This window comes from Ceratotherium simum, chromosome X (assembly GCF_057802395.1).
Source record: "Ceratotherium simum simum isolate JZ-2026a chromosome X, ASM5780239v1, whole genome shotgun sequence".
Lineage (NCBI taxonomy): Eukaryota > Metazoa > Chordata > Mammalia > Perissodactyla > Rhinocerotidae > Ceratotherium > Ceratotherium simum.
This window is the reverse complement of record NC_141940.1, coordinates 129,523,708-129,665,008: the sequence shown is the minus strand read 5'-3', so window position 1 is coordinate 129,665,008 and position 141,301 is coordinate 129,523,708. Positions and strand designations below refer to the sequence as shown.

The window sequence follows — 141,301 nt, the reverse complement described above, 5'->3', positions numbered from 1 at the left end:
GGACCAGCGGCTGGAGGGGCAGCAGGAGGTGCTGGGGGGCTGGGGTCACGGGGGAAGTGCGCGGTCCGCTCACAGGCTCCGCGCCCCGGCCGGAGGGGTGGGAGCCTCCGGGTTCAGAACGGCTGAGCTGCCGGATCCCGGGGTTCGGCCCACGAGGTGGGGACAGCCCGCTGGTCCCTGTGCCGCTGACCACGTCGCCGGGCAGGACGTGTTGACCAGGCAGGGGAGGACTTGCTGACCAAGGTCTCCCGTCCCGTCCTCACTCTGCCACAGCTGGGCCTCCGGCTGGCCGGTGCTGGTGAGCGTCTGGGGAGCCGGGTGAGGAGGAGGGAAGGTCGGGGTTCGGGTGGAGTGGCCGGTCCATCCATCTACTCACCCGAGAGCGATTTCCTGAGTGTCTGGACATGGTGTCACCACATGCGGATGCCGTGGGGACAGAGAGCCGCCCTGTGTGGTCACGGGTGGATGCTCCTGTCTCACCGCCAGGCGGGTCTGGGACAGACCTCAGCCAGCCTGCAGCCACCGCGTCCTGTGGAATCCCCCTGGAGTCCTCATCCAGTCCTCAGCAGGGTCCCCTCAGTGGTCAGGTGACCTTGTGTCATGAGGAAATGTCTGGGGACATGGGGACAGGAGAAGGGAGTGTGACAGGACAATTGTGCAATACAGTTATACAATTGTAGATTGTATTGTTAACTCACAAACAGTAAATTGTTACGGTAGAAGGGGACTGTGACAATAGAGGGGGACTATTACTGTAGAGGGGGACTAATACTGTGTAGGGAGACTATTACTGTGTAGGAGGACTATTACTGTAAAGGGGGACTGTGACAATAGAGGGGGACTATTACTGTGTAGGAGGACTATTACTGTAAAGGGGGACTGTGACAATAGAGGGGGACTATTACTGTGTAGGGGGACTATTACTGTGTAGGGAGACTATTACTGTGTAGGAGGACTATTACTGTAAAGGGGGACTGTGACAATAGAGGGGGACTATTACTGTAGAGGGGGACTAATACTGTGTAGGGAGACTATTACTGTGTAGGAGGACTATTACGGTAAAGGAGGACTGTGACAATAGTGGGGGACTATTACTGTGTAGGGGGACTATTACTGTAGAGGGGGACTGTGACAATAGAGGGGGACTATTGCTGTAGGGGGGGACTATTACTGTGTAGGGGGACTATTACTGTAGAGGGGACTGTGACAATAGACGGGGACCATTACTGTGTAGGGGGACTAATACTGTGTAGGGATACTATTACTGTGTAGGAGGACTATTACTGTAAAGGGAGACTGTGAAAACAGAGGGGGACTATTACTGTGTAGGGGAACTAATACTGTGTAGGGAGACTATTACTGTGTAGGAGGACTATTACTGTAAAGGGGGACTGTGACAATAGTGGGGGACTATTACTGTGTAGGGGGACTATTACTGTAGAGGGGGACTGTGACAATAGAGGGGGACTATTGCTGTAGAGGGGGGACTATTACTGTGTAGGGGGACTATTACTGTAGAGAGGACTGTGACAATAGAGGGGGACTATTACTGTAGAGGAGGACTGCGACACTAGAAGGGGACTATTACTGTAGAGGGAGACTGTGACAACACAGGGGGACTATTACTGTGGAGGGGGGACTATACAATAGGGACAACTCCACGGCCCAGGTCTGCTGGCATCTGGAGAGGTGGGGTAACGGGGTTTCTTATGGAGAGGAGTAAACTGTCCCGCAGGCGTGGGTGGGACAGAGGGTGGCCTGCCTGGCCCGTGGAGCAGAGGGGCCCACCGATTCTGGGGCGCCCCAAGGAGGCTCTGCTGGCCGGGTCAGTCCTGGGGAGGAGAGGGCGCTGTGGTGACCTGCACCTGCTCTGAGCGATCGCGGGAGCCGCTCACTCACGTTGTGGCTTGTGGGGTTCAGCTCACGGTTCCTGAGCCAGGAGGGACTGGGGTCCGCGTGGCCTCGTCGGTGGGCGGGGGGCTTCGCGATCTTATCTGAGTCTCTCCGGGGAGGGTCCTGGCGGGAAGCTGCGTCCCGGACACAGACGTGGGAGGGTGTGCTGACCCCTCAGGTGCCCTTCACGTGGTCAAGGGGCCATCGTCCCGCCTTGCAGTCAGGGAGACAGAGGCGCGGGCTGGGGCGTGAGCTCAGGGTCCTGGGGCCGGTGCAGACTGGGGAGGGGCTTCTGAACCACGGTGTCGTCGGTGCCGTGGGGGTCCAGCTCTGCTCCCTCCTCGGGTTGACCCCTTGCACTCGGTGATTGGGGTTCAGGAAGGGGCCGTGCCCCACGCTGGGGTGGCCATCCGAGGTCCCGCCGTGGTCAGCGCACCGGCCTGTTTACCCCCCGAGGACCCTCAGCCCCTGCAGGAGGGAAGAGGCATGCGGACGGCCCATGGCTGCCCCTCCATCCGCTGGACGTGTCCGGGCATCGCTGCCCAGTGATGGGACAGAACGGCAGAACCCCACAGGCCGGGGCCTCGGGTCACCTGTGCAAATCAGAAGGGACGGCTTTCTGCCGGGGCCTCAGGAGCGGTCGATCTTCTCACAGAAGGAGCCTGCAGTCATTCCCGGGGCCCAGGAGCCCCGATGCTGACAGCTGGTGGGCTTGGGCCTGGGGTCCCTGGAGGCTTAGGGTCCAAGGGGGGAAGTACTGTTGGAGGATGTAATTCAGGACAGACCTCGGCCACCCCAGAACGCCTCCACAGGCAGGAGAGAAAGACCTCGGTTTCACTATTGAACAAGGCGGGGAACAGAATGTGATGTGCGTCACAGGCAGCAGCTATGAGATGCAGAGGCAGAAGGACCTTACCTTTAGTGTAGCTAAACAGAAACAGCCACTCCACCCACGTTCTGAGATAAACAGTCCCTGATTTCCCGTATCTTTATGATGACGGGGGTTTGCAGCTTGGAGCCAGGCCCCCTCCTCCCAGGAGACAGGCGTTTCCTTCGTTGACTGCATTTCAAGACGCTCCCGGGTCCTGGAGGAAGCATGTGTGAGCTGTGGAACGGTCCAGAGCCCTATTTAGCCATTAGAAAGATTTAGACACACCTCAAAGAGACGGAGAAAGGACTCACGAGTTTTCTCAAATAAATGCTCCTGAGAAAAGGGAAGGGGGAGGATTCAGCCTCGTGGTCTGAACCTGGATCTGCCCTTAATCTGCTAAGTACGAGCCCAGGACGGGGGCTGAGGGCCGGCCGGCCGACGTTCCCACACCCGTTTTGCCATCTCATCCGCACGTTGACGGAAGGTTTCTGTTCTGTCTCAGACGAGGCCCCGGGAACTCTTGAACTCAGTTAAGGGTGAGAACTGCAGAGCGAGGGGCAAATAGTGGAATGCTTTCCAGCACAACCCCCTTCTGAACCGCCACCAACAACGGCCCTGTCACGGCTGGTTACCAGGTGTGCATGCTGGAGGCCGCGGGCAGGTGGGGGCCCGAGGAGGCCGCGGGCAGGTGGGGGCCCCGAGGAGGCCGCGGGCAGGTGGGGGCCCCGAGGAGGCCGCGGGCAGGTGGGGGCCCGAGGAGGCCGCGGGCAGGTACCGGGACAGGGGCCGTTCCTTCCTCCCCGAGCTCGAATTTCAGCCGGGTGTCCCCAGGGAACGAGAACGCTGTGGACGGAGACATCCGTGCGCCCGTGGTGGGGGCGTGCTTCAACGTAGGGGCTCGCGGGGTGTTTCCGGGGTGAGGTCTGGTCATTCGCTGGACGGACACGTGCTGAGCGTGGAGAAGTGCGCGTGGGGCGAGCTCCCCGTGGGGGCCGCCCCAGAAGTCCTCTGTGGAGGACGTGGGGTCCCTGTGTGATGGCCCGCTGGGTCACCCACTCGTCCCTTCCTCCCTGCATTCGGGTGTGAGTGACACTGAGGTCCCTCGAGTGACCCCGCTCCCCCAGGGTGATGGGTGCCCTGCACATAAACGAGATGGAACGGCTCCCGTGTGTGCTGCGTGGCTGAGCCTGGCCCCAGACCCCCTGGACGCTGGCTGCATGAACGTCACTCACCCCCCAGGCTGTGTGGGGTCCCATGATCACTCCGGGAGGGACATTGATGAGACGGAGCGTGAGCTGACAGAGGGCCGCGGGACGGACTGAGGGGAGAAGGAGGTCAGAGTGCTGGTTGACGATCTCGGGGACTCTCATGGATGGGGGAGAGGATTGGTCTGTGTTGCTGCTGAGGCAGAACGAGACCCGAGAAGGTTGGCTGTTGGTGTACTCGGCACAGGGTAGGTGAGGAAAACCTTTTCCTCTACACTCTTAGGTTCTGCACCAGGGATCTGCAAATTGAACTGACAAATGACAGATTAAGAGAAGAAAAACATTTATTATGTCGGAATACAGATGCCTTCACAAAAAAGAATTGGAGACCCAAAGAGATAGTTAGACTTAAGGGCTTATATGCCATTTTAACAAAGGGTGGTAAGTGTGGAAAAGTGACAAGACAAAGGAAAAGGGTTTTGAGCTTCTAGGGGCAGTAAATTGTGAGAAGGTAAAGATCTGGGGCAAATTAACGGAAGATGAGGGTTATTTAGTGGGGTTTGTTAGGCAGACTCAAGTGGTGTCTGCTCGGGTGATCAGATTCCTTCTCCCCTTCCTGGTACAGGAGAGGGGGCAGAAATGCTCACAAAGGGAAATTTATGCCTGTTCTCAGGCAGACGGGGGAGGGCAGAGTTTTTGTTTCTGCTTCTTCTCAATTGCTTTCAGCTCAAAATAATCCTTATGCCAAATGGCGTATTTTGGGGTGACAAGTTCTGATCCCCCTCAAAAGGGCATCTAACAGCTAGAGATGGTGCCAGGGGACGGGCCACCTCCAGACTAGACGGACGGGTCCAGAATGTCGGGGTGAGGGCCCGCAGGCTGTGGGGTTCCCATGGGCCCCGGTTCTGAGCGTCTCACAGGCTGTAGCTCATGGAACCTGTCCTACAACCCTACAAGATGGGCACTATTACATCCCATTTGACGGGTGAGAAACTGAGGCACAGACGGTGGGTAGCTTGTCCAGGGTGGCTCGTGAGTGGGGGAGCTCGGAGGCACACCCAGCTCTTCTCCACTTCTCTACGGAGGGTGGCGTCTGTGTGTGTCAGCTCCGGCTGCCCTAACAAACGCTGCCTACGGGGCGGCTTAGACAACAGAAATTTATCTCTCCCCGTCCTGGAGGCTGGACTCTGAGACCCAGGTGTCACAGGGCTGGTTCCTCCTGAGGCCTCTCTCCTTGACGTGTAGACGCCGTCTTCTCCCCGTGTCCTCACGTGGTCGTCCCTCTGTGCGTGTCTGTGTGCTCATCTCCTCTTCTCATAAGGACACCAGTCCTGTTGGATCAGGACCTACCCCAGTGACCTCATTTTACCTTCATCACCTCTTTAGACCCATCTCCACATACAGCCCCATCCTGAGGTCCTGGGGTCGGGGCTCCAACATGTGGATTGGGGGACACAGTTCAGGCCCCAACGCCGTCCCCTGGGCGGAGGGGGTGGGTCCAGGAGGCCAGGCCTGGTGGACAGCGAGTGGCCTTCAGCACCAGGTGGACGTGGGGTCAGGTCCTCCCCTGCACCCCCGGGACCACGTGGATGCATCCCCCGGCCTCCCTTCCCTCACGAGTGTGCTCAGCGCACATGCCCACCTCGTCCACTTATCCTGAGACGAGAGTAACTCCCACCCCGCGGCGTCTCCGGGGCGAACGCGGCCGATGCTCAGAAGGCCCATAACACGCCCCCGTCCTGTGCAGCCCTGGAGGGGCGCTTCCAGCCCTTCCAAGGGGCCGTGTGCCTAGAAGAAGCCCAAGGAGGGAGACGCTGTCGGAGGTCTCGAGCTGTAAACCAGACGGGATTCAGACTGAGTGACCGTCCCAGCAGAAGGTCGTCGTGGGTCACTGCAGGTGGTTCTAGGTGGTGCTAGGTGGTTGTAGGTTGTTGAGACCCATAACCCGTCTGGCAGCCTCGTTTGCACACTCGGAAGGGGGGATTTGACAAGGAAACCGGCCCCCCCACACTCCTTCCCCGGGACTAAGCCTGGTGGCTCTTTCTTCTCAAGGCCAGGACCCCTGTGCCACCAGAAGAGCGTTTTCTGGGTGCCCTGTTTTCTTTTTTTTTTTTTTAAATTTTATTTATTTTATTTTTCCCCCCAAAGCCCCAGTGGATAGTTGTGTGTCGTAGCTGCACATCCCTCTAGTTGCTGTATGCGGGACTCAGCCTCAGGATGAACGGAGAAGTGGTGCCTCGATGCGCACCCGGGATCCGAACCCGGGCCACCAGCATCGCAGCGCGCGCACTTAACCACCAAGCCACAGGGCCGGCCCCTGGGCGCCCTGTTTTCAACTGCGTCAAACCTCCTTTCCTCCCCCAGGTCGGTGGCGCGGGTTCCCCTCGATGGGCGGGCAGGTAAGCGCGTCCGTTGGCGTCCAGAGCCTGCCCCGCAGCATGAACATGAACGCCAATGCAGACTGGATGTCGGCGCTGTGCCCCCGGCTGTGGGACGTGCCCGTCCACCACCTCTCCATCCCGGGTGAGCGCCTCTGCGTCCCCCGGGGATGCGGCTGCGGGGGGTCTGGGTGTGGGCCGTGTGGACCCCACGAACCACACGCGTGTGCACACATAGGTACACACATGCACACACACACACACACACACACACACACAGGCGAGCATCTCTCCTCCGTCTGCTTCATCCTGAGATGGCCCGGAAGGCCCACGGTGCACCCAGGGGAGCGTGGCCTCGGGGAGACGTGAGGGTGTGGGGGACTCGGGCTGACGCTCCCCTCAGCCCGTCCGTCCCTCCTTCTGGGGAGCCCCTGGGAACGTCGGGCCTTCATCCCTCTCCTGGCCAAGGCCCCCAGGCCCCCAGGCCCTGGTGGGACGCGGGTCCACAGACCCCAGCCCCAAGTGTGGCCGGCGGTGGTTGGGGCTGGGCCCTCGGCTGACCCAGCGGAGGAAAGCGGGTCGATGGACGGGAGGGAGCCGTGTGGACAGGCCCCGTCCTCCCTGCTCCTGCCCTGCTCAGCCTGGGGGCTGGTCCCAAGAGGCGCCTGGACCACGAGAGGGAGGGAGGAAAGGAATCACGCTCTCAAATAAGTTTTTCAAGGTCTGGTTGAGGAAGAATTTACACACACCTGCTCACTCTCTGTGTTTTACACTTTTATTGAGATACAATTCACATACTTACAGTTCACCCATTTACGGCGAAAATTCAGTGGCTTCTGTTCACAGTGCTGTGCAACCACCAGTTCTGTTGGGTTCCAGAACATTCTCATTCCCCCAAAGGGAGACCCTGTACCCATTAAATAATAATCCCCCTCCCCAGCCCCTGGCACCACTAATCCACTTTCTGTCCGTGGATTTGCCTCTTCTGGACATTTCATGTAAATAGAATCACACACTATGTGGCCTCCTGTGTCTGCTTCTCTCACTGAGAATCTTGTGTACAAGGTCCATCCAGGTTGTAGCTGTGTCAGTGCTTCACTCCTGTTCATGGCTGAGTAATATTCCACTGCACCGATGGACCACATTCTGTCTGTCTCTTCATCTATGGATGGATACTTGGGTTGTTTCCAGCTTTTCACTATTCTGATTGATGCTTCAAATATTTGTCTGAACAGCTGTTTTCCTTGTAAACTCTGCAAACTCTTTTAGCAAACGTTTATGAGCACTTTTTGAAACAGATGATGCAAGAGAAAGATACAGACTGAAAACTGGGTGGCCCATCTCTGCTTGGGAACCCCGTTCCTGCCACCGGGCCCGAGGTCCCTCCAAGGACGTTCTGTGCACAGAGAACAAACAACATACATATAAAGCTCCCAGAATAATTCAGACAGTGTGCTGATGATTCTGTAGATCAATGGATCACAACATTAAATTCAAAAATGGGTACAATACTGAGAATTTAAAGTATTGAAAGGAGGCACCGCCCATCAGTGAACAAATAGCCCACCCAACGGTGAAGAAGCGACAGGTGGCTATTAACGTGGAGGGGGGATCAGGTGGGACCCCGTCTCATATTTGCACCCAAGTGTATTACAGAATGTTTAAAGATTTAAGGGAAACATAAAGCCACAAAGTTCTGCTGGAAGACACAGGTAAATATTACCTACACATTAGCCTCTCTAAGGAGAACACCAAGTGCAAAAGCTACGAAGGAAAAGATGGATAGACGTGAGCACGTAAAAAAAATGTAAATTTTCCCTCACTAAGAAACTTAAACGAAAGTTCATGACAAATAGCCCGTAACAGACGCTGTGGGGCATCCCCGTGGTTGGCTGAATAATGTCCTAAAGACGTCCCCACGACGGGCACGTCCTCGTCCCCCAGAACCTGTTGATACGCCACCTCACGTGGCAAACGGGGGTGTGCAGGTGTCGGGCAAGGGTCTGGAGACGGGAGGTTTTCTTGGCTTATCTGGGGGGGACGGTGTAACCTCAAGGGTCCGTGTAAGAGGGAGGCGGGGGGTCAGAGAGGAGGGACAAGGAAGAAGCTGTGCTGCTGGCTTTGCAGACGCCAGGTGCCCAGGAAGCTGGAGAAGGCAGGGAACACGTTCTCCTCAGGCCCTCCGCAAGGAACCAGCCCCGTGGCACTTAGACTTTGCACCCGTGTCAGGTTTCTGGCCTCCAGAACTGTGGGGTAATGCATCTCTGCTGTTTGAAGCAGCGCAGTTTGTGATCCTTTGTTACAGTGGCCCCAGGACCCTTGCACGGCCACCCAGATGGTGCAACCTTCATAGCTGAGTCCCACACCCTCCCTGGGGGCCACCCGCATCCCCGAGGGGACGGAGAGGATGGAGCCCCCAGGGATGGGCGCCTCCCTCTGCCCGTGCTCCCCTCATCTCCCAGAGCAATCCCCACCCACGCCCTGCGTGCTGATCTCGTCCCAGGAAACCCGGGCCATGAGGAACCTGAAAACCACATCCACACGCACGTCACACACGGCAGACCAGGGCCACTGCGTCAGCACAGAGGGTGCTTAGGAAACCCCCACAGGCACGCGCTCCCCAACGGGAAACGGCCCCGGGGGGACGGGTGATTCTCAGACGAGAAATCCTAAGGACTCGGAAATCGTGAGAAATGGCCGAGCCGTGGAGCGAACTCAGTGAAGCAGCTGTCACGGGAGCATTGCAGCAGTCGTCGGGGGCTCCTGGTGCCGAGGACGAGGGTGGGGAGGCGGCCACAGGGTCCCTCTGCTAGGAGACCCAGGACACGGCCGAGGGCGGTGGGCTGCGAAGGCGGCTCCCTCCCGCCACCCGGCCACGGTCCAGGTCCCAGACTTAATCTGGAGGAAGCGATCGGTGGGCGTGCAAAACACACTCACACCAGATGTGCCCGGGGATGCTGCCCTCGAGGGGCAGGTGACCGTCCTCGTGTCCAGGGACCGTGGTCAGTTGCACAGGTGGATGACATCACGGAGTGGACACAGTCGTGAAAGCATCTCAGGCTCTGCATTTACTGGTTTACAAAATGCTGATAATATGTGTGAAATGGAAAAGCAGATAAAAAATTGCATGATTTGATCCTGTTTAAAACACGTATAAAAATATACATAATATGTATAAATGGATTATCCCCATGTATAGATGGACCCGTATAGATTACATTTAAAATATATAAATACACAAGATATATAAATGTGAATTACATAAAAACGTATATAATGACAAAGTCAATAGGGGATTTTAATTTTTTTAGTTGTGTATATTGTTCTCATTTTCCTGCAATTAACCCGTATTCTCAGTGTATGAGTGTCTTGGAGTGGCTATAAAAAAATACCAAAACTCAGTGTCTTAAAACCACAGGAATGCACCCTCCTCCAGTCCTGGAGACCAGACGTCTGAGATGAAGGGGTCGCAGGGCTGTGCTCCCTCCACAGGCTCCAGAGGAGGGTCCTTCCTGCCTCCTCCAGCTTCTGGGGCTCCAGGCGTCCCTGGGCTGGTGGCCGCCTCCCTCCATCTCTGCCTCCGTCTCCACGTGGCTTCTTCTCTGTGTCTATGTCTCCTCTTCTGTCTCTGATGAGGACACTGTCAGTGGATTTAGGACCACCCTCGTCCAGGACGCCCTCCTCTCCATCCTTCACTCAATCACACCTGCACAGACCCTGTTTCCACACGGGTCCCGTCCTGAGGATCCAGGTGGACGTGGGTTTCGGGGCCACCATCGCCCCCGTGCATGTGGCTCCGTGTGCAGCTCTGAGCCCAGGGGGAGGAGGGGGGCTAACGGGTGGACCCCCCCCGCTGTCTGCATGCAGGGAGCCACGACACGATGACCTACTGCCTGAACAAGAAATCCCCCATTTCCCACAGCCAGTCCTGGCTGCTGCAGCTTCTGGGCAAGCTCCTGCCGTGCGTCACCCAGCCCATGGTGCTGAAGTGGTCCGTCACCCAGGTGAGCTCTGCGGGCGTCTGGCGGGCTCCAGAACTGGCTCTTGACCTGCCCCCAGGGCCGCCCCCCTGGGCGGGTGCCCCATCCCCATTGTGGAAGTGGAATTGAACACAAACCTCCTCCACCCCAGAAAGCCTCCCACAGGTAGAAGAGAAAGAATACAGTTTCATTATTGAGCAAGGAGGGGACCAGAATGTGATTGCATCACAGGCAGCCATTGTGAGATGCAGAGGCAGGAAGACACTCACCTTTCAGGTAGCTAAGTGGAGACGCCCGCTCCCTCCAGGTTCTCAGATAAATAGCCACTGATTTCCTGTATCTTTATGATGGGGAGGGATTGCAGCCTGGAGCCAGGCCCTCTCCTCGCAGGAGACGGGCGTTTCCTTTGTTGACTGCATTTCAGAGATGCTCCCAGGTCCTGGAGGAAACATTCCTGAGCTGTGGAATGTTCCAGAGGCTTGCAGAATGCTGCGCATACATCTGAGACAGACGGAGAAAGAGCCTGCATTAACAGGTCTCCTCCCGTCGCTGCTCGAGGACAGGGAGTGTGGGCACCATCTCTGCCCGCACGTCCAGAGTGCGGCGTCTGCTTCAGTCCGGGTCTGCCTCGCGTCCTTCACCCTCAGCCCACCTCCCGCGTGGATGGGCAATTTAGGGACTGTGAGCAGCAGGAGGGGAGTCCTTGTGGGCCCAGGAGAGGAAGGCCTCGCGGAGCAGCTCAGGGTGGCCCAGGCCTCGGGGCGGGGCTGCCCCCTCGCTGTGGCCCTGTCACCGTGCACATGCAGGGGGCCGGGGAGAGGGGGCCGGCCGGGCCAGGTGGGGGCAGGAAGGCACACGGGGCCCAGGTGGGGAGCAGCTGACCGCAGGCCCCTGCTCTACCTCCGCTCGGGGCCTTGTGCTTCGGGTTTCTGCTCTGAGGGTCTCGCCGGCTCTCACCTGTGTCCTGGCTTTGTCCGGGTGGGAGTTTCATCTCCGGGGTGGGAATCCGTCTGGGCGTCTGCAGGGCGGAGAGCCGGCTCTGGAACGTTGGGGAGCCACATTCCCCACCTGTGTCACAGCAGTCACCCCAGGGTCTGGGGATGGGGGCGGGCCCACGGCGGTGTGGGGGGCTGCAATGCCGGGTCCTCGCTGCCGGGTCCTCGCTGCCGGATCCCTCAGTGCCGGTGCCTCAGTGCCAGGTCCCTCGGTGCCGGGTCCGCAGCGCCAGGTCCTCCTTGCCAGGTCCTCCATGCCAGGTCCTCCATGCCAGGTCCTCCGTGCCAGGGTTCCTCGGTGCCGGGTCCTCAGTGCCAGGTCCTCAGTGCCGGGTCCCTCAGTGCCGGGTCCTCAGTGCCGGGTCTGCAGCGCCAGGTCCTCCATGCCAGGGTCCCTCGGTGCCAGGTCCTCAGTGCCGGGTCCTCGGTGCCGTGTCCTCCCTGCTGGGTCCTCAGTGTTGGGGTCCTGCTACACTGTGAGCAACGTGGGGGTCTGCAGGGTGTTGGGGGAGGCTGCTGAGAAGGCTGGAAGTCTCAGGAACCCAGCTGAGGGAACAACCACAAGGGTCTGTACCTCCACGTCCAGCTGCCAGGTGATGATGGTGCGGCGTCTCATGCATCCACAGACTGGACAGTCATGTGGTCACTGACAGTGACTTTTCTGGGGAGTCCCCGATGTCCCCAGAAGGTGCTTCATACGGCGTGTCCACAGGAGGAGGGGACAGGGAGGAGGGGGCATCCTTCTAACTGTGGAACATGAACGCCTCCGGGAAACGGGCGGGAAGCAGCTGTAAGGTCGTGTCTGAGATCCTGGCAGCGGTCGGCCCCACGTCCTCAGGCCCGGGCAGGGGTCAGCCCGGGCGATAGGGTCCCACATAAATTCACTGTCCTTTTTAGACTCTGCTCTGTTTCCGAATATTGAAAGAGTGAGCACCTATTTCACAGTCTGAAAATACACCGTAAATGCCTAAAGCACGTTTTAGGGGAAAGTTGTCCCTTTCCTAGGTCCCCAGCCCTCCACCCGGAACCTCAACCTCAGGAAGAGCACGGAGACTAAAGGCCTGGGCGCAGCGGCCTGGGTGCCCTGGGGTCCCCACGGGAGGGACGGCCCCTCCCCGGCCTCTGTGCCTCTCAGGGACGGCGCTGACCACGGGCCGACCCCTGCCCTGGCCCCTCCAGGGCAGCTCTGCGGGAGCCGCAGTGGGCCCGGCCTCTGGGCCCCGGCTCTGGGCTTCTGCCCGACGTGCACACAAGGGGCCTCTTTGTAGCCTCCCGAGCCTCAGTTTCCCCATTTGTCCGTTAATTCTTGGTGTTTCCACCATTGTTTCGTGTAGAGAGCACAGTACCACCTCTTTTCCTTTGCGATGTTAATGTTATGTGTGCTTTTTCTGTTACTATTTTGGATAGAGGGTACGGTACCGTCCTCTGTCTTTATATTAGCTTTGCTTTCTCCGCGATGATCTGTGGGGAGGGGTGGGGCCCTTCTCCCCGTTATTCTCTCTGGATTCCTCCTTGCCGTTCCCCTGCTGTTTGTGGGGTGGGGACATTCCCGGCTGTAGCCGACCCTCCCTGGCGCGTCCTGACCTCCCTGGGTCCAGGTGGGTGTCCGGGAGCCCGGCCCGGGGCTGCGGGGGCCCAGAGGGGGTTCCGCCAGGGAAGAGCGAGAGGTGGGGCCCTGCGGGGACGGCACCAATGTAGCCGCTTCCCAGGACAGAGCCTCCGCAGTGTGGTCTGTGGCTGCACGTGGCCAGTATCCCCTGGACGGCGGGTTCCCAAATTCAAGGTCCGGGTGGCTGCCCGACCCCCGGCGGCACCAGCAGCTGTTGATCCAACGCTGGACACAGTGGCCAACGCTGGACACGGTGGCCCGCGGGTGGGCAATGAGCCCACTTCCCAGCGCCCAGGGGGATATGAGCCAGGGTGGGAGCCGCCCGCCGTCCCCGGCAGAGCTGACCGAGCTCCGTCCACAGGGGCTGGCCGTCACGGAGCAGCTGGACGCGGGGGTGCGGTACCTGGACCTGCGGATCGCGCACATGCCCAAGGGCCCCGACAAGAACCTGCACTTCGTGCACTCCGTGTACACGACGGCGCTAGTGGAGGTACGCGGCGGGAGCGGGGGCGGGGGTGCGGCTGCGGAGGCCTCCACGCGGCGATGGGCTCCACGTCCATCCAGACGGGCTGTGCTGACCTCCGGCCATGGGTCATCCGGAGGTCTGGACCACGTGCGTCTGAGTTTGCACCCCGGCTCCTCCGTGGCCCCTGGGTTTGTGTACAAGTGGGTCCCCGTCTCCTCTTCCTGCCTCCCTGTGGGCGCTTCAGTGCCGCTCGACGGGTGTTTCCAGAGTCTGAATATGAAGTCACCGTCCTGCGTCACACCGGGCCCCCTCCCCTGGGCCCCACTGCAAGTCCCAGGACCGTCGGGTCTGCAGGTGCCGTCCCGGGAGCTCAGTTTGCAGGTCACCTGCTGGCCCCCGAGGCTCCCTGGTGCTTCCAGAATTCACACCCTGGCACACTCGGTGTCGTCTGTCTGGAGTGAGCATGCACATGTGCACACACACACGTGCACAGGCATATGCACGCACAAGTGCACACACACGCACGCTTCTCCCCCCAGAGCAATGGCAGGTGGGCCGGCTGTCTCTTCGGCAAGGCTGCGTTCCACGAGCTTTATGTGTTAATCTCTTGAGGACCTGACCCCCTGGGCCCGTGAGCTGTGCTTGGGGAAGGGCTGCGGGAGCGTCCTCATCGTCTCGGCTCTCACACGGAGCTCCTCTCCCCCCCGTCCAGGACACGCTCACGGAGATCTCGGAGTGGCTGGAGAGCCATCCCCGGGAGGTGGTCATCCTGGCGTGCAGGAACTTCGAGGGAATGACGGACGACCTGCACGAGTACCTGGTGGCCTGCATCAAGAACATCTTTGGGGACATGCTGTGTCCCCGAGGGGTGAGAGGGGTCACGGCCTCCCCAAGTCTGTCCTCAGGGGGGCTGCGGGGGCGGGATGATCGCAAAGACTCCATCTGCTCGCTTGGGTCCGCTGTGGGAGACATTTATCTCTCCCCGTCCTGGAGGCTGGAGTCTGAGATCCAGGTGTCACAGGGCTGGTTCCTCCTGAGCCCTCTCTCCTTGGCGTGTAGACGCCGTCTTCTCCCCGTGTCCTCACGTGGTCGTCCCTCTGTGCGTGTCCGTGTCCTCATCTCCTCTTCTCATAAGGACACCAGTCTTATTGGATCAGGGCCCCCCAATGACCTCATTTTACCTGCATCATCTCTTTAAACACCCATCTCCACATACAGTCACGTTCTGAGGTCCTGGGGTCAGGACTCCAACATGTGAATTTGGGGGGACACAGTTCAGCCTGTAACACAACCTGTGGCTTAATTATGTAGGTAATTTTCTCCGTTTTCCTGGTGGCGGCTGGCGTGTGCCCACACATAGTCTCCAGGGGGCTCAAAAAGTTAAATTCGCATCCATTTTGGTCAAGGTCCCATCAATTCACTTCAAACCCTCTTGTGTTCAGGTTTCTCTGATTATATCCCATAAACCAGGAGAAGGGCCCCGTCCCTGAGTGGTTTGGGAGGAAACAGAGATGGCAGGGCTGCTGTGAGCCGGGGTCATCCAGTTACTGGGCCCAAGAGGGGACGTGGGAGACGCGGCCTGGGGATGCACCAGCCGACCCCAGTCTCCACGGGGACGTCACAGGGAGAGGAGGAGGGAGGGCACATGGGACATCAGCCTCAGAGGGACCACTCCACAGTCTTTTGACGTGTAAACCGTGCTAGAGATGGATCTTCTCTGTACCAATCACTATTGGGGGGCGTCCTCTCCAAGTGGGTCAACGTGGGCTCGGGGTGCTTTCAGGGAAAATGAGTGTCTGTGGTCTCATGAAAGTCCAGACGTCATGATGATGTTGTGAATACTGACCCCAATCCCATCACTGTCTCTCACAGATGCCCCAATATCTCCAGCCATCACTGTTTCTCACAGACACCCCAATATCTGCACCTCATCACTGTCTCTCACAGACACCCCAATATCTCCACCCCATCACCGTGTCTCGCAGACACCCTAGTATCTCCGCCACATCACTATGTCTCACAGACACCTCAATATTTCCACCCATCACTGTCTCTCCCAGACATGCCAATATCTCCACCCCATCACTGTGTCTCATAGACACCCCAATATCTCCACATCACTCTCTCACAGACACCCCAATATCTGCACCTCATCACTGTCTCTCACAGATACCCCAATATCTCCAGCCATCATTGTCTCTCACAGACACCCCAATATCTCCACCCCATCACTGTCTCTCACAGATACCCCAATATCTCCAGCCATCACTGACTCTCACAGACGCCCCAATATCTGCACCCCACCACTCTCTCACCATACCCTGATATCTCCCTCCCTCCAGGAGGTGCCGACGCTGCGCCAGCTGTGGACACGGGGCCAGCAGGTCATCCTGTCCTACGAGGACGAGGGCTCCGTGAACCAGCACCCGGAGCTGTGGCCGGGGATCCCCTACTGGTGGGGCGACCAGGTGAAGCCTGAGGAGCTGGTGCGCTACCTGGAGCGCATGAAGAGCGACGGCCGCCCAGGTGCGTGAGGCTGTTCTGTGTGGAGAGACGGTGCACGTGTGCTGTCGGGCACAAGGGTTTGCTTTTGATCGTGTACACGTATAAAGATATGTGCATGCGTGTGTATACATATGTATACGTGCATTCACACGTACAAGTTCACATGTGTGTATCTTTACGTACACATCCGCATGCAGATGTGTATATATATATATATACACATGTGCACACACATGTCTATCCATGTGTGTACATGTACAAACATATGTGCGTGTCTGCATATACACATGTATATGTGCATGCACACATACAGGTACATGTGCGTGTATGTGTATATACACACATGCACACAAGTATGTGTATACCGCACACACGTGAACACACGTATCCACACACATCTATCCATGTGTACATGTACAAACATGTGTGTATACACACATGTATATGTGCATGCACACGTACAAGTACATGTGCATGTGTTTATATATACACATGCATACAGGTATGTGTATACTATACACATGTGCACACATGTGTCCACACAACCTATCCATGTGCACACACATGTACAAACATATGTGTGTATACACACATGCGTGTGTGCATGCGCACGTGCAGGTACACGTGCATGCATGCATATATACACATATGCATGCAGATAAGCATATACTATACACACATGTGCACACACGTACCCACACACGCATCCATCCAGGCGCTTGCTCAGGCTTTCCGTACACGGGCCTGTTGATCTTCCTGGCAGCCCCGTGATCCAGCGAGGTTGTTATTCCCATTTACAGATGAGGAGAAGGGAAACACGCCCAGGCCCCCGGCAGCCCCACCTCCTCCCTCTCTATCTCTGTCTCTCCATCTCTGTCTCCGTCTCTCTATCTCTGTCTCTGTGTCTCTGTCCCCCTCTGTCTGTCCCTTTCTCTCTGTTCAATTTAGCATCTTAATTCAGCTTTGCGCTTCCTTGCTAAAATAGCCGTGTGGACTCCATCCCACATATGTAACATGGTTTATTTGACTGGGCCCCCCTGGGCCACCTGCTCTGCAGACACTCCCTTCAGAGAGAAGCTTCCGGGAACGCCTCGCACACTCGGTCCCACAGTGTGTGCTCTGAGGGTGTGTCCTGCCCCAGCTCCCAGTGAGAAGCAGCGCAGGATGCGAGTGTGTCCGTGCGTCCTTCTGAGGACGTTTACAGCCTTGCTGTTTCTGCTCCTTGGTCTCGGTGCTTTCTTAGTTTCTTGAAGGAAATCAGCCCTTTTCTGGCAAACAGGCTACAGACAACTCCCCCAGTGATGGCTCTGACGGTCGGTGGTGGTTTTGCTTTGTTGTATCATTGGTGTGAAGAACGGGAACTTTTCTTGGTTATGGAGTCCGTGGTTTTACGTATTTTATATTCGTGGTCAGGGCCCGTGGCTGCGTCGGTGGACGCTTGGGGCCTCCAGGGCCCCCTGGTCCCATTTCCTGTTATCAGTCGATAGTGGGTGATGGAGTGTGGTCGTGTGTTACGCTTGGTACTACGTGTGGCTGTTTTATGTGCGTCAACGTGATCTGTAACAATGCTTTAAACAAACAAAACCAGCGCTGCTCACCGACCCGATCCCTCACTGCCAACGTTTGCAGAGGTGAAGCGTTTTCCCACGGTTTGGAGATGTGCTTCTGGCGGCCGGCTCCATCTGACTGCCGGTTCCCACTAAAATGGCATCCTGGACGCTGTGGTGACCCTTGGCTCCTCTGTCCCCTGTGGTGACCCTTGGCTCCTCTGTCCCCTGTGGTGACCCTTGGCTCCTCTGTCTCCTGTGGTGACCCTTGGTTCCTTTGTCCCCTGTGGTGACCCTTGGCTCCATTGTCCCCTGGTGTCTTCACAGAAAGGACTCTTGCTTTGGTGGCACAGCTTTGTCTGTGTTGTTGAGAACGGCTGGGGGGAGCTGCACCGGGGGTGGGATTTGGGGGAGGGGGGCCTGGTGCCAAACCTGGCTGGACCTTGGACTCACCAGGTCCCACTTCGTCGGTGAGGCCAGGACGCTTGAAAAACATCCACGGTGGAGACAACCCGATCGTCCATCGTTGGATGAACCATGTGGTCCATCCACAGTGGAACATTGTGCATGAATAGGAATGAGGTCCTGACACGCTACAGCGTGGATGGACCTTCAACAAGGTTCAAACAGCCAGACACAGAAGACCACATGGTGCGTGGTTCCATTATACGGAATGGCCAGATTAGGACCCAGAGAAGAAAGTGGATTAGTGGTGCCAGGGGCTGGGAAGGGGGATGGGGAGTGACTGCTCATGGGGCAGGGTCTCCTTTTGGGAGCATGAGAATGTTCTGGAACTAGACAGAGGGGGCAGTTGCACAATACTGTGAATGCACTAAATGCTTCTGAATTGTTCATTTTAAAATCATGAATTTCACCTCCATTTTTTAAAAAGTGCTTGGGGCATCACGTGCAGCCAGTGTTGACAGCCACTAGCAGTCTTTGTCCCCCGAGGGTGGAAACCCAGCCCTGGAGCACGGGGGGACCTCCCCAAACGGTGTGGGTCAGGCTCACGCTGGCTTCCCCTCGCCTGCTGCCCATATGTGCTTCCGAGCTGCCACATGGCTCCTAGTTCTCAGTGGCTCCCAGCTCTCACGTGGTTCTGACCTCTCATGTGGCTCAGACCCTCACGTGGCTCAGACCCTCACATGGCTCCCAGCTCTCATGTGGCTCTTAGCTCTCACGTGGCTCAGACCCTCACGTGGCTCCCAGCTCTCATGTGGCTCTTAGCTCTCTCGTGGCTCAGACCCTCACGTGGCTCAGACCCTCACGTGGCTCAGACCCTCACGTGGCTCCCAGCTCTCATGTGGCTCTTAGCTCTCTCGTGGCTCAGACCCTCACGTGGCTCAGACTCTCATGTGGCTCCCAGCTCTCACGTGGCCCTCAGCTCTCACATGGCTCAGACTCATGTGGCTCCCAGCTCTCACGTGGCTCTCAGCTCTCATGTGGCTCAGACTCTCACATGGCTCGCAGCTGTCGTGTGGCTCTCAACCTTCATGTGGCTCAGACTCTCATGTGGCTCCCTGCTATCATGAAGCAGCATTTCCATAGCCATGAGATTTGTATCCTAAGGGAGGAGCTCAGAGGTCGCCCAGGGAGCAGGATGTTTGCGCTCAAGTGTCTCGCTCCCTCAGGTTTCTCTGACGGACAAGCTTGGACTTTGGGGGTGAGGATAAAGAACTATTTGGAGAGACTTGCATGGCGGACACTTCTCTGACCATCCCTGTCTTGCTGTGGATTCAGGCCACCCAGGGTGCTCACACCTTCATGGGGGGCTTCCTGAAAGAAGGGTGCTGGGCGTCCCCCTCAGAGATGCTGACTCAGCACATCGGGGGGGCTGAGAATCCGCATTTCTGATGATTCTTGGGACCCTCTTGAAAACCACTGGCTGAAACTCTGTGTGTGAGTCTCCTTTTGTGACAAACACCACTAACCTAGTGGCCTAAAACAATAGAAACGTATTACAATTCTGAGGGCACAAGAAATGGGTCTCCCAGGGCTGAAATCCAGGTGTCGGCCAGGCCAGTTCCTTCCGGAGGCTCCAGGCAGAAGCAATTCCTTGTGTCTCCAGATTCTGGAGGCACCTCATTCCTGGGCTCGTGGCCCCATCACATCGTCTTTTCTCCTCTGATTCCATCATCACATCATCTGCTGCCCCTTCTGTCTTCAGTCCTCCTCTGCTTTGCTCTCACAGGGACCTTCGTGATGACACTTGAGGCCCAACCAGATAATCCAGGATAATCCCCCGTCTCAGGAGCCTTAACGTGATCACATCTCAAAGTCCCTTTTGTCACGTAAAGTCACACATTCCCAGGTTCCAGGGATCAGGACGTGCACACCTTTGGGACATTATTCAGCCCTACGTCCTCTATGTTCAGTGACTCTGAGTCCTTAGTTGAGCCTTGCTGTCTGGACTCTCATTCCGTGGGGAGATCTGGAACTCTGAGATGAGAACGGGCAGACGAGCGGGTGGGCGGCTGCCGTGTGGCTGGGACATCCAGCACCGCACACCCCCCTCTCCACCTTCTGTCGCAGGCGGGCTGTTCGTGGCAGGCATCAACCTGACGGAGAACCTGGGTTACATCCTCGTGCACCCGTCTGAGTCCCTCAGGAAGATGACGCTCCCCCACCTGCCGTACCTGAGCACGTGGGTCCGGGCGCAGAGCCCGGGGCCGGGCGCCCGCTGCACCAACGTCATTGCGGGCGACTTCATCGGGGCGGACACCTTCGTCAGCGACGTCATAGGGCTCAACCAGAAGCTGCTATGGGGCTGACCGGCCCGCCCTCCCACTCCGCACACGGGCGCTGCCCGATGCACCTGCATCCTTCTTGGCGGCGGCGTTTTGGCTGAACATGGGGAGGGCAGTGGGGTCTGGGCCGTCGGGGGTCCCTCAGCCTCCTCCCTGACTTGGGGACCCCCCGTGGGTGGCCCCTGGCTGCACTGTCTCTCTGGGGCGGATTCAGTGAATATGCTGATGATTAAGGGAGGACGAGGGTGGACGGTGGCCCCGTGCCCGTGCTGGGATGCGGGTACTGCACCTGCCCTGTGCCCTGCGCCCCTGTTCTCCAGCCCCCACCTCAGGGAAGGTCCTGGCCGCCTCCAGGCCCCAGGGTGAGGCGGCCTGCCCCCAGGTGCTCCCCAAAATTTGGCCGTCTGTCTTCCTCTTGCGTTTGGCCTCTGCCCTTTCTCCAGAGGCCACAGTGGGTGCTCACTTTTCCCACCGCCCCTGACCCCTGGTTTCTATCTTTGACTATCAGGCATCCATAGTTCACAGTGATGATTATGTTCACTATATTTTCCATGTTCCTGATGCTCTGGCGTTTGGGGGCCCTGCAGACCCAAGAGCCTGGCCTCCCAGGGCGGGCTGGTTCCCAGAGAAGAAACCACGTACCTGGGGCCACGTCTCGTATGACGCCAGCCACCCCATCATTGGCGGCTCACACGCCGGGCCGACGCCCCTGCCCCGGACACCCAGGGCCGGGTGAGAGGGGCCGCCTGTGGCCCGTGGAATTGTCCAGACCGGCAATGCTAACCTGTCTGCCGTCCCCGTGGACTGCCGTGGCCTCACGCCCTCCCTCGCTCCTCTCTGCCCCCAGGTTCCCCTGCGGCCCTATGGGGCTGCTCCCTCTGGGGAAACGAAGCTGTAAAGCTGTAAGGTCCTCTTTCAGGGGCTCGGCCGCCCCGTGGTGGCTGAGGCCCCTGCCTACGTTCAAACCCCCCGGGGACAACGAGACCCCACTGCTGCCCCCAGGCCTGCGGGAGGCTCAGCATCGTGCACCAGGCCTTTGCTCTGCTTCCCGAGACCCAGAATCCAGTGTCACCAACACGGACGTCACGGAAACACCTCATTCTGCCCACGTGGCCGCACAGAGCTGGTGGCTCAAGCCCTCGGCCGAAGGCTGGATGCCAACCACACCGTCCACTTCCCTTCCCTCTTCAGAGGGGCCCGAGGAACGCTCGTATAGCTCGTGTTCTGGAACGTTCCTCCCACAACGCAAGGGCATTGGACACAAGGTTTTCTTAAGTCGTCCTGAAAATGAACGGGAATGAAAACGACCGTTTAGTCCTCGTTGGAGGGTGTTCTCTTCGGGATCAAATGAGCCATTTTCCAAAAGAAAAGCTGCCTGTGGTTTTGGCAGCAGGATGCCAGTATCTAAGGAAGGACCTGAAATCCCGAAAGAGACGCTCACGGGACATCCCGCGGGCGACCTCAGTCCTGGACTCTGCGGGGTCAGCGCCCCACCGAGCTTGGCGCGCGCGGGACGGCGTTGAGGCGAGGGCACGTGTGGGATCCTAAGGGTGATGTCACGTTGACTGTTTCCTGCCATACCCTGATTGCCCTGGAGTCGTGGCGAGGACAATCCAACAGCGGTCATTTAATTCTGGAGAAGTGTGAGAGACTTAAAGTCTCATTTATTCATGCGTTTCTGTTACCATACAAACAACCAAGACGTGCTGGGTGCCTTCCACGACAATCCACCGGAAGGATCCTTAGAAATGCTAAGTTTATTGAGCACTTTTTGTCAGGTCGTGCCGACAAAATCCCATTGTGCCTCCTCCCTGCTCACTTTATTTCTGCTGTGTGAGTTCAGGGCCTGGACCAGAGTGCTGAGTTTTGTGATAGTCGTAGCTCCTCCACAGGGACATGGAGCAAAGAGTCTCTATTTAATTTTAGAGACGAGAGTTTGAGACTTGGATTCCAGGCGGGCGTTCTACCGGAAGGATCTTCCTGGCGGGGCGAGCTCGTGGCCGCGTGCGTGGACCACCGGCCCGTGGGAAGGGGCCAGCAGGCTCAGTCCGCGTCTTCGCAGCGCCCAGCGGGGCTGTGTAACCGCGGAATAAACGTTTGCTGACTGAGCACTGGTCAGTACGGTGCTGCGTCTCTGCTCTCTCTGTGCCGTCTCTGTGCCGTCCTGCGGCACACACGTCGGGGGGCCACCCTGGGGTCTGCCCGGCCTGAACCCTTCCTCTGACGGCGGCCTCCCCCACGCCCACACGGGTTAGTTCTCGGGGCCCCGGCTCCTCTGTGCACAGGGACCCTGGAATGGAGAGGGGAGAAGCCCGTCTGCAGACAGAGGGGTCTCAGGAGAGTCTGGGTGCTGGGGGGGAGTGGGAGTACGGGTGGGTGTAGGGGGCGGTCTTGTATCTGTCCCAACTCCATGTGATCCCTGACACCCCCTCTCCAAGACCCCTGGTCTTTTCTGGAGCCCCCTGAGACCCCTGGCCCTCTCCTGGGGCTCCCAGAGACCCCCGGCCCTCTCTTAGGGCCCCCTGACACCCCCTACCCTCTCCTGGGCCCCCTGAGTGCCCTGACTCTCTCCTGGGGCCCCCCGACACCCCCATCCCTCTCCAGAGGCCCCTGAGGCCCCCACTGGCTCTCTCCTGGGGCTCCCCAAGACCCCAGGCCCTCTTCTGTGCCCCCGAGTCCACCTGCCCTCTTCTAGGCCCCCCGTCTCCCTCGGCCCTCTCTTGGGACTCCCAGTGACTCCTGGCTCTCTCCTGGGGCCCCTGAGACCCCAAGCCCTCTTTTCAGGCCCCCATGAGACCCTAGCCCTCCCTCCTGGGGCCCTCAAAAGCCCCAGCCCTCTCCTGCGGCCCCCGAGACCCCCGCCTCATCCTCCTTCTCGAGGCCCCGCTCTGAGCTCCCGCAGTGGGTGTCTGGACTCTGCAGACCCCAGGCTGAGCCTGAGGAGCCCTGGGCTGAGATATCCTCCCCTCTGAGGCCCTGGGGTGGGGCCTCTGGGGTGAGGCAGGGACCCCAGGAACAGGCGGGGGGTCCTGGGAGGACAGCGAGGGGACCAGAGGCCAGGACCGCCCCCAGAGCCCTGCCTGCGTCTCCCAGATGGGGAGGAGGTGGGGGTGGAGCAGACAGGAGCCTGGAGGCTGGACCAGGAGGAAGTGGGGGCCTGGCACACGGGGACGGGCAGAAGGGACGGGTGAAGGAACCCCCGGGACCGTGCGGGGCTCACACCCAGGGCAGCCACAGGCTGGCAGGTGGACTGCGCTGGACCTCGGGAGCCTGGGGGGCCAAGCAGGATGCACCCTGCCCACCGGGTCTCTTCAAAGCCCCCTGGGCCTCGGGGACCCTGTAGGAGCGAATCCCCGGGGCTGAGCTGAAGGAAGCAGACAGGCTGGCGGAGCAGGTGCGTGAGGCCAGGGCTGGCTGGTCTCCTGGCCTGCTCACCTGTCCTAGAGGAGGCCGTGGCTCTGCTCCCGTGTGGCCAGGCCCGGGCCCCCAGCACGTGCCCCTCCCCACCCCCCGTGCCGGACCAGAGTGGGCCTCGTCCCAGCTCCGCACTCAGCCTGGGCCTGGAGCCCGCCTCCTCTCGGGGCGTGACAGGCAGGTCTCTCCCTCCCTCGGCGGCTCACGGAGTCCTGTCCTGTCTGCTCTGCACTCGAGCCCACAAGCGTGGGTGTGCCGGGGCGGCTGTGACAGACGACCGTGCTGGCTTCAAACCACACGTGCATCCCGACAGGGCTGCAGGTCAGGAGGCAGACGGGGGTCTCCCGGGGCTAAAATCCCCCTGTGGGCACAGCCGGTCCCTCCAGGGCTGCAGGGGGGAATGTGTCCTCGTCCTTCCAGCTTCTGGAGGCGTCCACGCCTCGTCTGAGGGCCCTCCTCCATCTGCACAGCCAGATGCTCAGCTACCTCAGAGCTTCCTGACTCCAACCTCGGGTGCAGTGCTCTCATACTCGGACTCTGCCTCCTGATTATCTGGACCCTTCTGAGGGTGGGCCACCCGGGGCATCCAGGATCAACTCCATCGCAGGATCCGAGACTTCACCACATCTGTAATTCCTTTCACCACTCACAGATTCTGGAGATGAGGACGCGGACGTCTTTGGGGTCATTATTCTACTACACGGGGATTAGGACATGGACGTCTTTGGGGACATTATTCTACCACACGGGGATTAGGACGTGGACATCTTTGGGGACATTATTCTACCACACGGGGATTAGGACGTGGACGTCTTTGGGGACATTATTCTGTCTACCACACAGGGATCACGACGTGGACGTCTTTGGGGACATTATTTTGTGTACCACACTACCCACATTCAGAATCCTCAGGATGGCACAGTTAGGACGTCAGGTTTGGGAAGGTCTGTGTGGGATCAGGTACTGAGGGAGGAGCCCGGGGGCAGTGGGGCCCGTGGGTCCGCGTGTGTATAACAGTGTGTGGATAATGAAGTCATATAAATAAAGGAAAGTGCTCCCGTCTTTAGGAAAGTTCACACACACCCATTCATCTGCTTGCCCAGGACGGGTAGAGATTTTTTTTCAGTTATCTCCGAATGCTGAAATTTGGGGACAACTCAGAAAACACTCACCACCCTAAGGATGTATACAAATCTAAGGAAAAAAATTAAAGAAAAAATCTTCCTGTTGCCCAAAGGGAAAGAGATCTCCCCCATTAGCATCCCTTCAGAAAACTTAGAATTGTGTAGCTCCCTGGTCTCCCTGAAATGTATGCAAATCTCCTTAAAAGCTGAAGGGCGTCCCACCAGTTTGGCAGCCCAGGAATGTGAGTCTTGGGACCCCGGAGCGTCAGGAAGGGGGTCTTGCCTCCTGCCTCTGGGGGAGTTTTTCTCCAAGAGTGAACCTCCCGCTTGTCGAAAAGATGGGAGCAGCTTTTTCCTCTGGATAAAGACAGTGAACATGTGACGGGCTGCATCTGCCTGGTGGTATAAAAGTGAGGTTCCTCCCGCCTCTGCATCTCACAGCAGCTGCCTGTGACGCACATCACGTTCTAGTTTCCTGCCTGTTTGTGACAAAACGTGTTCTTTCTCCTCTACCTTTGTGGGGAGGTTTCTAGGTCGCCGGGAGAGTTTAATTATTTCCACGACACTGCCGTGGGGAAACCTAGACCTGGCAGCTGTGGACCTGTGGAAACACAGCGGATGGAGAAATTGCACCTGCTTCCTTCACCAGCCACTGTTTGCAGCACTTCTGCAGGGCGGCCGGCGCACTGAAGAGCCAGAAAGGCTGGTTTACAAACACAAGAGCAAAGCTTTACACATCTGGTAGCTGGCACATTCTGGCAGGGCGGTCCGTCCACAGGCCGCACGACTGTGGACCTGGAACGGCTCAGAGCCGCGCCATCCAACGGCAGGCTCGGGCGGCCACCAGCCCCCCGCAGTCAAGAGCAGCAATCGCAGGGCCCGCCGAGGTGGGGGGGGGAGGCCCCCCGAGGTGGGGGAGGCCCCGAGGTGGTGCCCGCTTCATCCTCGGGCTGACACGATGCGGTCCCCCCGGCCTCCGCGTCCCGTCACCCTGGAAAAAGCTTCCTGAATTTGCCGTAAGCGGAGCTGCTCATGATGACCTTCACGTCGGCGGCCCCCGCCTCGGGGAGCACCTCCACGTCCTGCACGGTGGCCTCGCGGTGCAGCCAGCTGCGGGGGAGGCGCGCGATGCGACACTGGTGAGGACCTAACGTGCTCACGGTGACCCTGCACCCCGAGGGCCGCAGCCCCCCGCCCCGCCCCCCGGAGCTCCTGCATTACTGGTGGGGCTCGCCATTACTGGTGGGGGTCGTTATACTGGGGAGTCGCTCTTACTGGGGGGGAGTTGTTGTTACTGGAATGTCCACGGGTGCGCACGGGCCTGGTGCTGCGCCTGAGGAATTCACTCCGATCGGCTGCAGCCACGCCGGCCGCTCAGAAACACGCAGCCCCTCTGCGCTCCTGGCGCCTCCCCGGCTCCTCCACACGTGAAGGGCCCCCCGCCCCTGCCGGGCTGACACACCTCAGCTGCGGCCCCGCCAGCCGGACGCGGAGCGTGAGGACCCGTCTCCCCGTCGCTCTCAAGACGACGTCTTCCAGCCGGGCTTTCAGCTCCTCGAGCCCCTGGCCCAGCAGGGCGGACACGGCCAGGGCGTGCGGCTCCGCGGGGCTGTACCTGCGGGGGCCGGCAGACCGCTCAGTCGAGGGGCCACTGAGTGAGGGGGTCCCACCCGCCCAGGGGTCCTGACTGTGAGCGCCTCAGTCCGTCCTGGGAGAGGGCAGGGCCCCGCCCGACGGGAAGACAAGGGAAGAGGAACAAGAAGGCTGGGGTGAAACATGGGGGTGCGGGGCTGAAGGGCTCAGAACACCCCAAAATGCACCGCCTTGGGGGCACGGCGAGCACATGGAGCTGAAGGCACGTGACAGCAGGTGCCACAGGGCGCCCTGACCCCTTTTCCTCCTGCAGGCAGGAGACGAGCCCCCCGTGGGAGACGCCCTCGCTCCCGGCCCAGGAGCCAAGCAGCGGCTCCTCAGCAGGCCCAGGCGGCCGGCCCAGAAGGAGAGGCTCGGCGGGCGGGGCGGCCGCGCTCCACTCACCCGGGCACCCGGTCCGCCTTGTTGTGGACCTCCACCACGGAGTCCAGCAGCCGCGCGGGCAGGCGCAGGCCCCGCAGAGTGGACAGAACGCTGGCCTTCTGCAGCTCGGTCTCGGGGTGGCTCACGTCCCTCACGTGGACGATCAGATCCTGAGGACCAGACGGGCCGGGGGGTCGGACAGCTTTGCGGACACCGGTCCCCAGCCCCACGGGAGCCGCCGCCCAGGCCCAGGCCCAGGCCCAGGACCGGGGCTCCGACGGGCACCGCGTGCCCGGGGGGGATGGGAGATGCCCCCACGCAGTGCCCCCGACCTGGTGGAGGTGGGTGGGACCCGAGGACGGGGGCTCCCCGAGACCACAGCTGGGCCACGGTGCACTGAGGCCCACCCAGCGCCCCTCACTCAGGTCCCGCCCCAGCCAGGCCCCTCCTCCTCCTACACCTGGACGGGCACCCGCACCGCCTCCCGCCGCCCCACAGGGACCGGCTCTGCACCCCCAGACTCGCAACAAGGCTGCGCCCAGCTGTGACCAACCGCCACCAGCCCCACCCACCAGGGGCTTCACTCAAAGCTTTGGGCTGTTTCACCCCTCTGTGAAATCGTAAAAGAAAAAGCTTATGTTATTTCACATTTTTAAGAATGCTTTCTTCCCTAATTTTAAACGTTTTAGAAGTAGGTTCCTGGGGCCGGCCCCGTGGCGTAGCGGGTAAGTGCACGCGCTCCGCTGCTGGCGGCCCGGGTTCGGATCCCGGGCGCGCACTGACACACCGCTTGTCAGGCGTGCTGAGGCCGCGTCCCATATAAAGTGGAGGAAAATGGGCACGGATGTTAGCTCAGGGCCAGTCTTCCTCACACACAGGAAAAAAAAGAAGTAGGTTCCTTCCACGAAATTTGGAAAATACAGAAAAGAAGAAGGAAAAAGCTGCATGTGATTCTGCCGCTGGAAAAAGGTGCCGTTTATCTTTTGGGGTATTCACTTCTGGGTTCTGTTTTCTTCTGGGAGCTGAGCTTAAATTTTTCTTATGAATGTTTTATGTCAGGAGTTTTGGATTTCAGGAAGCCTGTAAAGACGGTGCAGAGGGTTTCACGCGGCCCTCGCCCCGTCTGCTGTTGGCGCCTCTGACGTTACAGGGGCGCCTGTCACAAACGAGGGGCTGACAGGGGTACATCTCGTGACTAGACCCCAGGCCCTGTTCAGACTTCACTAGTCCTACCCCCACGAGCCTTGCATCCCGGACGCCATCCAACATCCCACCACACGTGGTCGTCGCGTCTCCCTGGGCCCCGCAGGGCGGTGACTCTTGAGTGCTGGACGGGCATTCTGCGGGATGCCCTCCGCTGGGCTTGTCTGGGTTTCCCTCACATTTACACAGGGCTATGGTTTTGGTGCAAGACCACAGGGAATGTGTCCTCATCACCTCACGAGGCTCCACGCACAAGCTGACCTGACGGATCGCTGCTGAGGGGCGGTCCAGGTTGCCCTGGACGGTGGCTCCTTCCTCTCTGCCATGTTTACTCTTGGAAGGGGTCACAGGGCAGGGCCAAACTCGAGGGGGGGGGTGGGCGCCAGCTCCTGAGGGGGCTGAGGGACCAGGCCCCTGTGGGGTGACATCCCGCGTGAGGAGACCTGGGCCCGGGTTATGTCCTGCATGAGGGGACCCGGCCCCTGGTTGTGTCCTGTGTGAGGGGACGCGGCCCCTGGTTGTGTCCTGCACTGGGGGACCTGGCCCCCGGTGTGTCCTGTGTGAGGGGACCCGGCCCCCGGTTGTGTACTGTGTGAGGGGACCCGGCCCCCGGTGTGTCCTGTGTGAGGGGACTCGGCCCCTGGTTGTGTCCTGCACTGGGGCACCCGGCCCCCGGTATGTCCTGTGTGAGAGGACCCGGCCACCGGTTGTGTCCTGCACTGGGGGACCCGGCCCCCGGTGTGTCCTGTGTGAGGGGACCCGGCCCCCGCTTGTGTCCTGCACTAGGGGACCCGGCCCCTGGTGTGTCCTGTGTGAGGGGACCCCGCCCCCGGTTGTGTCCTGCACTGGCGGACCCGGCCCCTGGTTGTGTCGTGTGAGGGGACCCGGCCCCTGGTTGTGTCTGGCACTGGGGGACCTGGCCCCCGGTGTGTCCTGTGTGAGGGGACCCGGCCCCCGTTGTGTCCTGTGTGAGGGGACCCGGCTCCTGGTTGTGTCCTGCACTGGGGGACCCGGCCCCCGGTGTGACCTGTGTGAGGGGACCCGGCCCCTGGTTGTGCTCTGAGCAAGGGGACCCGGCCCCCGCTTGTGTCCCGCACTGGGGCCCCCGGCCCCCGGTGTGTCCTGTGTGAGGGGACCTGGCCCCTGGTTGTGTCCTGCACTGGGGGACCCAGCCCCTGGTTGTGTCCTGTGTGAGGGGACCCGGCCCCTGGTTGTGTCCTGCACTAGGGGACCCGGCCCCTGGTGTGTCCTGTGTGAGGGAACCCGGCCCCTGGTTGTGTCCTGCACTGGGGGACTCGGCCCCCGGTGTGACCTGTGTGAGGGGACCCGACCCTGGTTGCGCCCTGCACTGGGGGACTCAGGCCCTGGTTGTGTCCTGCACTGGGGCACCCGGCCCCCGGTGTGTCCTGTGTGAGGGGACCCGGCCCCCGGTTGTGTCCTGCACTGGGGGACCCGGCCCCTGGTTGTGTCCTGTGTGAGGGGACCCAGCCCCTGGTTGTGTCCTGCACTGGGGGACCCGGTCCCCGGTGTGTCCTGTGTGAGGGGACCCGGCCCCTGGTTGTGTCCTGCACTGGGGGACCCGGCCCCCAGTGTGTCCTGTGTGAGGGGACCCGGGCCCTGGTTGTGTCCTGCACTGGGGGACCCGGTCCCCGGTGTGTCCTGTGTGAGGGGACCCGGCCCCCGGTTGTGTCCTGGGTAGAGGACCCGGCCCCTGGTTGTGTCCTGCACTGGGGGACCCGGCCCCCGGTGTGTCCTGTGTGAGGGGACCTGGCCCCTGGTTGTGCTCTGAGCAAGGGGACTCAGGCCCTGGTTGTGTCCTGCACTGGGGGACCCAGCCCCCAGTGATGTCGTGTTGGAGGAGACCCGGCTCTGGGTAGTTTGATGTTGAGGGAACTTGGTCCCCGGTTACATAGTGTTTGAGGGGACCTGGCCCCCCACTATGCTTGTCATCAGGGTAACCTGGCCCCGGACCACCGCGCACTCACCGAGTGGGCCACGTCTTGCAGGGTGGCGGAGAAGGACTCGATCAGGCCGTGGGGCAGCTGGGAGAGGAAGCCGATGGTGTCCATGTAGATGACAGTCATGTGGCAGGGCAGCAACCCCGCGTGGGCCGTGACATCCAGGGTGGCGAACAGCTGGTCCCGGGGCTGGATGGCGGCGTCGCCCGTGAGCGCCTTCACCAACGTGGTTTTTCCTGGAAGTCGGGTCCCAAGGGGACACGCTACACGAGAGCCCTCCTCACACGGCTCCCCCCGCCCACTGCTGGCCCCAGGCTGGTCCAACGGTGTAGACGCAGGGGGAGAGTGATGGAGGAGATGAAGGGTGATGACCGAGTCAGGGCGTGAACAGTGTGTGTGTGAGCTGGGCTGGGTGTCCGTGTAGACGGAGGGCACTGGTGTAGACGGAGGGGGAGAGTGATGGCGGAGATGAAGGGTGACGACCGAGTCAGGGCGTGAACAGTGTGTGCGTGAGCTGGGCTGGGTGTCCGTGTAGACGGAGGGCACTGGTGTAGACGGAGGGGGAGAGCGATGGCGGAGATGAAGGGTGATGACCGAGTCAGGGCGTGAACAGTGTGTGCATGAGCTGGGCTGGGTGTCCGTGTAGACGGAGGGCGCTGGTGTAGATGGAGCGGGGTGGTGTAGACAGGCAGGGGCTGTGTGCCTCAGGTGGCCCCAGAGGACATCCCCTCTGCTCGGCCTTCCTGACAAAATGGACGTCTCTGTCCACCTGACCCCAGTGTTCAGGGCCCACACCAGTAACTGGCTGCCCAGCGGGGGCCTATTGGTGGCCACTGGCTTCAATCCTGCCAAAGGTCGACCAGAAGGTGGGGGTGATTTCTGTCCTGGGCTGACCAGCTCGGACGGCTCAGCCTCGACACATGGGCACGTTCACCACACACGTCACAGGACACCAAGCACCCTGGCTGGGTGACACGTCATCTCATCTCAGAAATAGAGAATGGCTTTGCCCATGACGAAGACGCCCACAGCTATTTGTCTGGCACAGCCAGGCAGGAGTATTCTAGATTTCCTAAAGGTATGAATTTACACATTTATGATTGTTTTAAGCCTACATGTACCCACAGCCGCTTGTTCCAGGTTTTGTGGGAAGTTACCCTCCTCTTTTGGATGCAGACCATAAGCTCCTTGAGGATGTGGAGCTGGTCGCATCGTGTCGGTATTTTCCAAGCTCACGGAGGGGGCTGGACCGCACAGGAGCTCAGCAAACACTTGCTGAGTGAATAACGAAGGTGAAGAGGTGAACTTGGGGTGCTCTTCATTCCTCTAAGGGTGCCTGTCACCCCAAGGCTTTGTGACTCGGAAAGAAACCCAAGGTTCTGTCTCCTCCGTAAGACTCCACTTCACAGGCGTGTTCAGATAAACCTTAAAATGTACGTGAAAGTGACAGTCTATAAAATCTGAATTGCCTTTATCTTCTAAGAGCACGTCTACTGTAAATGGACTGAAAATGTCAATTTTTTTCTATTGCTCAGAGTTGGGAAGCATCCATAACAAAAGGGTGTCTGGCCATTGTCTGACACTCAATGGACACACTAGTGACTTGACAGGGGGCCGTGGACCCCGAAAAGCTGTGGACACGTGGTTCACACTTTGTGGTGTGTTCTCATTATCGGCTCTCTCTCGGTGGACCCTGCAGGTTGTCGCGTTTGCAGATTCCCCTCAAATACAGCAGCCCGGCACCGGGGCGGGAGGGCCCGCGTCCCACCCTGGACCTGTGCTCACCGCAGTTGGTGTAGCCCACCACGGAGATCACGGGGAACTCCCGCCGCCTGCGCTGTGTCCCCAGGAGGTGCCGCTTCTTCCTGAGTCTCTCCAGGGCCTTCCGGATCTTCATCTCCTTCTCCTTGAAGAGACGCTGTTGCACCTGCACGAAGGATTCTCCTAAAAACACCCATGGTGGTGAGTCAGTGCGCAGACATGGGAGGAAGAAGACACAAGAGCAAATGCACCACGGGGTGGGGCGTGGGGGACGTGGACAGGCGAGCAGACTGCGCCACGGGGTGGGGCGTGGGGCATGGGGACAGGCATGCGCTTGGGCCACGGGGGTGTGGCATGGGGGACGTGGACAGGGGTACACTTGGGCCGTGGCGACCCTCCTAGCCTGCTCCCCCTGGCTGCTGCCACCCCGACACCTTCCCCCTCTGAGAGACGGCTCCGCCCGGCTTCCGTGACAACCCCCTTGTCATGTGACAACCCGTGACAAGACCGGGGACACATTACCTGACCCCATGATGTAGCGCGAGCCCCCTGCTCGTCCGTCCAGGCTGGCAGTGTCGTTTCTCAGGCTGGACCTGACGTGGAAGGGGGCAGGTCAGTAGACGGGGCCGACGCACCTGCCCATCCAGCTGAAGCGGAGCAGGCCCGACACGACCGAGGTGAGGGCAGGACACAACTCGGGTGGGGCTTCTGTGTGGGGACACTGAGCGCACCGGGGTCCTCCCTCCACACGGGCCTTCACCGTCGGGGACGGAGGTCCCACAATGGAATGCAGGTCCTCATGGGGGGCACGCGCCTGGCGGGGGTGCTGCTCGGACACCTGACAAGCTACAATGTCCAGGCGGGCGCAGCCGGCCACGCTCTGTCCTTACTGCACCCGGGCACCGGTCAAACTCACGAACACGAGAAGGGGGTCCCATGTCTGTCCCAAGACCCGGTGCCCTCTGAGTACCTGAGGAGGGGGAGCTCGGCCAGCGCCACCTGAAGCCGGGCCTCCTTGGTCCGGGCGTTGCAGCGGAAGATGTGGAGAACCACCGTGAACCGGTCGAACACCTGCACGCCCCAGGTGGCTTCCAGTTCTTTCTGGAAAAGGAGGGAGCGCGAGCGAGGGATCTGCATGGGACGCCAGGCCCATTGCGGGACCTCAGGCTTGGGCGGACATGACGCTGTCCCCAGATCCTGTGCCCTTGTCTGCCCCGCGTGGCGGGAGGCTGACCCGACTCCCTCAGCCCGCTGAGATCACAAGCTACCTTGGTGGGCGTGCCCATCCTCTCCACGTTCAGAAAGACGGCTGTGATCTCAGGCGATCCTCTAATTCTCTCTAGGGGAAAGAGAAGGACCCATCACAGGTCTGCCCTCCCACGGACGTGTCACGGGACCAACCTGCATGTCATTGGCTGTGTTCACGGACATCCCCGAGTCTGGGCACAGTACTTGGGAGGTCGGGAGGTGGGAGAGGGGTCGGCCAGGGTCCATCTTCAGGGGTGTGGGGCCACGCACACGGAGGTCACACAACCCTGCATCTAAGACTCGGGGTGACACAGACGGGCGGTGAGCATGCCCCCTCTGCACGTCTGCAGGGCTCGCTGCTCTGAACTCGAGCCGACAGGGGTTTAGGGTGGGGACTGTCGGGGGGCCATGGAGGGCTTGATTTACACGCAGGCCCCACAGCACGGGGCGCTGAGAGCAGGTGGCGTGCAGCCTGGAAGGAGGGTGGGCTGGGCTGCGGGCCACAAGGCAGCTTCCACCCTCCTCTAAACTGTCCCGACGGTGCCCCCAGGGCCTCACTGAGGTTCTGATCCAGGTGGCGGCTTTCCCCAGGTTCCCGTGAGGCTGCCTCCATCTGCCCCAGACAGCCCCACTGTCGTTCCGTTACTCCGGGGAGGAAGAGAGGACAGGAGGGGACGGGAACACGTGTGCTGGACCCACCTGTCAGGTGCTCCAAGGTCCCTTTGCCGAAAATGAGCTTCCTGTCGGGCGTCTTCGTGGGCACCACCATCGTCTCCACCACCGACCAGTTGTCCAGCGTGTGGACCAGCGCTTTTGCCTCCGCCACTTGCCACTCGGCTTTGGGGAGAGATGGGGACAGTGTGAGGGACGTGTCCCTGTGGGGTCGGCCCCGGGCCCTGTCCGGCCCTGCCTGGTGCACCCTGGCCAGATCGCCAGGCCGGGATGGCTGCCTATGCTTGTGTGGAGGTCCTCTGCGACAGCACCACATCGGCATTTGTTCTGAAAGACAACTATTCTTCTAGGCACAAGTGGTAGGCAGGGGAGGACAGAGGCGAGGGGAGCGGGAGGGGGCGCCGGAGCCGAGCGGGATGCAAGGACAGCCCCTCCTCACGTTGGCATCATGCTTGGTGACAGACGTCTGCTCAGTGAGCCCGTGGTCTGCTGTGACCCACTCCATGGCATCTCCTGTGAGGTGGCCCCTGAGGGCCCAGGGAAGCTGCCAGACTCCCCGAGGGTGGCTGTGAGCCCCCGTGGGTGAGGAGCAGGAGTTCCCAGAGACTGGTGCCAGCCTGGCCCCAGAGGTTGCCTTTGCTGAGCCTGGCACGGGGAAGACAGTATCCACGCAGGGCCCACAGCCACGAACAGACAGGATGAAGTGTGGGACGGGGCAAGGGGCATGGGGAAGGCTCCAGGAGCGGCCCAGGCGGTGACAGGAGGTGCCCAGTGACAGGAGCCGAGGGCACTAGGGGGCCTGGGCCGGGCCGTGGGGTTGAGGACCAATCACATAAGAGCTGCCCGATCACAGGTTCTCCTTCTGACAGTCACTCCTGAGGAGGAAGATGGTGCAGGGCAGCCCAAGACGCTGTGCTCAGGGACAACAGGCACCAACGTGTCCTGGGGTTTTGAGCCCTCACTGTGGGGGACGGGGCTGAGACGGGGTCTAGAGGGGATGGGAGCCTGGGGGCTGTGACCGGGGAGGATAGCTCAGCAGGCCTCCAGGTGAGTTTTCTCATTAGACGCGTAGTTGGTGCTCCCTGAGCCCCGAGTGAGGTGGGCCTCCATCCTGAGCCGTTCCCACCCTAACCCCTCCCACTTCACAACCAGACGGCCCTCTCCCCACCGCCCCCAGCCCCGTCCATAAGGCTGCCCCTTGCAGCAGAAGCTCACAGAGGAGCCGCCCTGTCATTCCTGTGCCTCCTGCTCCGTTATCCCCACTCAGCAACTCTGGGTGCTGCTGTCTTTGGGGCAGCCTTGTGAATGCTAGGTCACTTCACCCTCCTCAGAGCTCACGGCACAATGAGGAAACTGAGGCAGGAGAGGAGGATGGGAGTGACAAGGCTGGTGAGTACGAGCCAGCCTCCAGGCCAGGATCCAAGACCACGGGGCGGGGTCCTCAAGCTCTGCTCAGTGGGAGGCAGGGTCCCCCATCCCCTGGGCTGTGGGGTCCCCCATCCTCTATGCTGTGGGGGGAGTCCTCCATTCTCTGTGCCATGGGGAAGCGGGGTCCCCCAGCCCCTTGGCTGTGGGGAGGCAGGGTCCCCCATCCTCTGGGCTGAGGGGAGGTATGATCTTCTGGGGTTTGACTCCTGATGGGCCCCGCCGGTCTTCCCCACCTCCACCCTCCTGGTCGCTCATGTCAGGCCCTTGGGGTCATCCCTGACGTCCCCCATGGCCCATCAGCAAACCCTGCAGGTGCTGTCTTTCCCGACCTCCATGGGGCCACGTCCCAGCTCCACTGGGGGTCACTGAGCACCCTCCCTGCTCCTTCAGGCCACTCCCACAGCCACCTGCCTGGGGTCTGGTCAAAAGGCTGCGTCAGACCCCACCTCCTCACCCTGGGCACCCGCTCCGTGGAAAAGAAAATCGAGAAGCACTGTGAGTTTCACAGCCCAGCGGCTCAGGCCACTGCAAGACTGAGACCTAAACAGGACTAGAGAATCCTTCCCCTCCCCGCTCACCACATCACTAAGGCCCATGTACTGCAGTTCCTTTTACCTGGTTCATCGCGCCCAGCTATCAAGAAAAAATTAGTCCCACCAGAAAGCAAAAGACGCAATGTGCAGACAGAGGCGAGCGTGAGAACCACACTCAGACGTGGCAGGCATGTGGGAACTATCAGACTGGGAATTAACACAACTGTGACTGATATGCGTGATAAAGTAGACAGCAGGCTAGAAAACATGGGCAACGTGAGCAGAGAGATGGAAACCCTAAGACAGAACCAAAAGGAAATGCTCGAGGTCAAAGCAGTGCAACAGGAATGGAGAGTGCCTTTGACGGGCTTGCTAGCAGGCTGGGCGTGGCTGAGGAAAAAATCTCTGAGCTTGAGGATATGACAGTAGTGAAAACTAAACACTTCCGTCTGTGGAAGATGTTGTGGAGAGAGAGAAGTCAAGACACAGACTGGGAGAAAATATCTGCAGACACATCTGATAAAGGAGTCTTCTCCAAAATACACAAGGAACTCTCAAAACTCAATAATAAGAAAACAACTTGATTAAACAATGGGCCAAAGAGCTGAACAGACACCTCACCAAACAAGACATACTGATGGAAACTAAGCACGTGAAAAGACGCTCCTCATCTTATGTCGTCGTCAGGGAAATGCAAATTAAAACAACGATGAGACACCACCACACACCTATTAGAGTGGCCAAAATCCAGAACACTGAGAACACCAAATGCTGGTGAGGATGTGGAGCGACAGGAACTCTTATTCTTTGCTGGTGGGAACACAAGATGGCTCAGCCAGTCTGGAAGACAGTTTGGCAGTCTCGTACAAAACTACACATACTCTCACCGTACGATCCTGGGATTTACCCAAACGAGCTGAAACCTTGTGTCCACACGAAAACCTGCACAGGGATGTTTATAGCAGCTCAGAAGCAACCACAGTGTTCTGCAGTGGGTGAATGGGTAAGCAAACCACGGTCCATCCAGACAATGGAATATTATTAGCACTAAAAAAAAAAAAGAGCTATCAAGCCATGAAAAGATGTGCAGGAACTTAAATGCACGTTACTAAGTGGAAAGAGCCAATCTGAAAAGGCTGCATAGTATATGATTCCAACTGTATGCACTCTGAACAAAGGCAAAACTATGGAAACATTACAAAGATCCATGGTTGCCAGGGGTTGGGGGAGGGAGGGGGGCGGTGAAGGATGAGGAGGAGGAGCACAGAGGACTTTTAGGGCAGTGAGACTATTCTGTGTGGTATGCTAATGGTGGATGCATGTTATCACACATCTGTCCAAACCCCCAGAATGTACAGCACCAAGAGTGAGCCCTAAGGGAAACTACGGACTCTGGGTGACCATGATGTGTCAATGGAGGTTCATCAATTGTGACAAATCCACCGTGTGGTGGGCGATATTGATCATGGGGGAGGCTGTGTGGGGGGCAGAAGGTCTATGGGAAGTCTCTGTACCTTCCTCTCAATTTTGCTGTGAAACTAAAACTGCTCTTAAAAAAGTCTCTAAGAAAAAAAAGAACGAAGCACTGACACAGCTAGAACATAGATGAACCTCGAAAACATGTCAGAGAGAAGCCAGACACAAAAGACCACAGCCCATCTGACTGCACTGAGATGAAACGTCCAGCACGGCAAATCCACAGGGGCAGCAGGCAGACCAGTGGCTGCCAGGGCCTGGGTGGGGGAGCGTGGGCAGGGTCTGCTACTAAGGGCACAGGGTCTGCTTCTGGAGTGTGGAAAGTGTTCTGGAACTAGACAGAGGCGTGGCTGCACAAGACTGATGTGCTGCTGCTGGACTGTGCCTTCAGAATGGTTAATTGTATGGCGTGTGAACCGCATCTCAGTAAAGCTCTAACAAAAGGGAGAAGAGGAAGAGAATAAATAGAACCCCACCCCATCGGGTGCCTCCTCTGCTCAACACCCAGTGCACTCGTCAAAACCCACGTCCTGACGTGGCCTACAGGATCGGGAGTGACTCGGCTCCAACCGCCCCCCAGCAGCCAGCTGTCAGGGGTCCTGGGGGACCCCGGGATGTGCTCCCACGAGGCCCCGCCTCTGCACACTGCCCCCAGCCACTTGTTTGCTGCTCCCTCCACCTCGGGGTCTGGTCTTCCCGGGTCAGGCAGGACCACCCTGCTGAGAGGGGGCAAGCTCCTGACCACCTTCCTCTCTCTGCCCGCCCTCAGCGCTTAGGCCCCAGCGGGGCTTCTGCCCGGTGTGTCTGCTGTCCCCCCGCCTTGACGGTGCAGGCCCAGCGGGCTGCCACTGAATGGCTGACGATGAATGTCCTGGGGAGGCAGCTTCTCAGGGGAGGCAGCTTCTCAGGGGCAGCTGCCAAGGGTCTGCTGTTTCTTCACAGTTTGCATAAAGAGTACGTTGAACGTTTTTGGGCACGATCTTTGTTTAGAGTTCAGTGACGACAGAATGAAAATGCTCGCCCATAAAAGACTAAGGCTTGTGACACACACCGTGCACAGAGGTTTTGGAGTTTTGTGAGATTCTCTTCCTTCGAAGATGGGGACGAGGAGACAACACTACAGGCCGGAGGAGAGGGAGAGGAGAGGGGGCTGGACCAGGAGCGCAGGCGGAAAGCGGAGAGGGCCCAGGAGCTGCTGCGCGCAAGGGGAAGGCGCGCCCCCACCCAAATCAGGAAGAACTTCAAGACGAGGCAGCAGGGGCTGAGGCTGCTTCACGCTGGCCCGGGGGCAGGTTTGGGGGGAACCGGGACGCAGTGGGTTCTGCTCAGCCCTCCGAGCCCCGCCCCAAAGCCCAGCCCCCGGGTCCCCGGTGCGAGTTCCAGCCCTCGAAGCCCCGCCCCTCGGGGTTTCCGCCCTACGCCTTTCAGCCCTCGGAGTCCCGCCCCAGAGACTCCGCCCCCATAGGCCCCCGCCCTAAGAGTCCCGCCCCCAGGAGTCTCCGCCGCCACAGCCTCAATCCTCGCTCAATGAGTTCCAGCCCTCGAAGCCCCGCCCCTCGAAGTCTCCGCCCCGAATCCCCGCCCCCTCGGCCTCCCTGCCCTATGAGTGCCAGCACTCGGACTCTCCGCCCCCAGAAGCCCCGCCCCTCAGCCACCGCGCCCTATGAGTGCCAGCCCTCGGGGGGGGGTGTCTCCGCCCCCATAAGCCCCGCCTCCGGAGCCTCCCCGCCCTATGAGTGCCAGCACTCGGACTCTCCGCCCCCAGAAGCCCCGCCCCTCAGCCACCGCGCCCTATGAGTGCCAGCCCTCGGGGGGGTGTCTCCGCCCCCATAAGCCCCGCCCCCGGAGCCTCCCCTCCCTATGAGTGCCAGCCCTCGGAGTCCCGCCCACAGCCCCGCCCATCTAAGTCTCCGCCCCCAAGGCTCCGTGCTCCGGGCCCCGCGGCCCCGCTCCCGGTCACCTCGGGTCAGCTGCGGCTTCCCGGGTCCCCACTTGACCTCAGGGTGAACCAAGCACACGCGCTGGGCCCCCGCCGGCAGCAGAGGGTCCCTCCTCAGCAGCTCCTCCTCCTCCTCTTCCTCCTCCTCCGCATCTTCTGGCTCCTCCTCCTCCTCCTCCTCCTCCTCCTGCTCTCCCGCTCGGCTTCTCCAGCCATCCGCCCGTTGGCCCCGCCCGCCGCCCCCTCGCCCCTCCAGGGTCCCGGGCCCCCCCGGGCCGAAGGCGGCGAGCGCCCGCCCCGGGAACGGCGGCAGCGACACGGCGGCCCTGAGAGCCGGGCAGCGGCGGACCACGCGGGAGAGCCATGGCCCCGGGCGGACGGCGGCCCGCACGGCCCACATTCCTCGTCCGCCGGAACGCAGTGGGCGGGGCCCCGGGGGCGTGCTCCCGTGCGGGCTCCCCATTGGCCGCCCGCGTCACGTGCTCGCCGCCGCCTGATTGGCGCGCGGTCCGCCGGGGAGGCTGGTCTCCGGATGCCGCCGTCGGGGATGCGCTCCGCTTCGGCGGGGTGATCCGGGCGGACCCCGCGCCAGGTAGCGCTGCGAGAGGGCCCCGCACCCCACCTCCGCGGGCGCGCCCCACCCCGCGCCTCCCCGCGGTCCGCTCCGGCCACCGCGCAGGCCGGGGTCCGGTCCTGGGGGTCCAATCCCGTTCCCGGGGTCGCGAACTCTGCCTTGGGGGTCCGAGTGCGGCCCCGGGGGCTGCAGATCCTGACTTGGGGGTTTGAGCGCGGCCCCGGGATCCCAGATCCGCCCTTGGGGATCCGAGTGCGGCCCTGGGGGCCCCAGATCCAGCCTTGGGGGTCTGAGCCCGGCCCCGGGGTCCCAGATCCTACCTTGTGGGTCCAAGTGTGGCCTCGGGGGTCCCAGATCCTGCCTGGGGGGGCCTCCGAGTGCAGCCCTGGGGACCCCAGATCCTGCCTTGTGGGTCCTAGTGCGGCCCCGGGGGCCCAGATCCTGCCTTGGGGGTCCTAGTGTGGTCTCGGGGGCCCAGATCCTGCCTTGGGGGTCTGAGCCTGGCCCCGGGGTCCCAGATTCTACCTTGTGGGTCCAAGTGTGGCCTCGGGGGTCCCAGATTCTGCCTGGGGGGGGCTCCGAGTGCAGCCCTGGGGACCCCAGATCCTGCCTTGTGGGTCCTAGTGCGGCCCCGGGGGCCCAGATCCTGCCTTGTGGGTCCTAGTGTGGTCTCGGGGGCCCAGATCCTGCCTTGGGGGTCTGAGCCTGGCCCCGGGGTCCCAGATTCTACCTTGTGGGTCCAAGTGTGGCCTCGGGGGTCCCAGATCCTGCCTGGGGGGGGCTCCGAGTGCAGCCCTGGGGACCCCAGATCCTGCCTTGTGGGTCCTAGTGCGGCCCCGGGGGCCCAGATCCTGCCTTGTGGGTCCTAGTGTGGTCTCGGGGGCCCAGATCCTGCCTTGGGGGTCTGAGCCCGGCCCCGGGGTCCCAGATCCTACCTTGTGGGTCCAAGTGTGGCCTCGGGGGTCCCAGATCCTGCCTGGGGGGGCCTCCGAGTGCAGCCCTGGGGACCCCAGATCCTGCCTTGTGGGTCCTAGTGCGGCCCCGGGGGCCCAGATCCTGCCTTGGGGGTCTGATCGCAGCCCCGGGGGGCCCAGATCCTGCCTTGTGGGTCCTAGTGTGGTCTCGGGGGCCCAGATCCTGCCTTGGGGGTCTGAGTGCGGCCCTGGGGGCCCCTGATCCTGCCTTGTGGGTCCGAGTGTGGCCCAGGGGTCCCAGACTCTTCCTTAGAGGGTCTGAGTGTGGCCCCAGGGGTCCGAGCCAGTTGCTGGGGTCCAGAACTCTGCCTTGGAGTCTCCTGCCTGGCCCCAGGGGTTCTGAAATCTGCATTGATAGCTTGAGTGTGGCCCCGGGAGTCCTGAACCCTTTCTTGGGGGTCTGAGCCTGTTCCTAGGGTCCCAGACCTTGCCTTGGGTATTCAATGTGGTCTTCAGGGGTCCTGAACTCTGCTTGGGGGTTCCGAATCTGGCCCTGGGGGATTCTGCAATCTGCTGCTAGCCTGAGTGTGGCCCCCAGGGTCCTGAACCCTGCATTGGAGTCTCCTGTCCTGCCCTGGGGGCTCCGAAGTCTGCATTGGTAGCCTGAGTGCAGCCCCTGGGGTCCCAGGCTCTACCTTGGAGTTCCAATGCCTGGTGGATGTGGCTTGGGAAATGGTAGCAGAGCCCTCTGGGTCCATCAGAAAGCGAGGGTAGGCTGGTTCTGAGGAGCGTCCTCCCATTGGGACTGGCAGTTGTATTCTCCAGACAACATTCAGAAAGTACAGTGTTGAAAGGTCACAGGAATCCCAGCCTCACTAGAGCCTTCTTGTTTTCACGGGAGAACAATGTTAATTGAAATGTTCCTTTTTTTTTTTTCCCCGCAAAGCCCCAGTAGATAGTTGTATGTCATAGCTGCACATCCTTCTAGTTGCTGTATGTAGGATGCAGCCTCAGCACGGCCAGAGAACCGGTGCATTGGTGCGCGCCCGGGATCCAAACCCGGGCCGCCAGCAGTGGAGTGCACGCACTTAACCACTAAGCCATGGGGCCAGCCCTGAAATGTTCCTTTTTGAGTGTCTGCAGAAAGCCACGGCCTTTCTGATATTTCCAGAGGTGAGGTTTAACCACGTCATTGTAACAGAGAATGAGGGAGACTGCAGAGCTCTAGAGAGGTGTAGCCTGAGGCGGGTGGGAAACTCAGTAGTGTTTAGGGATGGGTGTTAGGGATTAAAGGGGACCTTTGAGATGGTGCCTTAGTGGTAGGATCTGCCTGGACAAATGTGATCACGCTGTGCAGAACAAGTTTAGATTGAGACGTAGATTATTAGCCTGAAAGAAACTGGGTGAACTCTTGGGGTCTTGACCCAACATTGCCTGTGAAGCCCTGGACAGGTGACCATCCTGGTGCCATTTCCCCGTTGACAGGATGAGAGACTGAATTAAAACTTACAATAATGAGTTCACAAATTTGTGAGTTCTGGTGGTCTGTGTCCTTTTGTGGCTGGTCCCCTCTGCCCTCCGCTCCATCAGGTCAGCTTGAGACAGCCAGGCACAAGGACTGTGGATGAATGAGTCCGTGGAAAAACCATGAGGTCCCCTGTCCCCACAAGGGTGGCTTTGGAGGGCGGTGCTCTGAGATGCTGGGGTGGCGTGCAGGGTTGTAGGGACCTCAGAAGGCATCTCTGCAGGGGGAGGACGGCTGGAGATCAGACAGGAGCATGCTCTGGTCCTGTTACGCCTCCCAGCGTGAGATTCGGGTAGGTCATCTCGTTCCAAGCCCTCCCTCTAGACAGAGGGCAGATTATTGGGGGATATAAGCTGTGGGAGCTAAGGTTTCCCGAGCACGTGGTCTGTGTCTGGTGGTGGGCTCCTGGCTGCACACAGACCTCTGGCTTTTCTTTCCTTCTGTGAGTTCGTCTCCTTGCTGTCCTGGCTGGGTCACCAGCGCTGTCCCCCGAGCTGGCCTTCCCGGCAGTTTCTAGGGGTGGGTGGGTAATGAAGCAGCAAGGATTAACATTCCTGATAATGAGGTGCATGTTTTACTGCTTTATTATTAATAATATGTCATATGGCTGCTAATAGAGGGTGGATGGTTTGCTCCCGTCAGTCAGAATCCTAACACCTTACCTAAATGAAAATCCAGACCTCCATGGAGGCTACTCAGCAGGCAGCCGTGGAATGTCTACCGTTTATTATAAATGCGTAGATGCTGGTGTTACAATGACGATGAGGCTACAGGAGGAACCTGGGAAAGAGATGGAAACACGTGATAGCTGCACAATGTAGTTGGTGCTATGACAGCTGTACAGACTATGCACGGGGACAGAAGGACTGCAGACCCAGCTTAGGAGAAACCCTGTAGTTTTGTGCTCGATTTTGAAAGTATTCTATTTCCTTGATTCCCAAATACCAGTGATTTTTAAGATGCATTGTTGATTTAATAACTTTTGCCAAAAAAAAGCAAAACCCAAGCTATTAAAGATTCTCTGGGGTGGTAGGATGTTTCCTGATTTCAGAAACACAAAAACGTGAACAATTGTGCATCTTGGAATCAAGGAAAACGGGTAATTTACCTGTCTACCTTCACAAGCATTAGAAAATGCATGACTTTGATATTGTACCTTCTGTCCTCTTGGTCATTTCTGATTTCTTTTCATTGTCTGACTTTTGTAACTTTCTTCCCTCTACTGACAAAAATTTCACAATGTCTAATGGTGGACTATGTATTGAAAATCCCCAGTGTTTGGAATTGTCTGTACCCATGAGAACGAGTTAATGAGTGAGTTGAGGGTGGCTGTGTCATTACGTGGTTTACCGGTTCAAGGGCTTCATTTAGCGATTTGACTTTCCTCGTGTCTTAGTGGAAAGTCAGGCGAAGATGTGATGAAACCAGTGTGTCTCAGAAGACGGTGGCCATGAGAGCGAGTCTGTAAATTCTTAGAGAATTTGAGATGATGAGAATCTGCCCAAGCTTATATACGTTTGCTACTTGGGCTGTAAAATGCATTTTTCCCTCTAAGGGAAAAAAGTGACATATTCGTGTAGATAATTAGAAGGTACAGAAAAGAACATAGAAGGAAATGAAAATCACTTATAATTGGACTATGCAGAGATTACTATTAAGACTTTGGTATAGGGCCGGCCCTGTGGCTTGGTGGTTAAGTGCGCGCACTGCAATGCTGGTGGCCCGGGTTCGGATCCCGGGTGCACATCGAGGCACCACTTCTCCGTCCATCCTGAGGCCGAGTCCCACATACAGCAACTAGAAGGATGTGCAGCTATGACATACAACTATCTACTGGGGCTTTGGGGGGAAAAAATTAAATAAATAAAATCTTTAAAAAAAAAAAAAAGACTTTGGTATATATTCCTCCAGTTCTTTTTATATACACACACGCATATGTGTGTATATGTGTGTGCTTATCTGTGTATACACACACGTGTTTGTATATATTTCAAAATTTTATGAAAAATGGATATTTGTGTATATATTGTATCATATTGTATATATATTGTTTTATAAAGTTTTTAACTTGAAAGGTTTCCTGAATATACTGTCGGTCAGTATATAGCTGTGTATTTATTGCACACTGTATACTTATTGGCTGCATAGAGTGAGATCCAATGGGTAGTTTGTAATTGATTTAATCCCTGTGTTAATTGGGTTTATATGTATTCATAGGCATGTGACTGTAATGCAGTGAGATTACTGTTTTCTAGTCTCTCCTCATGCATTTCATCATGAAAATAAATAGCAGCCCGACTGTAATTTGGATAGCTGCACTGAAGAAATCACCAGAATATAGAGGAGTTGCTAATTTTGGCCTTAAACCCGAGTAAGAACCTTGTACGTTGGTTCAGTGACGCACAGCCGGGCGGATGGTCAGGCTGCAGCTTCCTCTGGCTCTGAAGTTCTGTGATGCGGGAGGAGATGAATTCCGGGGGAATCAGGGCGGGAGGAGTGCAGATGCCATCAGAGGCACGTCTTGAGGATGAGCTGACAGTAGCGTCCTTCCCTGTGCGTAGACACAGATTTTCCTCTCAGGCTGCGCTTCATTCTTTTCCCTCTCGGTCCTGCTCCTTCCAACAACTCCCTCTTCCTCCTCCAAGTGGACGTAACGTGCTCCCCTTCTGAATTTCATTTGTGCCTCTCACAGAGGATCAAGCTCGTTCATTGTTTTAAACGACTCTCGTTGATGTGGAGTAAACTGCACGTGCGGTTGACACACGTGTGCACCGTGACACCACCGCCACCTTCAGGACAACGGACCCCTCCACGTCCTCTCCTGCTCTTGTCAGCCTTTTTGATGTTAGCCGTTCTGATAGTTGTGAAGTGCTGTTTCATTGTGGTTTTAGTCTCTGTTTCGTTAATGCCTAATGACGTTGAGCATCTTTTATGTGCTTAGTTTCCCGTCTGTATATGTTCTTTGGTGAATCTTTTGTGGGTCTTTTTTTATTGAGTTCTTTCCTTTTTGTTGAGTTTTGAGCGCTCTTTATAAACTCTTGATCAAGGTCCTTTATTGGATATGTGCTTTGCAGATATTTTCTACCGGATTGCGGCTTGTCTTTTCATTCTCTTAACAGTGTCTTTTATGGAGCGAAAGTTTTGAATTTTGATCAAGTCCAATTTATCAATTGTTTCTTGTGTGGATTATGTTTTTGGTGATGGATCTAAACATTTTAACCCTAGATTGCAAAATTTTTCTCTGATGTTTTCTTCTAAAAGTTTTAAAGGTTTTACACCTTCCCTTTAGGTCCATGACCCATTTTGCGTTAGTTTTTGTATGAGGTGAAAGACGTAGGTGGAAGGTTTTTGTTTTGCATGTGGATGTCCAGCTGTTCAGGACTGTTTTTTGAGCAGATGATCCTTTCTCCATTGAGTTGCCCTTGCAAATTTATAAAAACCAGTTGACCGTATTGTGCAGGCCTACTTCTGGACTCTGCTCTGTCCCATTGATCTGTGTGACTATCCTCTTGCCGATTCCACGGTCTTGATTACTGTAGCTTTAGACTAAGGCTTGAAATCAGATGCTGTGCATCCTCCAGCTTTGTTCTTTTCCAAAATGGTTTTGGCTGTTCTAGTCCCTTTCCCTTTCCGTGTAAATTTTAGAATCAGCTTGTTAATATCTACAAAAAATTATGCTGAGACTTTGATTGGGATTCGTTGAATTTATAGATCAATTTGGGAAGAATTAACATCTTAACAATGTAGTATCTTCCAGGCCATGAACTGGGTATATCTCATGGTTTCCTTTTGTTTCTCAATTTTTTTTGTGGTATAATACACATAACATAAAATTTACCGTCATAACCATCTTTAAGTGCACAGTTCAGTGGTATTAAATACATTCACACTGCTGTGCAGCGATTATCACCATCTGTCTCCATAGCTCTTTTCCTCTTGCAAACCCCAATCTGTGACCCCATTAAACACTAACTCCCCATCCCCTCCCCCAGCCCCTGGCACCCACCATCCTATTCTCTGTCTCTATGATTATAAATACTCTAAGTACTCAGAATCATGCAGTATTTGTCTTTTTGTGAGTGGCTCATTTCACTGACCATAATGTCCTCAAGGTTCATTCATGCTGTAGCATATTGCAGGATTTCTTCCCTTTTTAAAGCCGAGTAATATTCCGTTGTATGGATGGACCACATTTTGCTTATTCCTTCATCTGTTGATGGACAGTTGGGTTCTTCTATGTTTTAGCTACTGTAAATAATGGCACTATGAACACGGGTGTGCAAATATCTCTTCAAGGCCCTGCCTTCAATTCTTTGAGGAATATACCCAGAAGAATTGTTGGATCATATGGCACTTCTACTTTTAATTTTTTGAGGAACTGCCAGTCTGCTTTCCACAGTGGCTGTACAATTTTACATTCCCACCAACAGTGTACAAGGGCCCCACTTTCTCCACATCCTCATCAACACTTGTTATTTTCTGTTCTTTTGTTTGTTCGTTTTAATAGTAGCCATCGTATTGGGTATGAGGTGGTATTTCATTGTAGTTTTGATTTACATTTCCCTAGTAATTAGTGATGTTGAGCATCTTTCCATGTGCTTATTGGTTACTCATATATCTGCTTTGGAGAAATGTCTATTTAAGTCCTTTGCCCTTTTTTGAATCAGATTGTTTTTTTTGTTGTTGAGTTGAGGAGTTCTCCATATTTTCTGGATGTTAATCCCTTATCAGATGTATGATTTGCAAATATTTTCTCCCATTCCGTAGGTTGCCTTTTCACTCTGTGGATAGTGTCTCTTGGTGAGCAAAATGTTTCAATTTTCATGAAGTCCAGTTTGTCTATATTTTCTTTTGTTGCCTGTGCCTTTGGTTACGTATCCAAGAAATCTTTCCCAAGTCAAATGTTGTGAAGCTTTTGTCTTCTGTTTTCTTGTAAGAGTTTTATTGTTTTAGGTCTTCCATTTATGTCATTGATCCATTTTGAGTTAATTTTTGTACATGGTGTTAGGTAAGAGTCCAACTTCATTCTTTTGCATGTGGATTTCCAGTTTTCCCAGCACCATTGGTTGAAAAGACTGTCATTGTCCCATTGAATGGTCTTGGCACCCTTATAAAAAATCATTTGACCATATATGCGAGGGTTTGTTTCTGGGGTGTCTGTTCTATTCCCTTCATCTATATGTCTCTCTTTATATCAATACCACACTGCTGTGATTACTGTAGCTTTGTAGTAAGTTTTGAAATCAGGAAGTGTGAGTCCTCCAGCTTTGTTTTTCTTTTTCAAGGTAGTCTTAGCTATTTGGGGTCCCTTGAGATTCCATATGAATTTTAGGATGAGTTTTTTCTATTTCTGCAAAAAACGTGATTGGGATGTTGGTGGGGATTGCATTGAATCTGCAGATTGCTTTGGGTAGTATTGACATTTTAACAATGTTAAGTCTTCTGAACTATGAATATACGGTGTATTGCCACTTATTTATGTCTTTTTTAATTTCTTTCTGAAATGTTTTGTAGTTTCCATTGTACAAGTCTTTCACCACCTTGGTTAAGTTAATTCCTAAGTATTTTACTCTTTTTGATGCTATTGTAAATGGAATTGTTTTTGTAATTTCCTTTTCAGAGATTTCATGGTTTGTGTATAGAAATGCAACTGATTTTTGTGTGTTGACTTTGTATCCTGCTACTTTGCTGAACCCAGTTCTTCGTTCCAGTAGTTTTTTTTGTGGAATCTTTAGGGTTTTCTACATATAAGATCATATCATCTGCAAACAGATAATTTTATTTCTCCCTTTCCAGTTTGGATGATTATTTCTTTTTCTTGCCTAGTTGCTTTGGCCAGGACTTCCAGTACTGTGCTGAATAGAAGTGGTGAAGGTGGGCATCCTTGTCCTGTTCCTGATCTCAGAGGAAAAGCCTTCAGCCTTCCACCTCTGAGGATGATGTTCGCTGTGGGTTTTTCGTGTATGGCTTTTATCATGTGGAGGTAGTTTCCTTCTATTCCTAGTTTCTTTTAGTGTTTTTATCATGAAAGGGTGTTGAATTTTGTCAAATGCTTTTTCTGCATCAATTGACATGATCTTGTGTTTTTTTCCCTAATTTTGTTGATGTGGCATATTACATTGATTGATTTCATGTGTTGAAACATTCTTGCGTTCCAGGAATAAATCCCACTTGGTCATGGTGTATAATCCTTCGATATGCTGCTGAATCCTGTTTGCTAGTATTTTATTGAGGATATTGCATAGATGTTCATAAAGTTTATTGGTCTATAGTTTTCTTGTAGTGCCTTTGGCTTTAGTGTCAGGGTAATGCTGGCTTCATAGAATGAGTTAGGAAGTTTCTCCGCCTCTTCACTTTTTGGAAAAGTTTGAGTATTGGTATTACTTCTTCTTTAAATGTTTGCTGGAATTCATCCGTGAAGCCATCAGGTCCGGGGCTTCTCTTTTTGGGAGATTTTTGATTACTAATTCAATATCCTGCTACTTCTAGGCCTATTCAGATTTTCTGCTTCTTTGTGATTTAGTCTTGTAGGTTTTGTGTTTCTAGGAATTTGTCCATTTCATCTAAGTTATCCCATTTGTTCGCGTACAGTTAGTTCATAGTACTCTCTTATAATCGTTTTACTTCTGTAGAATTGGTACTAATGTCTCCACTTTCATTTCTGATTTTAGTAATTTGAGTCTTCCCTCTTTTGTCTTTTGTCCATCTCGCTAAAGGTTTGTCAACTTTGTTGATCTTTTCAAAGAACCAACTTTTGGTTTTGTTGATTTTTCTCTATTGTTTTTCTGTTCTCTGTTTCGTCTATCTCTGCTCTAATCTTTATTATTTCTTTCTTTTTGCTAGCTTTGGACTTAGTTTGGATTTAGTGCCCAGTGCAGGGACGCAGGGATGTGGTGCTGCAGACCACAGAGACGGCCCTTGTGGACACACGGCGTCAGTGACTCCAGATGGCGGGCAGGGAGTGTTGGGTCAGAGGGCACGTGGCCCCGGTTCTTCTGCTGTGTGCTTGCTGGCCCTCACACACGAGCTGCAGGCTGCTGGGGAAGGTCACGTTCCCATCAGGCGTGACCCTGGTTTCTGCCGGGTCTGACCCTAGCTTTCACTGTGACCCCCAGTTCTGCTATCTCCTCACATGACCCCTGGTTCTGGTGTCTCTGCTGTGACCCCCCTAGTTCCGCCATCTCTGTGCATGACCCTCGGTTCTGCCCCGGGGGTGGTTGCACAACTCTGACTAGACAGAGCACCACGGAGTTTTGTACTTTAACTGGGTGAATTGTATGGTGTGTGAATTACTCTGAGTAAAGCTGTCGTCAAAGGTAAAAGCCGGCGGCTCGCAGGCCCGCCGGCAGAGCCTGACCCGGGGTGTGGGCTGCGCAGGACCTGCGTGTCCAGGCCTGCTGTGCCCTCCGAGGGCGCCTCACGCAGTTCTCCTGGGGGCCTTGGTCACGTGGGGGCCGTGCTGTGTAGACCTCAGCCAGCGAGGCTGGACGGCGGCCTTGCCGTCCTCTCTCAGGGGCGACGGCATCGTCCCCATGGGGGGAGGTCACTCGCTGAGCCCGTCTTTCTTCACGTTTCTTCTTGCTCCCCCAGGGCTGGTGACGGCCGAGTGGTACCCGGGCGGCCACGGTGAGAGCACGGTGCACAGAGTGACCAGGGGTTCCACCAGGTGGGGGCTCTGCGAGTCGGGGGCCCAGGGGCTCTCCTGAGCGCCGCCGCCCTGGGGCCTGCCGCGGGAGTTTGGTGTGGGTCGTGGGGGTGCAGGCAGCTCAGGGGCCCCTCTTGGTAGAGACCGTTCTCCTTGCCTCCGTGGGAGAAGGGCCTTCTCATACGTGGTGGGAAGACCCCTTATTTTATAAAGAAAAGTTGTAAACTGTAATTATTATTAGAAATTATATTGTATAGACGTAAAGAATAGTTATAAAGGAGTAATTGCACAGCCGTCGTCCGGGTCAAGAGACGGGACGTGACTAGTGAGCCCCTGGAAGGGCACCTCCCTCGAGGAGCCTCCTCCCGCCATGAGATACCGTCCTCCTGTTCGTGTGGTAACCGTCTCCTCGCCCTCGTGGGCCCCCACGAACGCATCCTTCAGTAACGTGGCCCGGCCATGCCTGGTTGTGACCTCCGCACACGGACGTCCCGGTGCGTTCTGGTTGGCTCATTATCTGTGTGAGATTCTCCCATTCTGTACATATACTTTTGTAAAATAACGTTTTAATGTCTAATAATTTTGAACACCAGTCTGTTGTGTTGCCGTGGAATGTTGCGTCGTGTGAGTGTGCACGGTTCATTCCTCTGTTCTGCTCTTCATGGCATTCGGCTTGATTTCAGGTTTTGGCTCCTTGTGGGTGTGAGTCTCCTTGTCCGCACGTCTGGTGCACGTGTTCACGCACATGTGTGACGGGGGTCAGAGTAGGTGCACCTTTCACGTCGCTGTTGACGCCAGTTGTTTCCAGCAGCAGTTGTAGCCCCACCCGTGTATTAGACTGTGTATTGCTGTGCATCCCGCTAGTATTTGATGCTGTGTTTTCAATTGTTGCCAGTTGGGTAGGCGTGTGCATGGTATTTCCTTGCAGTTTTAGTTCCCCGGGATTATTGGTGAAGTCGAGCACCTTATTGCATTTATGGACTATTTATTTCCTCCTGTTCAAAAAAAATTTGTCTTACATTGTCGTGAAATACATGTAACATAAAATTTACCATCTTAGCCATTTTCAAGTGCACAGTTTGGTGACATTAAGCACATTCACATTGTTGTGCAACCATCCCATCCATCCGTCTCAGAACTTTCCATCTTCCCAAACTGAAACTCTGTCCCCGTTAAACACTAACTCCCCATCCCCTCCCCCAGCCCCGGGGCCCCACCATCTACTTTCTGTCTCTACGGATCTGACTCCTCTAGGGACCCCACAGAAGTGGAATCATAATATTTGTGCTTTTGTGACTGGCTTATTTCATTGAGCACCACCACGTCTAGGTCCATCACGTTATAGCAGGTGTCAGAATTTCCTTCCTTTTCAAGGCTGAATAATAATCCATTGTATGGATGGACCACATTTTCTTTGTTCATTGGTGGACAGATGTAATATCTACATTAATTTCTCACATCTTAAAATATTTATGGAATATCTTCAGAAAGTCCTATGAATAAAAAGTCATTTACTTTTACTTTCTATTTTGAAAAACATCAAACCTAAGAAAAAGGGAAAAATACATAGAACCTTCACCCGTGTTTTACCATTAATGCTTTGTGGTGCTCACTTTATTCCCTGTGTGTGTGCATATGTGTGCAGTGCGTGCGTGTGTGTGTGCATGTGCATATGTTGGTGTGTGTACTCTGTGTGTTTGCTGGAACCACTGGCACACGTTGGTTGCAGTCTGAATCAGGTGCTAGAAACATCCCCGCGCACCCCCTACAGATCGTCCTATGTAGCCACATCACCGTCATCGACTGTGGGCATCTACACGGATGGAGTGCGATGTCCTCGCGTGGGGTCTGTGCTCTGTCGCCATCACTGTGTCAGACACGTCCCTCACGCTTTGTCTGAGCCCCATTCAGGGTGCAGCCAGGGACCCCGTTACATTTAGTCGTCCTGTCCCGGGTTCCCTTCACGCGACAGGGTTGGCGGTTTGGAGGGCCCAGGCCTGTGGTTGTGGGGGCCCCTCCCTTTCCGTGCCCCCGAACACTCTGTGTGGCCCCGACTCTCGGATCGGGCTGGTGTCCCTTTCTGCAGAGGGTCCTGTCACCCGGTAGGGCCTCCTGTTCACTGTCCCCCGACCTCAGCAGCAGGAGTCGGGGTTGCCAGCCTCCCACCCTGCCTGCCTCGTGGGAGACCCTGCGCTTCTCACAGAGCGGGTGCCGACACGTCGGGGTGTGGTAGAGCGCGGCCCGCAGTGGGCAGGTGGGCACGCACGGCACGGCAGGTAGCCTCGTGGAGGAGGGTCTAGGAGAGTGAGAGGCGTCTAGAAGGAGCCGTCAGCCCCCGCGGACGCGGAGTGAAGGTGCACGTGGTCCTGTCGTATGGAGAGCGCTGCTCTCGGCAGCCCCGAGCGGGACGGCCTATGGTGGCCTGAGTCCGGCTCTCGACACCCTGGACGGTGCAGTCTCTCCCGCCCATCCAGTGTGGCCGCCTCCCACGAGGAGCCTGGATGCACGGCGGGTGCGGGGACGCTGGACTTCACTGGACTTCTCGTCCAGCAGTGCAGGAGACCGGGCTGCACTACGGGAAGTCCCTGGCTGACCCCTGGATCTGGACCATCGCAGGGCCGGAGAAACGGGTAACGTCTTGTTTTGCATCTTGAGTGTTTCAACGACGGGACCATCTTGTTTAGTTTCGTGACGTGGGTAGAGGGTGGACGCTGATTTATTCTCAAGTGCGGTTGACGTGCTGGTCTCTGCACAGGGGAGAGCCCTCTGCTCATGGGGGAGGGACCCCCGAGTGTGACCTGGGGCCCCAGGGAAGCGGCGCTGAGTTTAAACCTGACCGAGTTCTGTCTACACAGGGCAGATTTAGACCTCACTGTGTCCTGTCTACACTGAGTACATGTAGACCTGACACTGTTCTGTCTACACTGGGAGCTTTAGACCGTGACCCTTGTTCTCTCTACACTGAGTACTTTACCTAACTGAGGTGTCTACACTGGGACATTTACACATGAACATGGTTATCTACATTGGATATATGTAGACCTGACCTTGTTCTGTCTACACTGAGTACATTTAGATCTGACCATAATCTGTCTACACTGGGACACATAGACCTGAGAGTGTTCTGTTTATACTGAGTACAGAAGACTCGACAGTATTATGGCTACACTGAGCACATTTATACCTGGCTACATTCGGTTTACACTGGAATGTTTAGACCTGACCGTGTTCTGGCTACACTGAGTACGTGTAGACCTGACACTGTTCTGTCTACACTGGGTGTATTTAAACCTGACCATGTTCTGTCTACACTTGGACATTTAGACCTGACCATGTCTTTCTACAGTGAGCACAATTAGACTGTACTGTTTCTGTGTACACTGGGACATTTAGACCTGATTGTGTCCTATCTATACTGAGTACATTTATACTGGACTGTCCTGTCTACTCTGAATCCGTTTATACTTGACGGTGTCTGCTTTACATTGAGTAAATTTACCTGACTGTGATCTGTCTACAGTGGGACATTTAGACCTGACCCTGTTGTATCCTGGTTAGACCTGGCCCATCCTCAGTGTTGGGATCTTCAGGATTGATCTTGGGGACCTGGGTGGAGACCTGGCCCATCCTCAATGTTGGGATCTTCAGGATGGACCTTGGGGACCTGGGTGGAGACCTGGCCCAGCCTCAGTGTTGGGATCTTCAGGATGGACCTTGGGGACCTGGGTGGAGACCTGGCCCATCCTCAGTCTTGGGATCTTCAGTATGGACCTTGGGGACCTGGGTGGAGACCTGGCCCATCCTCAGTGTTGGGATCTTCAGGATGGGTCTTGGGGACCTGGGTGGAGACCTGGCCCATCCTCAGTCTTGGGATCTTCAGTATGGACCCAGGGGACCTGGGTGGGGACCTGGGTAGAGACCTGTCCCAGCCTCAGTGTTGGGATCTTCAGGATGGACCTTGGGGACCTGGGTGGAGACATGGCACAGCCTCCGTGTTGGGATCTTCAGGATGGACCTTGGGGACCTGGGTGGAGACATGGCACAGCCTCCGTGTTGGGATCTTCAGGATGGACCTTGGGGACCTGGGTGGAGACCTGGCCCAGCCTAAGTGTTGGGATCTTCAGGATGGGTCTTGGGGACCTGGGTGGAGACCTGGCCCAGCCTCAGTGTTGGGATCTTCAGGATGGATCCTGGGGACCTGGGTGGAGACCTGGCCCAGCCTAAGTGTTGGGATCTTCAGGATGGGTCTTGGGGACCTGAGTGGAGACCTGACCCATCCTCAGTGTTGGAATCTTCAGGATGGGTCTTGGGGACCTGAGTGGAGACCTGGCCCATCCTCAGTCTTGGGATCTTCAGGATGGGTCTTGGGGACCTGAGTGGAGACCTGGCCCATCCTCAGTGTTGGAATCTTCAGGCTGCGTCTTGGGGACCTGAGTGGAGACCTGACCCATCCTCAGTGTTGGAATCTTCAGGATGGGTCTTGGGGACCTGAGTGGAGACCTGACCCATCCTCAGTGTTGGAATCTTCAGGATGGGTCTTGGGGACCTGAGTGGAGACCTGGCCCATCCTCAGTCTTGGGATCTTCAGGATGGGTCTTGGGGACCTGAGTGGAGACCTGGCCCATCCTCAGTGTTGGAATCTTCAGGCTGCGTCTTGGGGACCTGAGTGGAGACCTGACCCATCCTCAGTGTTGGAATCTTCAGGATGGGTCTTGGGGACCTGAGTGGAGACCTGGCCCATCCTCAGTGTTGGAATCTTCAGGATGAGTCTTGGGGTCCTGGGTGGAGACCTGGCCCATCCTCAGTCTTGGGATCTTCAGGATGGGTCTTGGGGACCTGAGTGGAGACCTGGCCCAGCCTCAGTGTTGGAATCTTCAGGATGGGTCTTGGGGACCTGAGTGGAGACCTGGCCCATCCTCAGTCTTGGGATCTTCAGGATGGGTCTTGGGGACCTGAGTGGAGACCTGGCCCATCCTCAGTGTTGGAATCTTCAGGATGAGTCTTGGGGACCTGAGTGGAGACCTGGCCCAGCCTCAGTGTTGGGATCTTCATGATGAGTCTTGGGGACCTGAGTGGAGACCTGGCCCAGCTTCAGTGTTGGGATCTTCAGGATAGGTCTTGGGGGCCTGGGTGGAGACCTGGCCCATCCTCAGTGTTGGGATCTTCAGGATGGGTCTTGGGGACCTGGGTGGAGACCTGGCCCATCCTCAGTGTTGGAATCTTCAGGATGAGTCTTGGGGACCTGAGTGGAGATTGGTCCAGCCTCAGTGTTGGTTTCTTCCAGGATGAGTCTTGGGGGCCTGGGTGGAGACCTGGCCCAGCCTCAGTGTTGGGAGCTTCAGGATGGACCCTGGGGACCTGGTGAGAGACGTGGTCCTGGTTCCCTGCTGGCATCCCCATGGGGATCCTTCCCAGTGTTTCCTGGGGTCAGACAGTTGGACCTCCACCCTGAGTGGCTCAGTTCAGTCTGCATTCCTATTTTTATTCTGTTCGATTTCTTTTAATATGTAGACAGTTATTTTATGAGACGCATCTACCTCTTCATCCACGATGCTTCTAAGCGCCCCGCCTCCTTAGTTTCCTGGTTGCTGGGGACGTGTGCTCACAGTGGCCGCCTGGGCTTGGTTGTCCCCTCGGTTTCTGGGGTTGAAATGCTCTTGGAGAGAGAGAAGCGTGCCCAGATGCAAAGTCCCCGTGCCCGCCGGGGCTCTCGCCTCCTGATGAACTGCCTTTCACCCCTCACCCCTCACTCGTCACCTCTCACCCCTCACCCGCCCCTTGTGGTACCTCGTGGACAGAAGAGGAAAGAGGTCCAGGGATCCCAGGGACGTGCAGCCTTGTGGATGTGCATCCCACACACGTGTGTGCTTGGGCATGTGGTGTGTGCACTGTGGGTGTGTGCTTGCACATGTGTTTGTGCATGCAAGTCTGTGTGCACGCACATGTGTGTCTGTGTGCTCACACTGTGCATTGCACGAGCGTGTGTGTTTATACACTTGTGTGGACTCGCAGATTGTGGGTGTGTGTGCATGTGTGTGGGTGTGTGCACAGGTGTGTGGTGCATGTGCCCGTGTGTGTGTAACAACACGGTGCGCTGAGGTCAGCACAGACAGGAGGTCCGGCAGCCGCCGTGGTAGCAGCGTCCTCAGCGTGGGGGCCGTGGACGGGCAGGAAGCCGTGAGCTCCCGGGAGCTGTGTCTGGGCCTCCGCGCACCCCCGGCTGCGGCCTCGGGGCCCCAGCACCCGCCCCTAACGCCCTGTGCCTTGTCGTCTTGCCGCTCCAGGACGAGCCGCTGGCCGTCGACAGCATCATCTGTGAGCTCTTCACAAGGACGTTTCTGCCTCGCTGCCGGGAAGGCCTTGTCGTCGATGCCGAACGCTTTCCCAAGTTTATCTCCCGACTTGGTTGCGTCTCACTCTCCTTAGTTGTGCTTTGCTGCTCGCCCCCGGTCATGTTGATGATGGTGCTCGGCTGTTGTTTGACGTCCCCCGTCATTTTCTCAGGGACGAAAGCTCGGACGTCTGGGTGATCTGCGTGGGGGCGCTCGGCTGCTGGATACAGCTGTACCTGAACCTGTTCCCAGAGCCCAGAGAAACTTTTATGTTTGTCCCTTTGCCTAATTTTCACTTTCGATTCCCTGAGGTTCTTTGAGAACCATAAACGTGAGAGATACGAGTGTCTGTGTGCCCGCAGGATCCTGAAAGCGCTCACCACACCCCTCATTTGCCTCATTCCTTCCTGTTGTATAGTTTGTGGTGGCCTCATTCTCCTGTCACTGTGGGGAAATGGGGACCCTGCTCTCACGCCTTCCCCGACCCTTACACCATGAGGCCCCGTCCGCGGGTCCCGAGTCCCCGAGACCCCATGCGGCTCAACACGATGCCGAGCTCTCGAGTCGCGTGGCTGTAAATCTCACTCCTCAGACCCCAGCGCAGTAAACGTCGGACGCCGGGGGTGCCGACGCCTGCAGTTCCCATCAGCTGTGACAGGCGTAAACGGATAAAAGTCAGGTCTCCCAAACAGACGTGTTCATTGAAACTGAACGTGACGACACCCTCAGGCTGGTTGTGACGGCCCCGCGGCCACGTTTCACGTTTTGGGAGCTGATGGTCACGTTTTCCCTTCCTCCTGATTCCGAGCAGGGGCTGTGGGCTTCCTCGTGACCCGGCACTGAAGCGAACGGTGTGGGGGCAGCGAAATCACGCCCTCGCTCTGTCCCGCGGAGCCGCGGGGTTGCTTAAAGCCCCGAGTGAGGCTTCAGATCGTCTGGATTTCTAGAACTTGGCGTCGTGTCTCCTGCTGTTAAGACAGACGGTGCGTTTGCGGGAGACACGTCGTCTGGGGGGATGTGGGTCACGGGACGGCGGTTGTCGCCTTTCGTCGTCGGTCTTGGGTTGTGAGTGAAGATGGGGGTCTTTCCCCCAACAAGGGGTGAGAGGGTTGGGACTCTCAATCATGTTTTAGCCCATTGGGGGTTGTCGCAGGCCATCGGGGGCTGATAAACAGCAGACATTGATTTCCGCCGGTTCTGAGGCTGGAATCTGAGATCTGGGTGCTGCCGTGCCGGGTTCTGGAGAGAAGTCTTCCTGGTTCACAGACGGCATCTTCTCGCTGTGTCCTCACGTGGTGGAGGGGACGAGGGGGCTCTCTGGCGTGTCTTTATCAGGACACTGTTCCCATCCCTGGGGCTCCACCCTCGTGACCTGATCGCCCCCAAAGGCCCCACCTCCCAACACCATGCCACTGAGGGCCAAGATTCAACATGTGCGTTGGGGGCAGAGGCGTCGGTGATAGCAGAGGTTTCCTGCTTGTCCCTTGTAGGGGAGGGAAGAGCCGGCACAGCGACCTCCTGGGGTCTCGGGGTCTGCTCTGCGCTTGGCCGGGGGAGCCCCTGTGCCCGAGGGAGGGGAGACGGGTCTGGGCACCTGCGGCGGGTCTGGGGCCTCGGGGGTCTGCAGTCGTGGGCAGACGTGAGAAGGAGACGGGGCCCCATAAGGCCGCGTGCCCGCCTGGGGTCTGGATATGGTTTTCCCTATTATAAAAAGGAGAGCGTTGCTGTAAACGCGGGACAAGGTCCCTGAGAAGATATGTAGGTCGCTAACTCCACGTGTGTGGAGGCTGGAACCCGAGTCCCGGGTGTCACAGGGCTGGTTCCTCCTGAGGCCTCTCTCCTTGGCGTGTAGACGCCGTCTTCTCCCCGTGTCCTCACGTGGTCGTCCCTCTGTGTGTCTGTGTCCTCATCTCCTCTTCTCATAAGGACCCCAGTCCTATTGTCCTTATGACCTCATGTTACCTTCCTCACCTCCTTAATGACCCATCTCCACATACAGCCCCATCCTGAGGTCCTGGGGTTCAGGGCTCCAACAGGTGAATTTGGGGGACACCGTTTGGTCCATAACGGGCGTTTTTCTGAAAAGGATGGGAGTTGTAAAACCCCGTGTCCCACCTACAGTGTTTTAGATGCTGGTTGGTCATGGGACGAGGCTGACTTGGGTCGTCCTGGACACAGAGGCCGTTTCTGCCCACTTGCCGGGAGGCTGGACGCGGGCGGGGAGGCCACCCTGGCCTGCGGTAACGCGCGCCCCGTTTCTCTGTCCGACAGGATGCGAGCGTGCAGGTGAGGTGCCTCCTGGCCCCGGAGGCTCCCCGAGAAGAGGGGGTCCGCTCTGAAGTTGGGTCTTATCTTCTATAAATTTGAGGTGAGTGCATTCTCGTGTTTCAGCCATGGCCCGTCCGTGGGCCGCTGTCCGGCCTCGGTGTCCTCGAAGCTTCCGTGGACTCGTGGAAGTCGGGCTGGGTCAGTGTTGGCCCCAGGTCGCTGGTCACCTCTTGGCCTGGCGCTCAGGGCTGCTGTGCATCTGAAGGTGAACTGGAACCTTCTCTGAGTGTCCGACCCCAGTGCCGAGCCGCCCCAGCCGCCCCACCTCGGCCACGGCATTCTCCACAGGAGAACCCCCTTCCAGCTTCCGTGTCCACAAGGGGTCAGGGTGGAGGGCAGGGGTGCCCCACGGTCAGTCAGTCTAGGACATGGACCCAGTACCCTCGGTCAGCCAGGAGCAGGGGCCGGGCCACGGAGGTGCTGTACAAACGTGGTTGAGGTCAGGCCGTCCTGGTTGTAGGGGGGGAAGAGTGGTCCTCGACCCTCTTAGATCCGAACAGTAAACTGACAGATGACGGACAGAAGAGCAGACACGGTTATTTAATGAAAGTTGTACGTGACACGGGGGCCTCTGTAAGAAGGTGAAGACTCCACAGGATGGTTACACCGAGGGCTTTCCCACCAGGGCTGATGAGCGGGCGGCCATGGAAAGATTTGAGAGGACGGGCTGTGTGTGTGCACGTGTGTGTGTGCACATGTGTGCACGTGTGTGTGCATCTCCTTCCCTGGACGGCGGCTCCTCGGGTGGCCAAGCAGCCCCCTGTCCCAGGCCCCCGCACAGTGCATCCGTGTCCGAGCCGTATGCCCCCTCTCCGCGGCGCCGGTGAGCATCGCGCTCTCCGTGACTTTGCGTGACCAGCAGGGCTGGTGGGGTGACCCAATGGTTGACGCACCAGACCCGGGAGATTTAAGGGGCACCGGGCCCTCCAGCCTCACCCGGGGCGCCCCCAGGAATGGAGCTCTTTCTCATGACCTGTCTAGACCAGTGGCTCTCCCCTGGGGACACCGGGCAGTGTCTGGGGACAGTTGTGGTCGTCATAATTGGGGGGCTACAGCCTCTGGTGGGTGCAGACCAGGGATGCTGCTCCACACCCCACGGTGCACGGGGCAGCCCCCAGAGTCACCCGGCCCCGAATGTCCGTGGTGCCGAGGGGGAGCCTGCCCGGCCTGAGGGGGACTCGAACTGGGGACTGGCTGTGCTCGGGGGTGGCAGGGAGGGGCCGGAGCCTGGTCTGCCTGGGGTCCTGGCGCTCACCGCCCCGAGCCTCGAGGGGCAGACTCAGCACGGGCCGCGGCTGTTGGACCCGCGATGGGGCTGTGGGGCCGCGCGTGGGCCGACGGACGTGGGACGCCGTGTCGCCTCCGAGAGGTTGCCGTCAATTCTGCTGCCATCAGAGGCACGCACCGGCCTGTTATTCAAATGACGACTGGAACGAAGCACGTTCGTTTTTAACTGTTGCTTTGCTTCCACCAGAAACGAGTTTTGTCGGGGCCCCGGGACAGGCAGCCGGAAGCCGCGTCCGAGTGTGTGCCTCCCGAGCCTCGTGTCTGAGTGAGTGACCTCGCTCCCAGGAACGCACCTCAGGCTCCAGTGGCCCCGGGCCGCGTGTACGTGGAGTCAACCTCGTGTGGCTGGACACGGGCCGCGGTGACATGGGAGACGCGGACGAGTTGTGTGTCGCTGGGTCGGTTCCCGAGGGTCTCTGTGCTGAACTGGACAACGCGAACGTCAGGTGAACGCTCGCGGTCGACCTCCACTCTGTCGTGTGGTCGTGAGAGCTCTCGCACGGCTTTGGTCCTCACGGTTCGAGGCGCGGTGCTCGTCGGGGTCACGGGGTCCCCGCTGCAGCCAGAACGTCGTGCACGAGTCCCCCCTCCTTTCTCTCACGCACCCCAGGTTTGGAATTCCCTCCGGGGTCCTTGGTCTCACCGCGTCCCCATGCAGTAAACTCAGAGATGCTGAAAACGAGAAGGTTCTGCAGGGGCCGGAGAGTGCGGGGTCAGGGGGCGGCTGCCGCCCGGCCGGCCAGCAGAACCTTCTGGAAGCCAGGGGTCCCTGTGACCATTTGGGCCAGGATGAGGGGCTCTCGTTCACCGGGATGACTGCTCACGTTGGGGATGCGGCCTCCTCGTTACATTGAGTCGAGTGTTGGTGTCGACGTGAACACGTCACTGGAGCTGGAGCCGATGACGCGGGCGACGTGACGGCCCGGGGCCCCGTTAATGCTCCTTCCTGCTCCGGGCGCCGTCGGGCATCTCGTGCCCCCGAAGGCCGGGTGTCTGCGTGGTGACGCTCGCAGCTCTGCGGCTCTGACACACGGGGTGGGAGCCACCCAGGCAGGCATGTGGCCAGGGTGTCCAGTCCCCCACGGCCGCCGCCCCTGCAGAGACCCCGGGACACGCCAGGAGCTGACCGGTGGGCAGCAGGAGGGGGTGCTCGCACCGGGGCGTGAGAGGGGCTGGTGCAGTGGTTAGGGATTGCCCAACCCCAGCCGAGTTGCCCTGGGGTGGGTGCCGTCGGGAGGTGGGGGTTGTTCTGTGATGGGTGGGGTCTTTCGTGGCGGTGGGGGGTCTCCTCTGTGCTCAGCCTGCATTCTGAGGCGGCCTCGCCATGTCTCATGTACCCGGGTCTCTGAGTGCCCCACCGAGGTCTGTGTCCTCCAAGGGGAGTGTCGACCAATCGAGCAGCGGGCCTGGCTGTGGGGTCCAGCCAGCCCCAGGGCAGGGGCCTCTGCTGTCCTGCTCCCCGTGGAGGCCAGGGTGCTCCAGGGAAACAGGACCAAGAGGAGACGTGTATGTACACGTATCTAGAAAGAGATTTATTGCAGAAGTGGCTCATGTGCTCACGGAGGCTGAGAAGTTCCAGGATTTCCCATCTGTAAGTGGGAGATCCAGGAGAGCCAGTGCTGTACTCTGAAGGTCTGGGAGCTGGAGGGCCGAGAGCAGGAGAAGACGGATGTCCCAGCTCAAACAGTCAGGCAGAGAGCAAATTCTGCCTTCCCCCACCTTTTGTTTCACTCTATGCTTCAACTGATTAGACCAGGCCCACCCACACTGGGGAGGGCAATCTGCTTTACTCAGTCCATTACTTCAAATGCTAATCTCCCGTGGAGACGCCCTCACAGACACTCCCAGAATCCTGTTAAATCTGGGTGCCCTGTGGCCAGTCAGGTCGACACAGAATCAACCATTGCCGCTTCTTTATGCAAGTGTCTGGCCTCCCACCACTGGCTTGTCATAGTCACTGACGTGAGTGAGCTGGAGACGTCGTTTCACCAAATGAAAGTAGACTGCTGCTTGTGCTCTGCAGCCCCGAGCGTCTCTGGGTCTCCCGTTGCAGTGGAGCTGTCCGATCTGTGAGGAGAAGAGATGTCTGAACCCCACACCCCAAACCCAGCCATGTCATCTCCCAGATGCTTTGGTAACCCTGGAGCGTCTGTGGGGACTGACGGGGAGAACTGGGCACGTGTGGGCTGCCTTGGGTTTGGACCACCTTCCTGTGTGGGCTCTGCCGTCCCGCTCACAGACTTTCTGAGGCGACGGGCCCTGCTGACATGGCGTCTTTCCGTGTCCCCTGGTCTGAGGTGGCCGTGTGGCGGGTGAGTTGATCACTGTTCGTGTCCTGGGGGCTCCCGCTCCCGTGGCAGTTCTGGTTGAGCACCGGCAGGTGCTCCCTGAGTGTCCATCGAAGGGGCATTAGCGGTGGGTGCTGCTGGTCACATCAGGGGAGGTCGCCGGTGCAGGTACGGGGTGCAGTTGTAGGTGTGGGTACAGCTGTAGGTGCAGGTGCACATACACGTGCAGGTACAGGTGCAGCTGTAGATGGGAGTACAGGTGTAGGTGCAGGTGCAGGTGTAGGTGTGGGTACAGCTGTAGGTGCAGGTGCACGTACACGTGCAGGTACAGCTGTAGATGAGAGTATAGGTGCAGGTGTAGGTGCAGGCGCAGGTGCAGGTACAGGTGTAGGTGCAGGTGCAGGTGTATTTACAGGTAGGCACGAGTCTGCGTGCACCCACCCTGCTTCGCGCTGCTTCACGCAGCTCTCTCATGTCCCTGCTCCAGCCTGTAGCCTCCAAGGCTCCCTGGGCTCCTGTAGGACTGCAGTGAGAGGTGACGGTACACAGGCGTTTACTACCTGTCACTTGTCACGGCTTCGGTGTCGCCATGTGTGGCGATGGTCCAGCACATGGGTGCGCCCACAGCACACGCGTGTCGTCAGCACACGCAACAGGTACGCACAAGTCCAGGGCAGCTTGTGTTCCTCTGTGTCTCAGTGCTGGGTCCATCCCCATGTTGGGGCTGCCTCGTGACCCCTGACCTGGCCAGGCTCGACCCAGGCACCCTGAGGGCCGGGGGGACAGAACCTGCTGGTGAGGAGGTGGGTCGCAGAGGTGAAACCGCCACCTGCTCGGGAGCCGTGTGAGCTGCCAGGACGTAGAGAGGTGTCCTCCGCCCCCAGCCCCGTGGGAGGTCTGTGTGCCTCTCACTGGCCCCCGTGCGGTGGGCCGGGCCCCTGAGTAAGACCCAGGCTCACGGACGGACGGGAGAAACGGGGCCAAGAAGCCAAAATGGACGGTCCCTGAACCCAGCGTGGGAGCCGTGGCCGCGTGTGGGGCAAGTGCGTTTCTGATGGGACTTCTGTTTCTCCAGCCCTTGAGAACGGTCCTCAGGGTGACCGTGGAACCACAGAGCCAGGGAGGGTGGGTGCTGGGGCCCACGGGCAGTGCTGGGACCAGTGAGAATTCACGCAGAAATGTCGCTCCTACGTGCAGACTTTATTTCCCCCACCACCAGGGCTCACCCACAAATTTCCTGCCCCGATGGCCTACTGCACATTGTAAACCCTGTCTCGAGTGGTCACTGTGCCCTGCTCCTCACCTGACCCCACGGAAAGACCCAGGAGTCTTGTACAACCACGGTCCTGGGGGCTGTGGCTACCTGGTTAAATTGACCTTCTGCAAGAGTTATGAGAAAAACCAGTTTATTTAGAGACTGACCCAACACACACTACACCCTCTGCACGTTGATTCCGGCTTTTATACCATCACAGGATCGGGACAGGATGAAACGTGGAATTCCGGGGGGGGGTCTTCTTAATGTGGAGGATCCACCACGAGGAGCCTTATATACACAATGGAAAATCTCTGCAGTGGTCGAGGGGCTTCATGTCAGGCCCGTAATCTCTATTCAGGTGGGTTCCACCCCCTAACTATGCCAAAATCCCACCATAAGAGGAGCCAGAGCTGATAGACAGGACCCCTCTCTCAGGTCAGATCCCTCCCCACACTCCCAGGACAGTGATAATGGACAGGACCCCTCTCTCAGGTCAGACCCCTCCCCACACTCACAGGACAGAGCTCATGGAGAGGACCCCTCCTGTGGGGTCGGGGTGGCTGGTGGTCGTCCTGAACCGTTGCTTTCCCGGCATCTGCCCCGGCAGAGGAGGCTGTGACGTTGACCCCAGAGGAGAGGATCCAGGAGCGGAGAGCACAGCGTGGCCCCTCCACATGCCCACCGTGCCTGCAATCCCTCCCAGTGTAGGGGACTTGGCCCTAAATCCCACGTGCTGGTCTTTAGACTGTGCCTCGGCCTGGGCAGGGCGCAGGCGGTGTCCCCGAGACCCTAGAGGCCTGGCTGGTGTGGCACACCGTTGTTGGCCTCACCCCACAACCCAGGCGGCTCTCACAGTGCGGCCCGCTGGGTCGTCTTGGACTTGGGAAGCTTATTGTGAAGGTCCTTTATTTCCCCGGAAAGTTCTTCTGCCCCCGAGGGGTTAGTGGGGCCGTGTGGACACCACGTGCTCACCTCTCGGTTGGAGTTGGCGTGTCTGGTGTTTAGGGTCTGCGGTCCGCTGTGCTCTGGGCTACAGAGGGAGGGACGTGGTCGTCCTCCCCTTGGTGGATTTAACACCGGGGCCTGTGGTCTGTGGTGTGTGTAGCCCACTGCTCTCTCCCTCCACGCGGCCTGAGCGGCAGGGACACAGGGGACTGTTGAGGGCGTTGTCCCCTTCTCCTCTGGGTCGGATCGTCATCCCCAGGGGCTGTTCGCAAGGGTCCCTTCCTCTAGGTTGGACTCGGGCAGGGGGCCGGGCAGCCCATGTGGACGTGTGTCAGGGGGGTCAGGACGCATGGACCTGTGTCCCTCACGAGCAGGTGGGACCTCACAGGGTCCCCGGGAAGACACACGGAGACCTCACTGCCTCTCAGGCTCCTGCAGAGTCTACACGGAGGAAGACGCACGCGGGCGAGCTGGACGAGCTGGTCGGGAGGAGGGCCATGCCAGCCGTATTCTGTAAGCTGACTGCCAGGCGCTGCAGATGCAGGTGGCTGAGATAGTCCAGCTCTACCTGGACGTCCCCGCTCAGCCCTCAGCCTCCCTCCAGTCCTGACTTCACCCCTCCTTCTGTGTCATCTCTCCCCTGCATAAAATACAGACTCGTGGTCAAAGGTTCCACAAGGACGGTGAACGTGAATTAGCCGCAGTCTCACAGGGTCACCTGCTGTCAAACCTGTTCTCCTCTGTCTGTTCTCGTCACGCCTCCCCTGAGGACGAAGGCCCTCTGTGTTCTCGTGAACTGCGTCTCCCGTTAAACCTCCTCCCAAACTTAACTCCTCATGCACATTTCCATTTAGGACATCACATCCGTCATTTGTGCCATCTTGTGAAGGGGACAGGGTCGTCGTCTCAGTTTCATCCTTTCATTACTATTGGAATTGAATGCAAGGTCTGTGAGGGCAGGAACTGGATTTTTGGGGTCTGATTTGATCCTTGTTTAGGTCAGTGCCAGGCATTGACAGGAGCTCAAAAAAGTTTTAATGGATGATGGGGTGGTGGGAGAGGGGGATGGATGGGTGGGTGGACTAGTGGGTGTGTATGTGGGTGGATGGATGCATGGGTGGGTGGATGAGTGGACAGATAGACGGGTGGGTGGGCAGATGGGTGGATGGGTGGACAGATGGGTGGACTGATGGGTGGACGGATGTGTGGACAGGTGGGTGGATAGATAGATGGATGGGTGCATAGGTGGGTGGATGAGTGGACAGATGGATGGGTGGGTGGGTAGATGGATGGATGGATGGGTGCATGGGTGGGCAGATGGGTGGATGGGTGGGTGGGTAGGTGGGTGGATGGATGGATGGATGGATGGGTGGACGGACAGATGGGTGGATGGCTGGAGGATGGATAGATGGATGGGTGCATGGGTGGGTGGATGAGTGGACAGATGGACGGGTGGGTGGGCAGATGGGTGGATGGGTGGACTGATGGGCAGACGGATGTGTGGATAGGTGGGTGGATGGATGGATGGATGGATGGGTGCATGGGTGGGTGGATGAGTGGACAGATGGACGGGTGGGTGGGCAGATGGGTGGATGGGTGGACTGATGGGTGGACGGATGTGTGGACAGGTGGGTGGATGGATAGATGGATGGGTGCGTGGGTGGGTGGATGAGTGGACAGATGGGTGGGTGGGTAGATGGATGGATGGATACGTGCATGGGTGGGCAGAAGGGTGGATGGGTAGACTGATGGGTGGACGGATGTGTGGATAGGTGGGTGGGTGGATGGATGGATGGATGGGTGGACAGATGGGTGGATGGATGGATGGGTGGGTGGATGAATGGGTGGACGGGTGGGTGGATGGGTGGACAGATGGACGGGTGGGTGGGCAGATGGGTGGATGGGTGGACTGATGGGTGGACGGATGTGCGGATAGGTGGGTGGATGGATGGATGGGTGGGTGCAGGGGTGGACAGGTGGATAGATAGACGGACAGGTGGATGGGGGGACAGATGGTGTCCTTTCCTCTCCTAGGAAGGGGCATGTGAAGACTCCTCTTGGTGTGTCCCCGTCTCGTAATACAAGGAAGATGTTAGTCCTTTATCTGTTGCCAATACTTTCCCTCGACTGCCTTTTGGGTGTTTATTTTTATGATGTGTTCTTTTGTCTTTTCTTTTTTTGACCTTAACCCCCCTGAACTTTTCAGCGTGGCTGTAAGGGCACCGTCTCACCTGGTTTTCTCTCCACCCCCTGTTCCCCAGGTCGGTCCTCTCATAGGACACGACTGCCTTTTAAACAGCTGTGCACTGAGCCTCTGTACATCCTGGAGGCCGCGTCTGGGACCCGCTTGTCGTCTGACACGTGGCCGGCTCTCGCGGCTCTGCGCTCCCTCCCACCCTCCCTCCCTCGGCCCCAAGGCAGAACGACAGGCTCCAATACGCCCTGTCTCGTCTCCTCTGCCTGCAGCAGGTGAGTGGGCTGTTCCGGAAGGTCTGACGATGCCCCGCGGCTGCTCCCCTGCGACACTGAGCCTGGGTCACGGGCACTGCTGTTCCTCTGCCTTCTCCTTCGAAAGTACGCCCCCGCGTTAGCGCTGTGTCTGCAGTTGCTCATGACGACAGCGCGTCCTGGCGTCTCGGCTCTGGCGGCCGTAACAACGGAACAGACGGGGCGGCTTAAACAACAGACCTGTGTTTCTCCCAGTTCTGTCCCCCAGGCCTCACTGGGGGGGATTCAGCATATGGATTTGGGGGGACACACACATTCAGTCCCTCACACCTGGCCAGGGAGCGGCCGTGGTTCTGTGCTGGGCTGGATCATCCCGTGGGGCGGCTTTTCTAGCTGAGCCCAGGGACGTTCGTGCCCCCTGAGCCGCTGTGTGGACCCGGGTGAATCACACGCATTCTGTACGTGGCTGGGGGTGGGTCCCACTTAGCTGCAGGTGTTTCTGCCCACGGGGCCGTGTCTGCCCGTGTTGGCAACGGGCGTCCCTCACCCTGTGTGTCTGTGCAGGTTCCCGCACCCTCTCTGTTCTGTTTAAACTGCAGACGATCCACAGACCTGCCCCGCACTTCTGACGGTGGCCCGTCCTGTCATAGGGATCCCCCGGGTGCCAGTGTGGACTCCATGCGTGTCCTTCATTGGTGAGGTGGGCGTCACGCACCCCACAGCGACTTGAGGGCGTCTCTCCCCTGGTCTCTCAGGGCGGATGTTTCCAAAAGGAGAGATTGTATATAATCCTCGTGGAAGACAGCTTATCCCGACACGTGGAGTCCACGACAGTGACACGTGGTGTCCACGGCTGGGAGGCGTGGCCGGTGTTCTGCTCTGTGTGGTGCCTTGTTCTGTTTTCCAGACGGATCTGTCTGCCCTCAGTATCACAAGTGGTTACTTAGAGGGCTCGGGAGACTCGCATAAGCCCCCATTGAATCGGGCACCAACGTGGTCCTGGAACTGAACAGTGTCTGTTGGAGGAGGTGGCGCTCTCCCTTCTCTCCCCCTTGTCCTGGCTTTGTCACCCCGTCTGGGGCCACACACCGTCTTGAGCTCTCTGGAAGACCCGCCTTCAGCCCTCTGTGCTGCGGGTCCGTCCACGCCCACCTGCAGACTCACCACTTCCAGGACTGCATCCTCATGAGGCCAAACGAGGGGGCCCAGGGGGAGGAGGAGCCCACTGCCAACCCGTTTCACACCACGAGCAAACAGAGCAAGCATCTGTTTGCAAGCAAGCTTCATCCTGAAGGTGGGGGATGGGCCCCCTACGTGGGGGGTGTCCTGGGGTAGGAGGTGTCCTGGGCTGAGGGAGGTTCATCCTCAAGGTGGGGGAGGGGCCCCCTAGGTGGGGGGTGTCCTGGGGTAGGAGGTGTCCTGGGCTGAGGGAGCTTCATCCTCAAGGTGGGAGAGGGGCCTCCTAGGTGGGGGGTGTCCTGGGGTAGGCGGTGTCCTGGGCTGAGGGAGCTTCATTCTCAAGGTGGGGGAGGAGCCCCCAAGGTGGGGGAGGGGCCTCGGTGTGGCCCCATGGCTGACTGCTCCTGGCCCTGCAGACTTGCCCACGGGGACATGCTCCGCCTGGACACCCTGGCCAGCTCTGCACGGCTCACAGAGAACCGAGAAACCCGTCCAGGGGCTGTAAGTCCAAGAGGCAAGGCTGTCTCCTTCATGTTGGGCACAGGGTCCGCGTTCGGGGACAGCCTGTCCAGAATCTGCCGGCCCATCTCTGCATTGTCAGCCTCACGGGTTTTTCCAACCACCTCTCAAAGATCGAGCTTGAGGGTGGCCGCAGTCCCCGAGTTGGGCTGGCTGTTCAGGGACGCTGGTCAGATGGGGTCCTGCCTGGGTCTGGGAGGTGGAGGGGCTGCACCACCGGTGGCCAGATGTGCAGAGACCGTGCTGTCCTGGTGGAATGTGCTTCAGGGGCAGCGAGGGGGCACTTCCCACCTCCCCTGACGGCCCAGGACTGCCTGTGGCTCAAGAGGGGACGTGACGGAGTGTCAGAGATGCCACTGGGTGCTCACGTCCTGGGGCTGAGCCTACTCCATCTGTCTCCACCAGTCTCATCTCCTTCTCCATCTGTCTCCGCGTCCTCCTCCATGAGACTCTATCTCCTCCTCTGTCTCCATCTCCTCCTCCATCAGACTCCATGTCCTCCTCCATGAGACTCCATCTCCTCCTCCGTCTCCATCTCCTCCTCCATCAGACTCCCATCTCCTCCTCCATGAGACTCCATCTCCTCCTCCGTCTCCATCTCCTCCTCCATCAGACTCCATGTCCTCCTCCATCAGACTCCATCTCCTCCTCCATCAGACTCCATGTCCTCCTCCATCAGACTCCATCTCCTCCTCCATCAGACTCCATTTCCTCCTCCATGAGACTCCATCTCCTCCTCCGTCTCCATCTCCTCCTCCATCAGACTCCCATCTCCTCCTCCATGAGACTCCATCTCCTCCTCCGTCTCCATCTCCTCCTCCATGAGACTCCATCTCCTCCTCCATCAGACTCCATGTCCTCCTCCATCAGACTCCATGTCCTCCTCCATGAGACTCCATCTCCTCCTCCATCAGGCCCCATCTCCTCCTCCATCAGACTCCATGTCCTCCTCCATGAGGCTCCATCTCCTCCTCCATCAGACTCCATCTCCTCCTCCATGAGACTCCATCTTCTCCGTCTCCACGTCCTCCTCCATGAGACTCCATGTCCTCCTCCATGAGACTCCATCTCCTCCACGAGACTCCATCTCCTCCTCCATCAGGCTCCATCTCCTCCTCCATGAGACTCCATCTCGTCCTCCATCAGACTCCATGTCCTCCTCCATCTGACTCCATCTCCTCCGTCTCCATATCCTCCTCCATTAGACTCCATCAGACTCCGTCTTCTCCTCCACGAGACTCCATCTCTCCTTCTGTCTCCATTTTTTTCTTCAGACTCCATCTCCTCCTCCATGAGGCTCCATCTCCTCCTCCATGAGGCTCCATCTCCTCCTCCATGAGGCTCCATCTCCTCCTCCATGAGACTCCATCTTCTCCTCCGTCTCCGTCTCCTCCTCCATGAGGCTCCATCTCCTCCTCCATGCGACTCCATCTCCTCCTCTGTCTCCGTCTCCTCCTCCATGAGATTCCATCTCCTTTCCATCTGCCTCCATCTTCTTCTTCAGACTCCATCCCTCCTCCATGAGACTCCATCTCTTCTTTCATTTTCCCACGGCCGTCCAGGCCTGTCCCCTCCAGGGCTCCTGCCCACCTGGTCTCCCACCTCAGTCTCTCAACAAGGATCAAGGCTCTAGACGAGGCTGGGTCCCTCAGGGAACTGCTGGGGGTGTGTCCTGCTCCTGGCTTGCTGGTGGCTGACAGAGAGTGGAGGACTGACTGGCCGCCCTCTCTCCTCTGCAGGGACATCTTTGATGTTAACACCCTATCTTCTGAGGACGCTTCCAGTGAAGACATCGATGTGGAGTGTGTCCCTGCCCAGGGGGTATGTCCCAGGCTAGGCCTTTGGGTGGTGGCCACGTGGGGCATTGATGGGGCTGGAGAGGATGCTGACTGGGCCGTGTAGGGCATTGACTGGGTGCCACGTGGGAGCTGCCTTCTCCTGCCCCTGCCCCCAGGCCCTGGGTCAGGGAGAAGCAGGAGACCCCATCTGATGGGGTCTCCCCGGGGACATCACAACCTCTGTGCCCAGTGTGGGGTATGGGAGCAGGGTCCTTTGCAGGTCCAGTACCAGGGATTCTGGCCCTAGTCAGAGTGACCCGGGGCTGCCCTGTGGGTGGATTACATGGGGCTCCCTGTGTGAACAGAACACCCAGGTGCCTGCCGTGCAGACGGGTCGCTGGGTGCCTGCTGTGTGGATGATCACCTGGGGGGCTGGCCCGACTGTCTGGGGGCCCAGGCCCTGAGTCATCCCGGGGGCTCTGACTAGGGTGTGGCCTCTAGGCTCGTGCGGGGTGCTCGGGTGCCCAAGGCTGGCAGGGTGTGGTCCCCATGCCCCAGCCTGTGTGGCTCAGGACACTAGGTTTCGGAGGGCCCTGGCACCCTCGGTGTCTCTCTTGGCTCCTGCCTGGCTGCCCCCGATCCCGGAGGCATAGATCCCAAACTGACCGGTGACTGCCGTGGAGGGCGCCCAGGCCATACCACGTGTCCGTGTATTTGTCCATCTGTCCTGTGCCCATCCATCGGGTCCTGAGTGTCCTGTCTGTCCCCAGGAGGTGTCTGACTGAAGATGGCCCACACCCCGGGTGGGACCCACGTCCAGAGCTCCTCCTGCATCACCACGTTGTGTCCATAGCCGGCTGGTCCCGGGTTGGGTGGCCTGTGGCCTCCGACTGCGGATGACCTGGGCCCTCGGGGCCTCCAGGCTGCGGGTGGATGGTGGTGACCCTGCCATCTGCTCCCACAGAGCCGGCCCCCTGTACACGGGGCAGGGCCACGCAACCCTCGACTGGGGACCCTCAGGGTGCCCACCTACCCAGGTGTCTACCTGCCCGCGGCTTCCTCGCAGGGCCCCGGCTGAGCACTGTGCTCAGCTCGGCTGGCAGGTCCCAGAACCAGCTTTGCTCCCCTGTAGAGCTTGGTGCCGGCTCCCTTGTCTGGGTGGTCCCGCTCTGCATGGGCCGCTGGCTCCTCCTCTCACGGCCCAGGGCCCTGTTGGCGCGTTTCGTGGTGTCCAGTGCCTTGGGCCCAGCTGCAGGAGAAGGAGAGTGCGGCACGGTCTGGGCAGCACCAAGATGCTTTAAACTGGCTGCACCTGACGTGGTGGAGGTGGGAGCGGCCTGAGGCCCGCAGCCCGGGTGGGGGATGCCCGTGGGGTGTCCCTGAGGGCCACTCATTGGCACTGCTCCCCACGGACACCTGGGGTGTGGCCACTCCCACCCTTGAAATCTCGTGTTGGTGCCAAACCACAGAGGCTCCCGGACACCAGAGGGGGACGACCCCGTACAGCCGACCCCCGTGCACACGTGGAGAGTGGATTTCGGGGGGGTCTCCCCATTTCTGTCTGTAGGGAAGGATTCCCCTCCCTCTGTTGTGCACACACAAGAACAAGTCTGCACGTCCCGGCATGGGCCTTGGCCTGGGCGCTCAGGGTCCAGGCCCCTGGAACAGCCTGCCCCCACACGAGGCCACGTTCTGCAAGCCTCTCCGCAAATGGTGGGCTTGGAGGTCGAGGCCTCAGGCGGAGCATCTGTGCAGTCGAGTCGTCTCTCCTCCCCTCTCCAGACTTTGGAAGCCACCCGTGGGGGAAAACCCCCTGGGCATGGTGTCAAGACCAGCCGAGGGGGGTCAGAGGAGGGACACGCTGCTGGGAGCTGTCAATCCCCAGGACCTGTGACCCGTGCTGACCCAGCTTCCTGCCCCCGAGGGCCATCCCCACCCGGCAATGTGGCCACGTCTCCCCTTGGTGACATTCCTGTGTGTCCCCAGTAGCGCTGCTGTCACCTTTGCAGACTGGGTATCACGGGCTGGGTGAGCTGAGCCCTTGATTGAAAATCTTTAAATTCTTTATTTGAAAATACAAACGTGATCTCATAAAACATTTTTAAACCGTTCTACACAGCAAATAAAAGTTAACTTTACATACTTTGTACATTTACAACATGAAAACATTCAAATAACTCGAGTGGGCCCTCCGTCCCGCACCCTGCGGGGAGGGCTGTGCCCGGGGACACTTGTTCCGGAAGGTTCCAGTGCTGCTGCAGCGCCGGGGTCCTGGAATGCTCCGACTACTTGAGAAGAACAACACACGGCCATCCGACGCCCAGAAGTCAGTGCCTGCCACGCGACACTGAGGCAGATCCCTTTGGAGCAGAAACCGGTTGCCGGCCAGGACCGGGTAAGTCTCGAAACGCCTGGACCCTGAAGCTAGAGGGAGGCCGTCCCGATTTTCCTGGATGCCCTAGAGCATTTCTCCCGGGGTGTGCGTGTCTTCCCGCCAGGCCCGGCCAGGGGTTCCTGGACATGCGCTGGCCCCTCCAGGAGGGGTGGGCACACACGCGTCAATGACCATCTCCGACCAGCTTCCGTGCTGAATAAATAAAAGTGTATCATTCCATACAAACGCACTTCATTTTCTGTAAAAGACAGCTCAACCATCAAACACAGTTTTGTTGTTTTTTACACAAAAGCCGCTGCATCCAGCAGGCCACCACAGACAGTCCCTCCCGGGCACGGTCACGAGGGCTGCAGGTCATCGTCCCCGCACTCGTACTCGTAGAGGTCGACCGCGCCCAGGGAGGAGGGTGCCTCGAAGAAGGGCCTCTGGGCCAGGGGAGACCGCAGCGCACACAGCTTCTGGTCCACGGGGCTGAGCTCGGCCTCGTACCTGCAAGGAGGGGCTGAGTGAAGACACAGGAGGGGCCCCGACACGGCGGCCCAGAGCAGTCAGACCCGCGGGCTTGGTTTCTGACATGGCCTGCGAGGCACCGCCGGCTGCTCCCCTGACGAGTGCACCTCGGGCGGCTGCAAACTCTGGGCACACAAAACTCCAGGCCCAGAGGCATCAGGGTGAGTTCCACCAAAGGGAAGAAATAGCGCGTCGTCTACACAAACGCTCCCAGAGAACAGAAGGAAGAGGCACGCTCTCCACTATTCTACGAGGCCAGCATTACCCCAATACCGAAACAAGATTGTGTCACAAGATAAAAAACTACAAATAATCCTTGCAGATGGAAGCCGGATAAATAAAAAGGATAACACATCATGACCACATAGGGTTATCCTGGGAATGCAAGGCTGGTTCAACCATCGAAAATCAATATAACTCACTATGTCCACAGACCACAGAAGAGAAACCATTTTACCAAAAGCATCTGACAGAATTCAGAGTCTCAGCACATGGCAGTAAAAGGGCATTTGCTCCAGGTGATAAAGGATGTCTACAAAAAACCCCACAGCTAACACGCTTCATGGTGCACGATGCCTACTTTGCACCTCAGACTGGGAACAAGGCAAGGGCGTCTCCCCTCACCACGTCTATGCAGCATTGTACTGGACATTCTAGGAGCTGCAACAGACGAGGAGAAGAAAGGAAATAAAACTGTCCTATTCACAGACAGAGTGACCGTCACTGTAGAAAATCCCAAAGAACCTATAGGAAAGCTTACAGAATCAGTGCATTTATAAAGTTGCCAAATACAAGATCAACAATATGTCTATATTCTACCAATGAACAACTGAAACTTTACCTTTTTAATACCAAAGATTATGAAGTACAAATCTCAAAATATGCATAGGATCCGTACACTGAAAACTGCAAAATACTGATGAAGAAAATCAGAGAAGACCTAAATAAATGGAGAGAGAAAGCGTGTTTGTGGATTAGGAAACTATATCATTAAGATATCGACTGTGGCCACGATGATTATTCATTCATCAAAATCTCAAAGTTTCAGCAGAATATTTTGCAAAAGCAGGGACGCTTACTCTTAAATTTACACGTGAAGGCAGAGGAACCAGAATACCCAAGGCAATGTCGAAAAAGAAGGAAAATGTTGGTGGATGTTAGCACACAGCCCCAGAAATCCAGACAAGGTGGGTGGGGGAGGACAGTCACAGATCAGGGGACAGACAGTCCTGAAATCCATCCTTGCAGACAGACAGCGTGGCCACGGTGTCGACTCTGACCGTGCAGAGACGGCACAGTCAATCAACGTCCCCGCAGGACTGTTCGTGGGGAGCGACAGGCTGATTCTACAATACACCCGGGCAGGCAGAGCAACTCAAGTGGCCCAAACAATCTGAACAAGACCACAGATGGAGGCCTCGTGCCCCATGATTCCAGCGCCCACCCTGAAGCTACAGTGGTCGAAACAGTGTCGTAGTGGTGAATGGACAGAGAGATATACAGAACAGAATAAGGTTCAGAACGAGACCACGTACACGGTCAGTTGATTTTCAGGAAAGACGCCAACTGGATGGCTTTGCATAAAAATGGTGTTGGAGGAACCGGACACCCCCATGCATAAAAGAACCTGGATCCAGACCTCACACCCCACGGGGAAATTTACTCAGAACGGCTCACAGACCTAAATGTAAAACAGGAAAACTTCCAGCAGAAAACCTTTATGGGTTTGGGTTAGGCAATGGTTTTGTAGATCTGACACCAAAAGCATAGTCTTTAAAAACAACAAATCGATAAATCATCAAAATTAAGAACCTCTCCTCTCTGAGACACACACTTTAGGAGAATGAAAAGATATGCCACAAATTGGAAGAAAATGTTAAGAAATCATGTATCTAATAAATGAATTGTATCCAGAAGATATAAAGAGCCCTGAAGACTCAATAATAAGAGAAGAAATAATCCAAAATGGAGAATGGGCAAAAGATAAGGCCCTGCACCCAAAAGGACACATGGAGGGCCGACGAGGACAGAGCGATGAAAACCACGATGCGACAGTATTACATGGCTCACAGAATGGCTAAACCTAAAAAAGAAACCCCCAACCGTCACCGCGTGGGCGAGGGTGTGGAGCAGGGGGAACTCTCCTCCCCCGCTGGTGGGCGCGCAACGTGGGGCAGCTTCTCACACAGGAAAACGTACGTCTACCGCGGGACCCGGAACCTCGCTCCCGGTATGGAGCCGAGAGAATGAAGCTGCCGTCCACACGAACACCAGCGGGAGAGCTTACGGTGGCCTCACTCTCACTTGCCCAAAACTGGAGCTGACAGAGACGGCCAGACGCCCATCACCTGTGAGTGAGCACACCGCGGTCACCGGAACCACGGGACAGCGCTCAGCGCTCACGGAACAGACTCCTGAGGCGCCCAGAGATGGGCATGGATCTCAGGTGCCTGGGGCTCAGTGAAGAGGCCAGTCTGAGAGAAGGGCGGCAGTCCATTTCTGGAACATTCTGGAAAGTCCTGGACCAAAAACAGCAGCACGTGCCCAGGGCCGCAGGGTGGGGGGGCTCAGGGGTGAAGGAAGTGCTGACCCTCCTGCCCACTTTGAAACTCCCTGGGGGGTGGTCTGAGGACCCCCGAGCAGGCAGCGCTGTTGTCACCGCCGGGAGGTCCCCCCTCCCCAGAGGCGGACGGTGACTCAAACCACATGTGGAAACACGCCTGACCCTGCACCTGGGGACCGAGCAGGTGTGACGGGGGGGGATGGGAACACGCATGTGTGCATGCTTGAGCCCATGAGGGGTGCACGCATGGATGCCTGACCCTCCACACCGACTGGCCACTTCCCAGCCCCGCCGTCCAGCCCGCTGTTGGCCATGGGACAGAGAGGCAAACCTGCCTTGATGCCAGTCTCCCCTCTTGTCAGCCTGACTTCCCAACCAAACCACAACGAGGTCTGCAGACGGGAGTGACCCCACGAGGGTCTATCGGGTCCTGGCTCCTGAGCCGGGCTCTCTAGGCCCCCCTCTCCCACGTCCAGGACCCCGGCCCTGTGGTGTCTGCAGCCCCTGAAGCCCCTCGCTAGGTCTCCACCCAGCCGTACGGGGACGCGGCCAGGACCCTCTGCAGTGTGAGGGGAGGGACTGTCTCAGCAGGAAGACTTCCCCGGGTTTCTGGTGGAGACCAAGGGTCAGGGCAGAGTGAAGTCAGAGCAGATGGGCCTGGGCCGTTGTGAGGGGCAGCGTGGGGTGAAGGGGTGTGGGGTGAGGAGAGGGCCTGCTCTGGGCTGCGGGCCTGGGTCACACGCGTACCTGGCACGGCCTGCTCCAAGGCCTCCAGGGGTGGAGCAGCAGGATGGGGAAGGGGAGCCCGGCCTGCCTGCGCTGACACCCCGGGGGTGTCCTGACCATGGTCACGGGGGCTCGGCCTGGGGTCTCAGGACCCTGGGCCCTGCACGCTCCGTGGCCCACGTGACACTGGGGGAAGCCTGATCACAGGCCTGCAGGGTTCCTTTGGGGCTGTGTGTGCAGGTAGCAGGCCCCCGGCGGCCAGCGCGTGTCCAGCCTGGCACAGACCTGAAACCTCCGGCGCAGCTCCAGGCAGAGACGTGAGACTCTCCTGAGAGTCTGAGAGCTGCCTTGTGCACTCAGGACACTCACCACCGTCTTTTCGTCCCCACCTGGGGGCGGGGGGGTCCCACACACTTGTCGCTCAAATGTCGCAGACGTCCCCAGGAAGTGGGAGAGCAGCCCCACGTGCTGTCTGTGGCCCAGACCCCGTCCGAGGGGCTTTCAGGGTCAGCCAGACACAGCAAAGGAGGCGCCCATGGGCCATCCCTGTGCCCCTTGTCCCCACACTCACCCGTCCTCCCACGGCTCCCCCGCAGCCTCCTCGGCCACCAGGATGTCGTACTCCTCGGCAGCGTACTTCTCCCAGTCGGAGAGCTCGGGGCCTTCGCTCTCGCTCTCCTAGAGGACACACGCGCGTCACCCGGGGTGGACACGGCCGGCGGCCAGCCTGCCCGCCCACGTGCTGCCCGCCCCACTCACCCGCAGCAGGGAGACCTGCTCTCTCTGCTCGTGGTCGAGGTACTTCTCGACGTTGAAGAACGTGTCGAAGAAGACGTTGGCGAGTTTGCACTTCTTGAGATCGTGGAGTGTGATTTTCCCTGCAGGAAGATGAAGCGCGTTCAAGACAGAATTAGTCCTGGGGGCACCTTCAGAAGCCTGTCGTTGTGTGTGTGCCTAAAAACATGCCTTGAAAAACGGCACAATGCTAAGGTTTCTCATGCAATTTGACTGATGTAGAAAAACACCTATGAGATAATTCCAGGCATGGAGGGAAGACTGGAAGGGGATTCGGTGGTGGGGAAAGGGGCTGAGCAGCCCTGCAGTCCTGTGCGCCTGGGGGTATGGAAGCGGATGCCGAGTGCATGAATGGATAGAAACTCTGGCCGCCAGGGGGCACCCGCGCACATGTCATCTGAGCGGCCAGGCACAGGAACACACTGAGCACGAGGAAACCCCGCGGTCGGGGAGAGCCGGGCCCCGGCCACAGTGGCCCCAGGACGATCCAAAGTCACAATACCCTGAGACCAGGATTATAAACCATGGGAACACAACACTAATTGAGGAGTCACTTTGACCTTGGAAGGGGTCCTGGGGTCCCTCTGTGGGCCAATGTCAGCCTCCCCTTAGACAAAGCCTTCTCAGGTGAGGAGGGTCAGGTCGCCTCCGGTGGGTCCCCTGGCTCCCAGGTCAACCAAACACACCCCTGGGGGTCATGGCACTGGGAGGAGGGATGGCACGGGGCTGGGACTCAAGCTGCTTGGGGACGAGGGGGAGAGTGGAGGGGCAGGTGAGCCTCAGCACTGCCCACAGCAGGGGTCCTGGGCTAGGTCTCCCCAAGTTGGGAAATCGTGGAGCACAGGCAGAGGGACACGCATGTGGGGTCGGGACATTCACCTTCCTGACCCTGGGGGAATATGTATGCTCACCCAACAGGACAGGGCCCGTCACAGGTGAGGGCTCAGGGGGACCTCGAAAACTGAGGGGAAACTTGGGGGATGAGGGGAGGGCCAGACACACCTGCACTGTGTTGACACTTAGTGACCGGCCACTGGACAAAGGTGCTGATGTCACACGTGAGGACACTCACTTGCCCTGCCCTGCACACTGTCTCTAGTGACACATGGTTGGTACCGGCTCTCCCCAGGGCCCTGCTCACCCTTGTCACCAACTTAGAGCGGGGACGGCCATTCCCTGAGTGAGCGTCACTTCACACAGCGATGTCCTATCACACAAGAGTTGTCACATCTCACACTGGGGCATCCCTTCACACTGGGATGTCACGTCTTATAGGGGGATATCACCTCACACTAGGGTGTCCTCACACAGGGCAATCACATCTCACAGGAGGGAATGTCCCCTCACATAGGGACATCACATCTCACACTGGAGCGTCCCGTCACACAGGGACATCACTTCTCACAGGAATTGTCGCATCTCACACTAGGGCATCCTCACACACGGCCATGTCACATCTCACAGTTGTCACATCTCATAGGAGGGAATCTCCCCTGACACAGAGACGTCACTTCTTACAGGAATTGTCACATCTCACATTGGGGCGTCCCCTCACACGGGGACATCACATCTCACAAGAGTTGTGCCATCTCACACTGGGGCGTCCCCTCACACAGAGATGTCACATCTCATAGGAGTTGTCCCATGTCACACAGGGTGTCCCCTCACACGAGGATGTCACATCTCACAGGAGATGTCCCATCTCACATGGGGCGTCCCCTCACACCGGAACGTCCCATGTCCCTGGGCGTCCCCTCGCACGGGGCATTACCTTCATTCTGGGGCTTCACCAGGTCCAGCATCTGGCAGAGGCAGTCCTCGAAGGGCAGGGCCTCGATGGCCATGCTGTCCAGCCTGCGGCACTGCTCCTCATAGAAGTACTCAAGCTCGAACATGGACAGTGCCCCGTCGCCATCGAGGTCCATGCAGCGGAACCAGTACTCGATGCTGCGGTCACGGTGGGTCAGGGTGGGCCTCGGTCAGCCTGGCCGCCTGGGACAGACCCCACCTGGGATGGACCCTGCTCAGCATCGACCCCACCCGGGACGGACCCCACGAGGACGACCTTGCCCAGCGTGGACCCTGCCTGGGAAGGACCTCCCCCAGCATGGACCCCGGGTGGTGCTCTTGCTCAGGGATGACCACTAGGCTTCCAACTGCCCCACCAGGTGCAGCACAGAATAGCTGCTCAACACCCACCTGGTCGGCGTTTTCTTGTCTTCTTCCGAGATCAAGAACCAGACAAAGTCAGCGTAGCTGATTTTCCCCTCCTTCTGGACCTTTCTGCCTCTGGGTTCAGGGCCAGAGTGAGAGACAAAGTCTGTGTCAGGGAGAAGCAGCACAAGGAGGGAGCTCCCTACCCCTCCCGCTGGGGAGCGGAGCCCTGGGTTTGGCCCAGCCCGACACTGGGTTCCCACTAGGGAGGGGCCTCCGAGATCACGCGATGGCCAAGTCCCCCTAGGACCCAGGTGGAGCTGCTTCGGCCTTCATCACAGCTGCCCCGTGGCCTCAGACGCCTCAACTCCACGGCTCGCTCAGATGCCCAGGGCCTAACACGGACCACTGATACGGGGCGTGTCCCCCCTTATTTATGTCCTCAGGTGACAATGGCACGTGTCCCCCTTATGACCTCAGGGGACAAGGCGTGTGTCCCCCTTACTTATGCCCTCATGTGGCAACGGCACTCGTTCTCAAAACACAACAAGCTCACATGAGGGAGTGAATGAGGCAGAACTGGACTCACACATGGAAAACTGGCCAAAATCATCAGGAGAAAAACGGAGAAGCAACGAGTGTGAGACGTACCTCGTCACTGCTCCTGAGAAGATCCTCTCAATCATCTTGGTGGATATGGCTGCAAAAGAAGAACTGGATGTGAGCTGCCCTCACAGCAGTCGCCACCCAATGTCGGGCCCCTCTGAGTGAGCCAGGCGGGGTCCCGAATCTCCCGCACAGGCCCTCCCCGCGTCCTGTCCAGCGCCTTCCAGCCTCAGTGGCCTGAGCCCAAATCCAAGCCACAGGAGTGAAAAGCTGACCCAGAGGCTGCAAGACAGAAGTGGATTCTAAAGAGCAGAACACATTTATATTCACACTCGCATCCTGATTGTGATTAGAAGTCAAGTGCATTTAACTAAACTCGATTGATAAGAAGTAAAATTGAACAGCACTGTATGAGTCTGCGTGGGCTGCCCTAACAAAGGACCTCAGACGGGGCGGCTTAAACCACAGACACTTATCGTCTCCCAGTCCTGGAGGCTGGAGTCTGAGATCCAGGTGTCACAGGGCTGGTTCCTCCTGAGGCCTCTCTCCTTGGCGTGTAGACGCCGTCTTCTCCCCGTGTCCTCACGTGGTCGTCCCTCTGTGTGTCTGTGTGCTCATCTCCTCTTCTCATAAGGACGCCAGTCCTACTGGATCAGGACCCACCCTCATGACCTCACGTTACCTTCATCACCTCTTTAGACCCATCTCCACATACAGCCCCATCCTGAGGTCCTGGGGGTCAGGGCTCCAACATGTGGATTTGGGGGGGACACAATTCAGCTCGTACCAAACAAGCACTACACCCACAGATGGAGAAGTGAAGTCAAAGTCTCTCCCATCCCCCAATTTATCCTGCCTCAATGACAGTCACCCCCGATGCGGAATGACAGGATGGTGTTATATGCTGAATTGTGTCTCCAAAATAGACATCCACATCCTGACTCATGGAACCTAGGAACAGGACCTTATTTGGAAATAGGGTCTTTACAGATGTGATTAGGTGAAGGATGGACATGAGGCCATCCTGGATGAGGGTGGCCCTAAATCCAATGACAGTGTCCTCATCAGAGACAGAAGAGGAGACACAGACACAGAGGAGAAGCCACGTGGAGACAGAGGCAGAGATGGAGGGAGGCGGCCACCAGCCCAGGGACGCCTGGAGCCCCAGAAGCTGGAAGAGGCAGGAAGGACCCTCCCCCGGAGCCTCCGGAGGGAGCGCAGCCCTGTGACCCCTTCATCTCAGACGTCTGGTCTCCAGGACTGGGGGAGGAGGAATTTTAAGCCCCTGGTTTGTGGTTATTTGTCACGGCTGCCTCAGGAAACTCCTCCACACCCTGCCTGGGTGGTGGTCCTGTATCAACTCCTTGATTTTGGACTTCTGGCCTCCAGAACAGAGAGAGGATAATTTCCTGTTGTTTTCAGCCCCCAGTCTGTAGCCCTGTGTTACGGCAGCCCCAGGGGACACTCGGACCCTCAAATCCAGCAATCTGAAGACATGACGCATCAACGGAAACCCACTTCTGTGGGCTGCAGGGCGCAGGGTCAGCTTGGACCCCCTCCGCCCGCTCCTTTTCACGACATAAGGATGATCCCTGCTGCTGCTCACTGAGAAACCCCTTTTAGGTTTTGAAAGTGGCACATGAAAGGGAAGGACTCGATGGACAGACAGGAGGCCAACTCCCAACCTGGACACGTGCTGGCCACCACGAGCCCACCCTGGACCCTAGGCCCACCGAATTTACAGCAGTGGGGGCAGAGTTGAGACGACGCCTTGAATTTAGGACTGGAGCTGAGAAAGACCCTACGTCCACTCAGCTGTCCATGCACCAGCATTTGCAGGACAGAGGCCATCACAAGTGAGCAGGGCAGACAGCATCCAGGGGACCCTCCCGTCCCCGCAACCACAAACAAAACAGACACCGAGAGAATTCAGAAATACTCTCACGCACGTAGTTATCTGAAAAAACTATTATGTTAAAAGGGATGAAGGGCTCCCACACGCTGCACAGCTGCAGGACCCACATGTCCCGTGTGTGTCCCTGTCTCCCCGTGTGTCACGTGTGTCACGCTGCGGGGAGCTGTGTGTCCCATACACCCTGTGTGTGTCCCATGTGTGTCCATCTCCCTGTGTCCCATGTGTGTCACGCTGCAGGGAGCTGTGTGTTCCATACACCCTGTGTGTGTCCCGTGTATGTCCCTGTCTCCCCGTGTCCCATGTGTGTCACGCTGCAGGGAGCTGTGTGCCCCATACACTGTGCGTGTCCCTGTCTCCCCCTGTCCCACGTGTGTCACGTTGCAGGGAGCTGTGTGCCCCATACACCGTGTGTGTCCCTGTCTCTCCGTGTGTCACGCTGCAGGGAGCTATGTGCCCCATACACCGTGTGTGTCCCTGTCTCCCCGTGTGTCATGTGTGTTACGCTGCAGGGAGCTATGTGTCCCATACACCCTGTGTGTGTCCCATGTGTGTCCTTGTCTCCCCATGTGTCACGGTGCAGGGAGCTGTGTGTCCCATACACCCTGTGTCTCATGTGTGTCCCCGTGTGTCACGCTGCAGGGAGCTGTGTGTCCCATACACCTTGTGTATGTCCCGTGTGTGTCCTTGTCTCCCCGTGTGTCATGTGTGTCACACTGCAGGGAGCTGTGTGTCCCATACACCCTGTGTGTGTCCCGTGTATGTCCTTGTCTCCCCATGTGTCACGGTGCAGGGAGCTGTGTGTCCCATACACCCTGTGTGTGTCCCGTGTGTGTCCTTGTCTCCCCGTGTGTCACGGTGCAGGGAGCTGTCTGTCCCATACACCCTGTGTCTCATGTGTGTCCCCATGTGTCACACTGCAGGGAACTGTGTGTCCCATACACCTTGTGTATGTCCCGTGTGTGTCCCTGTGTCCCCGTGTGTCATGTGTGTCACACTGCAGGGAGCTGTGTGTCCCATACACCCTGTGTCTCATGTGTGTCCCCGTGTGTCACACTGCAGGGAGCTGTGTGTCCCATACACCCTGTGTGTGTCACATGTGTGTCCTCAATGAAAGGCCACTCTTGGAGGGGGCGTGAAGGGGGAGACAGGGAGGGGTGCGAGGGATCAGGCCACCAGGCTCAAGGAGGCAGTCGTGGCTGGTTACAGTGGAGAGGGCGGGGCGCCTGAGGGGCTGCCCAGCACGTGTGTCCCCCAACGGGCCGCGTCCTCACCGTGGTCGTTGTGCCGGGCCAGGTCCTGTGGGTCGATGAGGAGGTCGTGGTCCGTGTCGAGCTCCCAGAACTTGCAGTAAATCACGTAGAAGTGTTCGTAGGAGAAGTACTCTGTCAGCTGGTTGATGTCCACCTCCTCCTCCAGGAGCGCCACGTTCTGCCAAGACAAACCGGGAGAAACCGCTGCACGACGGGCGGGCAGTTTCCATAGGAGACGGCCTCCAGGGGGCCCCTACAGCAGGCTCACATTATGAGGGTGGAGGGCTCAGAGCTGGTCGAGACTGGCTCGAGGGTCGGGAGCACAGCGCCCGGGTCAGGGGTGCACCCAGGTCAGGGCTGTGCCTGAGACCCGGCCTGCCCACCCGCCAGCAATGCGGAGCAGCACAGTGAGCACAAACGCTCTCACAGGAGGGCCTCCTGACGTGGGCAGGTCAGCACCCCCGGTGCCCAGATGGATGGATGGTGGATGGTGGACGGTGGATGAGTGGATGGAAGGATGGGTGGATGGAAGGATGTGTGCTGGATGGATGGAGGGCTGGGTGGATGGGTGAGTAGATGGTGGGTGGTGGGTGGTGGATGGTGGATGGAAGGATGGGTGGATGGGTGAGTAGATGGCGGATGGTGCACAGAAGGATGGATGGAAGATGGATGGACAGGTGGATGTTGGATGGATGGATGGAAGTATGATGGATGGGTGGGTGGATGGCAGATGACGGGTGGATGGAAAGACGGTGGGTGCATAGGTAGGTGGATGGCTGGGTGGTAAATGGATGGGCAGGTGCATGTTCAGAGGTCCTGTGCCCCACCAGCCGGCCGCCTACCTGCAGGAACGTGCTTCTCCGTAGCTCTGCACAGGTGATCCTCCCCGACCAGGACCTGTTGACCGTGTAGAAGATCCTCTGTATGACCTGTGGGAGGAGGACTGTCAACCGAGCCCCAGGATGCCGGGGGCTGCAGGTCCTCAAATGTGACCCCACATGTGAGCCCGCCCGTGACCCCTCCTGGGACCTGTGTCTGACCTCAAGTCTGCACTCCCAAGGGACTCAGGATGCCTGGGCTGCAGAAGCCCTCGTCGCCAGCAGAGGGCGCCCGCCCCACACACATCAGACAGTGGCTCAGGGACAAGGTCCAGCCTCGGGCAGCAGGGAGGCCCCCAGGTGACCGGGAGGGGCTACCTGTCTGCCCAGTAGGAGTATCTGCGTCTGCCACACTCAGGTGGGCCTGTGCACAAGATGGACACACCTGAGCTGGGATGGGGCCGTGGACAGGAGTTCCCAAAAGGCTGGAAGTCCATGTCACGGTGCGGTTTGGTGAGAAAAACCCGGCTCTGAACACTTCCACACACACTTAACCCACCACTGGAGGGAAAGCAACAACTTAAGGCTGGAGAGGGACACTTCCTCTAAACAGTGAGGCTGACCGTGCACACAGGGCTCGGCTCGGGTTCCATTCGAGGACGGCCCCTCACCTGTCCTCCTCCTAGGATGTCCCCTCACCTGTCCTCCTCCCGGGACATCGCCTCACCTGTCCCCGTCCTAAGATGTCCCCTCACCTGTCCTCCTCCCGGGACATCGCCTCACCTGTCCCCGTTCTATGATGTCCCCTCACCTGTCCTCCTCCTGGGACATCGCCTCACCTGTCCTCCTCCCGGGACATCGCCTCACCTGTCCCCGTCCTAAGATGTCCCCTCACCTGTCCTCCTCCCGGGACATCGCCTCACCTGTCCCTGTCCTAAGATGTCCCCTCACCTGTCCTCCTCCCGGGACATCGCCTCACCTGTCCCCGTCCTATGATGTCCCCTCACCTGTCCTCCTCCCGGGACATCACCTCACCTGTCCTCCTCCCGGGACATCGCCTCACCTGTCCCTGTCCTAAGATGTCCCCTTACCTGTCCTCCTCCTAGAACATCCCTTCACCTGTCCCTGCACAGTGGGGACAGGATGTATGTGAGGAGCACCCCCCATGAAGCCCTGCTGATGTTCAGCACTCAATGTTCTTCGTATAAACACACGATCCTGATCATCATTCCTCCTAACGCCCCCTGTGAAGGTGACCATGGCCCTGATGAGGAGGCTGTGGCATACACCAGCCCACACGGAATCCACGCACGTGCACTGCATGTACAGGACCAACGCCGGCTCCCTGCAGGCGTGCTCAGAGCAGACATGTGGGGGCCAAGGCCATTTCCCCTCAGTCTGGAGCTGGGGCGGAGACGGACGCCCCCGGGGAGGAGAGGGCGGGCGGGAGAGACCCGTCCTCCTCAGGCTGCTCTCTGAGAGTGTTGGAGGGTGAGGGGCAGGGCTGGGGCCGTGCCGTCCACTGATCCCGGGGCTGGCCGGCACCCAGGTCACGATGCTGCGGGAATGCCATGCTTCAAGGACGGGGCGCATCCGCTCTCCTAAAGCTAAGACGCTGTCTCAGGGGAGCAGCCCAAGGCCCACCCTTTCCTGCTGGGGGAGGGTGAACACAGGGGACTTTGGAACGTGAACCTGAGTGCACCCGACTGGGGCTGGAGTCTGAGTGCTGGACAGCTGACCAGAACCGACCGCTCTCGCAGAGCTCGCGTGCTTCCTGCCCGGGTACGAGGCGCCCACCTCCCACCGAGCCCTCGCAGGAGCCCCACAGAGCAGCAACTACTGAGACCTCATTCACGGGGGAGGAGCCAGGATCTGCGAGGGCGATCCTCGCACTCCTCTATGGTCGGGACTGGAGCCCAGGTGCCCACGGGAGGCAGGGAGGCCACCGGCCGCGCTGGGTACTCACGGTGGTGATGTAGCGGGAGTGGAACTCCGACGCCTCCTTCAGGAAGGCCAGCCCGGGGTGCGTGTTCACCACGTCCTGCACACGGACACAAGATACTGCCCTGGGACCCGCGGTCAGCCCGCCTGCGCGCGATGCCCACTTCTCTCATAAACCACCGCACGCACCTGCTTCTGCACCGAGCGGGCCACTGGTTACGAAACACCCAACCACACGGCCGCTCGCGTAAAATCCCATCAGATATGCGACCATGTAAATCATCTGTCCACAAGCCAAGAGGCCACAGGACAGGTCAAACGAAAGCTATCGGTGTCACATCTCACCATCCAATGCCATTCAACACATACAGACATACGGGGAACGACATGTAAGTCCGCTGGACATCTTGAGAAAGAATTTTGAAATATCCTCGTTTTACGAAGAACTACAAGCATATGAACGCTTTAAACCACATCTAGTCCAATTGTTCTGGTCATTCAGTTACTCAGAACGTTCACACGGACCATCCAGGAACGTGTAACTACGATTCATCTCTGTCTTCCACAGTCTGTAAAATGAGCACCAAACTGTTTTAAAGGAACTAGCACGGCATCCGGGAAACAAACGTCCTGCAACAGCGTGGCCTGCCTCACACAGAGACACCCAACGGTGCTATCCCCTCGTCTCCGTGACTCCGCTTCACAGGCTCAGGGCGAGGGAAATGTCTGCACCGTCCCGCACGCACACAGGACTGAAGTGGTGCTCTCAGAACCAGCTTTGTGGGAGGAGGAAGTACCCCGAGGGAAGGGAGACAGACTCCAAGCTCGTGTGCAGTGTAGACACAGGGCTGCATCTGTGACAAGGGGTGAGGGTGTGTGTGGTGTGGACACACCTGTGAGGGGGTGAGGGTGCATGTGGTGTGGACACGCCTGTGAGGGGGTGAGGGTGCATGTGGTGTGGACACACCTGTGAGGGGGTGAGGGTGCATGTGGTGTGGACACGCCTGTGAGGGGGTGAGGGTGCGTGCGGTGTGGACACGCCTGTGAGGGGGTGAGGGTGTGTGCGGTGTAGACACACCTGTGAGGGGTGAGGGTGTGTGTGGTGTGGACACACCTGTGAGGGGGTGAGGGTGCCTGTGGTGTGGACACACCTGTGAGGGGGTGAGGGTGTATGTGGTGTGGACACGCCTGTGAGGGGGTGAGGGTGTGTGTGGTGTGGACACGCCTGTGAGGGGGGGAGGGTGTAAGTGGTGTGGACACACCTGTGAGAGATGAGGGTGCATGTGGTGTGGACACACCTGTGAGGGGGTGAGGGTGTGTGCAGTGTGGACACACCTGTGAGGGGGTGAGGGTGTGTGCAGTGTAGACACCCCTGTGAGGGGGTGAGGGTGCCTGCGGTGTGGACACGCCTGTGAGGTGGTGAGGGTGCGTGTGGTGTGGACACGCCTGTGAGAGGGTGAGGGTGCCTGTGAGAGGGTGAGGGTGCATGTGGTGTGGACACGCCTGTGAGGGGGTGAGGGTGCGCGCGGTGTGGACACGCCTGTGAGGGGGTGAGGGTGCGCGCGGTGTGGACACGCCTGTGAGGGGGTGAGGGTGCGCGCGGTGTGGACACGCCTGTGAGGGGGTGAGGGTGCGCGCGGTGTGGACACGCCTGTGAGGGGGTGAGGGTGCGCATGTGTGGACACGCCTGTGAGGGGGTGAGGGTGCGCTGTGTGGACACGCCTGTGAGGGGGTGAGGGTGCGCGGTGTGGACACGCCTGTGAGGGGTGAGGGTGCCTGTGGTGTGGACACACCTGTGAGGGGTGAGGGTGTGTGTGGTGTGGACACGCCTGTGAGGGGGTGAGGGTGTGTGTGGTGTGGACACGCCTGTGAGGGGGTGAGGGTGTGTGCGGTGTGGACACGCCTGTGAGGGGGTGAGGGTGCATGTGGTGTGGACACGCCTGTGAGGGGGTGAGGGTGCGTGTGGTGTGGACACGCCTGTGAGGGGGTGAGGGTGTGTGCGGTGTGGACGCAGGGCGGTACCTGCAGGAAGGGGATGAAGTCCTCCTGCACCAGGTAATTGCAGCCAGGGTTCATGAGCAGGTGGACGAACTTGGCCGCGTCGTCGTGACAGTTCTGGAGGATCCTGGAAGACAGAGCACGTCCGAGCGCCCTCCGCGGACGCGGGGGCGGGGGGCTCTGCCGGGACGGGTGTGAACAGGACGCGGCCCGAGGGGACAGGACGGCCCGCCAGGCGCCCCGCACGTCAGCTTCCTTGTGTTGCTGTCACGGCCGCAGAAGGACGAGCGGGGACAGAGGGACGGCCCTGGCACTGACAGGACCCAGGACGCCCTCCCCTCCCCTCCTGCCCACTCCCTGTGCCCGGCCCGGACTCACTTTCTCCACATGGCGACGAACTTGTGGACGGAGACGGAGCCCGTGCGCTCTCCCCCGGCCCCGCAGAAAAGCGGCCCCTTCCAGTACAGCGGGCAGCCGCAGGCCTGCAGCAGAGAGGGCACAACCAGGCAGTTAGCGCGTCCCGGGCACCCACCGAGCTCCCCGGGACGCGGCAAAGGGCTGCTGCAGAAAGACGACCTGACTCAAAACCAGTCAGTACTGCAGGGGAGTGTGCCAGTGTTCCTGCAAAATGTGGGTTCATGCCCTGCACCTGCTCACCCCGCTGTCACAGGGGCTGAGGGAACAGGGCTCAGGAGGACGGGGGACACACCGCCGCCCCTGACTGGGCCACCACCAGGCACAACTGTCACAGCGGACAACCAGCAGGTCCCCCAACTCCAGAAATTAACCAGCACACTTCCGATAACCCACGACGGAGAGGATAAACGACCACGTAAATTAGGAGATAGCTTGAAAGAGACAATAAGGAAAATATTACATTTCAAAACTGAGGAGGCAGCAGTGACCAGGGGTAACATTTACAGCTTCAAATACACGTACCAGGAATGTGGCTGAAAATCATCCATCTAAGCTTCTGTCTCAAGACAGAAGGAAGAAACCTTCTGTCTTGTAAACCTCAAGTAAAAACAGAAGGAAGAAAACCATAAAGGGCAGAGATGAAGGAAAAAGAAAGCAAATATCCAGTAGAGAAAATCAACAAAACCAAAACTCAGTTCTTCGAAAAGATTTTAAACAATTAATCACCCCTTTGCAAAACTCCTCAAGAACAAAAGAGAGAAAACACAAATTACCGATGTCGGGGGTCACTACAGTCCCACAGCATGACAAGGACAGGCAGTGCACACGAGGAATAATTTTGTGCCAATAAACACGACCACTGAGCTGAAACAGACAAGTGATGTGACTGAGGCATCTAACCAAACGTGACATGACAGCAAATCTGAACAGTCCTACACTTCTTCAAGAAGGTGAAGCTTAAACTTAAAATTTCCCACGAAGAAAATTCCAGACCCAGAGGGCTCTGCCGGTGAATCCTTCCAGACACTCAGGGAAGAAACCCTACCGATCGTATGCAAAGTGTTGCAGAGAATAAAACTCAGGGACATGTCCCCTTCTTGTTATGAGGCCGGCACATTCCGGATACTGAAACCCCTCAAGGACACAGGGAAATTGGAGGCCAGTCATCTCTCCTGAACACAGATGCAAATCCTACACAAAATCCACGTTAGCAAGTTGAACTCAGCAACAAAAATCACAGACCAGGACACTAAGAACAGACAGGAACATCCTATTGCTAGGAAGGGTGCCAGAGAAAACCCACAGCTCACACCAGACGCGATGGTGACACATGAAGGCTCCCCCCTGAGCTGGGACAGGAGGAGGGCACCACCACCACACCACATCACGAGAGGGGGCCCAGCCAGTGTGGCAGGTGTGAGAAGAGTAACAGACACAGAGGTCGGAAAGGAAGACGCAAAAACTGATGGAATTCACAAACATGACACAGCACGCAGAAAACCAAAAAGATGTACAAAATAGTAGAATTAGCAAGTAACTTTCACAAAGTTGCTGGATCCAAGCACAATATACAAAAAGCAATTGTATTTCAATATACTAACGACAAACAATTAGCAAATGAAATTCTTAACAGCGCCATCTATCAAAAGCATTAAAAAAATCAACCTATAAGTAAATCAAATGAAAACCATGTGAGATCTCTACAGAGCAAACTACAGAACGTTGTTGGGAGGAATTAAAGACCCGCAAAATGGAGGGACATCCCGTATTCCTGGACTGGAGGACTTGTTGTTAAAACGTCAGGTGTCCCCCAAATGACCCACAGATTCAACACAAAGCCAGTCAACATGGAAGAGGGTGTTTGTGTGCAGAAATAGACAAGCTCGTTCTACAGCTCATGGAAACGCAGGACTCCGCAGACTCGCTGTAGAATCACATCAGTGCAGACTGGGTGACGGCAGGAGGGACGGACCCATCGGGGGAGGGAGCAGAGCTGAGGAACAGACCCCACACACTGTGAGCTGACTCGGGACACAGGCCTGCCCGCAGCTCAGGGGGAAACGGGAGTCCTCAGTGAGGGCCCCGGGTCGACGGGAACCCCACTTCACACCGCGCACAATTAACATGTGATGGCTCACCGCCCTAAAGGGAACAGGAAACCAGTAAACTTGCTGGAGGAAAATATGAGGGAAGAGCCCCCCGATTTGGGAGTAGCAAAGACTCCTTAAGCAGGACACAAAACACCGTTAACCCTGAAAAAAAAGACCAGAAACGGAACTGCTTCACCATTAACTACTGCTCATCGGAAGACGCTGTTAAGAGAATGAAAACACAGCCACGGCCCGGGAAAGATATCTGCAATGCCCGTGTCTGATGAAGGACTCACACAGAATTCTAAAGAACTGCCGTCAACAAGTGAGAGGCAAACACCACGGAGCAACAGCCGTGGATGGCACTCCAGAGAAAAGAGCACACGAGGCCAGTGAGCCGTAAACACATGCCCACCACCAGTGCTTGGGAGGGAGGGAGATGTAAATTCTAAGTATAACGAGGTATCAACAGAAACGCTCACGTGAAGGGCTCACACCAAGAGGACTGAAAATACCAGGCTGGCAAGGACGCCCACGGCCGGTGGAACGGAAGTGGTGCAGAGCCCAGGAGAACGGTCTGGCAAGACCTACTGAGAGCGGACCCCGCACACCCTCCACGGCCATGAGCTGTCGTCCAGGGAGTAAACCCAGAGATGACAGTACACCAACAACAGTAAACCAACCGAGACGAGGTCACGCCCACAAAGACTCGACTAGAATGTTCCCAGGGGCTTTATTCATATGCCCCCAGACGGAAACACCCAGCTGTCCGTGGGCACCAGGCTGCAGGAACAAACTGCGGGAGACTCACGACAGCGGGGTGCTGACATAAACGGGGGCCTGAGGCGACTGCTGGGGGAAGGCTCAAGCCATCTCAGCAGACTGAGATGCAGCGATGGGAAGCACAGTCTGTCGCTGCACGCAGGTGTGGATGAGTCTCATGGCAGGACACGGGGCTGGGGACGCCGGGCCAGAGTCCTGATGCCCGAGTCCACGAGATGTTCAGAACATGGGCTGGTGACCTGGAGGGGCTGACCTGGCAGTGGGCAAAGGCGAACTACTGGGTGCCAGAAACATCTCACTCGGGGTGATGGCACGTGGGTGTGTAAAAGCCCACTTTTCACTAGGACTAGGACTTGGGGGTGACGACTCTGGTGTCCACACCCAGCGGTCTGTGCACGTTAAGGTCTGTGCACTTGCCTGTACGGGGCGACCCTCCAGTGATGAGTTCCCAGAACGTGTGGTAAGCCTACAATTCCAAACCCATCCACCCCACAGGCCAGCTGAAAGGTTAGTCCTAATGCTTTAATGGTGACCTAAAGTACCTGTCACGTCTTTCTGTTCATATTCTGAAGTGAACGGGAAACACTAACTCTAAAATGCAAAACAAATAAAAAAATTTTTAAATATTATAAGACTGTCACTCCAAAGGAAAAACTACACCACACAATAAGCTTGTACTTTTTTTATCAATTTTATGTACTGTACACACAGGAAGACTCACTCTTCGTAGGGTGCAGACAGGGGCCCAGAGCCCGCATCCACCCCGCAGTCGGGGACAGCCGTGCTGTCACCCACTTCCCACAGGCACCCCGTTACATGTCTGTCCCCCACACCCTCCGTGCTCTCCTCGGTCCCTGTGGCTTTGCTTTTCCAGAAGGTCATGAGGATGGAATCATGCCACCTGCGGCCTTTCAGGTCTGGCTTCTTCCACTCAAAAGAATGCACCTGAGATTCATCTACAGTGTTCTGTGTGTGAAATAATAAGAAATCTACACATTTGGTTCCTGCCCCAGGTTCCTGACACAGAGCTTCTAAAACTTTGTAATTCCCCAAGAGACAGGGATGCTCGGAGTATCTTTTGTCCTAATGTTTGGTCTCTGCCCCCTGGTTCCTGACACCAGCTCCTAAATTCCTCGGAATTTCCTGGGTGATGGCAGCGTCTTGTCCTAAGGAGGCGACTGTTGGTGGCTCCTGGATGGGGCTGGTCACCAGAAAGACCATGTCATGACTAGAAGCTTGAACTTTCCACCCCACCCCCTCCTCTGGGGAAGGAGAAGGGCTAGAGATGGGGGTAATGATGTCATACTTGCAGGATGAAGCCGCCATAAAAATAAAGAACGGGATCTGGGGAGCTTCTGGGTTGGTGAGCACATCCACATGTCAGCAGGGCGGTGCACCCCAACTCTACGGGGACAGAGGCTCCTGCACTCAGGACCCCCCCAGACCTCACTCTACGTGCCTCTTCAGTTGTCTGTTCCTCTCTACCCTTTATCATGTACTTTATTATGTAATAAACCAGTAATGAAAGTGAGTGCATCCCTGAGTTCTGTGAGCAGTCACAGCAAATGATCGCACGTGAGGAGGGGTCACGGGGACCCCCAAATCTACAGGGGGTCGGTCAGAAGCACAGGTGACAACCAGGACTTGGTTCTGGCATCGGAAGGGGGCACTCCTGTGGGGCTGAGCCCTCACTCCATGGGATCTCATGGGAGCTCCAAGTAGAGGGTGTCAGAACTGGACTGCACTGCAGGATGGCAGCTGGTGCCTGGAAAGCTCCCAGACATCTGGTCACATGGGGATTCAGTGTAGAGAAGGAAACAGTCTTCCTCCTCACTTGTAGCAGCAGCTCATGATTTCTGTGGTTTACGGCATGCTCCCTTGTGGGTCAACTGATCCCAGACAAAGGAGCTTCCTGAGCATGAGAGTGACCAGAGATAAGACGGGCTGTGTGACGATGACAGAACGCGCAATGCACAAGGAGGGGAGTGAGACCCTCAGAAGACACAGTCACCACAGAGGACCACAGCGCACGAGGAGGAGAGAAATCCCTCAGATGACACACTCACCACAGAGGATCACAATGCACAAGGAGGACAGAAATCCCTCAGACGACACACTCACCACAGAGGATCACAGTGCACGAGGAGGACAGAAATCCCTCAGATGACACACTCACCACAGAGGATCACAGTAATCCCTCAGATGACACACTCACCACAGAGGATCACAGTGCACGAGGAGGAGAGAAATCCCTCAGATGACACACTCACCACAGAGGATCACAGCGCACGAGGAGGAGAGAAATCCCTCAGATGACACACTCACCACAGAGGATCACAGTGCACGAGGAGAACAGAAATCCCTCAGATGACACACTCACCACAGAGGATCACAGTGCACGAGGAGGAGAGAAATCCCTCAGATGACACACTCACCACAGAGGATCACAGCGCACGAGGAGGAGAGAAATCCCTCAGATGACACACTCACCACAGAGGATCACAGTGCACGAGGAGGAGAGAAATCCCTCAGATGACACACTCACCACAGAGGATCACAGTGCACGTGGAGGAGAGAAATCCCTCAGATGACACACTCACCACAGAGGACCACAGTGCACGAGGAGGAGAGAAATCCCTCAGATGACACACTCACCACAGAGGATCACAGTGCACGAGGAGGACAGAAATCCCTCAGATGACACACTCACCACAGAGGATCACAGTGCACGTGGAGGAGAGAAATCCCTCAGATGACACACTCACCACAGAGGATCACAGTGCACGTGGAGGAGAGAAATCCCTCAGATGACACACTCACCACAGAGGACCACAGTGCACGAGGAGGACAGAAATCCCTCAGATGACACACTCACCACAGAGGATCACAGTAATCCCTCAGATGACACACTCACCACAGAGGATCACAGTGCACGAGGAGGAGAGAAATCCCTCAGATGACACACTCACCACAGAGGATCACAGTGCACGAGGAGGAGAGAAATCCCTCAGATGACACACTCACCACAGAGGATCACAGTGCACGTGGAGGAGAGAAATCCCTCAGATGACACACTCACCACAGAGGATCACAGTGCACGAGGAGGAGAGAAATCCCTCAGATGAGACACTCACCACAGAGGATCACAGTGCATGTGGAGGAGAGAAATCCCTCAGATGACACACTCACCACAGAGGACCACAGTGCACGAGGAGGAGAGAAATCCCTCAGATGACACACTCACCACAGAGGATCACAGTGCACGTGGAGGAGAGAAATCCCTCAGATGACACACTCACCACAGAGGATCACAGTGCACGTGGAGGAGAGAAATCCCTCAGATGACACACTCACCACAGAGGATCACAGTAATCCCTCAGATGACACACTCACCACAGAGGATCACAGTGCACGAGGAGGAGAGAAATCCCTCAGATGACACACTCACCACAGAGGACCACAGTGCACGAGGAGGACAGAAATCCCTCAGATGACACACTCACCACAGAGGATCACAGTGCACGAGGACAGAAAACCCGCAGCATGACACGCTCACTGACAGGGATCAATGTGCAGGAAGTCAACCAACAGTTCTGAAAGACGAAAATCCACATTTACCACTCGTGAGCAGAGAACCACTGTGGATAACTCACACGATGTTGCTTTAACACTCGATCTTCAGTCAGTATAATCACGTCCTTACAGACTGAAGGAGAAAGGCCACGCAATCACCTCCACACACGTGGAAAAGCACTGGACCAGTGTCAACACACAGTCACAAAGTTCCAAGTAAGAGAGCGCCCAGCACGCTAGACATGGTCGGGAGCTGCCTGGACCCGACGGAGATACCTACGCCAGCCTGCAGCCTCCACCCCACCCTGTGGAGGGCGAGCGCCGCTCCCAGGACGGGAGGGGAGATGATGTGCGTGCTCTCACCTCCTCCATCGACGTCACACCAGAGGTCCCGCCCGTGTGACAAGGCCAGAAAGGGAAATACCAGACAGATTGGAAAGGAACTGCTAAACTGTCTTTATCTGAAGAGGACGTGAGCATCTGTTAGAAACTCTTAATCAACCTGAGACAAGTGACCCAATGAGTGAGTTTGGTCAGCTCACAAGCTACGAAGGCAACACATGAAAATCAGGAGTATTTCTACAGACTTGCAAGGAACAACCATAAACTGAAGTAAGACAATGCTATTTACAGTGTCATCAGAAACAGAAATATCTGGTTATGCCCGAGTACTTATACATTTGATAAAAGACCAACGAGACCTGTACAATAAAAACCACAAAACGGTTCTGAGAGAGATGAAAGAAGACTTGGATAAAGGGAGAGAAATGCCGTGTCCGTAAGCTGGAAGACGCGACGTCGTCAAGATGGCGATTCTCCCAAATTCATCTGCACTCAAAACCATCCCAGCGCAAAGCCCAGGAGGCTTTTTCCGCAGACACGCGGAGATGATTCTGAAACTCACGTGGGAAGGCAAAGAAACTAGAACAGTCACAGCACTCTCGGAAAAGAAGACAGAGGGAGGAGGACTCCACTGCCCAAAATGTGCACGTATCACGAAGCTCCTGTCGTGAAGACAGCGCTGAGCTGGTGTGACAGACACACACTTCCCTGACGCACAGCAGAGTCCAGAAACAGACACACACATGTGGTCAACTCATGTGGGAGAAGGGCCAAGGCAGCTCACTTCACACGCTTTTCAACAAATGGCTCTGGAACCACGGAGCGCCACGTGCAAAAAATACTTTTATTCTTACCTCACACCATGTGCAAACAATTAACTCAAAATTATGGAAGGAAGAGTTAAATGTATCAACTTCTAGAAGGAAACGGGGGAGAAAATCTTAGTGGCCTTGGGTTTGCCAAGATTTCCTATATAGGAAACAAATGCATGAACTACACAAGAAAAAATCTGAAAACACAACGTTATCAAAATTAAAAACTTTTGCAATTCCAGAGACACTGTTAAGAGAATGAAAAGACAAGCCACACACTGGAGGAAACATGTGCAACACACATCTCAGACAAAGGACTTGTATCTGGAATATATAAAATGCACATACAACTCAACCGTAAGAAAACAGCCCATTTTAAAAACAGGCAAATGACTTGAACAGGCATGTCATCAAAGCAGTTACACGCTGACAAACGAGCACACGGAGAGATGCTCAATGTTGTCAGTCATTAGAAAAATGCAAATTAAAACAACAATGTGGTATCTCTACATACCCCTCAGAAAGCTGCTCTGCTCTGAATGTGTGTCCCCCAAACTCTTATGTTGGAGCCCTAACCCCCAATGGGATGGTGTTAGGAGGTGGGGCCTTTGGGGGTGATGAGGTCATGAGGGTGGAGCCCCCATGGATGGGATTAGTGCCCTTACAAAAGAGACCCCCGAGAGCCCCCTCGTCCCCTCCACCATGTGAGGACACGGAGAAGATGCCGTCTATGAACCAGGAAGACTTCTCTCCAGAAGCCGGCACGGCAGCACCCAGATCTCAGGCTTCCAGACTCCACAACTGTGAGCAATACATGTTTGTTGTTTATGAGCCCCCAGTCTGTGGGATTTTGTCACAGCAGCCTGCACTAAGACAAATGGCTACATTAAAGAGTGACCACACCAAGTGTGGTGAGGACATGGAGCCACTGGAACCCTCACACACGGCCGGAGGGAACAGAAATGGTGCAGCCACCACGGAAATCAGCTGGGCAGCTCCCCAATAAGTTAAACTGAGAATCACCATACAACCCAGCAATTCCACTCCTCAGTATGTGTACACACACACACACACACAAACAACCCCTGAAAACAAATGAACACAGGGACTCATAGAAATAATCGTATTCAAATGTCCACAGCAGCACTACTCACAGCAGCCAAGAGGTGGAAACAACCCAAACATCCATCTGTGGATGAGTGGATAGGCAGAATGTGGTCCATCCGTATAATGGAATGTTATTTGGTCATAAAAATGGAATGACACACTGACACGGCTACAACATGGATGATCCTTCAAAACACAATGCTCAGTGAGAGCCAGACACAAGAGGCCACACAGTGTGTGATTCATTCATAGGAAACGTCCAGAACAGGCAAATCCACAGACAGAAATTGGATGAATGGTTGTCAGTGACTGGGGAGGAGGATGGGGAGTGACTGCTAAAGAGCCCAGGGTTTCCTTCCGGAGTGAGAGAATATTCTGGAACCAGATACTGGTAATGGTTGTGCAACGCTGTATATGTAACAAAGGCCTCTGAACTGTCCATTTTAAACGGTTAAAATGCTGATGGAATTTTATGTGAATTTTACCACACTAAAAACAAAAAAACGTACCTATGGTATGATTCAGTTTATGTAAAATTCTAGAAAACTTCATTTAGAGAGAGAAAACGTAGACCAGTGGGAGGCTGGGGCTGGGGGCGGGACGGATGAGAAATGAGCAGAATTTAGGGGATGCTGGAAATGCTCATCACCCTGATGGTGTTGATGGTTTCATGGGGATACACTAAAGCTCACAAAATGTACACAGCAACCACGTGCTGTTTATGGTACATCCATTATACCTCGGGAAAGCCACCAAAAATGGAAAAAAGATACACGGATGAAAAACAAACACATAAAACGGTGTTTGACATCATCACGAGGGAAATAAAAATAAAGGCACAGTAAGTGACCTCTCCACACGCGCTGGGACGGCTACAATCAAGACGTGTCAACACCAAGTGTGGGCAAGATGACAGAAGCAGCGGCATCTCACACACGGCTGGCTGAGGCGCACAGCGATGGCCTCTGTGGAGAACACCGCCGCAGCTTCTCATAGAGTTAAAGTCAGTCACCAGATGAGCCAGCACCACCTGAGGTACTTGTCGCCTCAGAGGAGTGCACACGTGCACACAAGTCTCACGTGCAAACATACACAGCAGCTTTCTTCACAGAGACAACAGCAGAAACAACCAGACGCTCGCCCACCAGTAAAAGGATAAACCACGGCACATGAACACGGAATGCTGGTCAGCGGCAGGAAGGAGCGGGCTCCCGACGTGACCAACGGTGTGGAGCAACAGCACGGTAATCACGCTACCTGAAAGAAGCCAGAAACTGAAGACAACGCGCTGCGTGATCCCATTCCCGTGAAATTCCAGAAAAGGCAAACCATGGCGCCAGAGCAGACCCATGGCTGACCTGGGCCGTGGGCAGAGGGGAGGGGCTGACTAGGAGAGGAGGCGCAAGGGGAATTCGGGGTGATCACCGTGCTCCCGACCTCGACTGTGGCGCTGGATACACAGGGGCACACACCTACCAAAACATATCAAATTGTGTACTGACACTGGGGAGCCTACTGTACGTAAATTACACACCAACAAAGCTGACACCAAGAATTAACTCTCCAATTCAAGAAGCCAATAAAGAACAGAAAACAGTACAAAAAAGTAATAAAGATGAGAGCACAAATTCATGAGATAAAATAAACTTAGAGAAGTAATCCATGAAGCCACCAGATGCTTATCTGAAAAATGTAATGTAATTAACCTCGAGTACCACTAACCAAGAAAGGAAGCAGAAATTAACAACCCTACAAAGATAACGGCCATACGTGCAGATTTGGGAGATGTAAAAAATCATACAAGATGACAAGGAAACGCTTTAGAGTAGTCAACTTATAAGGCATGCAAAAGTTGTTTTAGATAAAATATTAATGATCAAAATTGATACCAGAAATTAAAATCCTAAATAAAGCAATAACGTTTAAAGGAAATTAATCGTCAAAGACAAAAACATTCTGTAGAAGACAGCATGCCCAGTGAGGGGCTGGTTTTGGTGTAGGTTAGGAAATGGATAATCCTGTCTCTCTCAACGGTTTCAGAGAAAACAATGAGGATGAAAATGAGGAAAGACGCAGAATAACTCACGTAGTTAACCTTGAGTCACCAACTGCACGAGAACAATTGGATGAACAGGGACCATATACACGTTGCACTTAACCGTGCTTAAAATTTCACAAATAAAATATTAGCAAGTCAAGAGAAACGCACACCAGATGTCCCCTGAGAGACCATCTCCCGCCTACAGGACGGGCCAAACCCAGAAGCCTGACAGCACATCCTGGGGGAGACCAGTCAGGAGTCACTCACTCACACGCTGACAGTGACAACTCGAGACGGCACAACCCTCGTGGAGGGAATTTGATGATGCCTAACAAAACCGCATATGCATTCACTGTGTGACCTAGTGACCTTGCTTACAGAAGTCGGTCCCAAAGACACACAGACAAAGTGTGAAATGACGCACACACAAGGCTGTTTACTGCAGCGCTTCTGCAACAAGCCAACAGCTCCTCCGTGGGGGAGAGGTGAATTTAAACTATGGCTTATCCACGCAGTGGAGTGCCACGCAGCTATAAAAAGGAGAGAGATTCACTATACACAGTCCTCACTGTGCACCAAGTTCAGTCACCGCAGCTCAGTGAAATCACACCAGGGCCCCAGAGCACGGTTCTAACTTCAGTTACGTTGCCATAGGAAGTGTGATTAATGGTATAAAGTACAGATGTCGATGCCAGCTCTTCAGTCCACGAATCATGAAAAGAAAGCATGACAGACACATGTCACTTCTTTCCAAGTCTGTTGGGGACCTGTCACTGTATGTCTTGTTCAGTCCATGCACAGACTGCAGAGTGTGTGGCTGTGTTGCCCCTGTCTCCCAGCAGGAGACAGAGACCATAAGTAATAATTTAACTTTCCAAGCACTCCCCTGGCAGGATAATGCTCAGGTCACCCGGTTCTCTTGGGAGCTTCAGTGAAAATGCGAAAGTCTGCTTTTCACCACCAAACCCCATTTCTTCATGCAGCCAATGGGCTAAGGAGCTATTCCAGCTTTTAAAGCCTTCCATCTTAGACGGACGTGCAGACAGGTTACTGACTCCGCAAGCAGACATCGGGAGGTCCTGCTGGCTGAGTTCTGGAAGAAGTATGACACGGAGCACGCAGGATTTGAGTGGAACGTAAACGGACTGAAGGAGAAACAGCTGAGCGGAGATGCTGCTGCTGTTGCAGAGCGAGAGGCTGTGAGGAGGAGCCAGAGGGACTTAGTGAGAGCACATCATGGACACCAGTGAGGTTGTGACGGAAAGACGTCCCAGGGGAAGTGAAGCCAGGAAGACCTTCATGGTAAAGGAGCTCTCAGAGACATGCCACAACACGGACAGGCAGAGGGTCAAATGCTGGAAGCAGACCATGTTCAGAAAGCAGTGTGACAACTCGGCAAGGCCCTGGGAAGATGCTCACTCTGTACCCTAAGATATGTGACAAGGAGACAAGCTCTTCAAAATACTTCTAAGTTTTTCACAAAGAAATAAAACACTTTGATTCTCAATGTTTCTAATGTTTTAAATTACAGTGTACTAAATATTAGTTGTACTATTTTTTTCTATTTCCCTATACATTTATAACTAAAACAGAGTTTTTAACATTCTGACAAAAATTTTTTAAAGCTTATGAAATACTCATAATTTTTCTCACCGAATAAGATTGTTCTGCATGGTTTCAGCTCACATGGTCGTTTTTATGGTTCCAAAGTACCATGCAAAGGGAGGACCACCCAGGCTGATATGAAGTGATCTCCACAAAATAATGTTTAGTGAAAAAACACCCAAGCGTACAACTGTATGCTACCTTTCATCTAAGAAAGGGAAGACATTAAATATGCATGTACATACACATAAGTGTATTTGTATGTACTCATATTAAAAAATAAAACAACAATAAAGGGTAAACCAAAGCTATGAAAACTACTACTTATGGGGGAGGAAGGGACCAGAGCTGAATAGACAGGGGCAGACTCTGGGCTCATCTGAATATATCTGCTTTGTGACTTTTGACCTTGCAACCATGTATATTTTTACATACTTACAAAACAAAATTTAGAAAATACTTTAAAAAGGCAATCTCTAAGCAAAGAGAAGGGAACACTTCCCAACGTATCCTCTACGACCAGTGTTACCCTAACACCAAAACCAGACAAAGGAATCATAACGAAACAACCAGCCAGTATCTCTTATGAATAGAAATACAAAAATCATCAACAAAACAGTAGCAAACGAAATCCAGCAACATAAAAAGAGGACTATACACCATGACCAAGTGGGATTCGTTCCAGGAATGCAAGGTTGGTTTAACATTGGAAAAATCAGCTCGTGTAATGTCAATAGAATAAAAACCCCAAACCACACAATCATCGCATCAAACAAGTCCAAAAAAATCATCCAACAAATTCAACACCCTTTACTCAAAAAACTAGGAAAGGAATGTCCTCAACCAGATAAAGGGTTTCTATGAAAACCCACAGCTCACATCATGCTTACTGGTGACAGACCAGATGCTTTCCCCACAAGATCAGGAACAACACAAGAATCTCCACTCTCCACATCTATCCAGCACTGCACTGGAGGCTCTAACCAGAGCAATTCAGCAGCACGAAGAAACAAAAGACATCCACACTGGAAGGAAAAACTGAAACTGTTTCTACGTGCAGGTGACGTGACCACATACGTACAAAATCCTAATGAATACACTAAAAAATGTTAGAACTAATAAATGAGTTCAGAAGGACAGCAGGATACAAGATCGATACACAAGAATCAATTTTATTTTTATACATTTGCAATAAACAACCTGAAAACAAAATTCAGAAAACAATTCCATTTATAATAGCTTCAAAAAAAACAAAATACTTTAGAAAATATTTAACGAAAGTGCAAAACTTACATTTGAAAACTACAAAACATTTTTATTTTTTTGCTGAGGAAGATTCGCCCTGAGCTAACATCTGTTGCCAATCTTCCTTTTATGGTGAGGAAGATTTGCCCTGAGCTAACATCTGTGCCCATCTTCCTCTATTTGGTACGTGGGTCGCTGCCACAGCATGGACAGCAAGGAGTGGTGTAAGTCCATGCCCAGGAACAGAACCTGGGCCGCCAACGCGGAGTGTGCCAAACTTAACCATTAGGCTATGGGGCCAGCCCCTAAAACATTTTTTAAAGATATTAAAGATCTAGGTATATGAAAAGACATCCCATGTACATGATCAGAAGACTTAATATTAAGATGGCAATACTCCCCAAACTGATCTGTAGATTTAACGCAGTCCCTATCAGAATACCAGCCAGCATCTCTGGAGAAACTAACAAGCTGATCCCAATTCATATGGAATTGTAAGGGACCACAAAGTGCCAAGACAACCTCGAAAAAGAACCAAGTCGGAGGACTCACATGTGCCCCTCTCAAAACTTACTACAGAGCAGCAGTCATCAAGACAGCGTGGTGCTGGCATAAAGACAAACATGTGGAATCAGAATCCAGCAGTAAACCCTCACACGTATGGTCAATTATTTTCAAAAAAGGTGCCACGACCACTCGACACGGGAAAACAGTCTCTTCACCATTGGTACCAGGACAACTGGATTTCCACACGCAAAAAAATGAAGTTGGACCCTACGTCACTATACACAAACATTAACTCAAAATGGAGCAAAGACCTAGACACAAGAGCCAAACTATCAACTCTTAGAAAAACAAGTAAATCTTCATGGCCTTGGATTTGGTCATCATTTCTCGGATGCGACACCAAACGCACAGGCAACAAATGAAAAAATAGATAAAATGAACTTTATCAAAATCAAAAACTTTTTTGCATCAATGGACAGTATCAAAAAAGTGAAAAAACAACCCAGAAAATGGTAGAAGATATCTGCACACCATGTATCAGAGAAGGGACTTGAATCTAGAATATCTAAAGAACCCTTACAGTTCAACAAAATGACAACCCAACTAAAAAATGGGCAAAGGATCTGAACAGACATTTCTCCAAAGACACACAAATGCCCAAACGAGCAGATGAAAAATGCTCAACATCGTAGTCACCAGGGAAAGCACCTCAAAACCACAAGGAGACACCACCTGAGGCACGCTGGGACACGACTTCTACAATCCAAAAGACCACAAGTGTCGGCGAGGCCGTGAGAAATCGGAACCGTCACACTGCTGGCGGGAATGTAAAACGGGGCAGCTGCTTTGGGAAACAGTTTGTGGTTCCGCAAAAAGTTAAACATAGCGTCACCATCTGCCCGAGCAACGCCACTCCTGCGTGCCCGTATCCAGGAGAAATGCACACATGTGCACACAAAACCTGTACATGCACGTGCACAGCAGCACCATTCACAACAGCCCAAAGGTAGGCCACCCAATGTCCATCCCAACCCAATGTCCACCTGTGGATGAACGGATAAATACACAGGATGGAATCCTGAGAGGACGCAGCAGTGACACACGCTAAAACGCAGGTGAACCCTGAAAACACAGGATACCTCGCTTCATCGTGCTTTACTTGATCGTGTTTTTTACAAGACCTTCCCCCAGCAAAAAGATTTTCACTTGCTGAAGGCTCAGGTGGTGGTTAGCAGTTTTTAGCAATAAAGTATGTTTTAATTAAGGTGTGTACATTGTGTTTTTAGACACAATGTTATTGCACACGTAACAGGCTACAGTACAGTGTCAACATAACTTCTACATGCACTGGGGAAACCAAACAATTCGTGACGCACTTTATTGCGATATTCGCTTTATTGCGGTGGTCTGGAACTAGACCCACAACGTCTCCCAGGTCTGCCTGTATGTTGAGTGAGAGAAGGCAGACCCAAAAAGCCAAGTGGTGTGATTCCACGTATATGAAATGTCCAGGATACGCGCATCTATAGAGACAGAAAATAGATCAATAGTTTCCTAAGGATGGGGAAGGGAGACTGGGGGAGGACAGCTAAAGTGGACGGGGTTTCTTTTTGGGGTGACAAAAATATCCTACAATCCACTGTAGTGGGGCTGCACAACTCTGTGAACACACTAAGCTGTATTGAGCTGTACACCTCAAATGGGTGGTATGTGAATTATGTCAATAAAGCTGTCCCACAAAGAAAAAAAGGCAACCCTAAAGGTTGAAAGCGAAAGGCAGCACGTGAGGTTATTCAGCATGTGGACCAGGAGAACCTTTTCATAATGCACATATGGACAGAGGATTAGCATCCAGAACATGAAGAGAAACTCCACAGGACGGAGGAGACGGGAGGGGAGGGGAGGGGAGGCAAAGAGAAAGACCAAGCCCCCCGTGGCACAGGAGGCAAAGAAGAGGCATAGCGGTGCCCTGACAAGACGTGAAGGCTGAATTCAGGGCACACCCTGAGGCAGGCCGACCCACGGGGGATCGGGACACACCAACTCCAACACCCAGGGGTGCCCGTGCACAGCTACCGGGGACACACCAAGGGCCGGGAGGGCCGGGCCTGGGGGCCCCCTCACACGCTGCGGGCCCGCACGTTGGTGCAACACCGTGGAGGCAATCTGGCGCTGTCTAACCAAGGGGAGGGTGAGAATGTCCTCTGTCCCGGCAATCCCACCCGTAGGGCGAGGCGCCAGAGAAACCGGCACGAACACAGGCCCCAGAAACACAGAGATCCGTCGGGGGGAACGCATAAGGAAACCGTGGTAAATTCCCACAACACGACAGTGTACAGAAAGTGAAATGACTGTGCTACGCCTACACGCGCCAGCACGGACAGTCTTGAAACATACCACTGAAATGCAAAACCAAATTGCCACATGATGCACCCAGGATGGCAGCATTGAGGGTAAGTTTAAAATCACACGACGTGTTGCCACACATGAGTCCATGTGCACAGGGAGAGACACGGGGTCGGGAAGGGGTGGAAGAAGGCCTGCGATGAACCTCGGGGGATGGGTTTCCTGAAAGACGCAAACGTTAACAGTCGCTAAATCTCGGAGGGCGATGCACAGACGCGTCTGCGTTCTTCAACGTTCAGGACAGAATTAGTACAAACTCCCCACGTGTGTCTCAGGTTTAAGAACCGAAGCAGGAACCGGATGAGCAAACCTGCGCACGTGGTCGCACCTCAGAGGCTCACACGCGGGGGCACCCACCTTGGCCACTCTGCCCATGTCCTCCATCGTGGCTCTCTCGTGCGGGAAGCGGGCGAAGGTCCTCTCGATCTCGGTGATGACGGCATCTACGTTCACCGTCTGCTGCGGACGGCCTCTGGGGAAGTAGAACGCGGGAATGCTGTGGCTGGTGGCCGGCGGCAGGGGCTGCTCCTTCTTCGTCTGAACCTGAGCAAGGAAACAGGCGACACCTCAGTTAGAACTCGGGAACATGAAACATCTTCTTTGCACTAACGTAACGGACGGATGTGGAACACCTCCAGAAGTGAGCACACCGAGCCCATCTAACCCGAATTTGGACAGAACTCCAGACAATCCCAGCGGGCCAACTCCAGTCACGAGGACGCCCACACACGGGAGGGCACAACCTGCGAGTGAGCGTCACAGGACCTCTGATCTGCACTGCTGAGCCTCCTCCAACCCTGCCTCAGCGTGACCCGAGGGGACAGGACAGCTGACTGCCCAGGCTGCCCGAGAGGCCGGCGTGGGTCCTCGTAGGGAACCTGCCCCGTGGTCCTCCGGGAGGTCAGGGTCAGCCCAGCTGGGCTGTCGACAGGCAGTCGCTCAGGGCCAGGACAGGGGGTGTCCTCTCGCTTGGAGCCTGCACCTGTAATCACTTGTTCTCACAGGTGTACGTCCTGGAGAAGGAGATGCATGTCCACCCTCCAACCTGGGATGGCCGTCCCAGAAAGAATCTCGGCCCTGCAGTCTTATCCTCGCCAGAAAGTGCAACAGCAGACGAGCCCTCCCAAAACCAAGCCGACACCTTTAGCAGCATCTAACTTCAAGAAGTTCAACCTCCTGATGCCCCTTCCAGGACAAAGCTGTGTCAGGACGGCCCCCTCGGTGAGGCAGTGAGCTGACCTGCTGTCAGGCTATAGTTACAGGTCAGAAGAGTGTACCTTGTGTACAGAATAGGGTTGCGTTTTAAAACCCCCCGAAGTAGAAATAATTGTTCAGTGGAACCATTTAAGAAACGCCTGCAGAAAGCCGGCCATGAACCGGGCACCAGGCCGGGTCTGGGGGTTCCCAGAGGGTGAGAGGCACCAAGACGCCTTTGTGGCCAGGCTCAATGAATCTCAGTGTCCCCGTCACTGTAGGGCACTGTCTCCCAGCAGGACTCCACGGTGTGTCTCTATGCTGACCCAGGAGAGGCTTCTCGGGGCCAGAAGCAGCTGGCCTAAGCCCAGGCTCATCGATGGCCACCGAGAACCAGGCGTCCAGTCCCTCTCAACGGGCAGTGACGGGGAAGCACAGTCCAGCCTGCAGACGCATCTCCAGTCCACACTCTGCTTTGTATGGTTGGGGCTACACACTGATGCAGCAGGAACAACACAGCCTCCGAGCGGGGAAGGACCGGAGCGAGAGGTGAACACTCGACTCCTGAGGCCACTGGGGACTGACAGGGGCTGGGGGTCAGCAGACTCCAGAGAAGCGGTGTGAGGGGCACCCAACTCAGCAAGGTCTGGGGAACTCAGAGCACATGGGGCACTACGGGACCACACGGAACCCACAGAGCCTGACACACACACTGCAAGACACACACACTAAAGAACACGACAGGCAGAGGAAAACGCCTAGCGCCTAGACGCAGTGCGATTCACAGCCTGAGGGACGGTACCGCACAGCAGGCCCCGCAGAGCTGACTGAGGGGGTCTCGTCTATGCGCCACAGGGCACTCACACATCTCAGCCACCCTTCCCCCTCGCTGAGTCGCTGAGCACGGCGCATGCACCCCTGCCTCACACCCACAGGGACCAGGAGCTGGACCCAGCAGGACACCGATAATACCACCAAGTTACCACCGGGATATGACACAGTCTATTGGGCTCTACCCCTCCCAGTGTTTCTGAAACCTGTGAGGTGGACTACATTTCTCATCCTGCAGTGGGGGACCACTTCCCGACCCCGTCACAGCCTCTGGGACCAGCCTGTGTTCTCACAGGCCACAAGCAGGGACGGCCCCACACCCCTCTCGGTGGCGTCTCGGGACGGCCCCGCGCCCCCCTCGGTCGCGTCTCAGGACGGCACCGCGCCCCCCTCGGTCGCGTCTCGGGACTGTCCTGTGTCCTCCTCCGTTACATCTCTGGACTGTCCTGTGTCTCCTGACTGTTTTTCTGAGGTACCAGGAGGAGGAGACACTTGGTCAATGCTTGCTGTCCCAACACCACTGCAGTGACCCGCCGATGGTGGCCACATATCCAGAGGAGGTGAATGCCGCCACGAGTCAGCTGTGCTGGGCAGGCAAGGCGGAGAGCCTGGAGACACAGGGCACCAAGCCAGGTGATCACAATGGATCAAATAAAATAGTCAGGGCCTCCACGTAGGGTCACCTCAGTCGTGAGAGGTGAGAGGCGAGGTGCAGAAGGCACGGTGATTGGAAGGGAGCGGCTGCAGAGGGCGGACCCTGAGGTCCAGGCACCAGTCGCGGCAGGCTGCGGTGAGTGAGGTGGATTTGGAGTGGACGGCAGGAAGGAGGACGACGTTGTGGGCTGAGCCCCAGACCAGAGGAGAGGCTGTACGAGGACCTGGGGCCCACCCCTCATCCAGACTCGGCCTGTGTAGGCACCCAAGGACACAGGTTGACCCCCCTCCCAGCCCTAGGATGTCCTGTTCCACGGGGATTTGGTTACAGCATCAGAATTGCTAAGTCCTGATGTGACAGCCCCACAAACCAGCACTGTGCCAAAATGACACCCATGATGGCCACGGAACAGCCCCGAGGGGAAGCCAGACGCCGAGAGCTACCTCTTTAGGAAGGAGAGGACTCAACTCAGCAGACCTGCTGGGGATGCCCAGGATCTGCTCTGAGGAAAGTAACTTTTCCCCCAATTTCTGAAACAACTACCAAGAGCATGTTTTTAATTCCTCTGTGGCGCTTGATCAACTTTTCCCAGTGTTTTTCTTTTTCTCTTTTTTTTTTTTGCTGAGGAAGATCGTCCCTGAGCTAACATCTGTGCCACTCTTCCTCCTTTCTGTATGCGGGTCGCTGCCACAGCACGGCCGCAGAGGAGTAGCGTAGGTCCACACCCAGGAACTGAACCCACAAGCCCGGGCCACTACAGCAGAGTGTGCTGGACCTAACCACTAGGCCACGGGGCCGGCCCTCTTCCTCTCTTTCTGGCGAGGCAGAAGGACTTGCGAGCTCAGTGCCCTGGGCTGTCGGTTGTGGCAGCTGATCTTTCACATTCGTGGAAAGACGGTGCTGGTGTTTACTGGGCCCCGACCGCATCCTCCCAGGCGCGACCTCCCTCAACTGCAGTGTCCAGGACAATCTGTGACAGAGGCGCCACCACCGCCCCCTCCGAGGTGGGGAAACTGAGGCACGGGGGCAGGACGCACTCCAGGCACATGCGGGGTGGCCGCACGGTGGTGTGGCTGGTCCTGGGCTGGTCCGAGAGCAGCTCTTAACCACTTGCCTCCTCCCCTGCTCACGGCAGGACTACCACGGACACCCGTCTTGCTCGGTAACAGGAACTTCTGTTCTCTGCTGTTCAGACTAGGAGACCGTCCACACCAGCCCCCCCAGGGAAGGAAGAGAAGAGGCAGGACGTCACAGCTACTCCTCCACACAAAGTGGAGCTCCATTTCCTCAGGACGAGCTTTCTCACCCGTGTCACCGGCTCCCACCAGACCTGTCTCACGGTTAACATTCAGGCTGGTCCTGGAAACCTCGGACTTTGAGAAAATGGACATAATGTGACAAGGAATTTAAATGAAACGAAACACCCCTTTGCCAGAGCGAATGTTTCTGCCTCTCCTAGCACACGTTGATGCCACCCCGGGGCTGGTCCGAGCGTCCCTATGGGTGCCTTGCGGTCCCTCCCCCACCTGGATGACCACAGGCAAACTACGACTGCAACAGTGTGAGGCTGACGCCACCACGGGAAGCCCAGAAAGCAGGGGCGGGCTCTCCGGGGGACGTCCTGGACGCACCGTGTCGGGGCCCCTGTGTCACTCACGCCCGCTATCCGTCACCCTCCCCTTCCGTGGAGATGTATGGACATTTCCTGCTCAGTGACTGCTTTGGAAACGCACTCTACACTCACGAATTCTACATTCACCTGCACACACCACGCCCGGCTAGCAGACCTCTCCATAAATCCGCCCGGATCTACCCGATGAGACACAGTCTGTGAAGTGTACGGTGAAAGGCCGAGCCCCGGGGCAGGGGCCTGGGCTGCAGCCCACTCTGCCTTGGGAAGTGACGAGTGGTCTTGTGCCTTGGTGACCTTGCAGTGAACAGGCCACTAGCACGGGCAGGGGGAGGGGAGGGAGGCCTGGCAAGGCCCCTCTGTGGAGCACCGGCACGAGCGAGCGCGTGGCTGCCGTCCTGGCGCGCTAGGACATACTCGCCAGCACCTCCTGAGAGGGGCTTCAGGCGGCCTGGTGTCCCCGGGGCTGGCGCCTGCACAGATCACAGTCCTAAAGGGGAGCTGTCCTGACAACAGGGTGGGTGCCTGCTGTGCGTTATCTAAAGAGGAGTGAGGGCAAGAAGCCTTACAAACGCCCCGATCTGAACCGGAGCGCAGGGATGCCGGCCCCGCACGTCCTCAGCCCCGTGTGAGTGTGGAGCTCGGCCACGTGCGTCCCGGCGGGAGCTCTGGGGGTGACCTTCCTGCCAGCATCCACGCGAGTGCCTCTCCTCTCCGGGCCCCGTCGGCAGAGTGTGCTGTCAGACTGGGAGACTACGGTCTGGGGGCGGACAAAGACATCTAACGGTCCTCTCACTCTGCCCCTACCTGACTGTGACTGAGGTGGAGCATCTTCTCATGTGCGTAAACACAGTAATACTTTCTTTCCTGTGACTTCTCTGCCCAGAAGCTTTGCCGTTATTTCTGGTCTTTTTCTGACCAATTTCTGGGACAGCACGTATATTAGGCTTTCAGAGTTTAGTCCTCTGTCCCCAGTCACCATGTCTTTTTATTTGGTTTGTGATGTTTGTTACCATGTGGGAGTTTTTTTAAATTCTCGTGTCACCCTTACTCTCTCGTCTGTCTGAAAGACGGTCCACACCAATGCTGGGAGCTACGGATAAGCTAAATCTGGTCATGTGCTCCTTGCTCGCAAACGTAGGACGACGGGCACCGCCGGGGACAGGGTCTGAACTCCGTTCATAGCTGATCGGCCCTGCCACGGCTCTGCGGGGCTGGGAGAGGCCTCGGAGATGAAGAGAGGCCCGCGGAACAGACAGAGACACAGAGGGAGGGCCGGCTCCAAGGAGGACGCCAGGCTCTAGTCTCACAGGTCCGGCCACATTTCAGGAGGAGGGAAGCTGACGGTGACAGCCCAGACCAAGGGCACACGAAGCCCAATGTCCCGTCTGGGCACAGCGAGCATCTCAGAGAAGGAGACCCAGACACGTGGAGGAGAAGGGGACGTGAAGACCTGAGAGGCCACGACGCCCTCATGAGGCCTTCACCACGTCATGTCTCACCACTGTCAACACTACAGCGAGGACCCCTAGACAGCAAGGAACAGGGCTCAGAGGGCAGGGTCCAAAAGAAAGAACTGAAATCCGTTCGCCAGACACCTGAGAAAGCCACTGAAAGGGAGGGAGGGACGGAGGCAGGCAGGCCTGCAGTTCAGCTGGAGGCAAAGGTGTAACTGCCCGACCACGGGGCCACGGGGGCCACAGCCAACCACATCCCTGTCCACTCTGAACAGAGCTGATCATAGAAAGTGCTAGAAGCCATGCGTAAGGAGCTACCAGCAAGCTCACCAAATCTTCTGTGAATGGAGACCATCTTTTGTCTTCTCACAGTCCAAAGACTCAGAAGGCAACTACAGGAAGCAGTATCTGAACAGCACAGAACGTAACTACATCCTTGACAGTTTACCATTTGCTTCCAGAGCAGACGGGGTAGAGATTCCTGTGACACGTCACAGCACTGGCTGCTCGTCACCTGTCCCTCTTCAACTATCCTCCGCTGTCGGCTTGTCTGGTGGAGACGTCTCCACCAGGGAGTAGGAACAAGAAGGGAATGGAGCCCAACATCCCAACGGGCCTCCCTGACGACGCTGACAGGGAGGGGCCCCCTTAGTCGCGAGGCGAACACAGAGACGCACGACGCCCCTGCCTGCGTCCCCAGGCCCCAGAGCTGCCGCGGCAGGGGCCTCTCACTGCACCTGCTGGTCCGTCTCTTCCTGGGGTGGACGTGCTGCTCACCACTCTCCACAAAACCCTCACCTCGCGCGGCTGGCCAGGTCTTTCCCACCCATGAGCAGAGCAGAGCTCATGTCTTCCACTTATCCGGGCCCTGAGGTCTCACCTCGAAAGTGCACACGTGGCTTCATGAGACACATCCTTCTGACAGCCTCGTGGGGACAGACAAAGCTGGACACAAACAAGCTTTCTGCCTCCAGGAGCGTGAACCGCGGTGGAGGAATGATGCACATATAAGCAGCACACCAGAGAGATGCCCGCCTGTGATCAGAGCCAAAGGGACTGTGGGAATTTGGCAGAGGGAGGGACGGGGGAGGGTGGAAAGGAGGCGGCTACAAACTTAGGGGCAAAGACACAACCACGGGAGGTTTTCCGAGCTCTAAACAATGCTCAGCGAGCACCCCCTTGGCCACACGGGCTGCCGCCCACAGGAAGGCTTCCCTTGATGGGTGCCACACGTCCTGCCCACTAAGACAATGGTGTGGGAGAAGGGTCCCCTGGGTCAGGGAGAATGAGAACCACTGCGCCACAGCTCCCTGGGAGAGGGCAGGGGTGAGGGGGCTCCAGTGGGTGCCCGTCACTGCCCACCTCAGGGCCACTGCACCCACAGTCCCCAGACATGCCACAGGCCCCGCCTCCTCTCATCTAAGAACATGATCAGATCTCACATGCCAGAAGCTCGTCATTGACAGGCAACACAACACCCCCCAACCTGAGCCCACCCCCACCCTGCTGCCCCTTAACAGGAACTGTCACCCCAGGTCAGAAGGTCATCCTCTCACACATCACACCCCCCCCCCCACCCAGCTGCCCCTTCACAGGAATTGTCACCCCAGGTCACAAGGTTGTCCTTGACAGGCCACACATCCCCACCCCCACCCTGCTGCCCCTTGACAGGAATGGTCACCCCAGGTCACAAGGTCATCCTTGACAGACCACACAACACCACTCCTGCCAGAACCCACTACACCGCCATCTGTCGCCTCCCCCACCCATCCCCACCTTCCCCCTACTGCCCCTTCACAGGCCTCGTCACCCGTGTCAAGCTCAGTAGGCTTTTCTGTCGTCCCAACTGGAAGGAACAGCACCCCCCACTCCAGTGCCTGGCACAGAGCAGGCCCCTAACAATATGCAATGACGGATTGCACATCCCACAGAGCTTCACCTGAAAGGAAATCACCTTTCCCTTGGTTTAGAAAGCTGCTACCTCAGAGGACTCTGGCAATGTGACACTGCACTTCCCTCTGTCCACAATGAGTCTTTCCTACCCTGGAACCTTCCATGTCTCTCATGCTCGTGGGGACCCGAGAGTTGAGCCTCTCACCGCCAACTCGCCCCCTTAGGAAAGACGTCATGCTGGACGACACCGTTCTGGTGTTCGGTTTACAGGATCTATTCAGGGAAAGGCAAATTCTAACGTGTGCTCTCTCTGTGGCCACGTCATGACCCAGGTACCCAGACCAATCCCTCTTCAAAGAAACTAGAAATGTCTGAGAGAACACTACAAACATCTTGCAGAGTGCATCCATGGACGGGCAAGAGACTAAGGAATTCTCAGGCCACAATAGCCAGGAAGTGGGAGCCCAGCGAGGCGGGGGCAGCCTGAGCACGTTTTGCCATCAGGGGCGTGGGCCAAAGAGGTGACGTGACTATCACTTCACATACTTGCAGAGCTCGGGGGACATGAGGCACAATCCAGCGTCCTCGGAGGAGGCTGCCCCCTAAGGGGCATCCCAGAGGGCTGCACCTTCAGGGAGAAGGATGAACTAGAGATAAATTCCCACCCACCCCAGACCCCAGAAATGAAAGGAAAGTTGTCGGCCCCCAACCTGATGCTGTGTCAAGGAGCCGGCGGTGGGGGGACAACCTCCTGAGAACTCACAGCCCAGCAGACTCGCACTCAAGTTTGCAAACCAAATTTACACCATCTGGACGGTGCCAAATCCTCGAGCCAAAAACGGCAAGTTGCCCCAGACTGGCAGTGCCTGGAAGCACCAAGAGCTTCTCAGGGGAAAGCCACCCTCATCTCAGACTCAAAGAACTCCCCAAGTTCCAAGCAAAATGAGCAGTTCCTGGTCAAAACTCACCAAACACACATGGAAATAAGGCACCAGGAGGGAGAGCCGGCAGAAAGGAGAGGACTGAACCCAGGAAGGCTCTGGACTCCGGCATCATCACAATGTACAGCCACTATGCTTCATACAGCTCAAGAAATAAAAGAGGCTTGAAGACACAAGAGCGAGGAGATTCAAGACAGACCCAAATAAAACTTCTAGAAGAACAGAAAACACACTTGGCGACTGGGCTAAAGAGCAGATCAGCGCAGCTCAGGAGAGATTCGTGAACCGCGAGAGAGAAGAGAAGCAAGTGTTCAGAACGCAGCCCGCGGAGCTGGAGACACGTCCAAAGACCTGAGGACCCAATGGACCCCGAGCCAGAATCCTAAAAGACCGCACTGGACAGCTGACGACGAGAGAGGAGAACACCAGAGACAGTGGCAGATCTTCAAAAGCCGCCACAAGAAAACGAAACGAAACAAAAAGCGGATCGTCTTCAAAGGAGCGAACAGTGAGCCCTGCAGTCAGCTTCTCGACAGAAACAACAGACACCAGAGCTGGAGGAGAACAGTGCCAACCCACACTCCGCCTCCTGTGAGGGTGTCTGTGATGAGACTAACACAGAGACAATTTCAGACCAGAAGGAAACAAAAAGCAGAAGTGAGTTTGCCATCAGCAGACACTCGTTCAAGGAAACGCTGAGGATTGTCCGTCTGGTAGAAGCAATGTGCTCGCGACAGGAGGTCTGAACTGTGAGGAAGTGGTGTCTGTGGGGGTAAATCTCAACACGCTGACCACAGAAATCAGTAATGAGAACGGCATTTTATTTCTCTCTACAAACCCTCTCAAGGCAACAATAGAGTAAAATGAAACGGGTCAGGGAACTGAGGTGTCTGAGGGTTTTGAGCTGGAGGCTGAAGATATTAACTTTGCACCTAGAAAAATTAAGTAATTGACATGTCTAGGATAAGCAGTCACCTAGTAGCAAGGGTATACTCCCAACTAGAAGAGGAAAAGAGAAAAGGGAGGCAAGAAAGGAGAGAATAAAGAGAAACACAAAGTAAGATAGTGCCAATAAATCCAGACGGATTAAGAGTCACAATAAATGTAAATGGACTAAATGCTCCAGTTAAAAGTCAAAGATCAGATTGGAAAAAGAGCAAAATATCTATTTATAAGAGACACATATAAGACTTAAGGACGCAGAGTTGAAAATCTTTTTATAAGATGGAAAAGGAGAGACCAGGCCATATTGACGGCCATACAGTAGATGGAAGGTCTGGACACTACTAGAGAGACAGGGTGACCAGGTCATGCCGGAGGGCGATCCCGGGAAGCGACGACCACTCTGAGCTGGCCGGTGCCGTCCCTCGGAGCCCCTGCACAGACAAGGCACACGCTGCTGGGGAAACGCAGAGATCCAGCCCCCAGGGAGGCCGGGCCCAGCCGACGGAGCTGACCGGACAACGAGAAACAAAACAGCCCGGTGCGGACACGGAAGATTTACAAGTTTAATCTCCAGGACAGAAATAGCCCACGGCCCCAGCACAGCTGCAGAACACACATTCTTTTCCAACACGCAGGGCACACTCGGGTGCCGGCCACCTCCCGGGCCACAGAACAGGCCTCAGCAGATTCTGAAGGAACTGTGGGGAGCATGCCCTGACCTCCAGGAGATGAGGTGGACATCAAGGATGAACAAAAGTAGCAACAACATATACGTGTGTGTGTGTGTGTGTGTGTGTGTATGAGAGAGAGAGAGAGAGAGGGAGGGAGGGAGGGAGAGAAGAATTCTGAAGTAGGGCTCAGGCCTCTTAAATAATGACACCAGACAAGGGGGCATTTGGTCCCCAAAGCCTTGCACCTCAGATCCCACTCAACATGCCCCCGATGCGTGCCTCCTGCAGCGTGTCTCCCCCAGAGCGCTGATAAAGACGGCACCGGCCTCACAGAGAGCTATTTCTGTAGAGGGCACCGAGACACTCACTCCCTGACTCATCACAACTCCTGAGACTGCAGACATGCCCCTCGGCCTTCCAGAACACAGTGGCGGAAAACAGTCCACGTTCCACTAAAAACAAGCCTTGGTATAAAACAAATGCTGTCTCTTTTTGCATAGAAGTCGGTGCCCTGAGGGTGTAGGTAAATCCCACCAGAAATCAGTGGAGGCGTGTGTCTTTGGGGACACATCTGTAGCCTCAGACGGTCAGATCTCAGAGGGGTCAGAGGGCGTGTGCTGGGACGTTGGACGTGACCCTCCAACTCCAATCAGCCAGGATGGGCAGTAAAACCTGGGAGTCAGAGCACGGCAAGGGAACAAGAGCAGGCCAGGGAGAGGTACGCTGGGCTGGGGCAGCAAAGCGGATCAGCATCCTAGGTGGACCCAGTCTCAGACCAGATGCAGCAGCCAGGCCCGGGGACGATGCTCTGGGACGAGGCCCTGGGATGATGCTCTGGGACCAGGCCCTGGGACCGGGCTGCGGAGCTCGGCGGGGGGGGCACGTGGATTCCAGGCGAGCTCAGGCCCACAAAGACGCTGCCCCTAGATGGGAGCCCCCTGCAGGCCGTGAGCTTTCTTCTCCGCTCCCGTGGACCCCTCCATGCCAGCTGGCAGGAGGCTTGCCAAATAAATGTGCAAATGACATACTGCACGGACAGATGGTAGCCAAAGGTCAGAGTTTAAAACAGAGAAGCCAAAAATGAAGATGAGAAAGCCAGGCCGTACACAGGGGTTTGTGTAATTACAGGTCCTCTCTCCACCACAGGAGGGGCACTGGCTTAGAGGGGAGGCCTCCAGGGGTGTCTGGGTCCACAGGAGTGAACAGGGCTGGATTGCAAACGCTGAGACAGACAAGGGAGCCGGGCTGAGCAGGCGGGGCCGACGGGCTACAACAAGGCCAGGGCTCCCTGGCACTGCCAGAGACTTCAGGTCGGCTCTGCAGCCTCAGCTATAGGATGGGCTCCCACGGGAGCGTGCATGTGTCTGGGTCTGGAGTGGCCTGCGAGAAGAGCTTGCGTCCACAGCCTCACAGAAGTGGGGCCACTTCCGACTCCTGGGACCCCGGCAATGTGATGTCTGGGACAGGCAGAGCCCGGAGGCCAGGCTGTCCCCACAGGGAGGGGAAGTGAGCTCAAAGTGCAGGCTGTCACCTGGGGGATGGCCATGCTGGGGTCTGGAATGGCGCTCTGTGGGGTCTGCGCCCACCTGAAGGACCCTGCAGGGAGGCTGGACGGGCATGGACGGGACCACAGCGAGGTGACAGAGTGGAGGAGCGTGGGGAGCAGAGGCATCGGTCAAGCACGCCCTGAGCCTGTGTGTGGAGAGCGGGCAATTCCATTCCCCGGGGAACGAGACAGTCAGCACCCAGCTCGGGCTGGACAGCTGAGCAGCCGTCCTGGGCCATTCTGGCCCGGGACAAGGTCTAAGGGGCACTGCACTGGACCATCTAGGGCTCTCGGTGCTGCTCAACGTGCGGAGGCCCGAGAACCCCCAGGCGGGGCGGGGGCGCAGACGCGCACTACGGAGCGGGAGAGCTCCGGCTCTGGATAACACAACCACGCTCCAACCGTCCTCCGCTCCACTCCAGCGGGGACATCCCGAGCCGCAGTGTGCTGTCATGCCTGAAGCATCTCCCTCCATGCACCACCCTCTCCCTGCACACTCCGCTATCTCCCTCACCCCCACCCTCTCCCACAGCCCCCCACCATCTCCCTCACTCCCCACCATGTCCCACAGCCCCCCACCCTCTCCCACAGCCCACCATCTCCCTCACTCCCCACCATGTCCCACAGCCCCCACCCTCTCCCACAGCCCCCACCATCTCCCTCACTCCCCACCATCTCCCTCACTCCCCACCATGTCCCACAGCCCCCACCCTCTCCCACAGCCCCCACCATCTCCCTCACTCCCCACCATGTCCCACAGCCCCCATCCTCTCCCACAGCCCCCCACCATCTCCCTCACTCCCCACCATGTCCCACAGCCCCCTCTCCCACAGCCCTCCACCATCTCCCTCACTCCCCACCATGTCGCACAGCCCCCACCCTCTCCCACAGCCCCCACCATCTTCCTCACTCCCCACCATGTCCCACAGCCCCCACCCTCTCCCACAGCCCCCACCATCTCCCTCACTCCCCACCATGTCCCACAGCCCCCATCCTCTCCCCACAGCCCCCACCCTCTCCCTCACTCCCCACCACGTCCCACAGCCCCCCACCCTCTCCCACAGCCCCCCACCATCTCCCTCACTCCCCACCATGTCCCACAGCCCCCCACCCTCTCCCACAGCCCCTACTCTACTGAGGACATGTGCTGACCCACCCACGGCTATGTCCCGAAACCACTCTCACATCCTGAGGTAACAGAAGCCAGGCAGCTTCTCCTGCTTCCCCAGCACTCCCCCAACACAAAGACACTCCAGGGGCCGGCCCGGTGGTGCAGCGGTTAAGTGTGCGTGCTCTGCTTTGGCGGCCTGGGGCTCGCAGGTTCGGATCCCGTGCGCAGACCTACGCACCGCTCGTCAAGCCACGCTGTGGCGGTGTCCCACACACAAGGTGGAGGAGGACGGGCACCTCTGTCAGCTCAGGGCTGACCTTCCACAGCAAAAAAAGAGGAGGATTGGCACAGACGTTAGCTAATCTTCCTCACACACACACACACACAGAGGCTCTGATTCGCGCCCTGCACCTCGGGGAACACTCACATCACACAACAACAACATATGCTGTCACTGCTGAAAAACAACGTCGAAACACGTTTTCTGTAACATGAAACAACTTCCTGTCAAAGGAATTCACAGAGTTTGATTCCCAAAAAGCGATTTTAAGATAAACAGCCATCCTAAAACAAGGCAGACTTCCATGAACGGGCTCTGCCCGCAGCCGGGAGCCCTGGACATCAAGTCACAAGCATCCTGCTGGAAGCTGGAAAGACTTCCGAGTCTCGCAAACATCCCAGCCAACCATTCAGGGGAAACGTTAACTACCAGACACCCGCTCTCCTGTCGTCTAAAACAAGATCACTGGGCGGCTCATTCCACTCTCAAGGTCTCCAAGTTAACATGATTTTAAACACATTTTCCTTAAAAACAAGACTTACAGCCATCACCTAGCTGCAGACAAGATTTCAGAAGTTGGAAAACAGAAGTCAGAAAGGCTGTGTAAAAGTTCAGATGTGATCCTAGAAAAAATTCCAATTAAACTATCACCAGAAAGCAGGTCTTTTTTTTCCCCCAAACAGCCCGGTTTGATTCGATGTCATTTTTTTTTTTAGGCCACAACATGACATTAACTCCCGGCCCGAAGGGAAAATGCAAATGTTTAACCGCAAGATGCGTGGCGTTTGGGCGAGCAGCATGAGCAGAGGCCGTGCCCCCACGCCAAGGTCCTGTCCCCCGGCACCCCTGTCCTGTCCCCCGGCACCCCTGTCCTGTCCCCCGGCACCCCTGCCCCCACGCCCTGTGGTCCTGTCCCCCAGCACCCCTGCCCCCACGCCCTGCGGTCCTGTCCCCCAGCACCCCTGCCCCCACGCCCTGTGGTCCTGTCCCCCAGCACCCCTGCCCCCGTGCCCTGCGGTCCTGTCCCCCGACACCCCTGCCCTCAGGCCCCACAGTCCTGTCCCCCGGCACCCCTGTCCCCCGGCACCCCTGTCCTGTCCCCCAGCACCCCGCACCAGAGGGCGAGGCGAGGACGAGATACGGCCACGGAGAAAACTTCACGTTACAAGCTGATTCCGGGTGGTCACGGGAAGCCTCACGCTTCTAAATTACGTGGTCGCCTTACGCTAACTCATAAAACAACCCCAAGGTAGAGACATCAAGGCAGGTTTTACTCTCGGAACGTTATGAGCAGCGAGAGGAAGTTGAAAAGCCCATTAGTTACTAAAAACACTGAACTGCGCACCGGAGCGGGTGTGGTACAGGAATGTCTCTAGAAGCCCTCTGAAAACGCAAAGCAAAGAGGGCCGTGCGTGCCAACACTGCCGCACCCTCACAGACGCGCCAGTACCCACGGGGAAGGCTTCACCAGGCATCCAGCAGGTGAAGCCACTACCCGCAGCTGAAACCTGTCCACACGGCCCCGGCCCACACCACTCCACCGTCCTGACTGCGCAGCGGGTGTGCGCTGCTGAACTCCAGGACAGGAGCTGGTGGTCTTTCTCAGGAGCTCTGCCCAGCAGACCTCACAGGGGACACCGGGTTCTCTGCGTGGACCGATGCGGGCTGTCCCGGGAGGTACAGGCACGGCCGCTACAAGCAGCGCCCGGCCCCGACCTCATGCGGGCCCAGTGAGGGGCTGGTGGGGGGCTGGTAAGGGGCCGAGACAAGGCGCACGGCAGACCTGGATCTGCTGGAAGGCCTTGAGCCTCTTCTTGAACCGCGAGGGCAGCACGAAGTCGCAGCCGCGGGCCAGCGAAGCCAGCTCCTGCCTCAGGTCGGGGTCCTGGCGCAGCGACAGCTCCCGGACCCGCATGTCCACGCGCGCGGGCCACCGCGGCCCGGGCGGGGCGCCGCGCTCTCGGGGCTGGGCCTGGCCGGGGCCGGGGGGCTCGGGACGGCAGCTGTGCCCGGCGGGACGGTCCGGGCGGCCGGGCTCAGCGCGCTCCATGCGTCGCCGGCCAGGCGCTCTGGGGGCCGGCCCCGGGCCGCGCGCATTCCACAGGCTGAGGAGGACACATGGCGGGAGGGTGGGGGAAGGCGGCCTCGAGCCACCCCTCCCGGCAGGCAGGCGGGCTGTGCAGGAGGGAGCAGACAGGCGCGCAGCTCCCGGAGCTGTTCCTGCCGAGTGGCTGCTGGGCGCGGGAGGCAGGGCGGGGGGCAGCTCTCTGCACAGAGACCCGGTCCACAGCTCAGCCCGGATGGACAGGGACATAAACAGGTCAGCAAGGACAGAGGATCTGCGGATGCCGCCTCCTGGTTCTCGGGAGGCAGGGAGGAGGCGCTCTCCGGAGAAGCAAAGCCTGCCCGAGACAGAGCGGAACCCGTTACAGAGCTCGCTGGCGGTGCGAGTTCCGTGCTGACACCCCCAGATGCAGACAAGGCAGCTGTTCCCTCCCCCAAAACACGCCAAAAACACAGGGGGTCTGCATGCACCGCCCCCTCTCCCTGTACTTTAAGGGTCCAGAAAACACACTTATACTGCAAAGGACACTTGAAAGTTTTCTTTTCAAAAATCGAGATGGGAGGTGTCTTCAGGATTCTATAGTTTTCATGCCCCTCTACGAGATTATGCAGAATGTAACAGCAATAAAGAATGTAAGGACAGTGTAGAATGTAACCACGCTGTAGAATGTAACAATAATGTAGCATGTCACGACAGTGTAGAGTGTAACCACAACAGAAGGTAACAATGTGGAATGTCACGTAAGGGCTGGTGATGTAAATGTAAACCGGGCAGAGGGAGCAGGTGGACGCAGAACCTGGAATGCGGATGCACTAACACCCCAGGGCGCCCCCTTCCGCCCACGAGCAAGGGAAGAGGTGCTGTGGAAGCTGACTCCCAGGCCCACGGCAGGTGCTACCAGCACAAAGCCTGGGGGCGGTCCCGCCTCCTGAACCCGAGACAGTTCTGGAAGAACCTCTCAGAAGTAACACAGACATTAACCAGCAGCAAAGCAGAGCCTCAGGACCCGGCCCACACCCACTGACACAGAACCAAAATGCTGGAGGATATGAAACGGGTGAGGACACAGTGAACTTAGGGGATCCCCCTCCTGCCCTCCAAGAAGCCCTTTAGACGGGACGTGCACTGTGTGCGTATGGCTCTGCTCTGGACGGCAGGACACCAGGACTGCCGTGTGCCGGCACACAAACACCCGGGTCTCAAGTGAGGACTAGGTTCCGGCAACCAGCCGTCTACAGAAATCTCTCGCAGGCCCTCCTACCTCCCAAGCACAGGATGGCCCGATTTCCGTGAGGAAGCGCGGCCTGGCCGGGGCAGTGCCTCACTGGGGGCCCCGACGGCCTGCGCCCCGAGACCCCATCTGGGGCCTGCTCACCCCGCTGCCCTTCGGCCCCAGCCCCTGGGCAGGTGCCTGGCTGCGTCCTGGCCCACAAGGCAGGGTCTTCCCTACAGATCAGAACCGAGCAAGTGCGCTGGCTCCCCTCCCCACTCTGTCTCCACTTTCTTCCCCCGCCCCAAGAGGAAGAGGGCGGGATTTCATTTGTCTCTGCCTCTCCCTGTCCTCGTCCCCCCTCCTTCCCTCCCTCACTCCCTCTCTCCTTCCTTCCACCAAGGTTGATGGAGCGTCCACTACAAGCCAGGCACAGCGGCCACACGCAGAGAAAACAGTCCAGCTCCCTGCGCTCATGGAGAGCTCAGCCCAACACACAGTAGGGAGTTTGTGCTTGTGTAGAAAAGCAAACCCAGAAACACGGGAGTCCTGAAAACAAGCACCCGCAGACCCCACTGGCCTGAGGCCGCAGGCTCCAGACTCTGGCCCCTTCTGAAGCAGCCCCACACGGCAGGACGGGTGGAGCTGCGTCCCCCCAGACGTCACAGGGCCCCAGGGACGCCTCCTGGCCCGCAGCTCTCCTGGTGGCCCCCCAGGTGGACACAGCCTGTCTTTCCCCACCCCAGGGGACGAAGGTGTCCAGGAGATGACCCTGGTGGTGGCGAGGCCCCTCCAAGGATGAAGAGGCTTCGTAGTCCACGTCCCCTCCCCCTTTCTCTCTAGAGACATCATCTTTTCCTGAGCAGTGTTAGGTTTACAGACACGGAGCAGAAGGTACACAGCTCCCGGGTACCATCTCAACCACCCCCTGCGCACAGTTCCCCCAGCATTAACATCCTGCGTCAGTGTGGTTCATCTGTAACAACTGATGAGCCAGCGTGGACACACTGTTACTCACTGAGGCCCACAGTTTCCACGAGGGCTCATCCTGGTGTTGCACACTCTGTGGGTTTGGACAGGTGCGTAATGATGTGTATCCACCACCATGGTCTCGTACAGAGTCCTTCCACTGCCCTAAAATCCCCTGTGCTCCGTCTCTTCCCCCACCCTTCCCCCGCCCGGCCCCACAACGCTCGTCCTCTCCCTGTACCCCAGCTCTTCCTCTCCAGCATGTCATCTGTGGGGTCACACAGCACAGAGCCTTTCCCTTCCCATCCCCTCTTCCGCACCCCCCATTCCTCTCAAACTCCTGTAGGGAGCGGCCCCTCTCATTTCTTCCTCTTTGCCTGTCTCCCATCTCTCCGCCCCGTTCCATCCTTCTTCCCCACTCGTCCAACGTCCTCGAGGACTCAGAAGTCTGCCGCTGACCCCCTCCCAGTTCCCCAAGCAGACAGACAGAGCAATGTATAAAACCACAAGGCGATAGTAAAACGAGGTGTCATGTGACCCACAGGGGTGCAAGGCTGCAGGGCAGGAGTTCTGGGTGCTTTGAGACCCAGAGGCCACACGCAGGACGGCCATGCAGCACCACGCTCCCGGGACAGACCAGACTCAGGAGCAGACCTCTGCTATCAGGACAGGAGCCTCGCATCAGGTCAGCCCTGGGGCAGCGGGGGCCCAGGACACTTCCCAGACAGGCACGGTCCTGTCGCTGGGCGCTGGGCTTCTGCCCATGACAGGCCACACCTGCTCATGTATTCTTCTTCCCTCCTTCCCTACAAACCCTTGAGAAGAGAGGCCATTCGTGTAGCTTGAAAAAACGGCCAGGTCCTCCCCTGCCAGCTCGCCACGCCCTGCGACGTCACGTTGCAGCTGATCCCACGAGGAGGCGGAGCGTGTGTCCCCCACTCAGAGCTGGGCTTGGCATGTGACTGGCCTTGGCTGACCGGGCGGCCTCACGTCCTGGTGCTGGCACAGACTGGAGGGTGCTCATGCATCAGCACCCCCTCACGGCTCTTGGAGAGCCCCTGCCATGACACACGGGGCTGGTGGGCTGGGGACAGAGCCCACGCTCAGCAGACGAGCTGTTCCGCTGACCACAGAGGCAGAACCGCCCAGCTGAGCCCGGCCCACACCGCCCAACACGGGTTTGTGAGCTCAGAGAAGGCGTTCAGTTCTAAATGGGGGTGGGCTGTCTACGTGGCACAGCTAACCGATACACCACTGGGCAGTGAGTGACCAGAGCACGGGAGGCAGAGGGTGATCCAGAAGAAACCCATGGGACTGGCTGGTTCACGGCTGGTGGTGTGGCCAGGTTACGCAAAGTCTACCGTTCAGATTCAGTGTCCCTAGTGGTTGTTTGTTTTAAATTCTGTAGTTGATACAAGTACTCACGTGCCAAGGACAGTAGTGAGGGGTGTACAGAAAGTGAGACCTAACTGGTTCAATTAAAAAATGGCTACAAACCAGAAATTTTAATCCAAATAGAGAAAAGAAATCTTTTCCTCATTTGTCCACTTCTAAATAAACTTTGGGGAAAGACGAATAGTTCATCAAAGTCTCAAAGGCCATTTATGGGGGCGGAGAGGGAGAGAGGGAGGGAGGGAGAGGCAGAGAGATCCCCAGACCCCACCTTCTGACTAATTTTTATTTTTTTATATTTATTTATTTTTTATTTTTTGTGAGGAAGATCGGCCCTGAGCTAACATCTGCCAATCCTCCTCTTTTTGCTGAGGAAGACTGGCCCTGCGCTAACATCCGTGCCCATCTTCCTCTACTTTATATGAGACGCCGCCACAGCATAGCTTGGCAAACAGTGCGTCGGTGCACGCCCGGGATCTGAACCGTCAAACCCCAGGCCACCACAGCGGAGCGCGCACACTTAACCACTTGCACCACTGGGCCAGCCCCCTGACTAATTTTTAAACAAGTCTTTCCCCAAGAGCCAGTGCAAACCCTCCCAACAGCCCAGGAGGTGGGTTAGACAGCCATTTACAAATGGGGAGACTGAGGCACGGAGGTGAAGTGCCCAGGTCACAAGGCTAGTAGGGATGGAACAGGCCTGAGACGGGCAGGCAGGAGAACGTAGGCCTGGGTTGACCGCTGAATTCAGGCCACTTCCCAGATGGAGAACATTTGTCCCCACAGCAGTGACGGTTCTGAAAGCCACACACTATGGGAGCTTTTAGGAACATAAGTCACTCAGCACGTGCAGAGACAACACATCCCCCATTTTTGTGACCTTGTTAAAGCAGCCCAGGCCCTTGCGTTTCAGACGCCTGTCAGGGCCAGTCTGAAGACACCCTCAAGAGAAGCGGACAGAGCCCACTGCCATGGGGCGAGGGGGCAGCTGCTCTCTGGGAAAACGCTTGTGAAAAACTACCATGAACCTGGACGTGCACAGCGCCCACCAGCTCCGTGCGGGGCCCTGGGGTGGGCAACGGGCCAAGGGCATCTCTGTGGCCTGGCGTCTCCTTCCTGGCTGTGACGCCCTGCGTCCAATGGGGACAAGATGACTCCCCTCCCCCGTGCTCATCCCATAATTCTCTCAGCACCGAGCCAAATGTTGGCCAGAAAAACAGAGGTGATTTATTTTCCACAATTTAGTGTAAATAACACAGAATAAGTATTCCCGAAAATGAGCTCCGAGAGCCGTCTGCAGAGCACCGTATTTAGTCAGCTGCCGTGTGGGAGGAAGAGGCACCAACCCCGGGCTCTGGTCGCATCTCCTGTCTCCCAGGCTCCTAAAAAGGACAAGAAGGCGGCCGCGCACGCTCTCCAAGACAGGACGGAAATACGTGAGGAGCGGGGAAACATCTGCATTCTCGTGCGCCTCTGAGCAATCTGTTATAACGCCCACAACGACTTCTCCTCTGACCGACAGTTATTTCAGAAGTCTGTTCTTACGTTTCCAGACCTGATCTCTGAACTGCACTGTGATTAGAGCATGTGGTGAGCAGGACGGGGAGTTTCTGACACTCGTTCAGACTTGCTCTGTGGTCTGGAATCTGACACCCAGGAGAGTATCTCTCAAAAATGAAGGTCAGACTTCTGCCTTCAGACCAAACGGAGGAATAGAGACCAGAATTACCACCCTGCCTACATTTTATAAAGCATTTTAAGAAAGAAATGATAGCAATCTTGCACACAATCTTGCAGAAAACAGAGAGAGGGGAAACAGTTTCCAACCCATTTCATGAGGCCAGTGTTACCACGACACCAAAGCCAAGGACATCACAGGAGAAGAGACTGGACGGATGTCCCCCTGACCACAGACACACAGATCGCACACAAAACATCAGTAGGCAGAACCCAGCAACACATAACAGGAACTATTAATTACGACAAAATGGGGTTTATCCAAAGAAGCGAGGTTGGTTTCACATCCAAAAATCAATTGACAAAACACCGTATTACTAATCACGAGGTTATAAAGAACGTGACAAGAGTTAACACCCATTCATGTTAATGACGGACTAGGAATATCAGGAGACTTCCTCAACCCTGTAAAGGGCATCTAGAAAACATCCGTAACTAACACCATCCTGGAGGAAGACTGGATGCTTTCCACCCAGGACAGGACGGGGTGGGGGTGTCCACTCTCGGCATGTCCGGGAACGATGCACTGGACAGCCCAGCCACAGCACTCAGGCAAGGAAGACATTACAGGCATACGGCCTGGGAGGGAAGAAGTGGGAGGGTGTGTATTCACAGACAACGTGAGCCCGTATGTGGAAAAGCGTCAGGCGTCTCTGACTACGAGAGCTAAGAATCGAGGTCAACAAGTTCACAGGAGACAGGACCAAAAGGAAAAATCACTACTGTTTCTATAAACAGGAAGACAATTCCATTCACAATAGGATAAAAAGAATAAAACCCTTCAGGAAGGCTGTACACCAAACTAGCACACACTGCTGAGAAGAAGTCAAGAGCTCAGTAAACGAGAGACGCTCTTGCTCGTGGCCCGGAGGACCCCGCACTGCAGGACGGCAGTGCTCCCAGTGACCTGCAGGTCGAGACAACCGTCACCAAAACCTCAGCAGGCTTTTTACGTAAAGACTGACAACAGCATCCTAAAAAGTCTACGGAATGCAAAGGACGTCCGCTTGAGGTATCCACCTAAGAGAAATGAAAACACAGGTGCACACACAGACTTACATGCGAACGTCCTTGGCAGGATTAATCATGACAGCTCACAACCGGAAGCAAGCCCAGACCCATCAACAGAGAGACATCCGGGGACCTCCATCTGTGGAGCACTCCTGGGCGAGGAGAAGGAAAGAAAACGTTGCACTGAAAGTCGGTGAGCTTTACGGCATGTCACTTACACGTGGTGCGGCTGTTACAAACCTGCCTGCAGCTGCAGAAGACTTCTCTGGAAACACACTACATTCTAACAACACTGGCTGCTCGGGGAACATGGTGGAAGCCACGAGTCAGCACCAGAGGAGAGTTTTGAACACACCCTTGAATGTCTTTTGAATCCTAAATGGGAAGGCAGTAGATCCTCAAAAATAAACTCTATAATTGTTCCAACAGCCGGCATCACGACATTGTACCTGCCGAGGGGCTGCACTGCTGTGTCTCTGCACACTGCAGAGCTGGGACAGACCCCCCAACAGACGAGCTCACTGACCAGGCAGGCCCACTGCAAAGCGGGAGAGACGGCTAGCGGCCCAGGACGGCACCCTCACCAGCTTCACGGTTGCTGGAGAGCACCCAGGTATCCGGTCACACCCGAGCCTGGGCCCGGGGCGCAGGCCTCAGGGGGGCATCAGAGCTCTGCGGGCAGCAGGCCTGAGGAGGAGACCCCGCAGTCAGCGGCCTCCCCCTGAAGGTCTAAGGAACAGAGGAGACGCTGACGTGAATAAAGCCGTCTGAAAGGATCAACTAATCTGCAACACTGATTTTGTATTCTGTGCATTTAGGAAGGAGAACTGCCTTAAATGTGCGTGGAGGCACACATGCCAAGATGCTGACTGACCTGCCTCCGACCCGGACCCTCAAACATCACCTCCTCACGGAGCCCATACCCTACCTCCTGACAGAGCCCCTAATGCCACCTCCGGAAGCAGCCAACGCACACCCTCATCTCTGGATGGTGCCCCCGCGCCCCACACCTCCCGACCCCTCACCTCCCGACACAGCCCCCGTGACCCCACCTCCCGACATGGCCCCCGCGCCCCCACCTCCCGCAACTCTCACCTCCCAACAGGACCCCAGTGCCCCCTACCTCCCACACCCTTCACCTCCCGATGCGGCCCCCGTGCCCACCTCCCGACGCGGCCCCTGCCCCTTCATGTCCCGACATGGCCCCTGCGCCCCTCACCTCACGACATGGCCCCTGCGCCCTCACCTCCTGGCACAGCCCCCTGTATGCTGCCTTCACTCCCCTCCGCCCAGACTGGCCCAGGTGGTCCTGTGGTACCTGGCAGCTGCTCCGGTGTCCACCTGCCCAGGATCCCAAGTGCCCGCACCTCCCCCACCACTGCCTCCCTCCTGTGGAAGCTTCCTAGGGGGCTGCCCGCCCCTCCTCTCTCTGCTGCTCCACATCTTGCTCTCCTGTGTCCCTACTTCCTCCCTCCACTCGGCCTCACAAAGCTGGTTCACTCCTCCTTCCAGGAGCTTTAGGACGCAGCGACCTCACTCAGGTCAGCAGGAAAGGCCCAGCGCACCTCCTCCCAGAGCCTGCAGCGCGGCGGGGGAAACAGCCTGGAGAGCAGGCAGGTCCACGAGGCAGAGAGCAAGCACACTGCAGTGACCAAACTCATGTGACGGGGAGCTCGGAGTCTGTGAGGGCTGCCCCGAGGCCCACCGTCTCCCCCAGTTCTTCATGTAGGGGTCAAAACTCTACCCCTGCCCGGTGAGGGCGAGAACGTCACTGCTCCCCTCCTCCCGCGGGGACACAGAGCAAGGCACCGTCGCCCTCCAGGCTCTGAAGCTGCCCCGAGACTTTTTTTTTTTTTAAATAATTTTATTTCTTTCTTTTCCCCCAAAGCCCCAGTAGATAGTTGTATGTCATAGCTGCACATCCCTCTAGTTGCTGTATGTGGGACGTGGCCTCAGCATGGCCGGAGAAGCAGTGCGTCAGTGCGCGCCTGGGATCTGAACCTGGGCCGCCAGCAGCGGAGCGCGCGCTTAACCGCTAAGCCACAGGGCCAGCCCTGCCCCAAGACTTTCATGCAGTTTCCACAAAAGTCTCCTCGCTTTTCACACTTCCCTAACTAAACGTGCATTTGTTTAAACAGCCCGTTTTAGAATAAAAATTCGTGTATGGCGCACAGACTGATGCTCCTTGGAACGCATGTCTAGACTTCAAAGGCTTATCGTGGGGGTCCCTTTGTGTGAGAAAATGTTTTCCTGAAGCCCAACCTAGCAGTGTAAATAGGGCAGGTAGACCCGTGAACTCTGAAGATGACACTCTGAGTACGTGACCAGTACGTGTCCTGACACCGTTCCCTCTGAGACCAGCACAGCCTGGGAGTGTGAACGTGGAAGTCACACAAAGCACGCAGGAGCAGGCCCTTTGGGGGCGTCCTGTGCACTGTAGGTGTTGAGCACCATCCCTGGGATCCACCCTCCAGGTGCCAGCGGTACCCCACACCCCCTGTGTGAACCCGACACTGCCCATGTCTCCCGGGGGACGAAGTCGCCCAGCTGAGAACCGCTGCTGTAGAGTGACATGCTTGTTTCAACCTCCATGAGAAGGTCTGTCCTCACGGCTGGGCTCTGAGCCACAGGAACTGAGTTTCTATCTAATCCTTTAAAAACAGAAACCCAGACATCGGATCGGGTTGTTTAAACCAGAAAACGATCGTAAAGAGGAACAACGTGGACTTAGAAAGCACAGACATCCTGCTGCACGTGGTCTTCTCTCACGAAACCCAGCACGATGGTTCAACTTCGGTTGCGGCTGAGTGCACGGGCAAGGCCACCAGCCTAACTCCTGCTTTCTGTGGCTGTCACCAGCAGCGAGCCAGCAAGAAAAGGTCCTTCAGACGCTCCTGTCCTGACGGCACATGGATACAACCGCGGTGCCCGATGGGAGGCCACCTCGGAGCGCTGCAGGAACGCACTGCCCAGGCCTCTCCGGCCGGCACTCCCTACGGCATCCCCACTCCGGGGGCAAAACGAAGAGTGTGCGTCAACAGGCAGGCCCGGGTCCCTGTGGGTCACGAGTCCTCTGCCACAGCCTCCCGCTCCTGAGAAGAGGGGTCCCCCTCGTGGGGTCCCCGCCAGCAGGAGACCCTGAGAACACGGTAGAGATGCAAATTCCGCACCTAACACCCCAGACCCTGAACCTGAAAATCTGGAAAGGGGCTCAGCCAACTGTTTTCAAAGCCCTCCCATCCATCTGTCCTAATAGCCCTCATGTCCATCTGTCCATCCATACTAAAGGCCCTCCCGTCCACCTGTCCATCTGTCCTCAGGGCTCTCCCGTCCATCTGTCCCAATAGCCCTCACGTCCATCTATCTATCTATAGTCAAGGCCCTCCCATCCACCTGTCCATCCATCCTCAGGGTCCGTCCATCTGTCCATCTGTCCTCAGGGCTCTCCCACCCATCCATCTTCGGGGCCCTCCCGTCCGTCTGTCCTAACAGCCCTCATGCCCATTCTGTACACCCGTCCTCAGGGCCCTCCTGTCCATCCGTCCGAATAGCCCTTACATCCATCTGTCCATCCATACTCAAGGCCCTTCCGTCAGTCTGTCCTAACAGCCCTCATGCTCATCTGTCCACCCGTCCTCAGGGCCCTCCCGTCCATCTGTCCTAATAGCCCTCACACCTGTCTGTCCATCCATCCTCAGGGCTGTCCCATCCATCTGTCTGTCCGTCTTCAGGGCCCTCCCATCCATCTGTCCTAACAGCCCTCACACCTGTCTGTCCATCCATCCTCAGGGCTGTCCCATCCATCTGTCCACCCATCCTCAGGGCACTCCCGTCCATCTGTCCTAATAGCCCTTACGTCCATCTGCCCATCTATACTCAAGGCCCTCCTGTCGGTCTGTCCTAACAGCCGTCACATCCGTCTGTCCATTCATCCTCACGGTCCTCCCATCCATCCGTCCAACTGTCCTCAGGGCCCTCCAGGGGATTCTGACGCTTGCCCAGGTGGAGAGCCGCTGGGCAGGCCCTGGGGTGGTCACGAGGATCTCATCACATGTCCCCAAGCACCTCACACGGACACAACACACCACAGGACCCTACAGCTCTCTCTGCTGGGGACCTTTTCCAAAAATGCTCTTTTTCTAGGCACTGACAACAAACTAGCAAAAAGAGAAGTCAGGAATACAATCCCACTTACAATCACAACAAAATGTATACCATACCTAGGAATAAATTCAACCTAGGAGGTGAAAGACCTGTACAGTGAAAACTACAAGACATTGTTGAAAGAAATCAAAGAAGACATAAAGAAATGGAAAGATATTCCATGCTCATGAATGGGAAGAATAAACAGTTAAAATGTCCTTATTATCTAAAGCAATCAACAGATTCAATGCAATCCCAATCAGAATCCCAATGACATTCTTCACAGAAATAGAACAAAGAATCCTAAAATTTATATGGTGCAACAAAAGACCCTGAATAGCCAAAGCAATCCTGAGAAAAAACAACAAAGCTGGAGGCATCACAATCCTTGACTTCAAAATATACTACCAAGCAATAGTAATCAAAACAGCATGGTTCTGGCACAAAAACAGACACACAGATCAAGGGAACAGAACTGAAAGCCCAGAAATAAAACCACACATCTGTGGACAGCTAATCTTTGACAAAGGAGCTAAGAACATACAGTGGAGAAAGGAAAGTCTCTTCAATAAACGGTGTTGGGAACATGGGACAGCCACATGCAAAAGAATGAAAGTAGACCATTACCTTACACCACACACAAAAATTAACTCAAAATGGATTAAAGACTTGAATGCAAGACCCGAAACCACAAAACTCCTAGAAGAAAAGATAGGCAGTACACTCTTTGACACTGGTCTTAGCAGCATCTTTTGGAATACCAAGTCTACTCAAGCAAGAGACACAAAAGAGAAAATAAACAAATGGGACTACATCAGACTGAAAAACCTCTGCAAGGCAAAGGAAACCATCAACAAAACGAAAAAACAGCCCACCAACTGAGAGAAAAGATTGGCAAATCATATATCCAACAAGAGGTTAATTTCCAAAATATACAAAGAACTCATACAACTCAACAACAGAAAAACTAACAACCTGACCAAAAAATGGGCAGAGGAACAAATAGACATTTTTCTAAGGAAGATACACAGATGGCCAACAGGCACATGAAAAGATGGTGAACATCATTAATTATGAGGGATATGCAGATCAAACTACACATGAGATATCACTTCACACCCGTCAGAATGGCTATAATTAACAAGACAAAAAATAATTCTTGGCGAGGATGTGGTGAAAAGGGAACCCTCATACACTGCCGGTAGGAGTACAAACTGGTGCGGCCGCTATGGAAAACAGAATGGAAATTCCTGAAAAAACTAAAAATAGAAATACCATATGATCCAGCTATCCCACTATTGGGTATTTATCTAAAGAACATGAAATCAACAATACAAAAAGATTTATGCACCCCTGTGTTCATTGCAGCATTATTCACAATAGCCAAGACATGGAAGCAACCCAAGTGTCCATCCACTGATGAATGGATAAAGAAGATGTGGTATATATACACCATGGAATACTACTCGGCCATAAAAAAAGATGAAATCATCCCATGTGTGACAACATGGATGGACCTTGAGGGTATGATGTTAAGTGAAATAAGTCAGAGGGAGAAAGACAAACACCATGTGATTTCACTCATCTGTGTAAGATAAACTAACACAGGGACAGAGAGAACAGATTGATGGTTACCAGAGGGGAAGGGGGTGGAGGGGTAGGTGAAAGGAGTAAAGGGGCACATATGTATGGTGAAGGATGGAAACTAGACTACTGGGGGTGAGCAAGGTGCTGTCGATACAGAAACTGATACGTGATAATGTACACCTAAAATCACACAATGTTGTAAGCCAGTATTACCCCAATAAAATAATTTTTAAAGAAAAGTAATAGGGGCCAGCCCGGTGGTGCAGTGGTTAAGTTCACATGCTCTGCTTTGGTGGCCTGGGGTTCGCAGGTTCGGACCCTTGGCATGGACCTACGCACCGCTCATCAAGGCACGCTGTGGCGGCGTCCCATATAAAGTAGAGGAAGACGGGCACAGATGTTAGCCCAGGGCCAGTCTTCCTCAGCAAAAAGAGGAGGATTGGCAATGGATATTAGCTCAAGGCTGATCTTCCTCGCCAAAAAAAAAAGAAAAAAAGAAATTAAAAAAAAAAAGCTCCTCAAAGGTTATGAAAGCCCCTGCTACTCTGGCCCCAACCTGAGCCCTTCCCACAGTACTGCCTTGACTACTGATAAAACTGAAGCAAAAACCAGTAAAACGAACTTAAATCTTAGGCAACCATATCAGAAAGCGAGGGTGGCGGGGGGTGTCTACAGTTTTATCTAAACAAAACAGTCATTAAAATCTTTCATACACAGAATTTGCTGAAAGACGGCGGAATCTGAGTAACCACCTACGGAGACCTCCACCTCCCGCACGCACACCACCAGGGGTCTCTGCTGGTGACCTTCCTCTGGGATGGGGAAAGCCTGGATTGAGACCCCCTCCTCTGCTCTGTTCAGATGGCCCCCTCACCCATCATGGGGGGACCTAGAGGGATCACGGACCCCATCTCTGGGCCATGGCGACAAGACCAGCCTGTGGGATATGTCAAGGTTAGGGAGCCCACAGGTCTCTCCAGCCATGCCTTCACCTCCCCTGTAGACCAGGACCAACCACGTGAACCAGAGAAACCAGGACTCGTAAACCAGAGACAGACCAGAACTAACCCAGGGCTGAGTCAGGCGTCCTGAACTAACCCAGAGCTCGGTCAGGCCTCCCGAACTGAGGATAGACCAGAACTAACCCAGAACTTAGTCAGGACTCCCGAACCAGGGACGGACCAGAACTAACCCAGAGCTCAGTCAGGACTCCCGAACTAACCCAGAGCTCGGTCAGGCCTCCCAAACCAGGGACGGACCAGAACTAACCCAGAGCTCAGTCAGGACTCCCGAACCGAGGATGGACCAGAACTAACCCAGAGCTGAGTCAAGCCTCCCGAACCAGGGACGGACCAGAACTAACCCAGAGCTGGGTCAGGACTCCCGAACCAGGGACGGACCAGAACTAACCCAGAGCTGGGTCAGGACTCCCGAACTGGGGACAGACCAGAACTAACCCAGAGCTGGGTCAGGACTCCCGAACCGGGGATGGACAAGATCTAACCCAGAGCTCGGTCAGGACTACCGAACCAGGACTCCTGAATCAGAGAAAGACCAAAACTAACCCAGAACTAAGTCAGGACTCCCGAACCAGAACTCCTGAACCAGGGCTCCCAAATCAGGGATCCAGGACCAGGGCTTCTGAACCAGGCAGGACTCTGGAACCAGGGATAGACCAGAAGCATCCCAGAGTAAGTCAGGACTCCTGAACAAGGGCTCCTAAATCAGAGCTCCAGGACCAGGGTTCTGGAACCAGGATAGCTGAGAACTAAGCCAGAGCTAAGTCAGGACTCCCGGACCAGGACTTCCTGAAGGACGCACATGCTCTTTTGAGCTGGAAACAAGTGAAAGTACTTGTGGGGACGAGATACAGCAAAGAGGACCTGGCTTCTCCACACTCCGCTCATCCCCACGGTCCTGGGGGCTGCACGGGGCAGGGAGGAGACACTGGCTGGGTCTGCTCCCAGGTGGACCTGAGGGCTGGGTCCAGGACCCTGCCCCCTCCCGCCACCTCAGCAGGTGTGGCCTCACATGACTCTTACCCACTTCCTATTCTTAAAAAAACCAATTCAGGACTTTCTCCTAGCATTTTATGTATGAACACTATTCTGAAACTAATGATGCATTTCTTGGAGCAAAATACTTACATGGAAGTGTACAAGAGAATGTGGCAGAAACTGTATTTGTCAAGAAGCCTCCTAAATATTTCCGGAATGCCAGATTTCACAGCCAAAACGTTGTTTACTGATGCTTACAATCAAAGAAAGCGTCCTGATGCCTATACGCATTAGCGCAGCTCTTAACAAAGTCCTCAAAGGATAAGAAGTCGCCCCTGTCTCAAACGTGCGAACTGAAAATGCTCTGAAACTCTGAAGACTAACAGAAATTTAAGAATTCTTATTAGTTTTGTCACCTGATGTAGCTGCCCCATACTGACTCCCATCACAGAGCTATAGCTACATGTTCATTCTACTTAATGACTAAAGATTGAGGTTAAATTATTAGTAAATTAATTAAAATTAATTTTTATATACATATATTCTGTGTGTGTGTGAGAAAGATCGGCCCTGTGCTAATAACTGCCAATCCTCCTCTTTTTGCTGAGGAAGACTGGCCCTGGGCTAATGTCTGTGCCCGTCTTCCTCCACTTTATATGGGACACCACCACAGCATGGCCTGACAAGTGGTGCATCAGTCCATGCCCGGGATCCGAACGTGTGAACCGCAGACCACCGAAGCAGAGCGCACGCACTTAACCACTACACCACTGGTCCGGCCCCAGAAATTAATTTATATTTTAATAAGCTAGTATTAAATAAAAATATATTTGCATTACAAAAAGACTTACATTTCTTCAAAAAAGCCCCCAAAATCCCACACTGCACATTTAAGTATGTATGAAATTGCTTTCCCATCAGATGTCTCTGAAGCATGAATTCATCTAAAGGAGAAGGTTGCTGGGGCTTACACAACTGGAGGGGAATCGGGTTCCCTCCCTGCCAGGGTTCTGAACCAGTCACTGGGCGTGTTAAGACCCGAGTTAAGAAACTGCATTTCATTAGAGCATCCTTTTTCATTCTCCTTTAAACATGAAAGTCGCATCCCACCAGCTCAAGGGAACCCAGGGCTGAGTCCTGGGATGTGGTCAAAGAGAAGGAAATGTGCAGGGTCAACTGAGGCGCCCCTGGCCTGAACCTTGACCTCCTCCCGAGTCGTCCCTGGGTTATTAGGCATGTGGAGAAACAGCTCATCCACATTAAGCTCTCCTTTCCCTTCGCAAGGACTTACTCTAGAAGCACGCTAAGGGTTCTGCCGGTAGTAGCATCCTGGTTGGCACCATCGGCACAGACACACTGGGTGTGCACTCTCTGCCCCGAGCACCATTGTCCCTCCATAAGGATGGGAAGGGGACCTTCCTAGTGCCCCTTCACATAGGATGTTTGCCAAACACAGAATGCCACGTCCCTACTGTGACATCCTGGGGCGGGTAACACCACACAGCAACCCCAGCCCGAATCACGCGTCGTTCTGGGACGCACCGTGCACTGTCTCCACGGGGAGCGTACCTCTTCTTACTATTACCCGGGGAACTAGACGGGCCGATGGTGACAAGGAACGGCCAGGCGCCTCACGCTCAGTCTTGGACGCGTCTGTGCACTTGAGGAAAGATCTATTACCTATGAAAACCTCGTCCTGGGGCCCCTGGGCATCGCCCCGCCCCTCCCAGGGTCTGTGGTTGGGAATCAGGTTTTGTTAACGCTGCCTCGCACGCCGCATTTAGGGAGAGTACAGGAATGAGCTCTTCTCATTTTGTCCCGATAGACAGATAGGTCCCTTTGGGTTATTCAGCTAAAGCAGTCCACAAATTCTGAATACATTCAGACATGTTTCAGGGTAACTTCAGGTCCCAGAGGAGATCAAGTGCTGCTTATCGAAACCTCTGGGGACGTTTAAGGGAAAATCATTCTGGTCTCGCTCCAAACTGGTTCCTCGTGCTGATTTACTCTGTCTGGTGTGGTGCACAGCAAAGCAGAGGGATCTTTAAATTCGCCCTGCCTCCGTCAGCAATTCCCGCCGCCTCTCTGTCATCCACACGCTTCTGCTCCCTGCACCCCTGGCCAGGCCAAGCCTCTTCACTCCTGGCTCAGGCTGCTCTATCTCAGTGGCTCCATGCACTGAAGTCGTCACCCTTCAGAAGCCTGAGCAGCCAGCCGTGGAACCAAGCGCAGACTCCTCAGCCCCGAATTCTGTACCCCTCCCATTCCGGCCATCCCGGCACGGTCCGGGCTCGGCAGCCTGCCTTCCGCTGTCAGACTGCTCTGGTCTGAGCAGGACTCAACATCCGATCTTCACACTCTGAACTACCTTCCTGGAATATCCTCCCTTTGCCCCCTGCCCCCCCCAATTCAGTGCACTCCCCAAACCCCACAAGTCACTCCCTCTCTCCAAGCAGAAACGACCTCTCCCTGCTTTGAACACTTAGGGAACTTAATTCTCACTTGTTTGCAGCTTATCACTGTGCAGAAGTATATTCCTTTCACGTGCATCCAAGTTGCCCTCTTTGCACAGCACTGACCTGTATATTCTTTCAGTCCTAGATGATTCACACAAAGTCACGGGGTCACGGAATTCAAGAATTTACCTTAGAGAAGTGTGGGGCTCTGTCCCTGAGACATATTTAACGACACAGAGAGCAGCTCGCTAAGTAAGACGTGGGCACTGCCAGTAAGAATGCCTCCTGGGGCAGGGAGAGAACTGCCACCACTGGAGGAAGCTCTCTCAACCCAGCCCTCCTCACAGATCCCGTGGCCTCAGTAAAATGAGGATTCAGACAAGACAAGGGAAAGCGCACGGAAGCGGTGGGTGCCGGGGGCCACCCGCTGCCGCAGGCCCACACCAGCCTCTTTCTGGGCACGTGTAGGGGGGGTCTCACCCAGGTGGTCTGTGAAGCTGCCTCTGGTCTACTTCCCATTCTCCTTGGGGACTTACTTCCCTGAAAATGTGCTACATCCCTTGGAGCGTGTCAGAAAACCACCAATAACTTAGAGCAAAACGTGTTCTCTTTGGCTGGACATCCGGCTTTCACCGTCCCCTTAGTGGCCGGTCCATTTTGGTTGGAAAACTGTTGCACTGACAGACAGTGAAGTCTCACTTCACGACGTGCTTAGTGCTGCTGATGGGACACTGGTTCCAACTGGAAAACTTTAAATGTTATCAACAAGTTCCACTATTTCAGACTTTAGGACAAATTCTATGATTCTCCTACATTCACTATGAACCAACCACCTGGAGGCCACGTTTCCTTACTTTACGCGGACACAGTATTCCACGTCAGAAAGCACCTTTTCTGTAACACACCGCTGTCCAGCTGTAATTATCGGAGACAAATGAGGGATAAAACCAGACCAATCTGGGGCAAAACCGCTCGGTTCAAGCCGAGTAGGGGAAATCGCTAAGCGGGTAACTAACACCGACCTAGAAAACTTGAAACAAACTCCAAATTGCCACCGACGGGGGACCGGGCCAACGACAGCATTTTGCAGAATCTGGGGGACCAGACTGTCTGTGAACGCGCCGTCACGGCTGCCGTGCGTCCTCCGCGCGCCCCACGCCGCACGCGGCCCGACTCACCGTCGCAGGCGCGAGCGGAAGGAAGGGGCACTCACCACTCTCGGGCTAGCGGACCTGCGGGCCCCGCGAGCGTGCGGCGCGACCCTGGGGCCCGAGGCGGCGCCCAGCGGCAGCGCGGCGGACGCGGGGGCCGGGGCTGCCCGCGGGGGCCCGGGCTGGCCGGCGTCCCCGGCGCCCCGCTCGGCGCCCGCGGGCGTCTGGATGCTCTGCAGGCAGCCCCGGAGCATGCTCTGCGTGCTGGACTCGCTCAGCCAGCGCAGGAACAGCTCGTCCACCTTCATCTTCAGCACCGGCTGCAGCACCTTGCCGGGCGGCATCTCCGAGGCTCGCCCTCCTCCCCGCGGGCCCTCCTGCGGCACGGGCGCCCGACGCCGGCGGCCAAGTCCGGCCCGGAGGGACCTCGGCGGTGCAGACCACGGCCGCGGAGGGGAACGAGCCCGGGGGCGCGGGCCCGGGGTCACGGGAGGGGGCGGGGCGCGGGCCCGGGGTCACGGGAGGGGGCGGGGCGCGGGCCCGGGGTCACGGGAGGGGGCGGGGCGCGGGCCCGGGGTCACGGGAGGGGGCGGGGCGCGGGCCCGGGGTCAGGGGAAGGGGTGCAGGTCTGGGATTTGAGGTCCAGGTTGGAAGCGGCGGCCCGGCCCGGTGGGGTTCAGGTCTGGGGAGAAGACGGCGGCCCGGCGGAGTTGCAGGTCTGGGATCTGGGGTCCGGGGAGGAGGCGGCGGCCCGGCCGGCGGGGTTTGGCTTCGGGTCCGGGGAGGAGACGGCGGCCCGGCCGGTGGGGTTCGGGTTCGGGTTCGGGTCCGGGGAGGAGGCGGCGGCCCGGCCGGGGGGCTCAGGAAGCCGGCGCCCTCCCTGAGGCGCTGCGCGGACACTCGGGCCGGACGGCGGACAGGCCGGCGCCGCTCAGGACAGCTTCAAAACGGGCGCGTCCGCCGCGCTCCCAAAGAAGGTCGCGTACGTCGCGCGTCACCGCGACGCGTGGCGTCATCACGCACGCCTCCTTGCCTTGAGAGGCGGCGGGCTGCTGTGGCCTCGCCGGGGGGGACCTTTGTGGAGACGGGGGGTGTTCAGGAGCTGGGGTCCGGACGGGGGCGGGAGAGGACGCCTGCCCCACTCGAAGACATTCCGCTTTTAGGCTTTTTAGGGGTGCAGCCCACACCGGCGAGGCGACTCTAGGGCCGCAGAGGTGCGAGCATGCGCGGTGCGTGCTCGCCGCGGTAGGGGGCGCCTGGCCGGTGGGTCGAGCATGCGCAGTTCGTGTCCGCGGTAGCGGCGTCCGGGAGACCAGTCGGTGGAGCATGCGCGGTGCTTGTCTGGCGAGAGCGAGCCGGAAGCCCGGCGGTGTGGAAGGGGCACGGCAAGGGGACATGCGCAGTGCGTGCCCACCGGGAGCGGGCGGGCATGTGCAGTGTGTGCCCGCTGAGCGCGGGAGCGAGCATGCCCTACGGAAGTCGGGAGCGCGCGCTAAGCCGGGGAAGCAGTTTTTAGTTAAAAAACAGGCGACTTCGGACCTCAAGGGCCCCGCAGACATTAATTTTGTTTATCAACCAATAATGATGGCTTGGGAGTGTGCAACTACTTTAACCGCTGGCCTTTTAGGATGACAATGAGCTGCATTTGTAATTGCAAAAATAATAAATCTATTTTGGTGGAGGTGAAATTACTTAAAGGACCTTTGACCCCATGGCTAGCTTGTTTCAGTGTATACTTTTAATAGGATCGATAAATCGTCCACACTGCACACATGCACGTCTTTCCTTGACATCTTGACCTTTCTTTTTTTGGTAACATTTTCTTAATATAATTTTATAAAAAAAATTTTCAGTTGTGTTTGCTCCCTTTTGGGGGTAATTTCGAGGTCTTATGAGGGAAGGTTCTCCTACTTGCCTGCAGTATAAATATAGCTGGACTCACTAGATAACTTTTTTTATTTTATTTTTTAGACTTTCAGTTACTAGGTAACTTGCTTAAACTATGGTTTTATTTTGTGCATGCAGTGATTTCAAGCTGAGTTTGTGTTTCGTGACTGGAGATAAAAATCCGCGTATACTCAGTGGTGAAAGCACCGTCAGGCAGGAATTCTGCAAAATTATGTCCATTAATTGGGAAGCAAATGCTTGTGTGTGCGGTGCTGTTCTTGCTGGAGAGCAGTAAATATTCATACAGATCTCGGTTTATCACATACAGACGTCTTGTCAAAGAACAAATGGGCTTTTCAGTCGGGGTCTTTGAATGAGCAGCCAGGCACAGCTCCATTCATCCGTGTGGTTTTAGGGGGGAAAGGGGTTTTTTGATCGCCTGCACAAGACAGCTTTATACGCCCATGCACAGCGGGGAGGCCAAAGGTAGATGTTGTGCGGTTGCCAACGGGACGGAAATAAACTGCAGGACGGACACAGAACACACCTTCAGTCTGTGCCGGCCGGGCGCTGGGAACACAAAGCGTTGCTGTGAGGCTGGCGGGGCCTGGGACGTGCATGGCACGCCCTCAAACAGGAGCAGGAGTCTGCTGATTGCAGGAACGGGAGCTCTGCCGGTGCCGTCCGTCTTCCAGGGGTGGCTGGAGGGCCTCAGGGTGGAAGGGCGGGGTGGGAGGGTGTAAGTGAAGAAGATTCTGCAGGACTGTGCACGAGGTGAGGGCCGGGGAAAGGGAAGGTGAGCGGGCTTCCCCGGGTGTTATCCAGGAAGGGTAGGAGAGGAGGGCGCAGGATGGTTGGGGACGGAGGGCTGCTCCCTCTTGAGTCCACCTGAGCCAAGGTGCCTTCTGTGGCTGCAGCCCACGAGGCCCCTGAAAGCTGGTCACACACCTGCAGCTGCTGGGAAATGTGTATGTCACCCCATCCCATCGCTGAATCAGTCTGCCTTTCGCCAGAGCCCCGGGTGGCTGTCTGCACACTCAGACTTGAGAAGTGAGGACACCCCAGAGAACGTGTCCTAGGAGGTCGGACCTCACTGGTCCCGGGCTGACCCTAAGTTCCAAAGATACACTGGCTCGTGCAGCTAGAGATCAGGGAGCGATTAAGTTTCTATCCACCGCATGTGTTCAACCTAAGTGGGTTTCTTTCTTCTTTCTTTAATCTGTGTTTCTCTCATGAAAACGGACTCCAGAATAGCCACAAATAGTGCACGTGTTTGATTTCAAGTCATTTCCTCTCCGCGTAGCAGACTTAAGAGGAGTTCAATAAAGGATCGTGTCCAGGTTCTTTTCGGATTGGCCTGTCTCCATGCTATTTATGAATTCCGCCTTTCTGACCTCTCCCTCCCTCATTTTTATTAGCTTCTCTTTATTGCTGATGGATTTCCTTTGCAACATTTGGTTTCATTTGTTGCTCATTGAGACTCGCTTTCGCACAATTTTGAAGTGGGGGAATTTGCTCTTCTCCCCTGCCGAACCTTGGACATCTCATAATGTGAGACGGGCGTGCGGAGCCGACCGGCCGTCGAGTTCCGTTATTGAAGGTTGCATACTTCATTACTGTCGCTGAAACGTTTCCTTGTGAACCACAGTCACCCCGCACCCCCTTCCTTCCGGGACTCAGGCAACCCAGGAGCCAGCGCCACTGTTCTCCCCTCGATGAAAAGCAGAGTGGTTTTCCGCGATGGGTTTCCAGAGACGGCACAGTGGATCAAATGGCCTTTGAAGGTTTTTCAGCAAAGACAGTTTTATGGTCATTCCTCATGTGTCAGGGTTTCACTGCAACCCGGACAGAAATGGGGGGAAAACCCATTAAAAGTTTTCCATCTAAGCTGTAGTGTCTTAGGTAAAATGCCATACAGACCTAGCAATCAAGAACAATAGTTTTATTTGTTAGCT

The 141,301-nt window shown here is 56.4% G+C and overlaps 3 protein-coding genes across 5 annotated transcripts in view; 1 reads left to right on the top strand and 2 right to left on the bottom strand.

The window, feature by feature from the left end:
• Window positions 1-22,314, top strand: part of LOC101408946 (PI-PLC X domain-containing protein 1) — a 22,493-nt gene extending 179 nt beyond the window's left edge. Inside the window, exons 2-7 of one of the 2 annotated variants that reach the window (XM_004440781.3) lie at window positions 6,334-6,492; window positions 10,215-10,351; window positions 13,293-13,421; window positions 14,110-14,265; window positions 15,740-15,923; window positions 19,982-22,314. In XM_004440781.3, the coding sequence (XP_004440838.2) occupies window positions 6,357-6,492; window positions 10,215-10,351; window positions 13,293-13,421; window positions 14,110-14,265; window positions 15,740-15,923; window positions 19,982-20,220 (981 nt within the window). In that variant the 5' untranslated portion in view covers window positions 6,334-6,356 and the 3' untranslated portion in view covers window positions 20,221-22,314. The other variant, XM_087426766.1, reaches the window with a different exon arrangement.
• Window positions 22,315-24,700: 2,386 nt separating this feature from the next.
• LOC147912046 (putative GTP-binding protein 6) lies at window positions 24,701-39,398 on the bottom strand. Its single transcript, XM_087426765.1, has 10 exons — window positions 38,990-39,398; window positions 33,620-33,757; window positions 32,941-33,011; window positions 32,643-32,773; window positions 32,195-32,265; window positions 31,697-31,855; window positions 29,939-30,147; window positions 26,772-26,920; window positions 26,197-26,349; window positions 24,701-25,844 (listed from the first exon to the last, which is right to left on the bottom strand). The coding sequence occupies exons 1-10, from the start codon at window positions 39,366-39,368 to the stop codon at window positions 25,721-25,723; spliced, it is 1,584 nt and encodes a 527-aa protein (XP_087282891.1). The 5' UTR covers window positions 39,369-39,398; the 3' UTR covers window positions 24,701-25,720.
• A 32,635-nt stretch (window positions 39,399-72,033) lies between these two features.
• On the bottom strand, window positions 72,034-138,605 carry LOC147912045 (serine/threonine-protein phosphatase 2A regulatory subunit B'' subunit beta). Of its 2 annotated transcripts, XM_087426763.1 has the most exons (13): window positions 137,522-138,602; window positions 104,945-105,130; window positions 88,038-88,141; window positions 87,684-87,786; window positions 85,687-85,761; window positions 83,745-83,831; window positions 82,924-83,080; window positions 79,783-79,831; window positions 79,177-79,266; window positions 78,749-78,924; window positions 76,942-77,060; window positions 76,754-76,860; window positions 72,034-72,872 (listed from the first exon to the last, which is right to left on the bottom strand). In XM_087426763.1, the coding sequence occupies exons 1-13, from the start codon at window positions 137,801-137,803 to the stop codon at window positions 72,722-72,724; spliced, it is 1,686 nt and encodes a 561-aa protein (XP_087282889.1). In that variant the 5' UTR covers window positions 137,804-138,602; the 3' UTR covers window positions 72,034-72,721. The 2 variants fall into 2 exon arrangements, with proteins under 2 accessions (XP_087282889.1, XP_087282890.1); XM_087426764.1 differs by lacking the exons at window positions 85,687-85,761; window positions 87,684-87,786; window positions 88,038-88,141 and having other exon boundaries at window positions 137,522-138,605.
• Window positions 138,606-141,301: the final 2,696 nt, after the last annotated feature.

Bases quoted from the DNA above. Each gene is read 5' to 3' on its own strand.
- LOC147912046 (XM_087426765.1), bottom strand. From the start codon at position 39,368: ATGTGGGCCGTGCGGGCCGCCGTCCGCCCGGGGCCATGGCTCTCCCGC. The intron at 33,012-33,619 runs GTGGGTCCAGCA...TCTTTCCCCTAG, and splicing joins GACCTTGGAGCACCTGACAG to AGAGAATTAGAGGATCGCCT. The intron at 31,856-32,194 runs GTAATGTGTCCC...GGGTGTTTTTAG, and splicing joins GCGCTACATCATGGGGTCAG to GAGAATCCTTCGTGCAGGTG.
- LOC147912045 (XM_087426763.1), bottom strand. From the start codon at position 137,803: ATGCCGCCCGGCAAGGTGCTGCAGCCGGTGCTGAAGATGAAGGTGGAC. The intron at 87,787-88,037 runs GTGAGTCCGGGC...TCTGTCTTCCAG, and splicing joins TTCGTCGCCATGTGGAGAAA to GATCCTCCAGAACTGTCACG. The intron at 83,081-83,744 runs GTAGGCGGCCGG...TTGTCTTGGCAG, and splicing joins GGAGAAGCACGTTCCTGCAG to AACGTGGCGCTCCTGGAGGA.